The sequence below is a fragment of the Hakea prostrata genome, chromosome 7, assembly GCF_041222555.1.
Source record: "Hakea prostrata isolate BN-2017 chromosome 7, UWA_Hpros_2, whole genome shotgun sequence".
NCBI lineage: Eukaryota > Viridiplantae > Streptophyta > Magnoliopsida > Proteales > Proteaceae > Hakea > Hakea prostrata.
The window spans coordinates 30578675-30722853 of NC_142606.1; the positions used below are offsets into that span (position 1 = coordinate 30578675).

Sequence of the window (144179 nt, forward strand, 5' to 3'; positions counted from 1 at the left end):
CTTCAATTCCCTGTTTAGGAGTTTCTGAACTGATTGGTCGACTGATTGGTCGGCCTGGACCATCGACCAATCCACTCGACCAATGGGTTCTGTCTTTGGCAATTAGGTCTTGCTTGCTCTATTTAAGTCCAATCTTGAGTCTACTTCGTATTTTCTGCCTCCAAACTCTTTGGAACGAACCAAAGACCTCTGCAAGTCATCTCCCTTGCATCCTTGGTGTTTATCTTGATGGATCTTCGTCAAAACTCTTCCACTTGCATCAAAGGTATGTCTACCTCTCTTCTTCTCCTCCATCTCTGTTTTTCTTTCCTTTTTGAGTTGAGACAGTAGAGGAGATGCTACATTCTCTGTTGCAAACATCTCTGGACTTGTCTCTCATGATCTTCCTAAGGATTAATGGCTAATGCAATGATCTTAACCATGATCATTGCAAGCTTTTGAAGGAATCATGATCAAATCATGATCTTGTCTTTGTTCATCTTTTGATTTAAATTCTGATCTTCTTAGATCTACTATATTGATCATGTTAGTAGTCAATTACTGTGTTTTCTTTACATGATCCATGATCTATCAATCTCTAGTTGTTTCTCTTCTACCATACCATGCTTTCTTCATGAATCATGATAGTTACATCTATGGTAGGTTTTGTTTCCTTATTTAGATTTATGCTCTTAGGTCTATTTTCTTGAAGATCTAAGTATGCCTTCCATGATATCTTTATCTGAATCAATGATTCATTCTCCTATTGTTCTTGTCTATGATTTCTATCTTGAATTCTTCAAGAACCATGATTGATCTAATTATGGTAACTTTTTGTTTCCTAATTTGTATCTTGAAGACTTGATTCGATTAGTGTTTTGAGGTCCTCTATATGTTAGGATACTACCAATGTAGTTTACCCCTTGTTTAGTACCCTTTTGAACCACCAAATTCGGTTCTTTATTCTTAAAACTCTGATTTTGTAGGCCACTTGTCTCCATGGTGGCCATTGGTCGATGCAAGTAGACCAATCCAATCGACCAATGAGTACAGCAACTCCAGATTTGGTCTGTTTTGGATGTTTTGATATCTTTTCTATTAAGGATCTTTCCTAATATGTTGTATACACTTGTTTAGGACCTTCTTCTCAAGTTTGTCAAGATCTTACTTGATTTCTTAGGATTCCTTTGCAAGTTATAAAAGGTAAGGATGGTTACTTATTTAACAACATAAATTGCATATCTTAGTTTCTATATTTGAATCATGTTAATTTATTTCTTTAATTAGATTCTTATAATGTCATACTACTGTGGTACTGTCTTGATATCAGTAGCATTATTTATTTATATTGAGTTGACTCATGTATGATTTACTTACCAGTTATATACAAGTTGATTGTAATTATTGATTTCTTTCCATATATGAAGTTACCATATATGTGATGTTATGAATTGATGCATGTGTATGCTTAAGTATGGTTTGGAAAGGAGAGGTGTCCTTTTGACACTTCTGTCCTTGGACTACTACGGGAATATTATGGGATGTTTCCGGAGATGCCCCCTCGGACACCTTCCTAAACTGTTGGATGACATATTTAGGACTGTCTAGTAGTGTTTGGCTAGGATGTCCCGTTATGTCAAACCCTAATCGGAGGGGTATTGAGACCGAACGACCCGTGGTAGCAATGGGGATTCATGGGCGCTCAAGACCGGTAACCAACCCGTGAGAGGACAGGAATCACATTGTGGGGGCCATTTATTGGTAGGGTTGCATATGGATAGTCTTGGGCTCACGGGCGCTTAAGACCGGTAACCAACCCGTGAGAGGACGTGAGAGCTTCCCGTTTACCATATGTGGATAACCAATAGGGTTGATGAGTCCGTAGTCAGGGACTATGAGGATTCTAGTGTGAAGGATACCAGAAAGGATCGTCAGGGACGAGGAATGGACATATCTGGATCTGACTTGATGTAACTAAGTAGAAGACTTGCATTTGGCTAGGCTTAACCCTGACATGCGCCGGTACTTAGAATAATGGTGATGTGAGAGAGTGGTGACCTATACCCCCAGCCATGGAATGTCCCGAGGGATGCCGGACCCATTACCAACTGATGATGAGTGATTGAGACTTTCCTAAAGGAGTACGGTGCTATGACTTAAAGCATGTCTGCCAATAGAGACCAGCATATATAGAGTTAGATTCATACATTCATTGTTTGTCTCATACCATATTGCATCTATGTTTGTTTTGTAATCCTGCCATTTATGTTATTATGGATTTAACTACCTTACTGAGTTTCTTTGAAACTCATTCCTTTATTGTACAATGTTTGTTAGACTATTCTACAGGTTCTGAATATCATGACTGCTCGTATGAAGAAGCGCAAGGAGAAGAGGCATATCTCCAGGAAGGTGATTGTGCGGTTACGACAATTACACTGAAGATCCCACGAGTGGTTATGCTCCGTACGATGCTTAGTCCGACCATAGAGTGGAAGCGCCCTTGTGCCATTTATGAGATTTATACTTATAGGGATATTGTCTATAAGATTGAGAACAATTTAGTTACCTAGTGTACCTGCTATTGGGATTAGATTCTATCCCGTTTATTCTCTTTTAGAACTACTTTTCCGCTGGTTGTAGAGTGGGATTTCGCCTCACTTTACTTATCTGATTTAGATACTCTGATTATATTTAGTACTCTGATTTATATATATGATTCATTCTTTCCTTATTTGGATCTATGGTTTATCTTTCGCACATCGATTATTATTGTTCATGATTATGTTATTGTTTATGTGGGAGGTTGATTACTCGATACCTGATCTTCGGGCTGTGGATCACACTCTTGGGTATGCTAGTTAGGGTACCGGCTGGGAGGATGTGACATTAACAAGTCTTGGTCGAGGTCGATTGACAGTCGACCAAAGCCAGTCAACCAAGATATGAGAACACCCCTGTACTTGGCCGAATTGATTCGTTTGACCTCCGATCCGACTGTTTTCTTCTTTGATGTTACTTGTATGTTGTCTAGGGTACCAGCACTGATTTCTAGGACTATTCTTGGTGATCATTGATTTTATTTACGACTCGATTAAGGTAAGGAAGGTCGTCAACTCAAGTATGTTAATTATGTAAACATGCTTATACTTTGAGAACTCAATGGTTATATTCCTATGTGTATTTCTTTATCATACATGACTACTCTATACATTCTTATACTTTATGATTTTATATATGATTAATCATACTATGATATGCCTTTGTTTATATGATGAATCATTGATTAAGTATGATATGATGAGATTGAATTGCGATTGATTACGTATGACTTGGGATTGGGAAGTGTCCTTCCGACACTTCTGTCCTTGGACATCGGAGGAAGTAGTATGGATATTCTCCGAAGGTGTCCATCGACGCTTTCCCGGGTTATTGGATGACATACATAGGATTGTCTAGGTGTATGGTTAGGATATTTCCTTGTCGTATCAGACCCAAATCGGAAGGGTATTAAGACCGAACGACCCGTGGTAGAGTATGGTTGATGGGCACTCAAGACCGGTATCCACTCCGTGAGAGGACTTAAACCATACTGCGGATACCCAAAAGGGGCCATTTATTGGTAGGGTTGCAAATGGATAGACCTGGGCTCATGGGCGCTCAAGACCGGTAACCAACCCGTGAGAGGACGTGAGAGCTTCCTGTTTACCATTTGTGGATGACCAATAGGGTTGATGAGTCAGTAGTCCGAGTTGGTCGGTGCCATAGGATACGCTGACTCAAGTGTGAAGGATACGGAACCGAGTTGGTCGGTGCCATAGGGAAAGTATCCGGATCTGACATGATACGACTGAGTAGAGGACTTGCATTGGGCTAGGCTTCTCCGTGACATGCGCCAATACTTATACCAATGGTGATGTGAGAGAGTGGTGACTGAATCCCCAACCATGGTTTGATGAGGACCTTAACCAATTACCACGACAGACCCAAGATATCTATATGATTGAGGGGGAGTGACAGACGACCCAAAGAAGTATGGTGCTATGGCTTAAAGCATGTCTACCTTAGAGACTAGCATACTTAGGGTTAGAATCATATATCATCATTGTCTCATATCATCTCGCATCATATCATGACTAGTATCGAATGAACTGTGTATTATGAAACGACTTGCCTTGCTGAGTTCTTTTGAACTCATTCCTTTCGTGCAATTTGTTAGATTATCCTGCAGGTATAGAAGACCCTGATGGCGCACACTACGACCCAAGCTATGATCCCGCATACTACCCTTCGGGTGATGGCTATGATGAGAATCAGGATTATTGTGCCGAGGAGGATTATGGTTCGTACCAGGGTTAGCCCCACTTTAGTGAGGGAGCGGCCGCACTTGGTTCACTTCATCCATACTTATGAAGAAACAATCATTAGGATTGAATAAACCTTTGCGTAGTGCCCCATTTCCTTGGATGACTGTAAACTTATGAGTATATTGTCCTTAGCTTTTATGGATTTACTCTTAATACGGATTTGTAATTCAGTTTAATTAATCACCTTTCCGCTATTTTGAAGGGGTGACTTCTGATCACTCCTTCCCCTTGAAGATTACCTTTATGAGAATTTGATACCTGATATTTCCGCACTGATTGATTATCTTTTATTATTATTCATTTGATCTGTTTATTGCTTACTTTAAACCTTGATTATATTGTTCATGATTATGTTATCGTATATGTGGGAGGCATGGCCGCTCAATCTGGATCTTCAGGCTGTGGATCACATCCCGGGTATGCTAGATAGGATACTGGCTGGGTGGATGTGACAAGTTCACTCAACGAATGGAGAAGAACTGGAGGACCCATTTTCTAGAGATTCATGAAAAACATTACTTAGCTTTAGAGAAGGAAACTAGAAAGAAAATAATTTAACTCTTTTTGATTGCTTCCGCTGAACTCGTATTCTTTTGAATTATTATTCTTTCATTGATTATTTTATTGGAGTATTTGGACTCCTGTAATCCTTTAATTCATTAATGGAACTATTATTGCTCTTGATTGTCTTTATTTGTATTTATTATTGTTGATAGACTAAAACCGTGGATCTGTGACGGATCACTCCCATGGGTTGTCGGGCGGGTAACTAAGACCGGCAGGTGGGGTGTGACATCAGGAGTCCAAGCCTTAACCTCAAGAGGAAAGCAATAATCCTACAAATATGAAGATAGTTTGGCTTTCATGATCTTGGTAGAATACCATTCAGGGCCAACAGTTTTCAGATTCTTCTCCTCTTTATTAATGTCAACAGGTTCATAAGGGACTAATACCTCGTCATGGGCATAGGGAACAAGATCCCAATTTGAGTTAAGGGCTTGACTAGAAGAAGGATCAGCAGAGTTTCTTTCTGAATCAGGTTTTGAAGGAGTCTTGATTTCGGGAGTAGAACTGGACCAAAAGGCCTAGGTGAATGACCCATGAGAGAAGGAAAAAGAGGTTCGAATATTATTCAACAAAAAGATGAAGTAAGTTACAGACAATCAAGAAAGGATTAGAAAAGTTGAAGTGAAAATGGAGAAGAAAAGAGGCAACAAGATCGGGTAAAAATAGGAGGTAGAACAACGTAATTGGAAACTCTTAAATTTTGGAGGGAAAATATGCGATGATTCACATCGACGACTATGACTGATCAGAATCGATGTTTGAATCTAATCACTTAAGTTTTGGAACGATACAATTGAACAAGTGGAGAAAAGGGGTAAGTCAAGAAAAAGGTGTTGGAACCGTGCGCTAGAAGATCAACCACATCTGCAGAAAATAAAAGGCTAGCTTTTATAAGGAGATGGAAAAGGCTAACAAGCTGAGGTCTTCATCACATATTTGAGACAATTCGAGGGGCTGAGCTTTATCTTTGAAATGATTATAGAGATTAAGCATCTTCCCAAGGCGGGAAAAATTCATTTCCGGAGAAGTTCAAGCCGTAAATCAAAATGATGGTTTCGGAAAATTAATTATGGTGGTTTTGGAAACTCAAACGTTGACAAATCCAATTCTCATCACGTGGAAGGCAAATTTGAGAATTAGCATTCAAGGTTGAACGATTAACTTCAAAAGCAAAAAAATAGCTGAAGATGGCACTGATCGAATCCAGTATTTATTGATGAACTCTTCAGCTCAGAGAAGGATTTGACAATGCTCGATGAACTCCCTTGATCAAATGATGAGCTCTGGATCCTAATGAGCTCTATAATCCAATAGACTGAACTCAGGATTTTTGATGAACTCAGCTGGTCAAAGGATGAGTTTGGAAGCTTCTAATAAGCTCCATAGGTTGGGAGATGAGCTCAGAAATTCGGATTAACTCTTCCAACTAAAGGATGAATTCAATGTTCGAATAATTTCCATTGACTAGAGATGAGCTCAAATACTGAAAGAATTCTCATAGCCCAGATCAGATGAAGAGACAAATTGAAGCTGGTTAGACAAAGGCAGTTTCAAGGAGGCCAGAGAAAGAAGTTAAACCTCCTGACCAGAGTTTCAATTTGATTTCAACCTAGTCAAGAGCCTTGGGGGTTCGTGTTGTGAATAAATTACCCAAAACCGGTTCGCACTGGATCAACCAGTCTTAACTTATGGTTTGAACCAAATATGGTATCAACCCAAAAGCCACAGAGATCTAATCTTAACCATCGGCTCTAGAACACTCAATTGACGGTTGAGAGAAGGCAAAATCAGAAAGAGGAATTTTAAATAAGGTTGAAGCATACGTAGAAGGTAAGACATTCAAATTCACTCAAAGTTGCCTGCATCTTCCCGCCCTAAATACATTCAAATATTTCTTAAGCTCTCAAGAGCTCTGCAACCCTAATCCTTCAACACTCACTGACTAGACCGTCGGAAATAGAAAGCCGATCCAGCTGGTCAGCTCCATTTCTAAGCAATTCTTCTTTAGCTTTGCATGTAAGAGTGAATTCAAATCTAAATCGAGCCAGATCTGATTAATTTGGTATAATTCGTGGTTCAAAACCCCCGACACTACTCTAACCTTGACTTTGAATACCCTTAACCAAGAACTCACATGGCCTCCACCCTATGTTCGGATAGGCCAAGTTAAACACTTAACCTTGAACCTTACCTTGTCCCTAGCCCCAACCCAATAAAACAGTAGGTAGTTCAATATTGACATTATAAAGGACCCACAATCGTTCCACTGCATGACGCTTTCATCATTTAAAATCTCCTGCACACTTCATACAAACCAGAGTGCAGTGGTTTGCAGTGGTGAGGACAGTGGACTACGTTGTAAATCTACCAATACCTAAAAACCAATGGTACTGAAGAAGGCAAAACTTGGTCGGCATTGGCCGGGCAAACTCAAAAAGGCAGAAATATTTGTTCCCAAGTAAATTAAAAAATCATGAGATTTAGCACTAGATGCCAGACATGCCATAATTTGTACATCACAAAGAAAATTTCCTTTACAATGTGGGAAACCCTGAAACTACTGACAGAGATTGCTAATCAGACAACCTCCCTGAATCATACATTGTATCATACACCAAAGCAGGAACTCGTGTTAAAAGGCTGCTCTGCTTTCTTTAGAGAATTAACTACAAAATCTGGGGATGAGCCGGTACATTCCACGACATTTTGGGACTATGAAACTCTAAAGGATGAAAAGAAAATATTCAAGCACCTGTGACCCAAAAAATGCCAAATGAACTATAGTATCAGTGACTGGAAAGGATGGGAGCAGGTCTGTGAAAGCCAGCATCAGTGGCACCCCAGAAATAATTCATAAAAGCAAGAACTAGACAAAGCCCAGCACTGCAATTCGATGTTCATTTCCGATGCCTTCGTTTTGGTTCAGCCCTCTGCCTTTTCTCATCCTCCCACTCTCTCTCATAAATCCTAAAACAAGGTGGTTAAGGACAACTCAAGCTGTAGATGATTAACTGCAAGATGCAACAGAACAGGCAAAATATACATGCAAAGAATAAATGCCCACACACACGCATGCACGCACACACAGTTCATCAGGAAGTAACAGTAAAAACATAATTATCTCGAGGATACTGATCTTCCCGACGGGTAATCTTGCCGGTGGCTTCTTTTCCGTGAACCCTTGGCATTGGTTCCCCTGAGTAGCCTGACCTTGGGGCCATGGCCCCTTTCTTCTCTACTCGTTCTCTTCCATCATATGACTGTGAAATACCGAGAGCCAAAGATGGTGGTTGGACTGCCATTGAATAATCACCAACTTCCCCTGATGATAGGTGATCCCTTTTAAGTTTCCGTCTTTTGGATGCTGCATTTGCATCCACATCGTCCTTCAAGAGATTTAATTTGTCCTTCTCCCTCTCCTCCACCTACAAATGACAAACAAAAAAGAGTCAGCCAAACCCCCTGATGGGAATCAAACCAAGACTTTTAAGGCCCGTCAAAAGTCAAAATCAGCAGAAAGCTGCCTTAATATGGCTCCCAAAAGCATGAACAGTAAGAGGGTCTTCTCCCAACCAATCACCAACACCCCTTCCCACCACCACCACCAACCCCCCCCCCCCCCCCCCCAAAAAAAAAAAAAAAAGGGAGGGAAATTCCCAGACCACTGGAAAAAAAGAAACATTTGTCTTTCTCTGGAGGCGGAGTGATTGTATTTTAAGAAAGTTCAGTACCAGCTAGCATAACTGTGAACCATACACATCAGTAGGCATCAAATTACAGAGTGGCATTTAACAAGCAAACGGAAAAGCTTATGCAGTTCAACAACTAAGCAAAAAGAAATCAATTCAGTACCTCTATTAACGTGTATCCATCATACATATAGCCAAGGGCAATAAGGGTGACATGCAAATTTATGATAATGTCATACGGACTCGGCCAACTTTTATTAAGTGCACAGATGCAGTAAAAAGCCATAACACACATCGAAAGACGAGTAAAATTTTGCTTTGGACAGGTTAAATTGTAGTTTTAGACATCTGGTCAACATGGGAAGTCAAACAAGACAAACAGTCACGCAAGGGTATTCTAAGCTAGGGACTTCAGTCAATATATTCCAAATCAATTAATAAGTCCAGAATGCATTTCACAGACCAGTCTAACCTACCCAGTCCAGCATCCATGAGCCCTGGTTCTGACAGTCAACATGAACAATATACAGGTCATCTTCATCCCAATCGGGAACCTGACTGACAACAGATTGCAAAGTGGAATTGATGCAATCCATCTCCTAAGTCCAATAGTCCAGCCTATAAGGAACTATAGTTTCCTCCTGCACTCTCAGTAACCATGTTGCTGTCAGAGCTTCAAGAATTGGTACATTTCCAAAGCAATAGGGGAACATATTAAGGAACTCCTAATCAATATTGAGATTACTTGTCATGAGGAATATCTTGTTTTCCTGAATCCCTTGGATCTAAAAGTTTTCCACTAGTATAAATGGGCCATTAAGATATTCAATTTGCAAACCCAAAATCAACAGTATGCAGCCAGAAATCAAATACATTGATGCATATATTAATTAGGAAGCATGAAAGTAGATGACAAGAAGGAAACAGTATAGCTTAAAACATACTGCCTGACTATATTTGTAGTTCATTGTGATATTGATGTGATTCATCTTAAGGTGGAAGATTCATCACTGGGCATCAGAGGGGTGGGGAATAAATAATAATGGTACGACCATGACTTGAGGAATTGGCATTGGATCAGCCAGACTGGCTTACACAGCTTCCTGGTGAAAGAGTTCTGGCTTGTAGTATAAATACAGGCTAACTCATGGAATACAGATCAATAGGGCTGACCTGAATCCCTATGAACCTAGACCAATACCAATCCCAATACTGATTACTAACTCCCAGAATATAACCACCAATGCTGATGCATTTTAACTGTGATAGGAGTGACATGCATTAACTGCGTGGGAAAAATATTTACAACTCTTTGTTTTGTTAGGTTTTAAGCATCAGAGGCAAAACTTTAATGATCCCAAACCTCCAGTTGTCGAGGAACAATGTAGATATTCTGAAGCAAATGAAGTCATAAGAAATCTTGAAGTTTGGCAATCTGGCATCACCAAAGCCACTTATGATACTATGAACATCAGGAACTTAAATGTCATATTATTGTTATGTGTTTAGGTCAGGAGGACATCCAAATGAACAACATATTAAGTCTGACTCAAACACTCAGAAGTTCATGAGCTTGCACTGAAATATCTATGAAAATTCCTAATGGGGTAAAAACAACATGCATTTCAAAGTGACCGGTCCACCCTATTCAAAGATGTCCTGTTCAGTACCACAGGTGAAATGCATGTAAACCATCCTAGAGATGAGAGAGAACTACTGTATTCTCTTCCACTGCAGGGGGCAGAGGAACTGAATTTTGGTGGTTTTTCATTGGGGAAACATGAGCTGACTTATTAGATCTAGTCGTGGTGTGTTTGGAGCCAGCCCCATTTATTTGAGACAAGGCTGAGCTGAGTTGAGCTGGATGTGCTGTGCTGCGGGGCCTATTCTTTTTCTCTAGGACAGTCTGGACTTGCAACGGGCACACGAGAGAAAGCATTGACAACTTTGTGGTGGACACCTCACTTCTCAAGTAAACTGCTCATTCCATTGGAAGTTGAGAACAGCTAATGATATGGCAGGCTTGCAGATTGTTGAAGTATATACACTGGCTATTTACTGTTCACGACACTATTCACGTGAACAGTAAAAACTGCATAGTTTCTATTTCTAATGTAGGAGTCTTGCTACATAAGTTTTGGGAGTTTTTTAAAAAGCATAGTTTCTATTTTGGTGGTAGTTTCTATTTTCAGAACTTTCTATTTTAGGAGTTAGGAAGTTACTAAAGCTGTAATATTTTGTTTCCTTTTTCTAGAGGACAATTACTTGTCTCTCAAGTTGTATTAGATTCATTAGAAGCTATAAATAAAAGTGCTCTGTGATTCTAGACTTTTAAGCAAGAATCACAGGCCTCTTCTACTGGTTCCTCATCTCTCTTCTCTTCTTCTTCTTCTCTCTTTTCTTTGTTCTAGTTCAGCTGTTGTTTTGATTATTTAATGCTTGTTTTCTAACACAGATCAAGAAAGGGGTTCATAGGTTGGTCTTGTTAATCATTACCATTGGATGAACAAGGTGTTGCAGAGAGTCCAACTTTTTGTTTCCTCTTGAATTGGTTGCCATATAATCCTTTATGAACATAGATATTAATATAATTGCCGCTCTATATCAGAAAAGACACACAAATACACTTAAACAGGTGGCAAAGCATTATAACGTACCTTCACTGATGGACCATCCCGTTCTTCTCGTTTTCTGTCTCGAAATTCAACTTCTCTTCTATGCTTCACATCATCCTGTGAAATCAACAAATTTTCCTCTGAGCGCCTCCGTTCTTTTTCTTCATGTCTAGGAGAAAGCCTCTGCACGTGTCTGGTATTGCTGACCCTCCTGTCAGCATCTTCATCTCTTCGATTAGCATTAACAGATTGGGGAACTACATTAGGAGGGAGTGGTGGTGGTGGGGGCAAACTTTGTCCATGAAATCGATCATCAGCATGGGACTTGTCAGAAGATGTCTCACTGTAGCGAGATTTACTACGATCATCTTTACTTCTGTCATCCTTACCTTTGTCAGGCATCCTATCTGAATTTCTATCTGCTCCTCTATCTTGTGCCTTTTCAATTGAACGCTCTCTCCCATATCTTTCCAGCGACCTATCCCTTGACTTTTCGCTTAAACTATCATCTCCACGCAACTTTTCAGGGCGTTCCAGTCTTTCCCTATGGTCTCTATCATGCCTGTCACTTCCCTTATCTTTGGGTCTGTCCAAAGTTTTATCCATACCCCTACTAAGAATGTGTTCATCAGTTCCAGTCTTGTCAACATCTGGAAGATGAGACTTCTCAGATAACCGTACATCCCCAGATCTCTCCTTGTCAGAGAACCGAACATCACCTTCTGAGTCTTTCCCTTCTCCATCGCCCTTCCTCCGCTTGTTTATCCTCTCCTGTTCTTCAACTGGACTAGGTCTTTTTTGTTGCTTCTCTACAGACTTTGATGCAATGGAAGCATCATCATGGAGGGGGGAATGAGTAGGTCGAGTTGAGAAAGGCCTTGTTACTTCAGAAACTTCATTTTCATCCACATCTTTTCCAGCAGGGCCCCGAAAGTCTGAAGATTTAACAGATCCAATCTCTATCTTTGGCATATTACCGTGCATATCCAAGGATATTTTTCCAGATGCAGCTGAACTTTTGGCAGCAAGTAGAACAGTGCCACCATTTGTTGTAGCTGCAGAAGAAGCATTGACTGCGGCAATTTGCCTAACTTCAGATGGATGCACAGAGAAATCTTTATCAAAGGTGGAAGAACCAGGAGTCCTGCCAACAGATTTTCCAGACCTATTTTCATCTTTGGCAAGATCCTGTTTTGGTTGCTTCAAAAGAGATACAGCAGCTGCCCGTTTTGGTGGCGGTCTCAACTGCAAAGAGAGATAGACACAACCCTGTATTTTCAGATCATCTCCAATACTTTGATGCCAAGAGAAATTAAACAGTGTATTTTATTAACTTATATGTGGGCAAAATGCAGAAGGATATGATCCAGTTTTGTATCATTTTCAAGTTCAATAACTTGTACAAAAACAATCGAAGTTGCATAAAACAGATGAACAAAAGAAGATTGTGTCATCAACATAGAGTTCAAATTAGTAATAACACAAGAAAACACAAAACACATCAGGTTGAATCTATAAAATCTGAAGTTCTTCTAGAAAACAAATATCCGCACAGAGTACAGTTTAGATCAAAGGGCATATCGACCAATTCTTACATTAAAGAGATAGGTCAATGTTTTTAATGCTTAGGACATTGCAGTTTTAGAATTCAGGCTGATAGGTGTCACACACCAATTTAAGCAAGTAAAAAATGGACATCCATATCATTCTGTGTGCATTGTAAAGCTGTAACAATGCAATGAGATGGATGAAGCATAAAGAAGCACTCTGGTGCATTGAAGTCAATCTGTCTATCATCACAGGCATTAGCAACAAGGACGCACCGATCATTTATCTTTCATATATTTTCCACACCATACAAGTGATTAGAGTTTGTCACCCTCTCATGGACCACAACAGCTACTCAAATCCATGATATTTGCTTTCATTGGACTCTGAGAAATACCGTCATATTCGACTAGCAAAAACTGCAAATCCGTACAAATTCATTTATCCCAATATTGCATTTGTAACAATTATAAATATGTAATGAATCATCCATACCCTTAAAAGAAATGGAACAATATTTTATTCTAGTTAAAGGTATGAATTGCCGATCAATTAGAGAACCACATAACATTTACAGCGATAGTAGATGCTTTCCTCTGATGATGGTCATTGCCCATATCACATGCTCCACAAGACTTCCATGTAAAATAGTTAAAGCATTTCAAAAAGGAAGTCAGACCAGTCATACTTTTAGTACCACCAAAGCTTATTTAAGAATTATGATATACAGAATTCAAACTTCAGCAAGTAGAAGTTCTCACAAAATTGGAAAATTCAGGTTCCAAGCTTCTAAACTTCCATATCATTAGCTCAAAGACCTTTCACATGCCAGTGTTAGGGTGGTCATCAGCTAGGGTAAGTCAGGTAATGGACAAACAAACCAATATCCTTGTTGAAAACATGGACTGAGGTTTTCTAATTAGAATAGGATTATGTTTCCTAATAAGTCTAGAGTTTTATTTCTATTTATTTTATATTTCATTTTCCTACTTAGTATAGGACTTAACTAGGTTGTAATTATAAATGGTTATTGGGGTCTTGTGAATAAAATACTTTAGAGGAGAAATTCCTCACATTACAACATGGTATTAGAGCAAGGTTTTGTTTTCATCCTACGGAGGTGCTGTAGAAATTTTTTTTGAAGTCGCTATTCACGTGTTTGTTTTCTTTTCGATTATCTTGGAAATGTATATTGGGTGAATAAGTGTATGTCTAGGAAAATTTTGTCTAAGGAGTCTGGTATTTAAGCGGACCGGTTGTGTCCCTTAAGTCTTTCCTGGAAACTTTCCTGGTGTACTTTGGTTGAACAATATACCAATTGGAGGTTACCCGAGGAGATACTTTTCACGTGAATTAGTGGGAGTTATTCTGTAGTCAACAACAGTTCATGATAGAAGCAAATGAAGCTTTTGCAAATTTGAATAGTTCCAAGTACTATTTCGTAATTTTGAAAATATTTCAGGGTCTTTTTCGTAATTTTGAAAAAGTTCAGGGATTTTTTTGCAATTTTCAACAATTGCAGGGAATTGTTTGTAATTTCGAAAAAATTCAAGGACTTTTCTGCAAATTTTAACAATTTCAGGGATTTTTTCGTAATTCCAAAAAAAAACTCATGGGGCTATTTGTAAATTTGAATAATTTCTCCTTGCAATGTTGGCTGATCCTATATCTCCTTTATCTGGTACATCTGAAGAGTCTCCCATGTCTTTCATTCATAAGGATCGTGAGTTTTCTCCGCTTCAGATAACCACTGTGAAACTTAATAGGATAAATTATCTTAGATGGTCTCGTTCAGTTTCCCTCGCTATTGGTGCTCGTGGTCTTACTGGCCATCTTGATGGGACTTCTACAAAACCTTCCACACTTGGTCTGCAACTTTCCAAGTGATATACAGATGAATGCTTGGTCATGGATTTTCTCATCAACTCCATTGAATATAGCATAACAGAGAATTATCTCTTCGTTCCTGATGCAGAAATTATTTGGAAAGTTACTAAATATACATACTCCAGAGTTGGCAATGATGCACAATGCTTTGAAATTAGATGGAAAATCAATCAGTTACAACAGAAGGACCTTCCCTCTTTCTCAGTACTATAACACTTTTAGGGGATATTACCAAACTTTAGATTTATATGGGAAGTTTACACCGAAGAATGCTAAAGATGCTATTGCCTATCAACAATGGGAAGATAAACAGAGAGTTTATGATTTTTAGGCAGGATTGAATACAGAATTTGATCAAATTCGCGCACAGATCCTTTCTAGAGAGCCTTTCCCTTCTCTGGCTCAAGCCCAATGCCATGGTAGATACCGAGGGTAGTCGAAGGACAGCTATGGTACACACTCAAACATCTGATAGATCTACATTGGTGGCTGGTTATGACAATAATAAATCTAATTCTGGTAATTTTCGCCCTCCAGTAAAGTGTGAGTATTGTGGAAAATAGCGTCATACAAGTGTTGAAAGTTGCATGGACGTCCAACAAACTCCCGTGGAGGAGGTAGAAATGCAATCAAGGGCAGCAATCAAACATCTGCAAATCAAGCCAGTTCTGACACCCTGAGTACTCCAACACCTCTTTCCTCAGATGAGCTCCAGCACCTTCGCCAGTTGATCTCCAGACTTGACTCATCTTCTCTAGTACCGACTTCCAGTGCGAGTATATCCTTTGTCATTGTTCCCTCTGTTGATCCACAATTCCCCATAGGTATTTTTGGTTGTCACAATGTCAATTTGACTTATCCCTCCTGGGTAATCGACTCTGGGGCAATCGACCATATGACAGGCTCATCTACTTTGTTTCATACTTATTCATCTGTCCCTATTGTTCAGGATGTTCGAACGGTTGATGGGTCTCTCTCCCCTATCTCTGGGAAATGATCTATTATTTGTTTGCCTTATTTTACCTTATCTAATGTCATGCATGTTCCTAAGTTTTTGGCTAATCTTTTATCTATTAGTAGCCTTACTCGTGATATGAACTGCAAAATAACTTTCTTTCCTTCTCATTATGTGTTTCACGACCTGGAAATGGGGCTTACAATTGGCAGTGGTAGACAAAAAAGGGGGTTTTACTTAATGGATGGGTCCCCATCAGCTCTTTCTGCGGTCTCTAGTTCCACCTCTCCTGCACTTTTTACCTTATTACAGTGGCATAGTCGTCTTGGCCACGTTCCTTTACCTATTTTATCCAAATTACTTACTGATCTGATTAAAAGGTGTAATTTGAATGATTTTTATTGTGAGGCATGTATTTTGGCCAAACAGACCAAGCATGTTTACCCTATTTTAGATAATCGTAGTAAAATTCATTTTTCAGTCATTCACTCTGATGTGTGGGGTCCTTCTCGAACCGTGTCTATATCTGGTCATAGATGGTTTGTTACCTTTATTGACTGTTGTACTAGGACCACATGGATTTACTTACTTCACCAAAAAAAGTGACGTTTTCTCGTGCTTTCAAAATTTTCATAATATGATTAGGACTCAATTTAACTCCGCCAGTGTTTTACTGCTGGTCCCAAGCCTGGGTAAAGGAGGAGGGTTGGTGCGTTAGGAGTCGGCAGCCGGCACCGGAAAAAATGTAGCCAAACCTTTTTTCGTGGATTCGACCTTATATGATAAAACCTATGCTTGGGCGTTCCCCACAAAAGAAGCGACGCGCTACACTATGGCCCGAGTGTAGTGATAAGTGGGCAAGGGTTAGCTAGGGCGTCCCCTGTAAGCGATGCGTCGCATTGGTGCCCGAATGCGGTGATAACTAGGCAAGGGTTCCCACGTCGTAGAGGAGTGCGGGTAAAGAAGCTAGTCCATAAACGTAGGATTAGATTGGCATCTTGGAACATAGGATCTTTAACTGGTAAGAGCTTAGAATTCATAGATGTTATGAGGAGAGAAAAGATTAATGTAGCTTGCATTCAAGAGACTAGATGGAAGGGTAAAAAAGCAAAAGAGTTAGATGACTTTAAACTTTGGTATACTGGGGAAAAAACAAATGAAAATGGAGTGGGTATAATAGTGGATAAAGATTTAAAAAATGATGTGGTGGATGTTAAAAGAGTGGGTGATAGGATTATTGCTATCAAGCTTGTAATGGAGAAAGAGTTTGTAAATATAATTTGTGCATATGCACCTTAAGTAGGATTAGATGAAAGTCTAAAGCTAGAATTTTGGGAAAATATGGATGGATTAATGCAAGGAATTCGTCAAGGAGAAAAGATTATCATAGGAGGTGATTTAAATGGACATATTGGAAAATATCAAAGAGGATATGAGAGTGTATATGGAGGATAAGGTTTTGGAGAAAGAAATGAGGAGGGGATTTCAATTTTAGATTTTTCTACTGCTTTTGTTCTATCTATTATAAATACTTACTTCAAAAAGAGAGATGAACATTTAATTACCTTCAAAAGTGGATAGCATAAAAGCCAAATAGATTTCTTCCTAACTAGAAGGACTGATAGATTGTTGTACAAGGATTGCAAGGTGATACCGGGGGAAAGCTTAACTGCACAACATAGACTTGTGGTCTTGGATATGTGTTTAGTCCCAAGGACACTTAAAGGTCCAAGGTAAACTATCCTAGAATAAGATGCTGGAATTTGAAAGAAGAGTGCTCGAAATCCTTCGTTAATGAAGTAGTCAAACAAGGAAAATGGGATTTTAAAGGGGATACCAATGCAATGTGGAATGAGATGGCTATGTGTATTAAGAAGGTGGCTAAAGATGTCCTAGGTGAATCAAAATGAAAGCTCCATTCTTATAGAGAGACGTGGTGGTGGGATAGTGAGGTTCAAGCTGCCATTAGGAATAAAAAAGCTAGTTTTAAGACATAGCAAATAACTAAGGATGTTGAGGATCTTCAAAGGTATAGGTTGGATAGAAATGAAGCTAAGAAAATTGCGGGAAAATCAAAGGAAAAGAAGTATGAAGAGTTATACAATAAGTTGGGCAAGAAGGAAGGGGAAAAATCTATTTATAAGATAGCTAAGATGGGGGATAGGAAGAGTAGAGATCTTGACCATGTTAGATGTATTAAAAATGGAGATGGTAAAGTATTAGTTTGCGAGGAGGACATTAAGAAAAGATGGGAAACCTATCTCTCTAGTTTACTAAATGAACATTCTTCAAGCACTTATGATTCGGACGATTACACCTTTCACCAAGGCACCAATGTTCGAACTTATATACATAGAATTTCGATGTCCGAAGTAAAAGAAGCTTTAAGGAGGATGAAAATCGGCAAGACACAAGGTCCTGATGAAATCCCAATTGAAGTATGGAAAAGCTTAGGAACCCATGGACTAGTTTGGTTAACTAAGTTGTTTAATAAGATTATGAGCACAGGGAAATGCCACATGAATGGAGGAGAAGCATCGTGGTTTTAATTTACAAAATAAAGGAGATATTCAAAGTTATAATAACTATAAGGGCATTAAATTGATGAGCCATACAATGAAATTATGAGAGAGAATAATTGAAACCCGTTTGAGACACTTAACTACGGTTACGGAGAACCAATTTGAGTTTATACTAGGAAGATCTACAACGGAGACTATTTACCTAATTAGGAGACTTATGGAAAGGTATAAAGAATGTAGGAAAGACGTTCATATGGTATTTATTGACCTAGAAAAAGCTTATGATATAGTCCCTAGAGCGTTAATTTGGCAAGTACTAGAGAAAATAAGTGTTGCAAATAAATATGTAGATATAGTTAAGGATATGTATGATGGTTCGGTGACTAGTGTTAGAACAGTGGGGGGACAAAGTAATGAATTCCCGATAACAGTTGAGCTACATCAAGGTCAACTTTAAGCCCATATCTATTCGCACTGGTAATGGATGAATAAATCAAAGACATTCAAGATGAGGTCCCCTGGTATATGCTTTTTGTGGATGATATTGTGTTGATTGATGAAACCCAAGTGGGGATTAATACCAAATTAGAATCATGGAGAGTAGCTTTGAAATCATAAGGCTTTAAACTTAGTAGATCGAAAACAAAATATCTAGTTTGTAACTTTAGTCATGATCGGGCAAATGATGAGTTGGTGAGACTTGACGATAAAGAGATTCCTCAGAGTGATTGTTTTGGGTACCTAGGTTCAATCATAAGTAAAAGAGGTGATTTAGAGGATGAGGTTTCCAAAATAATTAAAATGGGGTGGATGAAGTGGAGAGGTGCATCCGGGGTCTTATGCAATCGGCGTATTCCATTAAAGCTTAAAGGAAAATTTTATAGGACTGTTGTTCGACCAGCTATGATGTACGGTGCAGAGTGTTAGGTTATTAAAAAGAATCATATAGATAAACTCAGTGTAACAGAAATGAGGATGCTAAGATGGATGAGTGGCAAAACTAGGATGGATAAGATAAGAAATGATCATATTAGAGTTGGTCTGGGAGTTGCTCCCATAAGCAATAAGTTTCGAGAAAGTCGTTTGAGGTGACACGGCCACGTTCAACGGAGACGTATAAATGCCCCTGTACGGAGAAGTGATATAATCCATATTGAAGGAACTAGAAGAGCTAGGGGTAGACCTAAGATAACCTTAGGAGAAGTGGTGAGAAAGGCTATTTATAGCTTAGGTCTTGTATCTAGCATGGCCTCGAATAAAACTGATTAGAGGGCAAGAATCCATGTAGCCGACCCCATTTAGTTGGGACAAGGCTTATTGTTGTTGTTGTTGTTGTTGTTGTTGTAGTATGATTAGGACTCAGTTTGGGGCGACAGTCAAAATCCTTCGTACGGATAATGGAATTGAGTATTTGGGTGGCACATTCCCTTCCTACTTAGCAAACCATGGCATCATACACCAAACTAGTTGTATCGAAACTCCACCTCAAAATGGGGTTGTTGAATGCAATAATAGAAATCTACTTGAGGGTAGCACGTTCCCTTATGTTTTCTATGCATGTGCCTCTTCGGTTTTGGGGTGAAGTCGTTCTTACTGCGGCATATCTAATTAACTGAATGCCTTCCCGAGTCTTAGACCAACGCTGTCCCTTTGAGGTTCTTTTAGGGACAGCAGTTTTTACAGTCTCACCTAAGGTTTTTGGATGTGTTGCCTCTGTCCATGACCACCATGTTCATGGAAAGTTAGATCCTCGTGGGTAAAAGTGCATTTTCTTGGGTTATCCGCCTACACAGAAGGGGTATAAGTGTTATCATCCTAGTTCTCTTCATTTTTTCATCTCTATGGATGTTGTGTTCCAAGAACAAATTCTTTATTTTTCCCTTACACCTCTTCAGGGGGAGAGTTTTAGTAAAGAGGTTCCAGTGTTAATTCCTCCTTTCGAAGTTTCTCCTGAGATTCTTGCAGATGATCCTCCTTTGAAAGATGGAATGACCGGACAGAAACAGCTAGTGGATGATATACAGGGGGAGACTAGACCTCTGAAGACCTATAAAAAAAAGCAACAAGTGACCCCTTCTGAACCAAGCCAGTCAAAAGATTTGGTTCCTAACCCTGAACAATCCGTTCCTCCAGGTGAGTCTGTCTTTGACCCTTCTTCTAATCCTACTTTGGACTTACCAATTGCATTAAGAAAGCAATCTTGAACTTACACTAAACATCCTATTTCCAATTATGTTTCATATCAGTCTTTATCTCAAGAATTTCAAAGTTTTATTTCCTCTTTGTCCTCTACTTCTATTCCTAACACTTGGTAAGAGGCATTATCTCACTCAAACTGGAAAGAAGCTATGGATGAGGAAATGCAAGCTTTGGAAAAAAAACAAAATGTGGGACTTGGTGACTTTGCCCATAGGAAAGCAGACTGTTAGGTGCAAATGGGTGTTTGTGATCAAGTACAAGGTAGATGGGACTGTTGAAAGGTACAAGGCAAGATTGGTGGCCAAAGGTTTCACTCAGACTTATGGCGTTGACTTCCAAGAGACATTTGCCCCTGTTGCCAAGATGAACACAGTTCGTACTATTATTTCATGTGCAATTAATAAATGGTAGAGTTTACAACAATTAGATGTGAAGAATGCCTTTTTGCATTGAGAACTCCAAAAACGGGTATATATGGATATACCATCTGGGTATTTTACTATATAGACTTATAAGAAAGTGTGCAAGTTAAAGAGGGCTTTATATGGGTTGAAACAATCTCCAAGAGCGTGGTTTTGGAAGGGTTCCATAAAGCAATGATATCTAATGGCTATAAGCAGAACAATGCAGACCACACTTCATTTATTAAAAGAGATGGTTGCTACACTACTATACTTTTAGTATATATTGATGATATTGTGATCACAGTGAGTAGTGATGATGAGATTTCAGCATTAAAGACTTTTTTGGGAACTGAATTTGAGATCAAAGATATGGGAAAACTAAGATATTTCCTAGGTTTAGAGTTGGCATATTCTACTAGTGGTGTATCTCTATCCCAGAGGAAATATACATTGGATCTTCTTGAAGAAACTGGAATGCTAGGGTGTAAGCCTGCTGAGACTCCTATTGAGCCTAACCTACACTTGAAGGCAAAGAAAGGAGAACCAGTTGACAAGATAAGGTATCAAAAATTAGTGGGAAAGTTGATTTATCTATCTCACACTAGACCTGACATCACATTTGTAGTTAGTCTTGTTAGCCAGTATATGCATGATCCCTATTCCTCACATTTGGATGCAGTATATCGGATCTTGAGATACTTGAAGACTACTCCAGGAAAAAGAATTTTAATTTCAACTCATGGACATTTGAAGATTGAGGCATATACAGATGCAGACTAAGCAGGATGTCCAAATGATAGGAGGTTCTACCTCTAGGTATTGTGTATATGTGGGAGGTAACCTTGTGACTTGGAGAAGCAAGAAACAGGCTGTGGTTGCGCGGTCCAGTGCCTAGGCCGAGTTTAGGGCGATTGCTAAAGGCATTTGTGAGGTACTATGGCTTAAAGGGCTGCTTCAAGAGGTTGGGACAAATTTGGAGGTTCCTATACAGTTATACTCAGTAAGTCAGCAATCAGCATAGCTAATAACCCAGTACAGCATGATAGGACTAAGCATGTGGAGATTGACAGACATTTCATCAAAGAGAAGGTTGAGGCTAGGCTGATCCATATCACCTTTGTTACTTCAAACGAGCAACGGGCTGATGTACTCACAAAGAGCTTGAGCACGAAGATATTCAATTACATTATGAGCAAGTTAGGCATGATAAATATCAATGCTTAAACTTGAGGGGGAGTGTTGAAAACATGGACTGAAGTTTTCTAGTTAGAATAGGATTATGTTTCCTAATAAGTCTAGAGTTTTATTTCTATTTGTTTTATATTTCATTTTCCTACTTAGTACAGGACTTAACTAGGTTGTAACTATAAATACCCTATTGGGGTCTTGTGAATAAAACACTTTAGTGGAGCAATTCCTCACATTACAACAATCCTACTAGTCAAATAAGAACTCTTTAGTTTTTCCATCTAGGTAGGTAAGCAATTCTACAACTCAACGAGTAAATATGCAAGTCATTGGTTAATGGTTTTTCAAAACTATATTTCTAACAAATTCACAAACTATTTATGAGTACACTCAATATCCTACATTATTCACTCCTAAAATTAAATAAACAGCAACAAAAAGAAACCAAAAAGTATGTGCTATAACAGTATCCAATTACTATACATGTACACAGAATAACCTGAATAAAGCTTTACCCCTATACCAGCCGTTTATGTTAAACAGAATAAAACCATTACTATTACCTCCAAATGAGGATTAGGTAAACATGATAGGGGGTTTAGATGAGCAGACACTCATAATCACACACAACTATGCCAGTCACAGGCTCATGATGAAGTATAGACTTTTACTATATTACCTCATTATAGAGCCATTCTAAAACTCACTGCTTGAAAGCTTACAGAAACTTCAAGTTGAGAAATGTTTGATCAGCATTGTGAACATGCATGGATGTAAACTTCTTTAAAGGAACAATCCTACAATGGGAGGTCCAATGGCTAATTATGATCCTCCTGATTTTACAACACAAGAAGAGAGGGAGATTCCCAAATTTAATCTGAAGGAAGGAAATGTAATGTAACCCAGGTCTAGGCCAGTCTTCAGGATCCCCTCAAATAGAATCAACAGTAAATTAGAGTTTATGTTTGCTGTTCTAGGTCTTATTTCAGTTAAATTCTCAATGAACATCAGCTATCTAGGGCTTGTATCTCTACTGTTCAGACCAGGATTTCAAGCACAGCAGCAGAATTGTATTTAAAACACTCAAGGATCCCTGCAGCTAGGCCTGATAATTCTTAGATCTAACTATAGGTAGGTCAAGCATAGGGGTTTAGGATTCAGCTAGGTTTGAATTAGGTCTGAAATAAAAGGAAAATATTCTGTTTTACACAAACTGTAAATTTCAGAAAATTCCTTAGTTAGGGTTTGTAACTTTAGGTCTGCTAGTGTGTGCTCTTGGTTAGGATTAGGGTTTGGAGGGACATAGAGAAGGTGTATGGCAAGGTCGTCCTAAAAAGCTTTAGGGTTTGGTTGAGGGGTTTGGGAGTTATGAGAGTTTTAGTAAAACTAGGGTTTCTAAATCTAGAGGTTGAAGATGAATTGCAGAAAAAATTCAAAACTAACGAGGAATGGGACTGCGGTATAATTTAATGGATGATTAGAGGGGAAAGGAAGGTGTAATTCTAATGGAGGAAGGATAGGGTGCAAGGGGTAGGGGATGTAGGGTTTGTACTGATGGGTGGGTACTGCTGTTGTGCTGCAGGGATGGAGGGGTAGGGGTGTTTTGTGCAAGAGTTAGGGAGGGTAAGAGGTAGGGGAAGGGGCCGGAGTTTCACTTACTTGATGGGGATAGAAGATCACTTGAAAGTTGCTAAACTTGACTTCACTGGTGCTTCTGCAAACTTAAAGAAGAAGAAACAATTGCAGAAAATAAGTTACTCTCAAAACCCAAGTCGTGGGGTTCCCTCCCACGACTTCCTAGTCTTCCTTCACTGCTAGTTTTCTATTCATTCATTATATATAAAAAATTATAATAAACCCCAAACCCAACTTGAACTCAACTTAGGAAACCTACTTGGACTCAACTTAGGGAATCCAATTTGGATCAGAATTCCCTAATACAACTAGACTTGACTTTCTAAACTAGAAAAGGACTGTTAAGTAAGAATTCCCAAACAAATACAACTCGCAAAATAAGCAACCAACTTCCAGAAAGAATCGTACTTCAAAATTAGATTCTAACTGGGACTCAAAATTAACCAAGGACTTGAACTAAAAACAAATAATAGATCTCCACTCCTGGTAGAAAGTGGAGCACAACTAGGGAGAGACCCGTCTCTAACTACTCGTCCAATCGAAGAAAGAAAAAAAAAGTAGATGTTGGATCCTAAAATTATTATGTACTTGATTGGACCCTTTTGGGCTCCAGAGGGGGGGGTGGTAAAATACCATTTCTGTCCCTCATATGGTTTGGCCAGCCAATAGGTGCACCTTTTTGGGGTCTGTATTGGGGCTCAAAATCTAAGGTGCCCTATGGTTGCCAACCTTCTTTTCTAAAATAGGTATTGGATGGTTGCCAACCTTGGTTACATCAAAATGGGTATTGGATTACTGACCCACTGAAACCGAGCCAACTCAGCATGGTATTTGCCAGAGCTCTCCAAACTCAGGTAAATTGTAGCATTGCCTGCTTCAACCAAGTCTTGAGAATCTCTGAGTCAATCAGGATTGGTCTTTACTGATAAAGCTGATGCCATACACGTCCATCAATCCATTCCTCAAGTACTTCCCTATGGGAGAACAAACCATGACTTCATACGTGACAAATAAACAAGTAGGCAGAACATCTCATATATTTGGAATACATTTTTGGGAAAATTACGTGATTAGCTGCTTTTAGGTTTCCCCTTAAAATAGCCACTCAATGTTTCACTTTACAAAACTAGCTAAAACTGAGTTTGCAATTACAAAACTAGCCAAAATAGTGTTTTTTCACCTCTTTGGACATTTTTACCCCTAAAATTGGCCATATCGGCATAGGGGCGAAAATGTCCAAAGGGTATAAAAAAATAATGACTTTTCCCTTTTGGACAAAATAGTGATTTTCTCGCTCGATGTTATCAGTTTTAGGGGTAAAAATATCCAAAGAGGTGAAAAATCAATATTTTGGCTAGTTTTGTAAATGCAAACTCAGTTTTGGTTAATTTTGTAAAGTGAAACATTGAGTGGCTATTTTTGTAAGAGGAAACCTAAAAGCAGCTAATCACGTAATTTTCCCTACATTTTTCCCCATTTCAGCACCAGTTCTAGAACTGATTGTAAACTCTACAACATTGACATATGCTCTAATACAACAACTGCCTTTTTTTTGGATGAATAAATAATTATATTAAAGAACAACAAAACAAAAAAACAAGGTCTTTAAGAGGAAGACCGAAAAGAAGAGCTAAGATCTTAGGAGACAACAATGAATCTGTTCATTGGGGTATCCTCAATGGGGGATGGGGGCAAGCTAACAATCTAGAAGAGACATCAATAGATGGCATTCCAAATCATGTCTGAAGAGCGAGATTTGGAAGTCCATCTCCGAAGATTGCGCTCCACCAAAGATGATGAATGGAGGCACAAAAAACAAGCTTACCAATCCGATCACAAATGGAAGAGCCAGAAAAGTTTCTCACAATCCAAGACCAATCTTGAGCAAACCCAAAGGAATGCCTCAAACGGGGCCAGATGGAGGCAAGGGATTTTCTCCAGATGGATCTGGAGAAGGGTCAAGAGAAGAAAAGGTGCTCAAGGTTTTTCGGGCTGTTCCAACAAAGGATGTAGTTGGGATTTACTGAGCTATAGTGGCTAATAAGGAAGGATTGGGTGGGAAGGCCATGGTTGAGGGCTCTCCAAAGGGTGAGGGAATGACGTGGGATGAAACCTTCGAACCAGACCAAGGGGACCCAAGGTGGCTTAGGGTTATGGGCTCAAAGAAGATTCCAAGGCTGAGATAATGGAGAAGGTTTTTGTGAGATGGGAGCCAAACTATGAGATCATGATGGGAACTAGCAAGAGGAAGAGAATCCCAAACCTATGTGAGAAGGGGGAGGGGAGAAGGGTTCCAGGAACCATTGGAGATGAAGGCTGACAAGGGAAAGTTTTTTGGGATGTGGGAAACATAGACATTTTAGGGCTAAAAATGGTTATAAAGAATGCCCAACGGGTGCCACAGATTTAGCAAGAATGAGGTGGTGGTAGAAATGGCAGAAAGAGCTAGGGGACGCAGTGAAAGGAGTTTTCTCCAGATCCATGAGGGACTAGAGGGTAAAGGAACCATCCAAAAGGAATTCGTACAGAACAGGTAGGAATGGACCCAGTTAACCTAAAAGGATTCATGCTTTGAGGCAATTATCCAAATGAATTTGAGGAGGCAGGCAAGGTTAACATCAGAAATCTGGCAGATTCCAAGGCCTCCTTCAGAAGTTGGGCGACAAATAGTTGACCACCAGATACGGTGGAGAAAACAAGAGACTTCCAGCCCTTTCCAAAGGTAGGCACAAAACAAGAATTCCATAGCATGGAAGGTGGATTTGGGGATGGAGAAGATACCGCACCAGTAAAGATATGAAGATTGAAGGATAGAGCAAATAAGGACTACTCTACCGGTGAAGGATAGAAGCTTATGGGGAGGCAATGGTGTCGGGTTAGTCTATCGGGAATGAGGGGGAGGCCGAGGTAGACAACGGGGAAAGAGCCAAGTTTAAAGCCTGAGATCTGAAGGAGTGAGGTTTAAAGCCTGAGATCTAAAGGAGTGAGGTTTGAAGTTGAGTTGGGACACCTGAGAGAAAGAGGGTGAACTTATCGAGATTAACACGGAGGCCAGAGAGGGATTCAAAGAGTGAAGGGCTGAAAGAATGGAGGAGATAAATTGGCCATCCGCTTTGGAGAAGATCATAAGATCATCGGCAAAAGCAAGATGGGTGAGGTTTATGGATTTGCATTTGGGAATGGGAGAGATGAGAAGTTGGTCGGTTTTGGATTGAAGAATGTGGGAGAGGACCTCAAGAGCAAGGGAAAAGAGGTATGGGGAGAGGGGGCAGCCTTGGCAGATGCCAACACAGGAAGAGAAGAAGCCTGCATGAGAGTCGTTGGTGATGATCGAGAAGCGGGGAGAGGAGATACAAATCTCGATCCATTGAATAAAAGGGGGTGGGAAGCCCATGGAGGAGAGGACATCACTAATGAAGTCCCAGCGAATGGAATCAAAAGCTTTGTGAAGGTCTACCTTGAGAAGAGCAGCCGGGGAATGGGCAGAACTATCAAAACCGCGGACAATTTCCACGTAAAGAAGGATATTCTCCACAATACTATGCCCCGAGATGAAGGCAAATTGATTCGAGCTCACAAGGGAGGGGAGAGCCTTCTGAAGCCTATTCACTAGGACCTTAGAGATGAATTTGTAGAGGAGGTTAAAGAGGGAAATATGGCAAAAATATGAGAGAGAGGAGGCCCCTTGCTTCTTGGGGATGAGGCAGAGGAAGGTTTGATTGATGGAGGAGAGCTGAGAAGGGTTGAAAAAGAAGCTACGAACAGCCTGAATAAGATCATTTTCAATGAAATCCCAAGAAGCAAGAAAGAAACCCATACAGAAGCCATCAGGCCCCGAGGCCTTATTGGGCTTATGGGACCCAATGGCAAGGAGGATCTCCTCTAGAGATGGGATGGCACAGAGAGAAGAGGCGGAAGAAGGATCCATGAATTTATTAATGAGGTTGGGAGGGAGAGGGGGGCGGGAAGGAAGGGAAGACAGAGCCAGGAGATTAGAAAAGAAGGAAATTACCTCCGCCTTGATGCTAGCAGGGTTAGAAATCCAAGAGCCACTACTAGTGAGTTGGGAAGGGATAGAATTGAAGTTGCATCGAGCTTTGAGGGAACAATGGAAATAAGCCGAGTTAGAGTCCCCGAGCTCAAGCCACTTGATTCTAGCTTTTTGGTAAAGAAAGCTTTCTTCGGAAGTAAGGAGGGAAGATAGCTCAGAGGAAAGGGCCTTCTTATCTTTAGCAAGGGAGGGATTAGAGACATCATTTTGGAGAAGAGGCTGGATATGTTGGAGGTTTGAGCGGCAAGAGGAAACATTAGAGGAGATATTGCCGAAAGTGGACGAGTTCCAGGAACAGAGAGCTTCCAAGTATTGCAAAGCCAGTGGGCAAATGCAATAAGAGGAAGAGAGTACCAGTGGACAGGCTTCAACCAAGCTTCCTTAACTGTAGGGATGAAGGAAGAGTTCAAAGTCCACACATCAAAGAATTTAAAAGGCTTGGGGCCAAACGAGACTGGAGGGGAGAGATGAACAAAGCAAGGGGAATGATCAGAGAGGTTGGAGTTGGAGAAAATGGCATTGGAGGCAGGGAAGGAAGAGAGCCAAGGGGTATTCGAGAGGAATCGGTCAAGCTTTGAGGGAATTCTGGCATCTCCAAATCGACGATTATGCCAAGTAAGGGGATGGCCCGACCATCAGAGATCAGAGATACCAATATAATCTAAGCAAGCATTGAAGTCTCCAATCACGACTAGATCCAAAGAGGAGCCTCCAATACACAAATGGGAAAACCGAATGATGTTAAAGTCCCCACCAATACCCCAAGGGATATCCGAAGCAGAGGAAGAGATAGAGCGGATGTCCTCCCAAAGGGGGGTGCGCTCAGCAGCACGATTGAAACCACAGATGATAGAGAAAAGTAAAGGAGGAGAATTATTGGGAAGAAGGTTGAGATGCATGAGTTGGGGAGCGGATCTGAGGAGAGAGATTTGGAAATGCGAGGGATCCCAAAGAAACTAAATTCGACCATTGGGGGAAACATGATGATTCGAGATAAAAGACCAAGAAGGGGCATTAGATTGGGCAATCCGATGGACATTCTCTATTTGGACATGGGTTTCAAGGAGGGCACAAAGCGATACTTTTGAAGTCTTGATTATGTTTTTAACCTCACCTTGCTTTGCCAGGGAATTGAGGCCCCTGACATTCCAGATAAAGAACTTAGACATATGGGTCAAAAGGGGAGAGGGCATCAACTATGCAGTTGGTGGTAGAGCAAGAGGGGTCATCCATGTCGCTTGTAGAAAAGGGATTGAAAGATGGATTCTCACATGGGGGGAGTTAAGGGGAGAAGGTGTTTCAAAGAGATCCAGGTCTAAAGAGGAATTGGAATTTGGAGAAGGCTCAGTGAACAAGAGGTTTTTCAAGGGGGTTAGTAGCTGGTCTAGTTCAAAGGTTGCAGGAATGATTTGATGGGCCAAAGTGATAGGATGAATGAAGGTTGAACTAGGGGTGGTGGAATGTGAAGGTTAGCTAGGGAAGTTTTGGTGTTTAATGAGTTGGGTATAGTTTTGGGCTTGGGATGTGTAGATTTGGGTTTTAAAGTGGAGGTGGTGGGCTTGTGAGGAAGAATGGGTTTAGAGAGAAGGTGGTTGTGGGTTATGGGCCTACTAGGTGGAGTTAAGAGGGGAGGCCCATGGGGCATTGGGGGTTTAGGCCCAGTAGGAGTGGGCTTAGGGTGGAGAGTGGGAGGAGGGTTACGGGATGGGTCAGGTCGTTGGTTGGGCTTGGGCTCAGTCGAAAAGGAGATTGGTTTGTTTGAAGGGTTGGTTAAAAGGGCTTTTGGGTGGGATGAACCGGAAATGGCGGACCGGAGGTTTAACGATGGATAAGAAGAGGTGGTGGTTGAGTTCATAGGGGTGTCAGATATCTAGGTAGAGGTGAAGGTGGGAGACTTGCAGTTTTTGTGAAAGGTAAGGGATTGGGTCACTTTACCAGGCTTGGACTTACCAGTCGGTGATCGGACTGACTTGAGCAAGATTTTTAGAGCCTTGGCCCATGGGATATGCATCTGAGGTTATGGAGCTTGCAGCGGCAGCAGTGCTTTGCGTGAAACCAGATTTGCACGAGACAGATGAGCACCGACAGGGATCTTAACTGCTTTAACAGCCTGGGGAGCAGTGCAGGTCGCCAACGGCAACCTTCTGGAACCTTTTCTTACTCGCCAGTAAGTTATAGCATGAAAGGGCCTAGAATCTTCAGGTCCGCCAGCATCTTCAGTGGTGGTGGAGTGAATAGGAGGTTCAGAAGATAGAGTAACTTTCTCAAGAGTGTTGATTATTCTCAGAGCGTCAACAACTGCCTTATCCCAACTTTAGATAGGTATTAGTAATTCAGCAAAAATTATTTGAAATAACACTGCTTAAGTGAAAATATTGACCACAAAGATATAAAAAATTAAACATCTTACCACTTGACTCAAAACAACTGAGAATAGTTATTAAACTCAGTCAGGAACAAGGGATGTATCATTTATTTTAACATCTGGTAGTATAAAACTAGGAGTAAATTCCATATTCTAGGCCAAATCTGAATATACCCCAACATTTGAAACAACTATTTTGGCTTTGAGCTATAAAGATATTTGAAGTGGCGCATCTACCTTTATATTCTTCATATATAGGATCTAATTAGCTAGCTACCAAACACAGCTTCCTAATCTTGTCCCGGAAGCAAGCCAATAGGCCAGGCTGAGGCTGCCCATTCATAGTTTAGTTCATAACATGATAACAGTAATGACTCAAACATAATCTCACGAAATGTTGGACAAACTTACTCTGTTTCATTAACTAGTACAGCAGCCATTACAAAATTTTAACCAAAGTTGTATTAGCAATAACAACCCTCATCAAGTATGGAGAATTGAAGACTATACATAGTGGGAAGACCCATGCACTGCATTGCATATGCCTTTTTCAGAATGGAGACTATACAAAAACCTACTTATAACCTGCAGGTCTATGAGTCTATCTATATGAGTCTATCTAGTTTGTAACTTTAGTCATGATCGGGCAGATGATGAGGTGGTGATACTTTACGATAAAAAGATTCCTCAGAGTGATTGTTTTAGGTACCTAGGTTCAATCATAAGTAAAAGAGGTGATTTAGAGGATGAGGTTTCCCAAAGAATTAAAATAGGGTGGATGAAGTGGAGAGGTGCGTCCGGGGTCTTATGTGATCGGCGTATTCCCTTAAAGCTTAAAGGAAAATTTTATTGGACCGTTGTTCGACTAGCTATGATGTACGGTGCAGAGTGTTGGGCTGTTAAAAAGAATCATATATATAAACTCAGTGTAGCAGAAATGAGGATGCTAAGATGGATGAGTGGCAAAACTATGATGGATAAGATAAGAAACGATCATATTAGAGTTGGTCTGGGAGTTGCTCCCATAAGTGATAAGGTTAGAGAAGGTCGTTTGAGGTGGCACGGCCACGTTCAACGGAGACCTATAAATGCTCCTGTTCGGAGAAGTGATATAATCCATATCGAAGGAATTAGAAGAGCTAGGGGTAGACCTAAGATAACCTTAGGAGAAGTGGTGAGAAAGGATATGTATAGCTTAGGCCTTGTATCTAGCATGGCCTCGAACAGAACCGATTGGAGGGCAAGAATCCATGTAGCCGACCCCATTTAGTTGGGACAAGGCTTATTGTTATTGTTATTGTTATTATATTCATACAAACAAGACAAAGAGAAAACATTGTTCAACCCTGAACACTAACTTCAAGTTCAATTGTATTAAATTCTTAGATACACCTTATTCATCCAAAAAAGTTTTTCCTTGGACACTAAGGCAGGAACAATTGAGATGCTTCATCAACGCAAAAACAGCTAAACCAAATTCCATTCCACCAAACCAAAAGAAATGAATAAGCATAACATGCAACTGGAAAGACGCACCTCAGGTTCAGCGATTCTTGGACCACTTTTCACCAAGTTATCATCTGATGTACCTTTTGCAGGCTCCTCTGCATGGTTTTGAGTGTCATTTGCTTTGGATGATCCAGCTTGTCCAGAACCTGAAGGCATATTTTCTAACCCATTTACTAATGAACCACCTTTTGATTTAACCTGTCCTGAATCGTGTTTCACAAATGAATTACTTTCTGCTCGTTCAAGCCTCCCATCTACAGGTTTCCGCAGCATCTGCTCCTTCATAATATTTCCGGTGTCTGGAAGCTGGGTTGCAGTGTTATTCCTTGTCCCAACTGCCTCAGCTTGAGATATATTAAGAGTAGAACTATTGGAGCCAGCTACTAAGTTACCAGCTGCAGATTTTGTAGCAGGTAATGTTGCTGGTTTCAAATCAACATGGCCCATACTAAATTCCTCCTCAGAAACCCATGAACTCTGAAAATTTTGAAGGGATGTACAGTTGATTTGTAAAACTGTTGCCACTATGCAGAAATTTTTAACTTTAAAGTTTCATAAATGATGAGAGAGAGAGAGAGAGAGAAAGAAAGAAAGAAGAAGCTATCTTCTTCTTCCTTGATTACCTTACGGGCAGCCAACGCTGCAGCAACACCTGCAGCCAGTACCTTGAGATCTTCTCTCTCGTCCCCTTTAATTTTGACCACCTGGATCAATAAGGAAAAGAAATTAAACAACTGCTCATATGCTCATTAAATGAATGCGTAGGGCATCCTTATTTGGATGCACCTACTAAGAAATTAGTCCCTATATCAACAGGTTGCAATCTCTAGACCTCCTTTTGTCCCAGTTTTCACAGGATAATAAACTCATGGAAATTGGAGGGGGGGAAAAAAGCATGCAGCAAGTAATTACACAGTCATCCCTTACCCGCTTCTCAAGATTAATTCCGCTTTTTCTAGTAACTGGAAAAACGCCCGAAATTTTTGTCAACATTATAAGAGCATTACGAATCTCCATGTACTCAGTGGATTCCAAGCACTGAATGAGCAAGCGCGTAATTCGTCCACTCCATTTCCAGTGAACCTTTCAAGAAGTTAAAAAAAAAAAAAAGCAGAATTTTATGCAGCAAGCTCTTAGTCATAATGAAATTAAATAGAATTTCAACTGACTGAATGCATCACAACAGCTACAGCATTACAATATTATCAATTTAAGTCAGACAGCCCCTTCTTTAGCCCTTGTACAGGACAACATTTAACTGGATTTCAAGGACTCGGCCATCCGTAGGAAAAAAAGTAGTACCAAAGAGACAGATAAAAGAAATAGAAACAGAACTCATGCAGCCAATAGGATATCAAAGGCCTGAATGACTGCATGAGGTTAGTTATATAAAACAAGAGCCTTTCATTCATTCAGCCTCTAAGTGAAGCAGGATCGAGTTGCAATTACCTAAATCCAGTAATTAACAAGGGCCTAAAACCAAATAGCTGAGACAACAATCACTTAAGAACTCAGAGCAACAGCTTCTCAGATTTCCTTTAATTTCCAATATCACTCAAGGTAGAAGGCTGTAGGGGATCAAGCCCAAATAACCATGTGGTAGGGACTCACTGGGGAGCAGCCACCTGTCACATTCATGCTAGGATTTTTCAGAAGAAATACCCTAGGTGTGGAAAGTAGTTGCTTAGGATTTATGCCCTGGTTACATTAGAGGGGGACTACCGAGGGCAAGAAGTGAGAGAGGAGTTAGCTAAGCTCACAGGTGAGAGGAAGACTCTCAGTTACGGGCACTTTGAATAGGTATTCAGGTTGGGGAAAGTCCTGTATTTCAGTTTTGGGTTAACATATTTTAGTATTGAACTATTAAGTAATCTCTTTACAGTCGTCTTCCAGCTCTGTTTTACCCTTCAGTTGAGGAGTACGAGAGTGTTGAAATTGCATGTGCTATTGAGTAAGAGGAGGAGCATCACTGCAGAGGTAGTAACGTATCAGTCAGGGTTGACCTAGCACATGGAGAAGGAAGAAAGAATAACCAGGAACTCAAGGATGAATTGCAAACTTACCTGCAATGGGGAAAGGCTATGGACATGGGTTCATCCTCACCCAGGATAACAGAGGAGTTGCTGGCAAGTTCAGTCCATCGTATGGGTACAAACCATCTGCTGGGGTGACACCAGAGGATTTAGGACAAGTCCGAGAAATGGATGGGTTAAGTGATTTTCTTTCTGGCTTCCGGAGATGCTAGTCTTCTCAGCAACAATTTGCATGGATGGGAGTAAGGGTTGAATGCTACTTCAACCTCTATGGGCTCGGTGACAATGACATGCTAAGGTGGCAACCATATGCCTTGACAGGGCGGTGTTAGGCTGGATGGAGTTCTAAGTTGCAAGAACTGATTACCTCTTGGGCTGGACCGAAGGAAGCAATAGTATGATGCTTGGTTTGCCCAACCAGAGACACCACAGGAAGCTTTGATCAATCTCCGACAGGAAGCAGGTGCAGCCAAGTAGACAGAGGCCTTCTAGTTACTCACGGCTGCCGCTGGAGCTAAGGACGAAAACTGGTTGAGAGGGACTTCTATGGCCTGTTTAAGAGAGGACCAGCGGGCTCAGGTCGATTATTTGGACTAACAACCCTGGGTCACAAGATGGAACTGGCCCAGTCAGTGGAAGCAAAGAACTGGGCCCTCAAAGACCCACAACTGTTCAACGCAGCCCGATAATCCAAGCAGTGGCCATTAAGTTTATAAATGTTATTGCAGTTAAAACCAGTGGACCAAAGCTCAGCCAGTATTTAGCCACTTCAGTGGAGCCATATTTGGCCTAGGTAGTTCAACCAAGCCTGCCCAGGTTCATGAGACCACACAACAACCAACCAGACGGCCTCTCCTTCATCTTCTCAAGCAGCAACGTCCACCACCAGAAGGAACAATCACTCAAAGATAATTAATGCCAGAAAAAATAGGCAAAGGTTAGTCTTCTCGCTGTGATGCACCCTATTCCATGACCCACCAATGCCCCTACAAGCAACTCAAGGTCCTGTTATTGCACAAGGAAGAAGAGGAGGATCTGGTAGTAGAGATGGCAAGCAGAAGCATGGAAGCGGCTACTCTAGGTGGAGACAAAGTTCACCTTGAGGGCAAGATGAAACTGAAGGGGGGAAGTATTGAGTAAGAAAATAATGTTAAAGGCGTAAACTGTAGGGGTAGAGGGGCTGCAGAGGAACAAACCTAAATAACCATGTGTGAGACAGGGACATGTGGCAGGGACTCATTGGGGAGTAGCCACCGGACACATTCATGCTGGGATTTTTCAGAGGGTATGGTCTAGGTGGAAGGTAGTTGGTTAGGATCTTTGTTTTGGTTATGTTAGAGGCAAGGGCTGGAATAACGGGCAAGAATTAATTGAGCTAAACTCTTTACAGTCATCTTCTAGCTCTGTTTTACCATTCAGTTCTGGCACGCGTGTGTGAGGTTCAACGAAATTGCAGGTGCTATCGACCAAGAGAGGAGCATCACTGCAGAGGCAGTAACTTATTAATCAGGATTCTTATCACCTCTCCATCGGCTCTAACATTTAGTCTAATAAGTGATGATATAAATCTGAAAACTGAAAAGAAGAACCGAAGCACTACCCAAGCTATCAATGATCATTTAACATTTACTAAAGCAGGAATTCATGATCAATAAAAATAAAAATAAAAAACAAAAGAAAAGTCCTTCTAATTACTATAATAATAGGACTTGGTTATATTCATTTTCTAATATTAAACCCCCTCATTTATTTCTTCTTCTTTTTTCTTTTTTTTTAAAGGTGCACTATAAAAGGAAACAACAATATATGACTTCAAACCAACAGAATGCTCCCAAGTCAAACTCTGGCCAAAGCAAAAGCAAGCCTAAGTGGGAGGCCAGAGTGGGAGGCCTTGGCAGCTACACCTAAGTGCACAGGTTTATCGTTCAATAAGTTAATGAGCCCACAGTTTTATTGTTTATTAGGTCAGTATTCAAATGACTACTAATAGAAAGTAAATACCTCAGAGAGCATACCAATTTTGTAAAATGGGAAGATCGGTGTTCAGATGTCTCAACCTTTGGTCGTGTAAGACAGGTTTATTGTCTACTAGAACATATTTAGTTGTTAATTCTGAGTCCAGTTACCATGTTTTGACTGTTCCCATTGTATTTTAAGCAGTCCAAATATTTCAAATAAAAGAAAGATGAAAAACGGGGAGGGGGAGGTTGGGGGGACTCAGGACAGTAAACTTTCATGCATCATGGTAGCAAAAAACTCACCTTAATAAACTGGCTAAATGTAACTCGCTGACTGTTTGGGTATCTATAATAGACAGCAAAGCCTGGCATATTTCCACACTCACGTTCATATATCGATTCATCACTCTGAGAATGAAAAAAGTATTCACCACCGTTAGGGATGGAAGCCCGGGCTAATTAGATGAAGCATGATCATCATCAAATTACCAACAGGAAAGAATGGAGAAATACAGTTGAATCAGATAAAAGGAGTACCTTCCAATGGTAAGCCATTTTAAGTGTCTCATACAGAAACCTCCCAAGTCTACCAGCTTCATATTCAGTGCAACAGCAGATCATAGGTTGTAAGGTCTTACAAATGAGAACATCAATATGATTAACTGTGTTAAAAAATGGAGTTCCAAGAGAATGCAGGGTATGTACAAACTCAGCACAGTAAACCGCATCTGGCATGCTAAAAATACAGCGCGGGAAAATACATCGTTGAAGAAACTCCATATTAATTTTTAAAGTATCTGGGCATGAGCTCAGCCATTTATCCTTTTCACGTGCAAGCCTCCGACGAACAGATGCAACATTTTCCTCATGCTTTTGCAGTTCAGCAGTCAAGCGATCTAGGGATTCCTGGATTCTTTCCTTGTCTTTCTTCCGTTTAATGATAGCTGAATTTGAATTATCAGAAAGCTCTTCGAGGGCTTTGAGAGCAGCTTGCTGCTTAGCTATCTCAGACTCATAACGGTTCCTCGGAACATGGAGATCGTAGAGCGTGAGGCCCCAAAATGTAGCATAGAGATCAGGGGAGAGGCTGTTCCATGCTTTTGAAGGTAAAATTGTTCTAACTGCTTGAAGAAGATCAGACCACCTGTATAATAAAAGATTTGGCCTACCATAATAAGAAACATATATGAGCAAAAAAGTCCCAAATTGTACAAGTACAAACCCAATGATATAGGCATAGTCCGAATACTGGCAAAATATCGCCCAAACTGGGTGAAATTTTGCTGTGTCGCTACCTAGCAACACAAAACAGGGGTTGAAAATGAAAAGTCTCAAAATTAGTGAAATTTCGGCCAAAATTTCTTCGAAAATTCCAAGGGGTTGTACCCAAGGAAGAAAATTCGACCGAAACAGGAGTTTCGACCTTGCAACTAGCCGAAATTTCGATCGAAACTAGACACTTTTTTTGAAAATTGGAACTTCAATTTCGGGCCTCATATGGACTCAAAATGATTTGGATTCTTGGATACTACCTATTTCAAGCATAATAAACACAATGGAACTAGTATTTTGTAAAAATAAAAAAAAAAACCATTGAAAATTTATCATTCAAGTATACTAACAAATGATTGGTTCCGACCAGTGCAAATTGTATTGCATACATGCATAGAATCAACAACATACATGAATTGTTTGGTAGAATGGTTACATATACAACAAGTCAACAAAATAAAATGACCGACTAGATCAAGTGATGGTGACTCAAATATATAAAGCTGATACATACTCAAATATATTAAGTTGAAGCCTATGTATCATATATACATAAAATAAAAATACATAATTTTAGAAAATAATTATTAAAATAAAAAAATGAAAAAAATGGTAGCAAATAATAAAAAAATAAGTTTAACAAAACACAATCATAGATCATAGTCCTAGGCTAAACATATATTAATTTCAAGGCAATACAAGATCATTTAAGGCATGAACAAAACAAAAATAAAAAAGGGGAAGTTTGGAACTGTTGAGTGTGGCTCATGCTTCACATTCTATTGTTGCTGGAGTTTCCTTTGTAGCTGTTGTGGCTTATGAGGTGTTTGGAGGCAAAAAATGAGCAAAAGTGGTGTTTGAAGGCAAAGGAGTAGTGAAAATGGGATAGAAATCAACAAAAACTAAGGAAAAACAAGTTGGAATGCTGAAATGTCGAAATTTTGGTCGAAATGGTTGAAATCTCCGAAATTTCGGTCGAAATTTGACACTTTTCCGAAATAATTGGAAATTGGAATTTCGTTTCGTTTTTTAAAAATGTAGACATTTTGACCGAAATTTCGACAATTTCGGTCGAATTTTCTTCTATGGTTGTACCAAAAAGGGATTATGGCTATTGATATGGATATGGTGGAGCATATGACGGTTCATTTTCTGATTGGAGTAATATGTCTGCATGAGTATGGAGATGGATTAAGTGCAACATTTGTGAATCCATCTTTGGATATCCATTAGGATCAACACAACTAGTTATGCCAATGACTGATTATATGGATAACTTTATCCATGCTGTCATGGCATGCTTATGTCTACTCCTCCATGACCCAAGAGATGGATCCAATGCAACACATACTTGTATATTGAACTCTACTGTTGTATGTGGCATAGCATTTTAATGAAAATCTTAGTGTTGTCTTGCATAATATTCATATTTATATTGATTAAAATTCATGTTCTAGACCTCCAATTTTGCTCGCATACAGCCGGGCATGTGCCGATCAAGAACACCACTTTAGGTCAGGTTTTAGGCAAAAATTACACTCTCAACATGTTTATTGGCCTCAAATTAGGCTAGACACCAAAAGCCAGCTCGAAATGACACCACCTGAAACTAAGGGGAGAAATTCCACCGAAACATTCCCAAATTTTGGTGAAATTTTGGGGTTTCCGTGGTTTTCGGCGGCAAAATTTCGTACCTTGGATATAGGAGAATATGTCCATCCATCTTTCAAGGAATAACGAATACACCAACAATAAAAACCGGATAATTAACAGAGTAGAGACTTACGTGGTAGCCTTCTGAGAACCAAGATCAAGGACTAGATTAGCAGATGAGATCAATGATTCAGAATCCAGGTCTGTAATTGAAGTGCTCGACTCTTCAACATCGTCAGAAGGCCAACAAATATCAGAACCACTTGAAGACTTGAAAAGCCTCATCACAGGACGATATATTAGAAAAGCGACCTGAAGAAGTAAAATATTGATATCAATGTTGTTTACAGGTACTAATGTACTATTCAGCATTCCTTGGCATGTATTGAAATATTAGTGCAACACACATGGATGTAACTCAGACCATCCACGAGAAATTTGGCCTAGAATATTACCAACACCCAGGCTGACCTTATTCAAAATTCATGAATTGATAACACCATCTGAACCAAATTGTAGCCCTACTTACTAAGAAATGTGTCAGAGATAAAACTCACTGCTATCATTCATATTCAGATGAAACTTGACAGATATGTATGCAGTAGATGAAATTAAAATCTTCACTCAGATCACCAACCCTTTTTTTCCAATGGCCAAATGATCCAAGTGATGGAATTTCTGACATGGACAAAGGCAAAACCATTCTCCAGATGGAATTCATTCATACAAATGTTACAAACTACCAACCCCAAATTATGAAAATTTCCAAGTGAAATCACTCTCATATTACAATTCTGAACACGAGAAAATCCATCCCAAATCAAAATGTAATTGCATTATCTGACAATATGTAAGTATGTAACAACAACAAATTTTATATTCAATAATAAAAAAAAAAAAATAAAAAATAAAAATAAACGAACATTGCAGGCTTTTGAGATGGCAGAACAAAAATCATAGGTAATCACCATACCTCTGGCTCAAGATGGTATTTGTGAACAAGATCATCGAGAGATGGGATCAGCTGAGCATAGTTTATAGCTGGTGTTATCGCACTATAAAGGAACTCCACATATTGAAGAAGGGTTCCGTGGCATCTATCAAACTGTTCACTGACCATCTTAATGTATGGTGCATCAGCATTGATGATCACCCTGAAGTGCATTTAACCATTACAGATAATTACTTCCGTAGGTAAACTACTGATGCAGCAACCAACAAAACACACTGACACACACAAAAGAGGGAGGCAAAAAAGTTAAGAGACAGAGAGAAACACAGAGAAAATGTCCAACTCACACAGAGGGATGTTGAGCTATGAGCAAAAGGAGAGGAATGGCCAACTTAGGTTCTTCCTTTGGGAGCAATGCGTCTTTCAACCTATTAGTCGATTTAACCAGTGCCTGCAAGATCTCTTAAAGTATAAGAAAAACTCTCCACTTGGCTACCAGATAGTATACTCAGAAACCCTTGTGATCATATATCTCAGGTGTTGTACAGAGGATGCAACTTAATAAAGGCCTTGAGATCAAATTTCAATCCAAAAAAATGGCAACTCTACAGAAAAATACAGATCAGTTAATATTGCCATAAAAGAAAAAAATACTCTTGCACCTAGCCTCCCACATTAGTTAGAACATCAGTCTTCTTAGGATAATTACAGGCAACAGGGTTTGGATAATGGATATCAGTTCACTGAGTTCCATAATTCTAGGCTCCTAGCTAAGAACAGCCATGCAAGAAAGGCTACACCTGACTGAAAGTTAAAGCACCTTCATTCATAAAGTCATCAAGATTATGCCCAAACACCCCCCCAAAGATAGAAGTATGGCAAGTAACCAGCAAGCACCTTGTTATTCCTCGTTATCCCAAAGGACGTAGCTTGATATCGTAGCGTCTCACTCCCTGCCATTGCATCAAGCTGCTCCTCTGTCATGTTTTCGGTGTACTGGACATTTGCCATTTGTTGTATAAGTTCCTGTATCACTCATGCAGCTTAGAATGCATAAATATTTACTCTTCCATAATGAGTCAATGACATATCAAATCGGAAGAACTTAACACGCAAAATACCTGCAAGAGCACAAGCTCAATCCCCTGACCCTTTTTCAATTGATTCACAAGGTACTGGAATAGTCCCCTCAGTTCCATCGAGGGATACTTCTTACATCTATGACATAAATAACGGCTTCAGTGGTTAATTTCCAGATGCAAATGCAGCTAGGTCAAATGGACCATCATAATCTATATATTTCTATTGATTAGTACTAGACTATGTTAAACTTTTTCACAAAATAGAAGGTTCACAACCACCTGTAATAGGTATCAAACTATTATGGTGTGTTATTCAATAAGATCCACAAAACCAATTTAATAAGTCTCAGGAAGTTGGTATTGGCACAAAGCTGAGCCATATCATAGATATGTTCTTTGGCAAACAATAATTAAGCCGCAAGAACCACAGGTCCCTAGGTGGTATTGACTGATGGTATGACCACAATGAGGGTGCTTAGGCTAAAACTATAAATAAAATGAGACGAGACTGAAACTGAAACTACAATGAGATAAATGTGAAACTGAAAACTAACAGTCTTATGACAGGATGACCTGTATTTTGAAAAATAGAATGTTCACTATATTGTAGTCATGTATGTTAAGTTTTTAACTGAGCTGTACATTCACTGGGCTAATTGTGGCTCATTACTCCATAGCATGAACAGATGATCTAAGACAAGAAAAGAGCAAGGACATTGTAATACATGACCAAGCTTAAGGATATCAAGTTCCTTTTATTTTGACTTGTTAAGCTTAGACGTGTTATGTATTTTGACTTGTTGTGATACGGATTCTACATTATCTTTTTGAGGTTTTCACCTCCTGATGTTCAAGTTCGATAGTTCAGTTTACTTGAAGGATTTACTCTATTTTGGGGACCTGACTGTAACAGCCACTTGTACATGAAAATGTAGTTGCCACCAGATTCTTGTAGATGTTTAGATTCCTATCATGCTTGTTTCCACTCTAATAATGGATTTTGACCTTGGAAAATAGAGGTTAAAGCAATAGATTAACTATCAGGTCTACCAATAGGGGTTTAGGTGTCGGCGGCCCCACCTGGTGTTCGTAATCAGGAGGTGATATATATTCCCATCAAACCTTATTGGCGTAAGCAAATGCTGTGAAAGACTCAGAATTACTTTGAATGAAATAAATCTTCTGATATCTATCAAATAAGTATTTTACCACACTATTGGTTTTTTGACAATTTTTGTCATATAATTCACGGAATTTTATAATTTTGAGAAAAAAAACACCAAGAATTAGTTGAAATTCTCACCTATATCATAAAAAATCCAGTTTTTGTTGTTGACCTAGGGGGTGACTTTTTATCCTTTTAGAATTTTTTATTTTTTTTTAGTATTGTTCGATTTAAATAGAAGGGTATTTTCACCATATTAACGTAGACTGGAATAAAAATATAAAAACATTTATTTTGAAATATTTTGCATTAACTAGGTCTAGAACCTGATTTCCTACCAAATAAACCAGTCAAAGAGCCTCAAATAAGACAGCATCCACCTAGGACCCTGTTAATCCACCTGTACACCTAAGTGATGCCTTGGCGAGGCCTTGAGAACTGTCATTCACATCTTTGTCAGTCACAAAGTGGCGTGTACATTGTTCTACAGTGAAGCATAGCGGTAGATATCAATTCAGGTGTAGAGTATTTTAATGCTTTGGTAGCCTCTCACTTTTACAACCATAATCTCCTTTTTGCTCACAACCTTATCACCCAGTTGATTTTTATATTTTGGATATCATATTATATTTTTTTTATCGTGACATTAATTAGCAAAATCTGCTAGCTATTCTTTGAAATTTAGATCCGCAGTTGATATTAGATAAGATCCAAAGCTCAACTTTAGAACTGGAATAATTATCCTTGCTAAACCCAAAGATTCTCTAGCCATCAGATCTGGATCACTTACAACCCATCAATCGGCTCATTACTCACAGGCCAGTTACAAGAAGTCAATCTGACAGATCCAGCATATCACACACATAAAATTGAAGAATTTGAAAATGAACCAAGCATTCATAATACTGGAAATCTAAAAATGGAACCTTGTTACCAACTAGATTGCCATTAGGAATCAAAATGTAATTCCAAATGACTGAATAATGCAAAATTAAGCACACCCTGAGGAATAGATAATGACAACAGTAGCAAATAAGGAGAAAAAACAACTGGCCAGCAATGATTTGGATAATTACTGAACATGATTTTAAAAAATTACTGTAAGTAAGATAATTCACGTACAAGTGGCCCCAAAAGGAAGCCAACGATTGAAGCCAATCTGATACATTAAGGCCATCGTCTTTTAGCTTCTCACGTCCCACTTGTGCCAAGCGCTCAATCACGACATACTCCAAAACATCATATTCAAGCTGCAACAATGATTCAATGGGTCACAAGACCAAAAACAACAACGACAAGCCCTGTCAGAACTAATTGGGATCTGCTAAATTGATAAGACCAACAAAACTATGCCAATAATGGCATTAATGATGTCAACAAGAATAATTTTGAACTCTTATCTACATACAACAATAGTCAGTAAATGCTGGGGCAAAAAGAAGTACTGCAGGATATGTTCAGCTTTCATTGTTTTATTAGATGAGGCAGCAGAAAAAAGTTTTAAGGTGGATGTGAACACAAACATGACAAATAAATGAAATTAATAATAAATGATGCGCGCCCATGTTTCAATTGTCCCAGACAGCGGAGAAACAAATACAGAAGTAATTCTAAGTTACTAGACATGAAATTTTGAGCTACACAAACAATAACAATAAAGCATTTTCCAGCTACTAGCCTATCACAGCTTTGTTACCTAACTAGGTTGACAAGTGGAATGGAGACAAATGATCTGGCTTCATCCTCCAACAGTGAGTGCTAAGGGTTGAAATCCGGCCAAGATAGTGGAGAGGACCTAGATGCAACACAACACCAAGATGTCATTTTCATCACCTAACTAGGTTGACAAATGGCATGGACAGTGACAAGGTTCCAAAGCCAACCAATCCAGATTATCATCTCATCACAGTTGTTACAGAATCTAGGCAACTCAATGTGTTGGAGGCAAACAGCACGAGAGGCAAACCAACCTAGGTGGTCAAAGCAGCAGGATGGCTAGGTGATACGTGACAAATATGATCCTAAGTTTTGTTTCAAATCAGTCACAACCTTGATTCCCATATTTAACACTATTTGCCCCATAAGCTGTTTAATACGCTTTTTTACTAGCACCTTTGTGGCTTTTAATAAAGCCTGAATGTAGTCAAGCCACAATCAAGAATAACTACATAACTACAGTTATATAAACCATAGCATGAGATTTCACAGCTGCAACTTCAATTTCTTAATTACACATTCAGTGTATTCGCCAGGTACTAACTTTAAGGTGCTAGTAATGACACCGTAATTGGAAAATACTCTAGGGTGGATGGGAAAAGGGAGGGAATATCCTAGGGTTAACAAAATTGGTGTGGGTAGGAATTTGAGATACCCAAAAGAGTGTGGGATGGAAAAGGGTATAGTCGAATAATTTGATGAGACCAAGGGATACCTAGACTTACCCTGGATGGGCCAGGGAAGCCTGCGGTAAGGAGAAACGGGGGTAGGGAACCTTGTGGTTATGGGTGTGGGTTCATTCGCATTTCTTCTTTCTCCTTTCTTCCTTTTTTCTTTCTTTCCTTTCCTTTTTCTTCTTTTTTCTTTACTTTTCTTTCTTCTTCTTTCTTTTCTTTTCTTTCTTCTTCATTTCTTTGCTTTCTTTCTTTTTATTTTTTTAACTTTTCTGTTCATGTTTCGCCACAAGAACCAGAAAAAGAAAAAACTAAAAAAAGGGGGATGATGTGAACATAGAGTCCCCCCAGCAGAACCTAAGTGGGCCCCACTAGATGGCTCCAAGAAGCCACCTTGAGCTGGCTGAACCCCCTAGTAGAGGTATTTAGGGCATTTTCAGCTCTCTTTTATTGCTGGAATTATTTTCAGATTTGTTTCTAGAGTTTAATTTGGGTTTAATTTGAGTTGTATTTAAATGGGTTAAGTTGTGGATAAGATAAGACTCTTGTACAAAGAGGGTTCATATCTTTGAGGAAGGTTCTTAACTTTTAGGAGTTTTCTTTTTATTAGAGTTTGTTTTGAGTTAGTTATTGACTCGTTGGTTATCTGAAACTCTAGCATATGTGCCATTAGAGTTTTAATTAAAGAGAATTCAGGCATGTGCTTATAAGAGTTTGAGATAAGTTTTAAGTTTTATTTTCAGCATGTCTTTTCTAGATTTCAATTCAAGAGTCCAAATTATGTGGTGGAATCCTTGCCTGTTAAGGAATCCCACTTAGTGTTAAGTCTTTTAGTAGGCTATAAATAAGAGCCTATTCTTTCTTTGTAACTTAAGTCTGATTTGTTGAATTAAATCAGACTTAAGTCTGATTGTTGATTTGTAACTTAAGTCTGATTGTTGAATTAAGTCTGATTCCAACTAGGGTTTCCACAAAATTAGGACCCTCAAATAACTACAATTTGACTCAACTAAACAAGGAAAAGAAAATAAATTTAGAATCCTCAAAAGACAAGGAATCTAATTAGACCAAGGACACCCCAAGGAGGGGGCATGGAAAGTGACAAAATACCTCTAGGCGGCCCGCCGTTGCTGCCGCATGCTCAAGGGGGCTGTTTCAGCTCAATTCGTGGGCTTTCTTGGGCCTTCTTCTGGTGGTTCTTTGTTTGGGGTTGGGGGGAAGAGGGGGGGCTGAGGATGGGGATGGGGGCGGGGCGGGGCTGGTTACATCTCTATTCCAATAACTTCCATGTATCAAGAACCTAGCTCATCCATTCATACAGCCCATTGCTCAAGAATCTCCAAAACTATCCAACCACGAAAACTATGCACTTACACATCCCAAAAAAAAATTCCAAAATCTTATAATCCTAAACACTCACTTTTTGAGTTAAGATCCTGGATAGTTTGCCTAGTTGAACCTTTTAAATTTAGGGCTGCATCAAGCGGTATCAAAGCCAAAATTTCCTATTTATAATGTTATTCTTTGAACTTATTATCCGTTGGGAGCGTCTTGCAAAGGATTTCAAAATATCAAACTTTTATATGGTTTTGTGATGAAGTGTGTGGCATACTCGAAGGCTTAGAAGAAGAGTCAAAAGTGATAGAAGTGGTGAAGCTTGTGCCTCAAGCCCTTGAAGAGCAGATTACTTGCGTTGAGGATTCTGTGAATATGCTGCTCACACTTGACGTTCATGTAGAGTTTATGACACCATCTAAATTTTTTGAAGATAAAGATCCTTGTCTCGAGGAGTAAATTTCAAACACATGAGATGCGAGAGTATTGTTTTCAATTCAAGGTCAACATGCACATGTCAAACTCATCCTTAAATTTTATAAAACCTGTGGTCGAGTTTTTCTCAAAACTAGAAGGGTTAAAAGCAGAATCCACCAAATTGAGCTTCCTTCTTTAAAAATAGTCTAGGATAGGGTCATATATGTAATTGGCCTGTCATTCCAAGGGTTTGCTTTGTAATTGGTCAATTTAACGAGTCTAAAATATGCGTGGAAAATAGGAAAACGACATTTATTTCATAATTTGACCATGAGTCCTATCTTAAATGTATTTCCTTTATTATTTCAATTATCCTGGTCAATTTAAGTTACTAAATGAGGTTAAGGATTGGGTTACACCTTCACTTTTTAGCATAGGAGTCTATTGAGGAGTCAGTTTCTAATTCTAAGTCCTAATTTGAGTTTGAAACTATGTCATCAAATTGGGATGTGTATATATATATATATATATGGGTAAAACCTCTAATAATTCTAGAATCAAGTTTAATGTCCAGATAGACGATGTTATCCAAGGAATACCATCAAAACATATAGCTTTACAGAAACCAACCATGATTGATCCAATAAAATTGGCAGGATTAGAATGGGATGTTACACAACTCATCCACCAAAAAGATAACAAGGTAATCACTCCAACGGAGAATACCATATACCAAGATTCACAAGGAAATACTCTACTTAGGTTCCATATTTATTTGGAAACCCAACAAAGGGTATCCACAGATACAAGAGATGAAGATAGTAATAGCATAAGATCTGAATTTGAGTAAGATTTTAATGGAAAGAAAAAGCAGAAAACTTTGTGAAATCAGAGAAAGGGCTGTAAGAAGAGGAGATGAGAGAATGAGATTAATGGCAGAAGACGTTCTCAAAAGATATGGCATCATATTTGAGGAAGATATCTATAAAGAGGCTGCTGAAATTGAATCTCAATTTTTAGCAAAAACAGATGATGAGTCTACTAAAGAAGATGACACAGAATCAATCCTGAATCATCCAATTCCAAAGCATAAAAGTTAGAATGGATAAACAAGATGTAGATATGAATCAGATCCCTTCTGATTTGGAAGATGTTGGTGAAGAATTAGACAAAGATAATCATGTAGGAATGAACCTACAAGGAGCTCCATATGACCCTAACAAACCATATGGACCAGATAATTCCGATATGAGATTCGGAGATAGACCCAGGTTAAAGATAGAAAAATTAGATTATGATCTCGAAAGGATAGGATCAGGAGATATAATTAGGCCCCGGGAAGAGAAATGCCTGTAGAACCTCCAATTAGATTAGGATTAGATTCCATTACAGGAACAGGAAGATTACTAAACCTAAGACACCATGATCCTCAAAGATGGGACAGTGTCATAGATGTTTGGAAGCAGAATGTCGTTAACAAATTCTTTAAAGAAACTCGTAATTGGACAGCAGAAGAGATGTATAGATATTTGGAAACCTTTTTGGGAGAATCCATGAAAGCTAATTGGGAAAGATTTAAGAGTGAATACCCACAAGTATTTACTGGACTTGTAAGCCTAGGAGTAAACCCTTATAATTTTACAAGTTACATCCACATGATGCGTACAGGACAAGATCCCAATAGTGCACAAACTGAGGTTCAAGCTAACTCTGATGGCTGGGTAAAACCTCTAATAATTATTTTCACCACATCGAGAACATAAAAAGGATCTCGAATAGTAAGAGTGTTAGTGTGCTTGTAAGAAGAAGAAGTTTGTACTGTAATAATCAGCTAATGTTTATGAAGCATCCTACTCCAATATTTCGCTAATCACAAGAGCAAAGCGCAGGAAGACTGAGTCTTATTTAGTAAGTTTCTTAATTTTTATTGTTTAAAGATATGGGCTTAGAGTAGTGTAGTAATTATGTATTTCATATCATTTTGCAAGCATACTCGAGGTGGATAACCGTGGAACATGCCTACAGTCGTGCCTCTATTCTTGGTGACCACCACCACTACATACATGTAGAAGCATCTGCATATTCCATTAATAATCCCAGATGAGTAGTTTCAGTAATAACCGAAACTAGATGTATGCGCAGTTGAGTACAGGTTGAAAGAGACCCAACTCCAGAGTGCTGTCTAGAATTGGGGAGGGGTCCAGAAAGTTTTAAGTTCGCTGGATCGAACTATGCAAACCTATATGCACATATGTCTAATACTCTCAAGAGTATTTTAATCAGTATATCTGAAATAAATAGACACAAAACACAAGGCCTACAGGGCTCCTGCATACTTATATCGAACCAACCGAGATTTGTGGCCAAGCCCGCTCTAGAAGTTGCACTGCGAAGCAGGGATGTTTTCTGCATTTCCTTTTGGGCTAAGGAATGCATTTTTGTTTATTCTCAACTAGATTTCAACTCTTTTTTAGATCTAAATGCTTGGATGCAGTACTAGAATGATATGCAAAGTCATGTGTAGATTTCAAAATTTTCCAGGAGTAACCCAACCAAACCAATGGTCTTTGTCTCTTTAGGTCAAGAGAGGCTTGAATTAACAGACTCATCTGGCACCTCTGCAACCTTGCAGGCACAACGGGACTTACACTTATTGCCCTTCACGGCTCTACTGAGGCCTTTACCCAGTCCTTGACTACCATTAACCTATTCTCCTGACTTTATCAGATAGGGTCCTTTAACTCTACTCATTCTTTAAGATTTAAACAGACTTTCAGACCATCAGGCACCTCACCGACTATTCCACGGGGTTGTAAACAGCCATCTGAACTTCTGAAAAATTCTTAGGATTATTTAACATCAGTTTTCGTAACAGTCTTCCACCAATTCTAGACAGCACTAGAGTTGGGTCTCTTTCAACCTGTACTCAACTGCGCATACATCTAGTTTCGGTTATTACTGAAACTACTCATCTGGGATTATTAATGGAATATGCAGATGCTCCTACATGTATGCAGTGGTGGCCGTCACCAAGAACAGAGGCACGACTGTAGGCATGTTCCACGGTTATCCACCTCGAGTATGCATGCAAAATGATATGAAATACATAATTACTACACTACTCCAAGCCCATATCTTTAAACAATAAAAATTAAGAAACTTACTAAAGAAGACTCAGTCTTCCTGCGCTTTGCTCTTGTGATCAGCAAAATATTGGAGTAGGATGCTTCATAAACATTAGCTGATTATTACAGAACAAACTTCTTCTTACAAGCACACTAACACTCCAAAGGGCAAAACCTCTAATCCAAAGGGCATTACATTCCATACGTAATGTCTCTGCTTGTGGTGAAAGCTGTCCAGGGATTGAATCTTTGTGAACTTTTATCTGGTGAAAACCGGACTTGAGATCAAATTTGCTAAAAATCTTAGGTTTGTCAATTAATGTGACAAGGAAATCTCTTCTGGGGATGTTATATGCATCATCCTCAGTATTATCATTTAATCTTTTATAATTGATCACCATCCTGCTCTTTCCTCTTTTCTTTTCTGATTCTTTTATTACAATAAAAGCAGCTGACCTATGGGGACTATTGGAATCTTGTATTAATCTAAGTTCTTTGAGTTCCTTGAGGTGCATATTAAATTCCTCATCATCTTTAGAATTGTACTTAGGGTTTCCTGTTACAATTCTCATATCTTGATTTTTTATTTTTAACTCAATTATTGGCTTATCTATATGCCAAAATTCTAATGGATTTTTATCTTGTATGATCTTTAATGTTTTAATTTTTCTAGAACCTTCTGGATTGTTAGTTCATGAAAATTGGATTCAAATCTTCTAAAATCTAAATAATCTGTTTCAATCTCATAACAAGAATTAAACTCATATTCTTCTTCTAATAATTCTTGTTATATTCTGAACTCAAAGTTTTCATCTTCTTCGATATCTAAGGCAATCTTACAAGAACCTGGGATTTTGCATTTGCAATCAGGAAATGGTTTTTTTTTATCCTATCCACCATGGTTCGCTTGCTACTCTAATGGCTGGAATAGGGAAGAGTTGGGATCATAATATTCTACCTATTAATCTGAACATAGTGTTTATTAATCTGTAGTGCACCATTAAAGCTTAAAATAAAGTTTAGCCCAATAAGCAAGTTATCCCACGGAGTGGGTCTTGGACAAACTTTACCCATCTGAAACCACCGACTCTATCCACAATTAGTTTTAAAACTAATTAAAGGATTTTTCAGCATCTTATCTATTGTGTGGGGTATTCCATCTATTCCTCTACTGATAGTGGGGGGTTTATCTACTAAAAACTTAGGATCATTGAACCATTTAGGGTTCATTGTACTAATTGTACAACCCGTATCTATTATTCCAATTAAGAGAACTATCTTATTTCCGACTTTAACCTGGCATTCCACCTCAATGGATTTTAAATCTTCCTTTGTCTAGCAGAGGGGGATCTGTATCTCATTTGGAATCTGGGCTGAGGTGCTTGGTTGATTTGTAGAACCAAAGCCTCCCTTTCTCATAATTTCAGGGCCAACACCATAATTTGGTATAATTATGATTTGGGCTATCTTTTCTCCCTCGGAGATAACTATCTCTTTGTCATTATGGTTCATCATACAAATTTTTATGGGGTCTGTATAATCTGCATCTAATACACCTCCAAGGATTTGCACACCTTGTGAAGCATAATAAGACCTATCTTTGATTATCATCCCGAACTTATTACTGATGGTATAAGTAACAAATGTCTCAATGATAGTTAACTTCTGAGATTCAAGGATACAATCATATGGAATAAATATGTCATATCCTAGGATGTATTTCGTAGATTTTCGAGGATGCAAAGCTACCTCAGAAAACCATCTGATATCAGGGTCTGGATCTTCATCTATTTTAGCATTGATAATTGTTAATTCATCTTGTAATAGTTCTAGCTTAGTAGAGTCTCTTTTTTCTTGTAATTCTGGGATAGTAATTTTACTTTCTCTTTCTTCTACAAGAATTACAGACTTATCTAGACAAAAGACACATCTTTCATCAAGGCAATTTCTGCATTGATATCGTAGATCTAATCCAGGGTATTTTCTACAGCCTGAACAAGCTATGTGGTACCTTCCACCTTTGTGTTTCCAAAGATGTTTATCCTTTTCACACTGGTTTTTAACCATCCTAATATGTAAGACCGATACAACACTGTATCTGGTATCTGGTATTTCTACTGATATCTAGTATCTGGTATTTCTACTGATACAACACTGTAAACTGATTCTTGATCTGACATTTCTTGATCTACTACAATCAAGCATTCATTGGTATTTTGTACTACCATTGCCCTTTTGCTATCTGTATTAACCAACTTCGGACATTCCTTTACCAAGTGGTTGGTATCTCCACAATTATAACATGCCAATCTAGTCTTATAATTCCTATTGGGATTATATCTTCTAGCATGTTTCTGAGGATCTAGGAAAGGCTTTTTCCTAGTAGATCTTTTAAATACCAATTTATTTTATCTTGGTAATATCTTTTTCTGGGTTTCTCATAATAACCTATCTGAGGTCTTCTAGGAGCTTGGATATATCTGGGTTTTCTCCTAGGCTTATTATCTTGGTTTCTTTCACCAAAGGCTTGTGTGGTGAAAATATCTTTGCAGAATCCAAAATCTGTGCTTTGGAATTGTCTCTGTATCTGTATAAAAGTACATTCTTCAACTAGCTTTGTAATAATGTGTGTAATTCTTATACATACATTATCTTTAGCCGGATCATTATCTACTAGAGTCCAACTATCTTTAATCTTTGTTCCAAGGGGTCCTGGTAGTTTTTTGAATAACTTATCCATTATCTCCTTAGTAAAAATATTACCACTTATACTCGTGTAGTAGTAATACAGCTTAAGAAATGGCTTTATATATCTGTAGCTTTGGAGGCTTAACTATTCAAGGTTAGTTAAAGCCATAGCTTGAACCTTAGTTTGTGCACTATTGGGATCTTGTCCTGTACACATCATGTGGATGTAACTTGTAAAATTATAAGGGTTTACTCCTAGGCTTAGAAGTCCAGTAAATACTTGTGGGTATTCACTCTTAAATCTTTCCCAATTAGCTTTCATGGATTCTCCCAAAAAGGTTTCCAAATATCTATACATCTCTTCTGCTGTCCAATTACGAGTTTCTTTAAAGAATTTGTTAACGACATTCTGCTTCCAAACATCTATGACACTGTCCCATCTTTGAGGATCATGGTGTCCTAGGTTTAGTAATCTTCCTGTTCCTGTAATGGAATCTAATCCTAATCTAATTGGAGGTTCTACAGGCATTTCTCTTCCTCGGGGCCTAATTATATCTCTTGATCCTATCCTTTCGAGATCATAATCTAATTTTTCTATCTTTAACCTGGGTCTATCTCCGAATCTCATATCGGAATTATCTGGTCCATATGGTTTGTTAGGGTCATATGGAGCTCCTTGTAGGTTCATTCCTACATGATTATCTTTGTCTAATTCTTCACCAACATCTTCCAAATCAAAAGGGATCTGATTCATATCTACATCTTGTTTATCCATTCTAACTTTTATGCTGGAATTGGATGATTCAGGGATTGATTCTGTGTCATCTTCTTTAGTAGACTCATCATCTGTTTTTGCTAAAAATTGAGATTCAATTTCAGCAGCCTCTTTATAGATATCTTCCTCAAATATGATGCCATATCTTTTAAGAACGTCTTCTGCCATTAATCTCATTCTCTCATCTCCTCTTCTTACAGCCCTTTCTCTGATTTCACAGAGTTTTCTGCTTTTTCTTTCCATTAAAATCTTACTCAAATTCAGATCTTATGCTATTACTATCTTCATCTCTTGTATCTGTGGATACCCTTTGTTGGGTTTCCAAATAATTATGGAACCTAAGTAGAGTATTTCCTTGTGAATCTTGGTATATGGTATTCTCCGTTGGAGTGATTACCTTGTTATCTTTTTGGTGGATGAGTTGTGTAACATCCCATTCTAATCCTGCCAATTTTATTGGATCAATCATGGCCGGTTTCTGTAAAGCTATATGTTTTGATGCTATTCCTTGGATAACATCGTCTATCTTGACATTAAACTTAATTGTAGAATTATTAGAGGTTTTACCCATAAATCCTACACAAACTAGAAGGTTGTGACCCTCGTAACTTTCATATCCCTTTGTCATAATCTTAAGTCTAATCTTTTGGGCATCTTTTATATTTTTCATAAAATCTGGAGCAATATAAAATAAACCTATATTGTTATTCATATCTACTTCAGTAACTGCTATGATAGATTCTGTGGGATTTTGCCATCCATCAAATTTCAAGGCTACTAAAACTTTTGTGCCTAAATTTTTTCTTGTTAGTCCCTTAATGCCTATTACGATGACTCCAAGGTGTAACAGATTCATCTTTTTGTGTAATCTCAACTTTCCCAAGGTTTCATCTAACAAGACCTGGATTACTCCTGTATGTCTTCCTGTGACATTCATAGGATGTTCTTGGTAAGCTCTTACTAAGCCAGTGTCCTTAAGAAAACCATTACGTGCATATAACTCTTCTGGTTTTAGTAAACTTAGTCTGTTATTTCTAAAGCTTTCAATATTTTGATAATATCTATTATTTCTTCTACTGCAAGATTCTGACTGCTAGAAGGCCAAAATCTTCTGAAAATCCTTCCCAAGGTTGATTCTGAACCATTGGATTCATATCCACCTGATCTGGCTATAGAATTGGATCTTCCGGTGAATGGTCTAATACTCATTTTGAAAAATATGGACCAAATCTGAAAGTTTTATCTTGGGAATATTTAATAAAGTCACCTTTAGGTTTTACACCATTTTCAGTAACTTTTAATCTACTTAAAGAATCATTTAAATTTTCAATTTCAGTACTGGAAATAGTATTGGATTGACCTATTTTAGCTTCAATCTTGGTAATCTTTTCCAAAATTACTTTTAATATTTCAAGCTCAATATTATTTTGGACAATGATAACTACATCTGGGAGTCCTGGGGCCCTATAATTGGTTATACCAACATTCTCTTCTGGTAAGCCTCCCCAATAGTTATTTTTTAATCTATCTTTAATTTGGGTATAGTCTAAACTCAGACTACTCATATCCCAAATAATCTTTTAGTTAAGCTTTCAAGATTATCTACCTTTATATCTAACAAAGACATTCTTTTTCTGAATTCTTCAGATTCATTATGTCTTCGTAGACTTATCTTTTGGGTTTCTGCTTCCAACTTTTCTAGGTTAGCTAAAATTTTTCTTTCAATATCTTTGGGTTCTCTTAGCTTTAACTGGTGGATTAATTCACGTATTTCATCTTTAGAGGGTATTCTTGATAAATCTAAGGCAAGGATTATTTTTCTATAATCTTCAATCTTATGATTTATATAATCCAAATTTTGGAGAATTTGTGTATTATCTTTTTTCGACTCAAGAGTTTGGTTTATCTGTTTTAGTATCTTATTTTTGTCTCCTATGATCTCAGCTATTTTATCTATTGTATTTTGGATTTTATTCCAATTATCTTCAAGACTCATGCTTATGCCAATAATTAAATCTACGAGAGAGTTAATTATTTAATGGGTATTATCTGAATCTTTCATATGCAACCTATGTCTGAAATGTATAGCCTGGAAATAACATCTGATCTTATATCTGTCCATAGTAGGTTATAGTTTGTCCTACCTTATCTGAAACTTCAAGACCGAGATAATCTAATCTTTTTAGATCAGTCATCATTATACCAATTTTCTGTATCTATAATTTCATTATCATCTCCATAATCTAAGGGATAATAATCAGAATCTTCTTCTATGAAATAGAAATCTTCACGACCTATTTCATGCTTAAAACATATCTCATCAACAATCTCTTCAAATATTTTTAACATTAGAAACTATTTTATCATGACAATAATTATGAAAGAAATATAATTAATCATTTCTTCCAAATAATTGTCCTAAACATCTTTCAGGAGTTGGTAAGGTATACTTCCATCCTGCAGCTATATATCTTTGCACATAAGGATCTAAATCAAAATGAATATTTTGATAATTATCCAAACATTTCTCAAAAATATTATCTTTTACTTCATCGGGAAGCTCATGTAAATTTGAATCTTTGCTATAAATTATAAATCTAACAAAAGACTTGTAATAATCTTTCATAAAGCTTGTCTGTAAGCCGAATTCATCATAAATGGCTAATCTATCTATAAGCATAAAAAACATCTGATAAATGTAATACATCAAATAAAACTGAGGGCTTGTTTCATGCCGTAATTATGTAATGCAAACTATACTTACACAGTCACAGAAATCGTAACTGCTCTGATACCAGTAAATAGAGGGGAGGGGTCCAGAAAGTGTATATATATATATATATATATATATATATATATATATATATATATATATATATATATTTATGTAATTGCTTAGCTGATCCATGAATTGATTAATTGAATTTTGATTTTTGTTCATCGCCGTAAGGTACCATGACATAGCATCTCCCCCCGCCCTTTTCTCTCTCCCCTTCTTATGCGATTTCCTATCTTCTCTTTTGTCTTTTCTTCTCCCGAGAATATGTTTTCACTTTCAACCTGATCTTAAAGAATATCTTCAACAAAGTAAGTTCAATTATCCTTAACCCCAATTATTACATTATCTTATCTGTCCCCAACTCCAAAGTTTTGTTCTTCTTTCTATATTCGTTTTGCTTGAAACCTAGCCATTAAAACCTATTATCAGCCCAAACTTACCATTCGAATCCATTAGAAATCCATCCCATAGCCTATACCTGTCATCCCTTTCTTCCAATCAAGAGTATGATACCATCCAAAATTCAAAGTTATAACCCACCCACCCCCCCCCCCTTTTTAATTTTCATGCTCCTCAAAAGATCTACACCAATATAAGCGTTAGATCTGCCCCAAGCTTTAGTGATCATCCACATGTACCATTACCTAATTTGTCTCCAAGTTTCACCCAATTCCAATAAGTTTCCATCCCATATCTCAAGAAGCTACCTAATTCATCTATATAACTCATTTGCTCAAATCTCTTCAAAACTATCCAACCACTATAACCTATGTTCTTATAGGGCCGCATCAGTCTTGTTGAAGTATACGTAAATTTGGAGTTTACTGTTCACGTAAACAGTGTTTTTACTGTTCACGTGAACAGTAAAACCTGTTTTTGCTGTTCACGTGAACAGTATTTTGCTGTTTTTTTATTATATTTTCTATTTCTAATGTGGGAATCTTGCTACATAAGTTTTGGGAGTTTTTAGAAAGCATAGTTTCTATTTTGGTGGTAGTTTCTATTTTCATAACTTTCTATTTTAGGAGTTAGGAAGTTACTAAAGCTATAATATTTTGTTTCCTTCTTCTAGAGGACAATTACTTGTCTCTCAAGTTGTATGAGATTCATTAGAGGCTATAAATAAAAGTGCTCTGTGATTCTAGACTCTTTAGCTAAGAATCACAGGTCTTTTCTACTAGTTCTTCATCTCTCTTCTCTTCTTCTTCTTCTTCTCTCTTTCCTTTGTTCAAGTTCAACTGCTATTTTGATTGTTTAAAGCTTGTTTTCTAACATGGCATCAGAGCTTTTTTGAATCAAAATAGTGTTGTTCTCAATATTCTCTTCTGAAATTCTTTTTTTTTTTTCTGTTTCCTTGGTGTGCAGCCACCTAATGCTGTATATTATGGACTGTTAGATCAGATATTCATGTGAACTGATCTTCTCTACCTATTACCTTACTCTTACACGTTCCAGAACTTGGATACCTTTGTTACCTCTCTCTTTTTTTCTCTCCTATTCTGTCCTAAGGTTGCAGAAATTTTTTTTACTGCTCATTCTAATTCAAGTTTTGGAAAACTGATTTGAGTCCTATCTACCTCAGTTTAATGTCTTCACTTACACGTGACTCAATCATGAGTACGGCTGAATCAAAAGGATCTCAAGGAGATCATGTAAACGTTCAAATTACATCTATCAAGCTCAAAGGTAGTTCTAATTACTTCTTGTGGTCACAAGCGGTTCGGGTGTACATACTTGCAAAAGGTAAGCTTAAGTTCATTGAGGATGAACCTCCTGCTGAGACTGACAAATCCTATTTTAGTTGGATCCAAGATGATGCAATCATCAAAATTTGGATGTGGAATAGTATGGCACCAGATATTGCAGCGAATGTTATGTTCCATAAGACTGCAAAGGGAATATGGGATGATTTGCAAGAGACTTATTCCCAAGCTAAAAATATGACTCGGATTTTTAGTATTTATGAAAAGCTATTTCAATTTCAGCAAGCTGACAAGTCTTTGCAGGATTATTACAATTCCTTTAAAGGCATGATGGAGGAGTTGAATGTCTTTCAACCTCTCACCACTGATATAGAGAAGCTAAAGGCCCAACGGAATGAATTTTTTGTGTCTAAGTTTCTTGCAGGATTGAACCCTGAACTGAAATCTGTCAAAGGACATCTTCTTGCTGGTGAGCATGTCCCTAATCTTAGTGAAGCATATTCTAGACTTCAACGTATTGCCTTGCCTGAAGGGAGTTCTCCAAACAAAAGTTCTAAAGGAGAAAATTCAACCTTCACTACCTCTTATGGAAGGGGACGTGGTCGTGGTTCAGGGGGAGTTAGTAGGTCTTTTCGAGGTCGTGGTGTTCAACTGTCTGATAAGACATCTCGACTTTGTACTCATTGCGGTAAAACAGGGCACTTAGTGGAAGCTTGTTGGGCCAAACATGGAAAACCAAAGTGGGCCAAGCACCTTGCCAATCATGCCGTTTCTGATGGTGGTACTGATACTGTAGCAAACAACAATAGTGGTTCTGGATCTTCTTTAGGGGACTTGTCTAAGACTCTAAGAGATGATGTAAGCCAAATCCTTCGCCGATTGCAAAATATTGAAACTGGCACTTCCACATCCACTAGTACTTCTGCTGCCACACTTTCTCATGCAGGTAACACAGCACTTCTCACTTCTACTCCCACCCCTTGGATCATCGATTCAAGGGCCTCTTCCCATATGACTGGTAAGTCATCACTTTTTAGCTCTTTTTCTAAATCTACCACTAAAAATTATGTTGTCATAGCTAATGGGACTTCCACACCTATTCTAGGCTCTGGAAGTGTTTCTCCTACACCTTCTCTTACTTTATCATCCGTACTTCATGTTGCTAATTTTCCTTTTAACTTATTATCTGTTAGTCAATTAACTAAAGCACTAAACTGCTCTGTGACTTTTACTCCCACTTATTGTGTTTTCCAGGACCTTCATACGAGGAAGACGATTGGTGGAGGGTGTGAAAGGAACGGACTCTACTATCTGGACTATGCTACCCCTATTGCGGCTCTTTCTGATGATTGTGTAGATGCTCTCTAGTGGCACTGTCGTTTAGGCCATCTGTCTTTACCTAGATTAAAAATTTTATTTCCTTCTTTTAAATCAGTCTAGATTAAATTGTGAAGCGTGTGAGTTAGGGAAGCATCATCGTGCCACCTATCCTCCACGCTCTATCACTCGTAGTGAGTCCTTATTTTCTCTTGTTCATTCCGATATTTGGGGCCCTTGTAGATTAGTAATAGGCATGGTTTCCGATATTTTGTTACTTTTGTGGACGATTTCTCCCGTCTTACATGGTTGTATTTTTTAAAGGATCGGACAGAGTTCTTAACTACATTTAAAAGTTTTATTCATGAAATTCGGACTCAATTTTCTCTTCCTATTAAAATTTTTCGGTCTGATAATGCTTTAGAATATGTGCAACATGATATATCTAACTTGTGTGATTCTCTTGGAATGATTCATCAAACCAATTGTTCATTCACTCCCCAACAAAATGGAGTGGCTGAACGCAAAAATCGTCACCTCTTGGAGGTTGCACGCGCTATTTTGATTCAGATGAATGTTCCAAAGAGTTACTGGTGTGATGCAATTTTGACTGCTGGTCATTTAATTAACCGCATGCATATGCCTTTGCTTTCTGAAAAATCTCCTTTTTCAATTGTTTTTCCCAATAGAGAACTGTTTTCAGTTCCACCCAAAATTTTTGGTTTGTGTGTGTTTTGTTCACATACCACATCCTTTGGATAAACTTTCCCCCCGTTCTATTAAGTGTATTTTTCTTGGGTACTCACGCACTCAAAAAGGTTTTCACTGTTATGATGCGGTTCTTCGCAAACAATTTACAAGTGTGGATGTGACCTTTTTTGAAGACACTCCTTATAATCTAAGTCAATCTGTGTCTATTGAAAATGTTTTGGATGATACTCCTCCTATTCCCTCTTTAGTTCCTTCCACTAGCAATGTTCCTCTACAGGTTTATCAGTGAAGACATAAGTTGCCGTAACATATTGTGGATAGTAGAGTTCCTCCTAACAATATTAGCGGCTCTCCTTTAGTGGAGCCTGAAGCTGGCCCTACGGATGTTCCTTCTTCATCCTCTCCACCGGCGGATTCTTCTAGTAGAGATCCCACTCTGCCTTCAGATGACTTACCAATTGCTTTAAGGAAAGGTACTCGTACTTGCACTTTACACTCTAACATTGTTTATCCTGTTTCCAATTTTGTTTCTACCTCTCATCTCCCTCCTAGCTTTCATTGCCTTGCTTTGTCTAATCTGCCGTTCATATTCCAACCCATCATACCGAAGCTCTTAAAATTCCTGACTGGAAAGCCGTTATGGATGTGGAAATGGATGCTTTACATTCTCATCATACATGGTCTTTAGTCAACTTACCTCCTGGGAAAGATGTGGTCCGCTGTCGGTGGGTGTATACAATTAAGTACCATTCTGATGGTACGGTTGAATGGCTTAAGGCCCGCTTAGTGGCTAAGGGCTATACACAAACATATGGTGTAGATTATTTTTAGACTTTTTCTCCTATGGCAAGACTTAATTATGTTTGTGTCTTGATATCTTTGGCTGTGAATTATGATTGGACTCTTTTTCAACTTGACATAAAAAATGCATTCTTATATGGTGATCTTCATGAAGAAGTTTACATAGAGCAACCTCCAGGGTATGTTGCTCAGGGGGAGGACAGTGTTCGTGTTTGCAGGCATCATAAAGCGATTTATGGACTTAAACAGTCTCCACGGGCTTGGTTTGAGAAATTTAGCAAGACTGTGGAGTCTTTTGGTTTTGTACAGTGTTATTCTGATCACTCTATGTTTGTTAGACGGCAGGGTGATTGTGTTGTCATTATGGCAATTTATGTTGATGATATTGTCCTTTCAGGCAATGATGTTGATGCAATCCATACAGTTAAGGCACACTTACAAAAATCTTTCCAAACCAAAGATTTAGGTGATCTACAATATTTCTTGGGGATTGAAGTGATCCGCAGTAAAAAAGGAGTAAGTTTGTCACAAAGAAAGTATGTGTTAGATCTTTTGACTGAGACTCGCATGCTTGCTTCTAAACCTAGTGACATTCCCATGGATCCTCAGTTGAAGTTAGGACGTGATGATGGTGACTTGTTAGATGATGTCCATCGTTACAGGAGTCTTATTGGGAAACTTATTTATCTTATTGTTACTCGTCCTGAAATTTCTTATTATGTTGGTGTGTTGAGTCAGTTTATGCAGTCTCCTAGGAAGGCTCATTGGGATGCAGCGATGAGAGTGCTTCGGTACCTCAAGAGTGCGCCCGGAAAAGGGCTCATCCATTGACCAAATCGGAGTATGGACTTGGTTGCCTTTTTTGATGCAGATTGGGTTGGATCCGTCATTGATCGCCGGTCAACCACAGGTTATTGTACTTTTCTTGGTAGAAATCTTGTGACTTGGAAGAGTAAGAAACAGTCCACCATTGCTCGATCTAGTGCTGAAGCTGAGTATAGGGCTATGGCCCACACCGCTGCTGAGATGTGGCTTCGTTCATTGTTAGAGGAAATAGGATTTCCAGTTTCTGCCCCTATGAAAATGTTTTGTGATAATCAGGCAGCCACTTACATTGCTAGTAATCCAATGTTCCATGAGAGAACGAAGCATATAGAGGTAGATTGTCACTTTGTGCATGATGCAGTGAAGAAGAAGCTTATAGAAACTCCTTTTGTGAGCTCTACTGACCAACTAGCTGATTTGTTCACCAAAGCTCTGTTCAGACCAAGTTTTCAGTCTATCTGTTGCAAGCTGGGCATGGGAGATTTGTATGCTCCAGCTTGAGGGGGAGTGTTGAAGTATACGTAAATTTGGAGTTTACTGTTCACGTTACTGTTCACGTGAACAGTATTTTGCTGTTGTTTTGATTATATTTTCTATTTCTAATGTGGGAATCTTGCTACATAAGTTTTGGGAGTTTCTTTAGAAAGCATAGTTTCTATTTTGGTGGTAGTTTCTATTTTCAAAACTTTCTATTTTAGGAGTTAGGAAGTTACTAAAGCTGTAATATTTTGTTTCCTTCTTCTAAAGGACAATTACTTGTCTCTCAAGTTGTATTAGATTCATTAGAAGCTATAAATAAAAGTGCTCTGTGATTCTAAACTCTTTAGCTAAGAATCACAGGTCTTTTCTACTAGTTCTTCATCTCTCTTCTCTTCTTCTTCTTCTCTCTTTTCTTTGTTTAAGTTCAACTGCTATTTTGATTGTTTAAAGCTTGTTTTCTAACAAGTCTGATTTGGTTTTGAAGCCCCATCAGCAAGATGCCATTTTGCTAATGACCATAAGCCAATTAACCCCTAAGATGCACTCGGTCTTGTACCATGGAAGTCAATATTTGTGGGTGCCGATCACATGGTGTTGATTCTCTCATTTTACAGAACTTTCGGGTTGAGTTTTTTCAACACCAGGAGAGTTGATGCAGAACTGTCCCATGGAAATCAATACTTGTGGTTGCCAAATACACGGTGTTGATTCTCTCATTTTACAAAAATTGTGGGTGAATTTTTAACACCAGGAAAGTTGATGCAGAAACACAACCTTCGCTGACCCAAATCCAACTGGGTTTCCAAGCAATGAAGAATCGGGTGCGGTTCAGGTCTAGTAGGATTTTAGGAAATATCTTATTACAGTTGATGTGAACAATGTTGACCACTTGACCCCCCCCCCTTTCTCTATAACTGGGTCCAAAAACCCAGGCCCAATGGGCACACCAAAGGGCTGGCCAAACCCATATAGGGGTATTTTGGTCATTTTGACATAGTTTAGGTGTCTTAAGTCTAGGTCCCATTCATAGTTGTTACGGCAATGAGGCAATGCAAGGCGGTTTAGGCTAGTTGAGGCGATGAGTCGACGAGGCGCTTTTGAGGCGGTTATGAGGCGTTTTAAGTGAAATTTTTAGTGTACATCTCATCTCATTCACTCTAATTCATTATAAATCTATCATATCTTATATAATAAAAAACTAATATTAGCCTACCTCAAGTCATCCAACATACTACAAACCACACATAGTAGGTCTTAAATAAAAAGTTGCGGGAAGAAAGGAAGAGAAGAAGTCGCCTGTCACTGCTTGCCAGAGTGTTGTCGCGGTAATGGAAGAGAAGAAGAGAAGAAGAGAGGAAGAGAGAAAGAGATTAGGGATTAAAGTGAGACTCGAGTCAAGAACTTATTCTCTTTCGATTTTTTTTTTTTTTTTTATTTTAACATTTGATCACATGTAGCGTCATAATTAATATGCATATAAGTTCAAACAATAGATACTTTACAATTGGAATCTAATAAGTAATTCAATATATGCCTTCGATTTGGCATCTTTCATGTGATTTAAATAATAAATAAATAAAAAGCAGACGCCTTGGGGTATAAGGCATCCGTGACGCCTAGGCAATGCCTCATACCCCAAACCAGTAACCTTATTGCCTAAAAATAAGGTGATGTCAATTTGAGGCGCTCCGAAGGCGCTAAGACGCCTAGGTGACACCTTAACAACTATGATCCCATTGAGTGCAGTGTGTCATCTGAACCCGAGATGTATTTTTTTATTTTTTTATTATTATTTTAAAATTTATTTGAGACTCCTTGTGCATGTGAGATTCCCAATTAGATTGGGATCTCACAACTCGAGTCCACTTTAATCTCCTAATTGTTAGGACTCCATATCTACTCTAAGAATTTGGATTTGAGTCCTCTAGAGTTAGTTATTGAGTATTGGCGGGTCACAATACTTGGTCAAAATAAGAGTTAAGGACAAAGACCCAATTGGAATATATTCTAATTTAAGATTCCTTTTGGCTAATTAGAATTAAGATTCCTTTTGGCTAATTAGTGATATTTTCCAAGATGCTTTCTTTTTATTTGTCATTGTTACTGTGTTGTAAAGGGGATCCAAGTCTATAAGGGATTCCCTAGTTAAGTAAAGTTAGGTTTCCTTATTAGAGTCCAAGTCTTTTCCCTCCACTTGTACGGCTATAAATTGCTCACTCTACTTCATTGTGAGACAAGCTGAATTTGATGAATAAAATTATGAGTTTGGAGGCAAGTGAGATCGTGATCTTCTTGGGAGGGCACGGTGAATTTGTCATTTGAGTGTTCTTCTTTTTCAAGTTCAACCATTCTTCTATAATTTCAGCAATCAATCTTCAAAGTCCAGCAGCAGTCCAACCCTAACAGCAGCCTACCTTCAACTCCAAGTAAACAGCAACCCCAGCCCCTTCCCTACCCTTAGCCACCCTTTCAAACCCTAATGCCCTTATCACCCCTTTTTGAATTTTCTGGAATTTTTCTTCAATTTTCGAACCTTTTCGTAGACCTAAAATTCAAGGTCAGACCTATGTCAAGCCAACCGTTAGATCTGTCTCAAACTTTAGGAACATCATTCCCCTAACCCTTGTGACCTTCCCTCCCAGTTTCAGCCCAATCAAACCAATCCAAACCTAGTCTAACCCTAACCCTAGTTCTATTGAAACTCTCAATAACTCCCAAACCTTAAATTTTTTTAGGACTAGCATCCCCACCCCTTGTCATACACTCAATCTAGTACCAATCAAATCCAAGAATAACAAACCCTTTAGGACCCTTCATCTAGGACTGACCTAAACTTATTAGCATGGTGGGAGATCTCATGAGATCTCGGCGAGATCTCGCGAGATATCTCGGTTTTTTCATAAACCGAGACGAGATCAAGGGTGAGATCTGCGAGATGGGATATCTCGCTCGAGATCTCGCCATATCTCGCCATATCTCACCATATCTCGCCCCAAATCTCGCCATATCTCGCTGGAACTCTTAATTTTTACCAAATTTTTTGTAGATTTCAGCCAAAGTTTCACTTGCAACTACTCTTAGCACATCTACAACATCAAAGAAAGCTCAATCATCCTTTACTTGTCTTATGAACTTATGCGTTAATGACTTATATAAAACTTCTAACGGTTGTATACTTTTATCATTCTATTCTTGAAAGTTAAGATTGTAATACTCATATGAATGTTATCTTGATGACATTTAAGTTATTTGATGTATTTGATACACATGATTTTCATTTATATGCCTTAAGGTTTTATATTACATGTTATATAACCTTGCATTCCCTAATCCTACAGCATTAATGGTTTTATATTATATGTTATATAACCTTGCATTCTCTAATCCTACAGCATTTCGGTTTCACAATATGGGTAGACTTAGAAATCATACTTAGGGCTGTTTTCTCACAAATCCAAGGCCACTAGTGTGTTCAAAAGGCATCAAATAGGCTAAATACCAAGTTTTAGCCTAACTGGGACCCTAAAACCCACCGAGATGGGCTACCGAGTTGACGCCCAAAAAATGGCATATCTCGACCGAGATCTCGCCGAGATAGTCGAGATCTCGGTTTTTCATGGTAGCGAGATCTCGCTCGACTCCCACCATGCTTATTAGTTTTAACCTGGAATCATAAAACCTTAAACAACAGCGCCCTCTTAAGCCGAACCAAACCCTATAATAGCATCCCTTAAAGCCATAACCTGGAATTTCATTCTGTAATTAAACTACAGCAACCACCGAAACCCTAAGACCCTTCTATTCAGCCTTAAACCTTGAAACCTAATTCCCAGATCTAATATGATATGACTCAAATTCATATGAGGAAACTTAATAGGATTGGAAACCAGATCTCACGAGGCTCTAACTTCTAAAATAAACAAAATAAAATAAGCAAAGACATTATTTCCCAGATAATATATTTTCTGAAGTCCTACACTCCTACTAGGTGAATGACTCAAACTAGAACCGGCTCATCTCTGTCTGGAAGCCAGATTGGATTTGGGTTGGCCAAGGATATGTATCTGCAACAAGAACTTTGTTAAAACTCTGCCACTCCTTCACAGATTCAGATTATATACCATTCTATCATTGTCCTGATAAACCTTTAACCACCATTGCAGCAGCAACTTCCCTATAAAATTTAAATGAAGACATGAGCAGAGTTCATTTTAAGAGATTCCCACCCAACCTTGTCAAACTGTTAGGGTGCGTTTGGTAATGGGCTAGAGAACTATTTTCGGCGTTCTATTGTTCTCAGGAAGTGAACCGGTTCAATTTTCGTGCTTGAGAAGTCTTTTTGCATAACAACTTTGATATGTTTCGTCATTCTCAAGATCAAAAAGCAACTCTCATTGGAAAACGAAAAGGGATTACGCTCAACTTAAATTTCCTTCGCACATGATTCAACTCCTCCCCGCTTTCACCCAAAATAATAAAAATTAAAGACTTTAGACAAGGGATAATTACTTACGTCTCCCCAAATTATAGCTTGATTACTACCTCACCACCTATAATTTTTTAAATTACTAATCTAACCTTAGACTTTGCTTGAAATTACCAATGCCTACCACTCTTGAGCTCTATTAGTTAACTGATGGCATGGCATCTTTGCATTTTTCAAAAAACCCCAAAATAACGCTAAGGTTTTCTTACTATTTATTCATCTCATCAGGATTCAACTCTTTGAAATCCAAAATGAGAAGAGTATAGGGCACAATCAGTATTTCATATGGCTTTTCTAAATGAAGGTAATTTCGTCTTTTGGTTTTTAATTCTAAAAATGAGGAAAGGCAAAATGAACATTGCACATCCAACCTTAAATAGCCTCCTAACACCATCAGAAGTGAAAGGGGCAATAGTAATTTCATAAAGAGTATTAGTAATTAAGCCATAATACAAGGAGGCAACAATAATTGTCTTTTTTTGCTTTTCTATATTTTAAATAGTAAAGAATGATTTAGTATATTAGACTTTAAAAAATAAAAAAATAAAAAAATTGGGCTTATTTTGTATATGTATTAATGGCATCTTTTATCATAAAAATCATTCTTAAGAACATAAATTACCAAACGCCAATTTGTTCCACAACCATTCTCAAAAATTCTGAACACAAAATTAACCAAACAGCCAAAATTGTGCTCAAACCATGGTACCTTGTGTCGGCGATAAATCGCCGACACGGAGCGATTTTTCGCCGTGTCGCTGAAGGGCGACACGAAACCCCCCGGCGACACCGATTTTTCTAAATATCGACGATAAATCGTCAAAATATCGCGATATATCGTTACAAGTTCGATATATCGCAATAAATTCTCAAAATATCGAGAAAATTTGAAATTTGAATTTTCACATTAACTACTCTCTCTCCTTAATAAAATATCTCTACGACCTGGGAATCTGCGATCTCTTTTATTTCTTTCCTTTCTCTCATTTAAAATTCCTTTCTCGCATTAACTACTCTCTCTCATTTAACTATTTCTTTCCTTTCTCTTTCTCTGCGGAACGGAAGCCGCCAGAAACCATGGCAGACGGACCTCTCATCCCTGCGATCTCTGATGACTAGTCTCTCATTCTCGGTCTCTCCCACTATAGATCTCTCTCTCTAGACACTCTCACGAGTCACGACTCTCTCCCGCTCTCTTTTCTCTGATCTCTCATCTCTCTCGGTCTCTCCCACAGTCCCACTGCAGATCTCTCTCTCTACAACGCTCTTGGACCTCTCCCACTGCAGATATCATCATCGATTTTGTTTGATTTTTTCTCAAAAAGTCGACCGAAATATCGCCTGTATCACCGGTGTCGTCGGGCATCGACACGGCGACACCCGGCGACATTTCGGTCCATGGCTCAAACCACCATTCTTCAATGAAAAAGCCAAAAACGATTCCAAGAAAGAAGGTCGTTCTCAGGAAAGACTGTTACCAAATGCATACTTAGTCTCCCTGCATCTTTTAACCCTACCGTCCCCTCCAAATATGAAGCCTTTGATAAAATTTGCTGCCACATCGTATCTGTTAAAAATCCTAACTTCCTTCAAAATCCTAAAACCTGCAACTCCTAATTCCCCTTAGTCAATCCATTAGAATTTCTTCTATTTTAATGGACAGTATATTCATCCTAGCCCCTAGGCTCCATTGAAGCCCTGTGCCTAACAACCATCCAACTCCATTGGCCAGCCACCCTCAGTTCTCTCAACTGCCATAATGTAGGAATTGAAATTCCTCGACTGGAATTGCCTCAAAATGTGATAAAACCCTTCTAACAGCCATCCCCACCCAAACCCAGTTTCAGCAAAAACTGAACCCATAGATCTTAAACCTCAAATCCACATTTTGAAACCCTAAATCCTCTAAACAGAGCTGAAAAGATTAAAAGTCCTATATTTGGCCTCATTCTATTGAGGCTACATCATTTTGATTAACTCCATGCATAGTTTAAAATGCAATTGATCAACTATATACACCAAGGCTATACAATGAATCATCACAATATTGGGAAAGAAAATCACAAACCTGTGTCAAATATTTAAATGCATCCACAACTGGAGTGATCATATCCCTATAAGCTTCAATCTGCACAAAGTTCCAAACCACGATGCTCAATTTGTTTTAATAGAGTGGGACCAGAAGTATAGTTGCAGCAATTTATGTATATATAGCATACCTGGTGAACAATTGTTCTAAGTACAGTCATAGGATTGGCATGTGCTAGTTTTGCCACCATCCGACCCAGCTGTTTCAGGTTTTCCTTAGCAAGCCGTTTCAAGATTCTTCTTGTATCCAACTGAAGGTTTGTAAGGTATCGATAAGGTACTACAAATAAACCATAAAGCATGAACAGAAAATAGAATGATGAAGTTTAAAATTAGATCCTAGTACCTTTGCCGTCTGCCTTGCAGCTAAAACCATAGGAATCCGCTCATCATCTTTCTCCCATTCACCATATAAACGATATCGCACCTAAAGCACAAAATTAACTGAGCTAGTCTATCAATAGGTCACATAAATATCAAACAGAAGAAACAGTGGTAGTGTAGTGTAATCCATACCTCGTAGGGGAGGAGACTCATTACTTCCCATATCTCTTGCCCAACTGCAGGATTTGCCGGTATCAACTGCAATGAAGGAAGCAAGCATGTCCCTAGGGCTTCTTCAACCCTCATCCGAGCTTCCTTCAGGTGCAAGCGAGGATCTCGAATACTCCTGTCACTACAGAGAGTAGTTACTCCACCAGCAACAAGCTCCACTGCTGACAGGTAATAGACTCTTAATACTCTACAGACCTTCCCATTAAGAACCAAGAAAACCCAATCATTATGAGACACATAGAATAAAAAGATTCAAAGGCAAACAGTAGCACAAGTCAAAACTCAAATGAAAATTCAGTTAACCTTCTGGAGCAGTATAGTGTTACAGTGAAGATAAGGACCAGCAGAAGCAAGCATTTGGAAGAGCTCAGCAGGAAGATCAATAAAAGATTTCTGCACTGATGGTCCATCTGTCTCCATGGCATCAGGAGAAGATCCAGACAAAAACCCAAAACTCTGAAGATGCGTCAGACGTATAGTGTTGTACGCTGAAGAGATTGCCTTCTCAATCACCCTACCCACATTTGAGAACATTATTCAAAAATGCTTTCAGAAATAGATTAGTGGGACTATACAAAAGGATTTTTGGACCAGGGAGGGGAAACTAGGTTATAGAACTTTCTCAGTTGTAGTTTTTCTTCAATCACTATAGTCAATAATTGACACATTATTGTTCATATATAGCCCAAAAAGATAAACGAACAAAGGCAGAAACATCTTCTAAAAGCATCTTAATGCATATAAAATAATAAGTACCCCAACCTCTCACCGAAAATACAAGAAACAAATATTCGAAGATTACCTAAATAACCCCTCGCAGATCTGTTTATGAGCCACAGGATTAAGTGGAGAAAGGCGATCAAACAGCATGTGAGCATGATACCTGAAAAAAAGTAGAGACCTATAATATACAAAGTTGAGACAAAAAATTTCAAGTACACCAATATTTATCAGGAAAAAGAAAATTAGTTATCCTACTGCTGATGACATGAACTGACAACTCAAAGCATATAGGAACAAAAACTATTTGCAAATCCAAATGGGAACCTGTTGGTCCAAGAGAAGGGCAAAGCATAAGGCATATTAAGTGTTAGAATTTCAGCACCTATAATCAGCCTAGGGACTGAAATGAAAAAAGAAGAAGAAGGAGAGACCTTGCATGTGTATATTTTGGCTTTCCCCTGGTACTTTATTCATAATGTAAAATCAAGTCTTAGTTTAGGAAATTTTCCTAAAGTGAGTTACAGCAAAAAGGAAAATTACATATTGTATAAAATCTCCCAAATCTACTAAAAAGGAAACTATCTTAGGGAGATTACTTGTCAACCAAGCAATAAGAAAATTAGAAAGTAAACAAAATAGGAAGTAACTAAAATAGAAAGTAACCAAAATAGAAACAAAAGGAAAATAAAAAGTATTGAAAAAGAAAACTCCAGGCTGCAGTTCCAAAACTTGCGCATCAAGGCAGCAACTCCAAGACTTGCACACCAAGGCAACATCTCCATAACTTGCGCAAATCTAAACATTAAGCATGAAAGGCAGCACCAGGCAACTGACCATGAATACCATATAGAAGATGTAGCGTAATACTGGTTTAGGAAACTATGGACAGTACCTAACAAAACCATATCTCAGAGACAAACCTCCAGAATGTCAGAACAGTGGTATAATCAAATCAGATAGTCTAATGAGAGAAACTCGTACTGAATACCATTCTCAGGGAAGAGAACCTTTTTCTAAAAATATCAAATGAATCAGATCAATCCCATAGTTGGACCTCAAATTGTAGAACAATTCTAGTGATGCTAGGAGAAGGGTGTAATAGGGGAAGTGAACCAGGATCTAGGGTTCAGTGAATTAATGCAAGCCTTAGGTCTAGGTCCACCCTCAAGATCCTCTTCAAAAGAATCAGCAGTCAATTAGGCTTTAGAATACCCTAAGGTTGAAGAGATTAGGCTAGTTAAAGGAATCTAGGGATGAGAAAGAGGTAGGGTTAGGTTCCACTAGGGCATAAAGATTAGGGTTTAGTGAACCAGGTCTGAAACCTTGCTGTAATTTTAGTAAATTCAAGTCCAAGGTTTTACAAATTAGGGTTTCTAGGATTTCTAGGGCTTAGATCAGGGCTAGGGTTAGGGCCAAGTGTTCAATAGGAGATAGGGATGCTAGCCTAAAATGTCTTAAGGTTTAGATGAGGGGCTAAGGAGATTTAGGGTTTTGAAGTTTTTAGCGTTTTCTAAAGAAGATGTGTTGCAGAATTTCCTAGTGTTTAAGGGGGGATGGGAGCAGCTGTAACTTAGGATCGAAGGTAAGGGATTGGCAAGGATTGGTAAGGATGCCTTGGGTTTTAGGTTAAGCTAATTTTCTGGTTTTGAATTTTATGGAAACTCCTAAGCTGCCGCAAGCTAGAAAGAGGAAGAAGAAAAGAAGAGAAAGGCTTGGATTAGTAGTCAAGGGTTGGGGAAGTTAGGGAGTTATAAGAAGAGGGTTGATGGAGGGGAATAGAAGGGCTTGGAGAGGCAAGGATGCAAGGCTTCTTTAAATTCTGCAGATTTTCTTCTCCCTAGACTGCCACAAGTTCCCCATTAGGGAACTCACAGCTCCAGCAATATGCTCCTTTAAATCTCAATTTTATTTAATAATCAACTGAACTTTACTTTGTAGAGAGGCTAATTTATAGCCTACAGAAGGAACTCACTCTAGGACTCATTTAGAAAACAAATCAAACTAAGACTCCTACTTGGACTAATGACGCATACTCAGACAAGGACTCTTTCACATCTCCCTCTATAAGGATCCACATTGAAAACTAAGGGTAGATATGGAATCCTTGCAAAAAGTAGACTACAACTAGGGATTCCCTTACAACTTGGGAATCCCAATCCAACAAGGACTCTTCAATAACATGACAAATATTGACTCAAACTCAAATATACAAGTAGATCACAAACACACTGGACGTAATGAAACACTAAGTTGACTCAACTGAAAAACAGAAAATTTCCAAAATACCCCTTCCAGTACTAGACGACCCTAGGCCCTATCTTGGCGGCCCTGATTCTGGTTCATATCAATAGGCAAACCACAAGTCTTAGTGATTAGAAAACAGAATGATCAATCTTTCCAGCATGCAGGCAAGTACTGGCATGTAAGCTCAAGTTTAGGGCTTGCAAAGTTAACTAAACACAGCTAGTAAGAAACCTTCAAAAGTGATTAAACATCAAGGAAGTGAGTAGGACAGGAATCAATCATCCAAGTAAAGAATCAGCAGAAAACCCACAACCGTCTACCGTGAAGCATATGACTAGATCCATGGTACACTGTGTCGACGATATATCGCCGACACAGGGCTATATATCGCCGACACAAGGCTATATATCGCCGTGTCGCTGGGGGGCGACACAACTCCCCCCAGCGACACGATATTTACAATATATCGGCGATATATCGCCGAAATGTCGATATATCGCCGAAAAATCGGTGATATATCGCTACATTCGCATATATAACAGTATTTCATTCGTTTTTCGCCGGTTTTTCGTTTGATTTTTACCAAAGTGACATAGGACCTCTACAGGCTCTGGGGGTGCTGCCCCCACACCCCCGCTGGTGCGGCCTCCCCGGACCCCCGCCCGCTCACCGGGGAGCGGGACCCCCGTGTCCGTCGACAACAATATGTGAAGCATGAGCCATACTCATCATAATTGTATAATGAATTGTAAACTTTAATACATCTATTTACTAGTTGTGTATTTGTGTTCTATTTACATATTTACATTAGTTTATATGAATTTTCCAAACTTCCAGTTTTGCCCGCATATAGTTGGACATGTGTTTATTATAAACTTTAGATTATGTGATGTTTTAGGTCAAAATAACACTCCCGATGTGTTTATTGGCCTTAAATTAGGCTACACGTCAAATTTCAGGTCAAAACCTTCGAAAGAGGGGTTCGATTTTTCATCGAACCCCTGCCAAAAGTCGGCCGACATCTGGCGACATGTCGCCCGAGTCGCCATGGTCCAACACGGCGACACGGACCAACATGTCTGACCATGACTAGATCCAAGTTACTCAACGAGACAAGAGAGCAAAATTTTTATTGAGGGAAAACAAGACAGTGAGTGAGTAGGACCAAGCCATAAATCCTCAAATTATATCTGCCGGAAAAAAAAAAAAAAATTCCTCAAATTATAATGTCACACTCAGCACAACCAGTTCAATGGAATAGGTACTCAACTCCTGCAATCAAATTCATTCTGGAACAAAGGGGAGAAGAATCAGGAAATTTGAATATCCAAATCAGCAAGTCTGTGAAAGGTCCTCCCTTAATTGATAAGAACTACTCAGATGAGGATGATCCGCTGATCAGATGTTATCAATCAACACTGAAAAACACTATTGTATAAATCCTGGGACAAAATATAGTAGTTGCAGAAAAAAGGTTTTACTTCCCTCATCAGTGAAGGAAAAGGAAAAGGACTTAGAGCAAGAATAAGAGCAGCTGGGCCTCTAGCCGCAAGGCATTTGGCTGATGGATCAGACACCAGCCAACCTTGATTACACACAAGGAAAGAGCATACCTTTAAAGGCAACAAAGTGAAGACAGCTTCTCATTAATCAAATTTGTGTCTGTTGCAATATAGGTACAAGGCTAGAATTGTCCAGTAGTTATTCTTGGTTTTAACCCAAATCGGATAGTTCCTTATTATTGCACTCATTCTCTCTTATGAACAAAGGTGGGGCTGTGTCACAATGGCATAACCTCAATGCCTCAAAATCTCAACAGTAAGGGTACAAGTTTGGCCCTGGTTGCCTTGCCCCCCCGAGCCCAAATAGGGCCTAGGCTCAAGATTTTGGCCCTGAGAGCAAGTCAGGGCCACAATATTATGGCCTTGAATATGGGCCAAGGGCAGGCCTGGGAATGCCGTTTGTCCTACACGGCCCGGGCTGGCCAGTTTTGTCCCTAATTTTTGGCCCTCATCCTGACCCTTATTTTGGCCCTGATCCTAATTTGGCCCTAATTCTGGCCCTAATCCTGACCTTCACTTTAACTCTGACTTTAACATGGATTTCATCCTAATGTCGTCCTTTATACCAACCTTGATCTAAGCCCTAATTTTGACCCTAAGTCATTCTGATCCAATGAGTCCACTTAGTTTTACATTATTTTTTACTTCTTTTGTTGTTGTCATTTGGTAAAATAATTTTTTTAAATATTTAACCATAAAAAACAGACCAAGTTGTTTGTTACATCTTACATCCTTATTAAATATATTTATGTCAATAATTGTTGACGTACTTAGAATCATAATTCAAATCCAATTTAATGGTGTTTTAGAATCAAATTCTAAATAAACTATGGTACATTTTAAAGGCCATAAGTTTAAGGTCACAAATTGTTTCTCTTTACCTAGTGCATTCTTTTTGGCACAAAAAAAAATTTCTTGGGGCATTATATGATTAAAATTTCAATTAAACTTTTATAGCTGTTTTTTAATGATCAAAACACAAAACAAGTCTAACTGAGTGTAAATATATTTACTTGCCTCATACTGTAGATAATAATTTAAAACCAATTCAACTCATTCTTACACCTAAGCGTAATTTGTATAGATCAACATTGAACATCAAAGTGAAATTTCAAAATAAAAGGTTCTCAAGAGAAATTTTAATGACATGATCTACAGATTGATTTTTTTTATAATATAATGAATAACAAAATATTTTTCACTATATTAATTATTGATAAAAGATGATGTCTTGGCCTCCAATGACATTAAGTATCTGATATCCATTGTATTATCTATTTTTATGAATCAATCAATCAAGTGAAAAGGAAATCAAGTTGCAAAGAGATTGGCAAATGAATCATTGTTGGGATGTATTTCATTTTTTTATAAATTAGAATCTTATTTTTCAATTCGGAATTGGCCAAGATTATTGGTATTATTCGACAAAAATTCAATTTGGAAGAATAAACTTATACTAACCTCTATTGTAAGGTAAATGTTATTTATATTTCTACTTTCTTATAGGTAAAAACAATTGGGTTTAAACTATTAGGGTATAATAGATACTCTACATCATTGGATCGATTTTTGTCCATTAAATTGTATTATGTTGGTGGGGAATAATAGGGGGGTGACTTATATTTTGATTTGTTTTGTGGTGACACTAATACTAAAAGACAAATCAAAAAGTGTCACTGCTAATGTGTCTACATATATATATATATATATATATATATATATATATATATATATATATATATATATATATATAGAGAGAGAGAGAGAGAGAGAGAGAGAGAGAACTCCCTTTTGTTGTCATTTAGAAAAATCTTTTCAATGTCTTATACATTGCTCAAGCATATATTAAAATTAAAATAATGAAAAGTATAAAATTCTAAATACTATCATCAAATTGTATTTGTTAGTCACTTAACTATAGAATACGTTTATAATAGACCAATACTTTTATATATTAAATGGTTCAAATAAACCAACGAGTTAGATTATGCATTTTATCAATTATACATATGATTATATATGATACAAATTTGATTAGGGATAGGGACAGGGACAAGGCCAATTAGGGAAAGGGATAGAGAAAATGCCAATCAAGGCCAGGGCCATGGACAACCCAGCCCAATTGGGGATAATTAGAGCGAGAATGGGCTTGGCTTGGCCTTGTTGGGCTTAAGGTCAAGGACAAAGACAAGAATTCTAGGCCCTGAATTAGGATCAAGGTGGGAATGGCTTAACTAAATATATATAGGGCTAGGATTGGGATTGGAAAAGCTCGGCAGCCTAACCCTGTTGCAGCCCAACTCAACACTGTCCAATGCAAGAACGCTTTCAAATTTATATAATAATAAAAACTAGAAAAAAACACGATACTAAAGGGAAGCGTACCCAATCCTTATCTAATTAGATAACATCAACTGACTAGGAAACCGAGTCAAAACAGAATTGGATTTATAATACCCTAATCTAGCCTAACTAGAACAATGAATAATGATTTCAAATAAAAGAAAGAAATAGAGAGAAGCCTCAAGGACAGAGTTGCATCAAGGTTGAGTGTTGCCTTGGCCCAGCCCAGCCCAACCACTCTAGCACCATGTAGGTAGTTCTGGTAAATTAAGGGCAACAATATGCAATGGTGCAAGGTCAAGGTTAGGGCTGAGTGTTTGACCAGGCAAGACCTCCAGGGTCACGGTCAGGATTTGAAAAAACCTGGCCCATCCTGACCCTGATGCAGCCATAGTGATGCGAACACAAGGACCCCTGGCCGAATGCAAAAGTGGGGGCACCTAAGATGGCTCCAAGAAGCCACCCTAAGCTGGTTGAACCCCTTTTGAGGGGCATTTGGGGTATTTTCGCCCTTATTTTATGTCTGAAATTATTTTTAGAATTTTCATGAGTCCAGTTTGAGTTAGGTTTGGTTTTATTTGGAGGAGTCTATTTGAGTTAAAGTTGTTTTGAACGAGTCCCAAGTTAGTTAAGATAAGATTCCTTATCTGTTAAGAGTTTCTTTATGGATAAGAATCCAGTCAAAGATGTAATTGGAACCTTGTATGTTAAGGAATTCTGACGTTGAGTCAGTCTTTTATTTTCAGGCTATAAATAGCCTACTCTTGCATTGTAATCCTCAATTTTGGTGATTAATAAATTTGATTGAGTTGAGGACCACGGTCTCCTTGTTGGATAGGCCTTGGTTGAGTGTTTGGTTCAAGTTTCTACTTTATCTTCTTCAATTCAGCAGAGCATAAGTAATCATCAAGGCCATCAAGCATCCTAACTCAGCAATCAAGTAAGTTCAGCATCATTTCCAACCCTTCCCTGCCTCCCCTCCCTTGTCCGCAGCCCCTCCCCACCACTTTCCTTGCTTGCGCAACCCTAGAATCTCCTCCCGTTAGCTGCTGTACCCCAACAGAAGCATTCCTCAACTCCCACAACAATCCCAAGCCCTTCCCCTCAGGCACAAGACTCCCCCAGCCACTTCCCTCACTTCCCCTAGCACCTGCAGGCCTCCCTTGCCTCCTCCTTTTCCACCGCAACCATAACCTACTCCCATTAAGAAACCCTGATTCCCAGCCCCTTCCCTAACTTTAGATAACCCTGCACATCATCTTCAACCTTGGAATTCTGCAAAAACTTTAAAATTCCAGAAATCTGATTTTGTTGACTTCTGTTCAATCAGATCCATTCTAGTTAAAAGGACAGTAATAGAAATCAGTTCTGGATAGCAGAACCCGCAAGGAATAGCCATCTTCCACCCTAGCCGAATCCATCCAAACCCTAGTTTGACTGTTGAATTCGAATTTCAAAATCTGGAATTCTGTTTGCAATAGAATTCAGATCTGGATTTCAGTCTCAGCAGGCCCTAAACCACCCTAGAAACCGTAAAACCTTCCCCCTTTCGCTGGAAACTCCTGGGCAAACCCTACATCTAGGAAAACTACCAGATTACCCCTTAGCCCTATACCTGATTTTTTCTTCACGTAGTTTTCAGGTTTCCAGCAACAATTTAAATGGCATAGCAGAAACATGTCATCTAACTTTATATGTCAAGAGGCAAAAGCAATTTGCCTGCCAACTGATTCAAATGGGATTCCAGAAAGGAGGATTTGTCAATATGTTCAAATTCACCAGCTATGAGATCAATGCCTTGACCTCTACTGACAACCAGTAGTAATTGAAAGTCAGCGTTTTGAAGAGCTAAATGGAAAATGTGGTACCAAATTGTCAGAGTTCTGGTCACTCTAGGCTAAATCAATGTTCATATTCACAATCTGTGGTCTGCTCTATGCAGAAAGCACATCCTCTTTTGTAAAATTACTCCATAAATCATTGTTAAAATAGATTTTTCAAAATATACAAAAGAAGGTAAAAACTTGAGAAGTGGCAGTCCAGCCAAGAAGAGACTTAATTGCTCCAATGGTAACTGTAGATCAGGTTTCAGTATACACAACTACAAGAAAAAAGATCACCAAAGGAGTGGCCAAGGGACAACGCAAGTCATATATCATATAGAAAATAATCAGATACTGATTTCCACACCATGGGACAGCACTAAGTTTTTGAAGCTACCAATTGAAAGGTAGTCTTCCCTCTGCATCTAATATATGATACAAAAAAGGTTCCTTGAACAGGATCTGATATGTACATATAAAAACGAAGTGAACTCATTACATACTTCCTTACCAACTGATTCAGATAAGGAAAATCTACAAAAGTCCAAATCAATGAAAACATCCAAAACAGTGGTACAAAAATAAAGTGCAACAGGTTGTTTACCAGTCATCCACTGAAAGTAATCCACTAAGCAAACCCAAACTTTGATTATTTTCCATCTCAGGGGAACGTTCTTTGACGGCTTCACTTTCCATGTCCAAAGCAGCAAAAAGATCAATAGTCACATCCCCTTGCTTCTCATCTTCCATCAAATCCTTTCCCGTAGCAGCAAGGTTTATTTTTCCAATTTTGTTAGCCTGCACAACAATTGAGAGGTGAAACAAAACAATCCCAAAAAAATTGATAAGCATCAGTCAATTAGCAGAGCACATTGTCTTGTGTGAAAATCAAGGGAGAGAGAACAAATTCCTCAAGTACATTTGGTTGAAATACCTCATCAAACCGCTTCACTGAAAATGCATCATAAGTCTCAAATGCCTCCTCATCCTTCGGAAGCAGGTGGGCATATCTGAAATGAATAAATCACCATTACATAATAATAACTTCATCTTGCTCATTTAAAGAAACAGTACTGAGCAAGTCATGAATCAGATGACCAACAACTTGGCAATACAAAACCTTAACGAGTTACCAATAACAAAATAAAAGGAAACAAGGAATAGTGTCCCAAGGGAATAAGGCAGATTTGAAAGCGCCAAGAATTACAAGAAAAGAAGAATCTCTAGTAGTATAACTCTGAGGCCCTGAAACAGTAGTTTTGAACCATACATATGGAGTAACCCAAAAAAAAAAGAGCAATAATTAGAGAAACTTGCCCGAACCTTTCACAGAAAAAAAAAAAAAAAAGAGCTTGCCAAAACCTCCCACCACAAACAATGCTAATATTTTGCACAGCATGCAACAGAATAACCAGCATAAACATGCCAAAAGAAAACCTGGCTCCCCCCCCCCCCCTTCTTCAAATAAGAAGGTTATTTGGATAAAAAAAGCAGCAATAGTTTGCATATACACATGCAGTCATGCACACAGGAAAATAGACAAATACAATGTAGATCTTCATGGATAGTTATTCATGTATAATGTATATAAAACAATAGAACAGTTACATTATATACTCCTGTAAAGTGTACATAAAACAATAGAACAGTTACATTTATACTCCTGTCAAGTGTACATCAATCTGTTCTCAGAAAGGAAAGAAAAGACGCCATTGGAAACTGTGGGTTTCCTTGGAGCATCTCCACTAGATGCAACACCAACAACTAGAACAAGGTGTCATCCCAGATGCAAAATTTCCAATGTACCACCAGCAGTACACTTGCTATTTGAACAATCCCAAATAGCACATCCAACCGTTGGTCAATGCAACATGTTTGGCAAAAAATGTTTTAAGTATTTGAAAGAATTTATTTTAAACTTCAGAGAATTCACTGTAAAGACTGAAAAGGAGAATACTTATCTTCCCTATCAGCCACCTATATGCCGATTTAACATAAAATTTCGAATGCACTATTTGTTTCTTTCTCCTAGTATGCATCTATGAATTCACTGGGAAGAAATACCACAACTTCAAGTGTCTGGCCAATTTGAGTACCTGGATCCTAAAGTCTAAAGATTTCTGCATAAGACCAGAACCTGATTATCTCTCAAAGATTGCAGCATCATGCGTCCACAATCAACCCTAAAAGAATGCTAAATAGAAAGTCCAAAAAAAAAGTAAAGGAGGAAGGCTTTAAGGTACAGAAATTTCCTCCCTGCCCAACACAACCTTTCTAAAGCTCAAGTAATTGCAACAGTCTGCTGAATTCCCTGTCATTCATGTTAGAGAATGAGAGACAATATAATGTAACACGATAGGGGGAGTCCCCTTATCGTGGTTTGCTTATTGGTTTAGATACTACCTATCAGTTTAGATACTAGTCAGACCTATTAATGTCCTAGTCTCATTGAGTTTCCTAATAAGCTCTAAGCTTAAGTATATTTGAGTTATATTTGAGTTATATTTGAGTTGTATTTGAGTTGTATTTCCTTTTATAATTCTATTTTGATTCATTATAAATATATGTAAAATGGATTATATTTCCCAGCCCTGTTCTCCAATTGTCCGCTTTTTCTTCTTCTCTCTACCTGGTACTGGTTACAGATTCTGGGATGGTTTACATGGTATCAGATCAGTAACCAGTTGCCGACTTTAGAGTCGTTTCTAGTTTCCAAGTATTTTATGGTTTAAACAAAGGTTTGATGTGATTGAGAAGACTTTTCTGGAATTTTCTAAATTCATGGGATTCAAATCTCTGTCTTGCTGAATCAATTTTTTAAGTTGAAGGAAATGGCAATCAATTTGCTTCCTATGTTTCATGAGGAAGGTTTCCTCATCGTGGTCATCTTTTGATTGAAGGATTGAAGATGGTTTACCATTAGTTTCCGATGCTGCTTAACAATGGAAATGGGAGACAGTGTTTTGAGTCTTGAAGTTGAAAACGATGGACTTTCTTATTTGGTACATGATTCAATATTTAATTTTCTGTTGTGCTCCATTAACATTTGATTGCTGCTCTATCCCACTATATTATTATTGCAAAATTTTGATTTATGTTCTGTTTCAATTGAAGCTGTCTCGTTGAAGGCAACAGTTACCAGGTTTAGTCTATCCTTCACAATATATATGGTTGAATATTCCTGGTTCAGAAATGGTGTGTTTAAGAAAAAATCCAGAACAAACATCGTTATTTTTCGGTGCAGAATCTCAGTTGAAGAAGTTTCCCCTTTGTTTCTGCTCCTGCCGTTACTATCTATATGCTTTTTGTGGAAATAACTGAATCCCTTGGATGATCAATGTGACCCCCAAGCCTCTTGCTTATAATAATGAAAATATATAAAATTACATAATTACCCTTACTAAACAACTGAATAATAAAACCTGAACTATAACTTATAACTAGACCAACCCACAAATAAACCGAACCAACCAACACTCGCCCTCAAGTTGAGTCATACATGTTAGTCATGCCCAACTTGCTCAAAATAGGGTGGAAGTCTCCTTCCTTCAGCACTTTAGTAAAGATGTCAGCTACTGATCTCCAGATCTCACAAAAGGCATGCATATCAGCCCTTGCTCTAACTTTCCTATGACAAAAAATCTCTCTCACTCAATATGTTTTGTACGATGATGTTGCACTAGAATACTGGATTATTGGCTATATTGATGGCAGCCTTGTTGTCACAATACAACATCATGGGGCTTGTAACAGGAAACCCAATATCTTCTAATAGACCCTTCAGCCATAAAAGCTCACATACTCCTCGAGCCATGGTCCTATAGTCAGCCTTTGTACTAGCTACCACATTTTGCTTCTTACTCCTCCAAATCACTAGATTTCCCCCAACAAATGTACAATATCCTAATATGGATTTTTTGTAGTATCTATACAAGCTTTCACTTTCAAATTATCTGAGGGTGACAAGAGTATTCCCTTTCCTGATTTGGACTTCAAATATTGAAGTATTCTAGTAACAGCACTCATATGAGTCGAGTATGCGACTATGCGTCATGCATAAACTGGCTCACTAGACTTACAGAAAAAGCAATGTCGGGTCTAGTGTGGGACAAATAAATCAATTTTCCAACCAGCCTCTGATATCTCCCTTTATTGACTAGTACTCCCTCTTTCTCTTTAAGTTTAAGGCCTGCTTCAATTGGGGTATCCATTGTTTTACATCCCAACATTCCCACTTCTGAAAGTAAGTCTAAAAAATACGTACGCTGGGACAAATAAATGCCTTTGTCTGACCTCGCAACCTCAATTCCTAGGAAATACTTGAGTTTCCCTAGATCTTAACCTCAAACTCCTTGCCAAGGAAGCTCTTTAGACTTTTCATTTCTACCCCCATCATTTCCAGTGATGACAATACCATCCACATAAACAATAAGAGGAGTAATGCGAGTTCCTGGCCTTTTCACAAACAGAGTATGGTCAGCATTACTTTGCTTGTAACCAATCGATGTCACGGCCTTTTGGAGGCATCCAAACCAACACCTGGGAGATTGCTTCAACCCATAAATCTACCTCTTCAACCGATAAACCTTCCCTTTTGTTATGCTATCAGAGAAGACATGTGGGATTTCCATGTAGACCTCTTCTTTTAATTCTCCATGCAGAAATGCATTCTTTACATCTCATTGATGTAAATCCCAATCTTGATTCACAACAACTGATACAGGACCCTGATTGTGTTCAATTTTGCAATAGGAGCGAAGGTCACTTGATAATCAATTCCATAAGTCTAGATGAACCCTTTTGCAACCAATCTAGCCTTCAACCTGTTGATTGAACCATCCATGTTCTGTTTCACCACAAAAACCCACTTGCAAACTACCAATTTTTTCCCTGGAGGATGAGTAACCAACTCCCAAGCATGGTGGGAGATCTCACGAGATCTCGGCGAGATCTCGCGAGATATCTCGCTATTTTGACATAGCGAGACGAGATGAGAGGCGAGATCTGCGAGATGGGAGATCTCGCCACATCTCGCCGAGATCTCGCCATATCTCGCCGAGATCTCGCCGAGATCTCGCTGCAACCATAAAAAATTGCCAGAAACTTGATTTTTTGCCGGAATTTGTTGGGGATTCAACTTCTAAACATCTTTAAGACATCTACAACATCAAATTATCATCATTCAAGCCTATTTCAACTAGATCTACAACAAAGGTAAGATTTTCCCCCAAATTTGACTTTTTTTCAAATAGAATATTCTACAATGGGTGTGTGAGTTTAGTGTAAATATATGTTGATCCACAAGCTTTGATCTAACTTTCATGGAAACCAATTTAATGTGACAGTTAAACCTATATGTGACATACTATAGTGATGAGTTGACTTGGGAGTCATATGTGGCCACCGTTCAGAATCAGTTGATGCAGAATGTTGAGTGATACTCTTGCTTGTCTTGTAATCTTATTACTCAAATACTCTTGTGATTGTGATTGTGAACTTATGGATTATGATTTATGACTTACTAAAAGTCTAAAACTTCTTATGGTTGTAAAACTTTGAAGCCATTTAAGTTCTTTGATAGTTTGATGTGTAATGTATTTAATACTTTATAGTTGATAACATGAATTACTTGATATCTCTACATTTCGGTTTTACACATAGGGTTGACTTAGAAGACGTAGTTAGGGTTATTTTCTCACAATTCTAAGGCCACCAATGTGTTCAAAAGGCCTTAAATAGACTAAATACCAAACTTCAGCCCAATCGGGGCCCTAAAACCCACCGAGATGGGTCACCGAGATTACGCCAAAATTTTGGTAGATCTCGACCGAGATCTCGCCATCTCGGTCGAGGTCTCTCTATTTTGGAGTGGCGAGATCTCGCTCGAGAGCGAGATCTCCCACCATGCTCCCAAGTGCCATTCTTCTTCATAGCCTGTATTTCCTCTACCATTGCTACCAAGGTTTAAAGAATCGGTATCGAGTATCGTATCGGTCATGTGATTTTAAGAGACGTATCGTCCCGTATCGAGTATTCTATCGTTCTGGCTAATGTATTTTAGTGCAATTAAGTAGAGAGACATATCGAGATGTATCGTATCGGTTGTGTCAAATATAGATACGTATCGGCTATTAACGTATGGTATCGTGAGATACTTTAAACCTTGATTGCTACCTTCCAATTTTTATCAGCATAGGCTTCCTGCCAAGTCTTTGGAACAGATGCAGTGGATAAGGAAGATATGAAAGCTCGATAGGAGTCAGACCAAGAATCATAGGATACATATTTAGCTATAGGATGTTGATAATCTGACTCCTTTTCAAACAGCAATAGGAAGGTCAGTAAAAGATACTTTAGAGACTGAAGTGGTAAGTTATCAACCTTCTCTACCTGTTGTTGTTGATTGGTTTTTTTCCTCTGATAGGTCTGCACATCCCTACTTTGGTCAAGTTCCTTTTGGAAGACCTCAATGGCGTGCCTCACAAGAGTGGTCTCCCCCTGGATAGGGTCCTTACACGATTCAGACAAGGAAAGGGGAGAATGAGTGTCTACATGTATGTTAGTCGAATGCTCCCCCTGGTCAGGAATCTCTTCCTAAACCTCAATATGGGGCTGAATTGGGATTTTTAGGTCTCTACATGTGACAAGAACGTTCAAAGTGGGAAAGAACACCTCTGCTTTTGGAGTCTCTCCGTGGAGAGGTGTATAATAAGGACTAGACTCGTCAAAAGATGACATCCATAGACACAATTGTCCTCCTGGAAGGAGAATGGTAATACTTGTAACCCTTTTGAGTAGCGGAATACCCCAGAAACATGCAAGGAGGCCACGAGGTTCCAACTTACTCTTGTGGATCGAACTCCTGGCATAACACACACAACCAAATATCTTTCTATAAAGGAAGATGTTCCTTGAAGAACCTCATTGCGACATTTGAAAGCAAGGATTCTACTAGGCATTTGATTCATGAGGTAGGAAGCAATGAGAACTGCATCACTCCAATATTGGTCAGGAACATTCATGGCAATGAGAAGAGAACGGGCAATCTCTAAGAGATGCCTGTTCTTTGTTTCGGCCACTCCATTTTGAGCCGCAATATCAACACAACTGGTCTAGTGTAGTATGCAAGAATGAGAGAGGTATCTCTAAAAAGCTTTTTCACTATACTCAGTTCCATTGTCACTGCGAAGGATTTTAACAGTAGCATTGAATTAAGTTTTAACCATGCTATGAAAATCTTGAAACATCAAAAAACTTCTTTTTTTTTTTTTAAAAGATAAATCCATGTGGATCTAGAATGACAATCAATAATAGTAACAAAATATTTATGGCCAGTAACAGACATGCGTCGACAAGGCCCCCACACATCAGTATGAAATAACATAAAAGGAATGGAACTTCTATTAGTATTAGAAGGCAAATAACTTGAACGAGTCTGTTTAGCAAAAACACAAGCTTCACAAAAAAATTCCTATGACAAGATGAAACTAAATTGGCAAAAAGGTTTCTTAAAGTTCTTATGGGGGGATGTCCTAGCCTACAATTCCATTAGTGGAGGGCTGACAAATCCGAATTGACCTGATGAGGAGTAGCAAACATAGCAGAAGAAGAGGGTCCATTCGATTCCAATAAGTGAAGTCCTTTGTCCAATTTACCACGTCTAATCTCCTTCCCCGTTACTAGATCCTGGAAAACACAGTAGGAAAGAAAAAAGGATACCTTACAGTTCAAGTCATTGGTAAGACTACTAATGGAAAGAAGGTTAGTCGAAAAGGATGGAACATGCAAGACAGAAGACAAAGAAAGGGATGGTGAATGATGTATGGTTCCCTTTCCAGCAATGGAAGAGTAAGAACCATCAGCTATACGGACCTTATCTTTCCCTGAGGTAGGGAAATAATTTAAGAAGAAAGAAGTTGAACTTGTCATATGGTATGTTGCTCCAGTATCAATAATCCATGGAGTAGAAACAGAAGAAGCATGGAAGCCTGTAAATACGGTACCTGAAGTAGCAAGATAGGAGTACGAATGTGCAGTAGTGGAGGGAGCATTGGAAGAGGCAGCAATAGCGCCAGCGGTAGAAGACTGTAGAATGCACCTTAGAGCAAGTAACTCTTCCTGGGGAAACCGATATCTGGAATATGTACTGCAGAAACAATCTCTAAATGATTAGCCTTTGGTTTACCTTCCGCTGGGCCCTTTTTTTGTTCAAAATCAGCAAGCTTTCCATGTAATTTCCAGCATGTGGCTTTGGTATGATATGGTTTGTGGTAGTGCTCACCAGACTCGTACTCTAAAGAGTAGATTTTTCCACTATCGGGTTATGTAACATAGCCGATGATGAACTCTCCTCACACTAAAAAAGTGCATAGGATTGTTCCAGTGTGGGAAAGGGAGAACGAGTCAAAACCTGTACCCGGATCTGATCATATTTCACATTCAATCCAACCAAAAAATCATACACCCAAATTTTGTCAACATGCTTCTCGTATGCAGCCACATCATCAGGATTAGTAGGATGGTAGACACCATAATGGTCCAATTCCTGCCAAGGAGACGTAGTTCAGCATACTACTGGGCAACTATCAACTATTTCTGTTTGGTCTCATGAAGCTTCTTTTGTAATTCATAGATCTACGCATCATTGCCCAACTATAAGTCTTAGAGGCCTTCCAAATTTGGGTTGTTGTATCCAACAATAAATAACCCTTGGCGAGATTCGGATGCATGGAATTCAAAAGGAACGACATGATAAAAGAGTCGTTTGAAATCCACTTATCCTGAGTAACACTAGCAGTCAACGATTTGGTTGTAGTGCCCGTAATATGGCCAATTAGACCTCTTCCAGCAATTGTCAAATAAGTAGAACAGGACCAAATCAACTAATTAGTTCCATCGAACCTAATAGAGAGCGGTGAAAGAATGGGATAATTTTCATGACTTGTCAGAACTGCAGAAACATCCGGTGTTGTCATATCTTCAGCCACTCACCAAATAAAACACCACAAAAAAATCTTAAGACAGTAAAAATCGAAGTCGAATTGATCCAAAAAAATTCTGATCAAACCTGCTGTTCTTCAGTCTTCAAACCTATTTAGAGGAATCTGAAGCATCGCAGGAAGTCTAAATTTTCAACAAAAAAAAAATCTCTTTTCATTGCGGTAGAAGTGCAGACAGCATCAATTTCTGCAAGAAGCTACTGCAGGATGCTTCAGTTTTCAAACCTGTTCAGAGGAATCTGAAACATTGCAGGAAGTCTTCAAAAAAAATCTCTTTTCATTGTGGTAGAAGAGAGGACAGCATCAATTTCTGCAATTTCTGCAAGAACCTACCACAGGATGCTGCCCTTTAATGGTTTAAACAACCGACGAGGGCCAATAGCAAGAGAGAAGCCCAGCGGAAGAAGAAAAAAAGGAGAAAGAAAGAGAGTTGGAGGAGAGTGGAACTTGGAGGTCAGCTGTCGTTGGCGGAAAAAAGAGAGAGAGCAAGAGAGCAAGAAGTCGAGGCAGAAAAAAGAGGAAAAAAAGAAGTCAAACTTGTTTTTCCCCTCTTTTTATTTTTTTTCCTTTTTGACTCTAATTTGCACTTGGCTCTGATACCATGTGGAAATAACTGAATCACACCTTGGATGATCAATGTGACCCCCAAGCCTCTTATTTATTAATAATGTGAAATATATAAAATACATTGATTACTGTTATAAACAACTGAATAATAAAACCTGAACTATAACTTATAATTAGACCAACCCACAAATAAACCTAACCAACCAATGCTTTTGATTGAAGACAAAGGTGGTAAAGTGGATTGTTCTACAGCCAGATTCAGGGTTTATGTTCTGTCGAGTGTTTTCAGTCCAGATAAGATCACTGCCTCATTCCCTGGCTCTAGGTAATAAATTGAACGGTGAAATAAACCTGCAACTGCAAAATTCTTCAAATCCCTCCTCTTCTGCTAGTTTATTCCAGCCACTTCCCTGTATATTTGAGAAGACTTAGATTGTAATTGCATTATTGAAGACTACCTTCAGATGAGAGAGATCCAAGATGACAGCCCTGCTTTCCACCAGGTTCTGGTAGCCAGAGGTTGAAGATAACTCATGGTTGTGTTTCCAATTCCTGTTAAATATATTATTGTTCCAAGACTGCTCACCTTCTATAGTTAATCACTTGGATTGTAATTGCAAACCTCTAAATTTTATTGAAGGTAGAGAGAGATGCAACACTACAGCCCTGTTTCCACCAGGTTCTGGTAACCAGAGGTTGAAGATAACTCATGGTTGTGTTTCCAATTCCTGTTATATATATTATTGTTCCAAGATTGCTCAACTTCTATAGTTAAACCCTTTTATTCCTACTTTACCTCTTCTTCCTAGTCTACCTCTCCCTCTAATATGTTACATCCCATTAATTTAACTTTTTAATGCTATATTGCTTTATCTTTAATTCATACCTATACTTTCCATGCTACTTAAATCTTCCCATTTAGAGTTTCCCTTCCAAGTTTACCCTTTGGCTTTGATTTGTGTTTCTTTCAAAGATTCCCTTAGATTATGTTAATGCCATTTTCCTTGATAAGGGTCTCCTCTCTGTCTGTCTTCCACTCTGGAAGACTTAATTCATTCTCAGAACTAAGCACCTTCCTAACAACCAATGCTGCTCCAGATGGTAAGATATTTCAAGACGATATGCACCACATGTTTCAGATACTGACTAAATGGAAAGAACTGATGCAGCAGACATATCAGCACTAAGAATTTAGAACTCACATTCAGTGCAAAAAATGTTTTCAACAACATCCAATGCAAAACACTAAATGGATACACCACAGTTGTCAAGGCTTTAAGCGAACCAAGGTATTGCAGAAGGTCAGAATACAACACAAAACCAATTAGGCTAGCAAAGCATCCAAAGCACCCACCTAGACGACCAAGGCACCGCAAAGGAATTGCACTTGACAACTATGGAATAAAATTCCAGGAGAAGATAGCAGTTTTTTCCTAGGTGCAACCCATAATCAGCAATTAGTGAATAACAAATCATTGCTGATTTTATGCACTCATGTACTCCACTTACTGATTCACTCCAATACTATTGACAAATGACTTGTGCCACTAAGTTAATAAATTATCCCCACTGGGAGCTGAGAATCCTTATGAAGAGCATTTGCTCTACACAAGTTTCTTTTATGAAAAGAAATTACAAACCTTCAATTTCAATTGAGAACAACATAGAACCATAATCATTAATCATACAATTAGACTTCCATACCCACACCTAGCTATTCATCAATTAATGGCTTTCATACCTCCGTTTATCAATTTGTTCCATCCTCAAAAGCCAAATCTGCTCATAACAAATCAAACAACACTACAAAATCCACAATGCAAACATGTCCAGCAAGTGGCTCACAAGAAGAAAGAGCAACACTGACTTGCAAAAATTGGAATTAACGACGACGACCAAGTTTTATACAGAGCATAATACATCTGCTGGTAGTAAAATCCTCAAGGTGAGAGAGCAATCATTTTCATGATACATACACTTGTAAGTGCAATAACAATATGCAGACTGGAATTCCTCATTTGATACATGCATCCATGCTCAGAGCCTCAGATGCTTGCTGATAGAGATCAAAACCCAAAATTAACACATAACAAGATAATAAAATACTTACATGCTATCAAGATCAATGAACCCCTCTTTCACCAACATTGCTGCAAGTCGATAAAGCCCAAAAGGCACAGGACTATTCACATCCATCCTCTGATAATATTGAAATTTAAAACCCAGCACTTGAGAAGCATGGGACTGTAAGAAAGGAAATATATAAGCTAAATTGCTCAGCCACATCATACAGACATTAGCTGCTTATTCAAATGCTGATAGAATATAGCTCCTCACCTTGGGAAATATAGGTATCAAGTCAAGGAAAACTTTGTTATTGGGTTGGAGTTCAAAACATTCCATAACCTGAAACATTACCAGAAAAAACATCAAAGCCAGTAAAAAACAATTTAGGCATTGAACCTTGATTAACCACATAATTTACAATCATAATTAATACAGCTTTAGTTGTAACATAATTAATTTCTCTTCAAATAAAATATATCAAACCAAATTACTTACAATATCAAAGACACGATTCGGGTCCAGATCAAAGTGCCCAATTAACGACTGAAAAGTCAGATAAAAAAATAATAATAATAAGCAACCAATGCATCAGAGTGAACTAGATATTTAACATTGTTGAAAAATACAAGAATGAGGTCAGACCTTAATTATGCTGATAGTCGCAGCTGACACATTTTGAGTTGAAGCTTCAGAACCGCTTTGACAGAGTAGTGTAACCTAAAAAATTAACTGAAAGTGAACAGCAGCAAGGAAAACTGATGATCATTTGAAAAAGCAGAAAGCACAAAAGTTTGTCATTGTGAACACTATTTATGTTTTGTTGCCTGGCATCTGAGGTTTCATTGTGACACTTTATAAAGTTTTATTAGGAAGTAGAAATTGAATGTCATTGTCCGTATGGTTTGGAATCTTGGTTTCAACCAGCCAGAAACTGAGATCTCGCAAAACTCGGTCAAAGCCAGGGAATTTTCCCCATCCATTTCGACGTGTGGTTTCAAGTTTCAACATCTATTTCATGGTTTTCCTATCTGATTTTTGGTATACATGCCATTTGAAGGCTTCTTCTACACACAATGGATGAGCCATTCTCTTAAAAAATCACTGAAAATGATCAATATGATTCTTGACCCAAGTCTACCATTGTCTGCTGCAATTTAGAATACTAGATTACCAACTTAGACACACATTGACAAAATACAAGAAGAGTTCTCATGTACTTTAATACAACAATGTCAAGACATGGACATAGTTTACTTTTTTTTTATGGCTAAATCTTCCTCAAAATTAGATTGTTTGAGTTAAAGATCCGCTAAAAGTAGAAGAAATCCTTGGTTTTTGGCAAAAAAATCAAACAAAATCACCAAAATGGGTCAGTGTACGTTAAAAGCAGAGTCAAGACTCTCAAAACCAGTGAGACATCTCGATTTTGGTCAAGACAAGTGACTTTAAGTCACTTAAGAACCACACTTCGTTTACCCTATTTTCCGTCTCAATTTATCAGAAAATCATAATTTTACCGAGGCTCGATCAGTTATGACCCAGACTTGAAACATGGATGAAAATAGTTAAGGAACTTGAACTCGAGCCCAACCTCACCATCCCAAATTAGCAAGTTGACTCAAGATCCTGGTGAGTTGGTTGATTCTTTTACTCTGAACTTGAGGCTCCAAGTCAACAGGCATCACGGGTTGTTTGCGAATGAGACTTGCCGTACACTGTATTTAAAGCCTCCAAACACAATGGTCCCCACAGATTTGTGGAAAAATATAGTGTAGATGTGGGTCCCACCTCAGAACCCAAGTTGGAAACTGATATGCTGAAGTAAAACACTAAAATGACCTAGTACCCCTTTAGTCTGAGCCTGAGTGAATGAGTTCCAGTTTCCAAGATTTTTAACGAAATCACCCAAATCTAGGTTATTCAACTTGGCCCTAAAGGGGTAGTTTGTGTATTTCCAACAGTTGGAATTAAATATAACTCTCTGGGATTGGTAGGTAAGTCTGAAGAATGATATCGTGGAAAAATTGGTTAAATCTGATAGTTAGTTGAGATTTCTAAATTTGGCAGGAGTTCAAACCTAAATAGGACTCCTTTGAATGGGTCTAGATGACTTGTAAATGGCTGTAACTTGGGGGAAGTGTAGACGTGATATGGAGGAAGGTTTTGAGTCAACAATGGCCAGATTGAACCATATGGAATCTGAAAATTAAATGAAAAAAAAAATGACAGGAGAAAGAGGATGGGGTGTAGACTGGCAGATATCTGGATGTGTGGCCTTGTAGATGCTTGGGTCAACTGAGATGGAGTTGTTGTGGAAGGCAGTCCTTTCAGCCATAGCAAGAAACCAAGCTTGATTTCACCTTGGGTCTTGAATCTTGGACCTACCAAATTGAACAAAACATTGTGTAGCAGCACTCACTCACAAAGAGGACTCAATTCTGAAAAACTTTATTAACAATCTGAGAAGGGAAGTCGTTCTATCAAATGGGACATGCTATTTAATATTTATAACAAAAGCCCTAGAGCTACCAACTTGAGAAAACATTGGGCAGCACCACTCACTCACAAAGAGGACTCAATTCTGAAAACTTTATTAATAATCTGAGAGGGGTAGCGTTCCATGAAATGGGATATGCTATTTATAACAGAAACCTAGAATTCTAATGGGAATAGAAACGCCCAACAAACAGATAAAAAGAGTTCCATTTGGAATTGAACTCTTACCTAATTAACTAACTTGGACACTTAAAACTACAAAACAAAACAAATACACACACATACACACATATAATACAAGAAATGATTATTTTGACCTTATAACTTAAGTTAGGCAGAAGTTACACTATTAAACCAATTAAAGTAATTAATTAACCTTATTCTCGGACTTGGCTTTTAGACATTGTAGGCCCACAGACTAGGACCATGACCACATAAACTTGTGGAGCAGAGGCCCAATGCCCATGTCTATCAACCCCAGGTTGATTTCAAAGGAAAATATTCCAATTCGGTGCTGGATTTGCACCTGTAAATACCATTATCTCAATACATCATATACTCAATACATTAATGGTCAAAGTTCAAACAAGTTTAATACATTACACATGCTCATCGTTCAAATCACAAAGTTCAAATAATAATCCAATCATCAAAGTTATAACTTGATAGACAAGACTTGAGACCCTATGTGGCAAGCACATCATCTGAGAAATAGTGAGATTAGAGTTGCCATAATATGCTGATTAATTAACATTATATTCATACTAAAAACATTTAAGGAAATCAAAATAAAAGTGTACCAGTTTGGCATAACCCTCGCTCTCTTCCCGGAGAAGGTTAAATTTTGTTTGCTGATAAAGAAGACGAGTGTTTACTCTGACCTGCAATTCACAAAACAACAGAAACAAAAACAAAGAGAACATAAATTACATGCACACTGGTCTATGGATGATCCATTATGAGACAGCTGCACGTGCAATTTTCTTGGAAATACAACTCTCAACACAACATTCTGATAACTATTACAAGGCACGAGCATCAACATGTTTCTCCGCTTATTTGTCAAAGTAACATATGGTAAACAAGGCCTTCAGAGTAGACCAAGGAGAGTTAGCATGTGTTCCTTGTGTCAAAAGGATATTCATGTGATCTACGTTTTTTCTTGGGGCTAAATAACGAGCCAAATTGTTGATCAGAAGAAACTGAAACATCATAGCCAAAAAAACTATATCTATACTTTCTATCAGTAGGAAACTCAAGAAGCTCAACCAATAATGTGTAATTATAATCATACCAACGAGATTTGTGTCAACCCTGACCAGGCTGTGTCATACTACTGGTCCATCCTGTTAAACAATATGAGCTATGACCACAAAGTTAAGACATCCACCTACAACCAGTTCTAATATGGTTACCTCCTTTGCCTTTAAATCCTGAGCTTTTATCTTGATCATTTCAGCCTCCCACAGGAATTCTTCCTACAAAATCGTGAGAAACAGAAATAAGACCCACACAAGGAAAACAAAGTTATCCTTTATCAACCAACAGTCAATGGGAATAAAATTGTCAAGAGAAAAATTATAAGTTACCTCACAACGCTCCTGGAAAAGCCTCAATGGAACCAAAGCAGACTCCACCAACCACTTCGCCTGATGTAGTTACAGAAACAAAAGAATAAACCAACATTAGCGGTATAATACAAACACAAAAACTCACATCACAAAGTATAATCGAAACTTCAAAGTTTATCCAATCAAAAGGACAGAAGGTCAAATGGAAGTAAAAAATAAAGAAGCACAAGCATCCTTTAAAGGACTCATTCAAAACATTTACCACCTCTGAGGCCAAATAAATCCATCTATGGATAAACTAATATTATACATGTTATCTAAAGATTGTATAACTCTTGGGATGTGCTCATTCAATAAAACCCCACAACCTCAAACTCTTTAGGGTCAAACACCTCCCACTCCTATTCTACCTCTCCCTAACCCTAGTTGGCTTTTCTAAGAGTCCTACATTAGGACTCCCAAATCAATCCCAAGCCACTTAGAATTAAATCTTAAATTATAAAACCTCAACCAAAGTGATGAAAATCTGACGCAGTGTTAAAAGGATCCAATTCAAGTGCCAATTGGGCCGGTTACAAGAGGTCGGGCTAAGAAGTTCAAAGAGGCTCTTAATGGACTGTTCAAACTACTTGGGCTCAAGCCAACTCGTGGAGGCCCATTGAAGGTGTTGACCAAGTTTATCAACGATGGAATTCCATAATTCAAACCTTTGAGTAATTTGGAATGATATCTAAGATGGATTGTTGCACTCATCAGCATGAGAAAGGCAACAATCACTTTCCTTGATTAGAGAGAGCAATAAATTGCCAAATATACTCATATCAATATTTTTTTGGGCAATAACATAAATTGGAGAGCATGATTGGAAACTTACCTTTTTTCTTTTTCGTCAAGGATGACATGAATAAGATATATTGGCTGTGGTTGACCTCCCAAAATATGGCAATTGATTGTTGTATGTCTCTTCCTTTATTTGGTATTTCCCTTTATGTAATTTTCACTTTCCTTTCTCTTGAAGATCATGTTTTCTTTTCTTTGGAAGGTCTTCTTTCCTTTCTTTCTAGCTGATCAGCCAATATAATGTAATTGGAATTCTCAAAAAGAGACAACATTTTTAAAACAAATTTGAGAGTTTTATTCTCTTTGGTTTCTGACCAAACTTACTGAACTTATCGGATTTTCATGGCATTCAAATCAAGACTTATCAATCAGCAGTTCCACAACTGATTGTAACATCTTCACATACCAAGGTTCTTGCTTCATTGTAAGCAACAGGTCGAGGTCTCACATCCAAATCCTTTTGAAGAACAGTCTTGGGTTCCTTATTCGATCGCCAAGTCTCATAACCCTAGAGCCTTAACTCCTAAACCCCCATCACCAATTTCCAATTCTGAAATTCAAGAACAGCAGCAGCTGAACCCAAAGCCTCTACAATTCAACCCTAAAAACCCATAACCTAACCCCGGACCTAAATTCCAGATCTGAAATCGTAAATTACAGCAAGCTCTAGACCCTAGGACCAAGAAACCTAAGTACTCTGTACTCTAGCCTGGCCGAAATCTCCAAGACCTTACCCTAACCTTTGCAAACCACTTTTCCTCCAAGAGCTCTTCAATTTCAAGCTTCTAGAAGACTGCTGGTTCACAGATAGAGGATCCTGGAGTGACCCAATTTTAGGGTTTAGTTTCTGAATCTGAAACCCTAGAATTTGGGTTACATCAGGCAAAGGCTAGAGATTTTCAGCAGGACAAGTAAGGATCAAAGCCACTTTTCATGAGGAGCAGAATAGACCATAGTTACCGAGGCAACAAGGTGATCCAAGGCAGTCAAGGGGCACCTAAGCAGTTAGGAGACAAAGTAGCCTGTTAGATATTGCATAGGTGGTGAAGGCACCCAATTGTTATTTTTTATTTCTCCTCTATTCTTAAGTTATTTGGTATGTTACAAGTACCCCTTATATCATCAAAAAATCAATATCAAGCCACATCAAGTTTTAAAAATCAACACTAAATCACATTTAGTCATCAAAAAATCAATGTCAAGTGACAAAATGTCATTAAAAACTAACACAGAACAGAACAAGCAAGCCATTTGAAGTTTCTAGCAGTTATAGATTTAAAAGTTCTGGCTAACCCTATTTGTCGAAATGATTATTGTCATAACACATTTGGTTTATACTGGTCTTCTCTATAAGTAACTGTAGCAGTCTAAATTTAGCAAAATTTTCTTGTTCTCTAGGAAGATTGACTGATCAAATGATTTTATTTTTAGGTAGAGCACAAAACCTGCTTTCCAGTAAATCCAGGATTGCCTTAATCTGATTTTCCGGAAAGAATTTGTTCAGCTCAAACCTTATTTGCTGTATGTGAATGCTATCAAAATCACTCTGAATGAAAATATTCATTCAGCTATAAAAACAAAAGAATATTTACCCAGAACTTTGGGTTTTAACAATGTTTTACACTTTTACCATGTTAAGACTTAATGGAATTGTGTTAGTTTTGAGAATAATCCCAACAGTAGCAGGTTGAAGATTAAGCAAATGAAGTACCAAATATAAAACATTTACTTGGATCAAATAGTAGGTATTTGTAATAATATCTTAATTAAAAGAAATATTAAACATAAAACATTATGATGCTAGGCAAAAATAAGGGCCAAGGCATTCACAGCCACTGCCTGGACCATACAAAATCAGCCAAGGCGCCTAGGGACACCTTGACAAATATGGAATGGGCACAAAGCCTCTATGGGAGGAGCTGATCCATCTGGAGCAGATAGTACCAGATCTGCAGAACCATGGGGGGCGAGGTAGCATGTGTTACTCTTCAAGAGATGACAAAGTAAAAGAACACCTCCACCTCCAATACCACCAAGAAAAGACCTGTACTAGAGCAGGCTACCAACATATACCCAGACAGACAACAAGCAGTGTAAACTGAAGGGGATGTGGGGTAATGCGAGTGGGGTGGGGGAGGCTATTCTAAGCAGATGTTATTCCACAACATCCCAGCACACGCCTCTACGGGGCTTTATTATTAGACAATCCTAGAGGTTGTTGAGGTTGCCCATACAAGATGATAAATGTGCATCTTCCCCAACAGAAGCAGGGGTTTCGGGAGCATAGATGACTTAATTGAGATATGAGAGAGCTATTGATGGTGATTATGTGTGAGACTGTAGCAACAGGAAGTCCATCAACTTAATTGTTCACTTTGACGAGAGGATAGTACAACAATAAAACAGTCTTATGGTTAGTTGGCCCATGGATCCTTGGAAAAAAAGTAGTCAGATAATAAAGATAGAAGGATAGGAACACAGCAATAACAGCTACGGCACAATATTAACAAAACTAGCTGAGGTCAGATGCACGACTCTTGCCCTCCAATCAGCTCTACTAGATGTCGCACAAAACTGTCTCTTTCCTCACCATATCTATGTTATTTTATGCCTGCCCCTATGATGTAACCCCAGGTCAGGGGCCAGGCTTTCAGGATCCTCTTTTAGAGAACCAGCATGAGTGAATAGGGTTTAAAACCTCGCAGTTTTAACTTTTAAGTCAAAACACAATGGGCAGCAGCTGATACTACACAACACACCTTGCGGTTGTGGCTGGTTGAGTTCCAATCCATGGATCCAGGTATAGGGGACATCTAGGGTTAATTGGAGAGGGGTTTTAGGGTTCGTCCAGGCTGGGTTTAAATCTGAAAATAAAGAAAAGCATTCTGTTTTAACAAAGATGAAATTGCAGATTTTTCACAAGTTGGGATTTGTATATTCTTAAGACGTCTAGGTAAATTATGGAATCGCTCAAGGTTCAGTTATGCTTCGACTAATGCTGTTTTTTGTTGTTCTGTAAATTCAAAATTAATCCTAAGAGGTAGGGTTTCAAAATAGGTCTCCTAGTTGGAATAGGACTCTTTGCAGTGTTGGCTAAAGTTAGGGTTTGGAGGGGAGAAAAAGATATAGGAGAAGGTAATCCTAAAAGGTTTAGGGTTTAGTTGAAAGGGTAGGGAGTTATAAGTGTTTCAGTGAAACTAGGGTTCAGGGGAAGAAGATGAATTGCAGAAAATTATAAACTAATGTGATGAAAGTCTATTAATGAAGATGGAAGTAGCGTCAAGATTAGAGGAGGGGTGAGATCCTAATGGAGGGGTTTAAGGTGAGAGGGGCTAGGGTATGGAAGGGTTTTAAGAAGGGGGAGGGTAGCTGCTGCCGTAGGGAAGAAAAAGAGGGAGGGAAGGTTTGCGCAAGGCCAAGGTAGGGGAGGAATTTTATCTAGTCCATTTCATTGTCAGAAATGGACCATCCATTTCCTTGTTGATGTATAACATGTGTCCCAACATCACATCAAATGGTTGAAATCCATTTATAAGTCACATCAAAGAGTTGTGATTAAATTTTAAGAAAAAAATTATGTGAATTGTAAATGGACCTCAACCTTTTAATGTGATGTTGGGACACATGTCACACATCTACAAGGAAATGGATGGTCCATTTCCTTGTCAGAAATGGACAGGATATTAGTCCGGGTAGGGTGGGGGCTGAGGGAATGGCTTACTGATTAGGATGGTCTTGTCACTTGATGGCTGCTGAAACTGGGGTGTCTCCTGGCTGCCGCAAGCTGAATAGGGGGGATTATGGAGCTAGGATTGGCAGAAATAGCAGAAAATAATCAGTAACTCTGAAACCCAGGTCATGGGCTCTCTCCCAGTCTTCCTTCACTGCTCTTCTTCATTTAATTATCAAATCTATCTTTTTACATGGTGTGAGGGGCTACTTAAAGCCTGGTTACATTGAAGGAAACTAACTAGACTCAACAAATAAAAGAATAACTAGGACACAACAAGGAAACCTACTTAAGGAATCCTATTTGGATTAGAATTCCCTAGTACAATTAGACTCGACTTCTAAACTAGGAAAAGGACTCTTAAGTAAGAGTTCCTAAACAAGTAAAACTTGCAAATCAACTTCAAAAAGGAATCCTACTTGAAATTGGATTCCAACTGAGACTCCTAATGGGACAATGGCTTTTTCATAACTTGCTAACCAAGGACTCATATGACAAAACAGAATTAGATATGGACTCCTTAAATGAAGGGGAATCAAACTAGACCACTTTGACCTCAAGGGGGAGTGGTAAAATGACCAAAATACTCCATACGTAATTAGGCCAGCTCTTGGTGCCGTGGGCTTGTGGGCTGATTTTGGCCCTAAAATATGAAGTGCCCTACAGTTGCCAATCCTAGTTATATCACCCTAATTCTTCTAGTACCTTCAATATGAGTCGAGTCATCCCCCAAACTGGGGCATAAGAGGGCCTGTGTAGAACCTTGCCATGCCACATCAGACAACCTTCTCATAGTCATAGCATGTCTTGAATCAAGGCTACTTCCAAATCATCTCTAAATGATTAATCTTTATTTTATCTTTACTGGTTTTACCATCAATCCATCTCGACATCCTCATCTCTACTACACTTAGCGTGTCTATATGACATTCCTTACTACCCAACACACCAATGCCATACAACATGCCAATCTGATGATATCCTGTGTAATTTTTATTTTAGCTTTAGAGGAACATAATACTACAGATGTACCTCTCTACTTCATCCATCTTCCATAGTTTTCTGTGAGACACCATCATCTATATCCCTCGGAAGGGAGGATAGTATTCCTAAAATTTGTGGATGCATCCATGAAGGAAGGATGCAAATACATTTATAAGTTTCTTAAAGTGGCGGTTCAGTAAGTGGAAGTGGAGAACACTGATTAAGAAGTTTATGTATAAGAGTAAGTACCACCTCTTCTTAACCCTTGTGCCCCTCATTGCAATGACCTCATATAGAAGGAAATGGGAAGATAAAGTTAGTAAAATAATATAATTAACATAGCAAAACAGGTGAACACCTAGCTACATCCAAGAGTCGGCATTGATTCTTCTGAGGGAGAATCTTTTTGTTTTGGGCCAGGGGGGAGGGACAGTTATCTTGGGCCAGGCCCAATGTCACTAGATTCTCCACAAACTCTATTGCCTTGAAGATCTTTGATGCAAAGAAAGCCAGATTCAAATCTATGTTTTCATCCAAGAAGTTACAGGATAAGCTAAAGTCCCTGAAAGCTAAAACCCTACCATTTTGATGAGGCGGCCACGCTGTTCCCCAGACATTGTAATCTGCAAAGAAGGGTTATTAACAGAGATATGTTAAAAGGATTTCTTTGAAAAAATTGTAATATCAAATAGAAGACAAGTCACCATGCTCCATATGAAAACAAAGACGAATAAAGCCAAGCAAATGAAAAAAAAAAGTGGAAAAGCTGGAGAAATAAGACGCTCTCATTTCAGGCTCTCCAACAATATACATCCTCATTTCCACACCCTCACACATAAAGCTAGTCAAACTGAGTATGAACCACAACTCCTAAGTCAAAATATAGGACTGTGTATCATAAAGATGAATCCAAGAGAACCAACAAATGAATTGCGAACAGACTTGAGGTGCCAACCGATTCTCAGACCTTTCACAAACCTATTGTAACTTAATTCTCACCCTAATATTCCATCAGTATACACGCTCTTGGCGCCGCACCATCGCCCACAGGAAGTCCCATACGATGATGTGATTTTACGCTATCATTATGGCATGTTGCTCAAACCCTATCTCAGACCTAAGAGAGATTGGTTCTAACAATCAGAAGACTTGACTTAGATTTGGCAAGAGATCGATGAGAATATGGTAGGAAACTTGTAGCAATAATACAAGTTGAGTTTCTAGTCAGGAAGACATGCACATGTTCAAGTGATAATAGTGAACGGGGAGTGCATGTAGGAGCATACATATGTAAGCGTGTGAAACTGTGTGACCCTGAGTGTTCATGTGTATGTGTGAGAGAGAGAAGAGAGAGAAAGCCATGGAATTTAAGTGATGATTGATCTCAAGTAATAAAATCTTATTTTTATCAAGTTGACTAGTTCAATTGTTGACTAATTAACCCACAAACCCAGAAAAAATAAATTCTGTTAAAAGTGAGAAACACCCAGGTGGATGTACGGAAGGTTTCACTATGCCAAACTAGTCCATCCACAAAGAAAAAATATACAACCATCATAAGAAAAAATTATAAACAATAGAGAAGGATAATTTTATTAAGCTATCAGAAATACTTCAAGAATGATCTTTCCTTTACAGCATAGCATTTACACATAAATATCTTGATAAATCAAAAGTCCAATCTTTCCAACAACACAACCCGCTCTCCCTCAAGAATCCAATAGTTGCAGTCTTGCGGGAGCCTAAACAAGAAAAGCAGGTCCACTATCAGCAATGTTCTTCAAATGTCTCACTTTGCCTCCAAAAACTTCATTGATTACCTCCTCCATGGGTTAGAAACAACTAGCAAACTAAGTAAAATAACCACAAACTTCAGCCTTTGCATCATAATTGTAGCAAAGGCGACTTCACAGAAAGGATTCTTCAACTCCTTCGGTTCTATCCAAAATCTCCAAAGTGCTTCTAGCAGTTCTTCCCAATGATAACAGTGATGCCATGACTGATAGATGAGAGAAGTGAAGTCTCTTCATCATGTAAGCAAAGTACACCAACTAACTCCTCCAAGATAGAAACAGGAGAGAGACTTTATGCTTTCATAGACCTCAAAGGGCTTTATAGCCACTAAATCCACCACATAATTGAGTAAATTGACTACACTCCGGTGCATTGTTTTAATCACTCGGACAGTTGTCTTATTCCGAAAAAGGGTGATCCTTGAAGAGGAAAATAAGAAGTTCTTTTCACAAACTAGATGGAACGGTAATAAAACAAGTAGAGCTAATCCTTTCACCAATTGATCCTTGTGTGTTCTTAACTGAGCTCAATCGCATAGAGGCACTTTGAACCCAATCGGTGGCCCTCAACATAACAGCTTAACTATACACTGACTTCATTTCTTCTTGAAAACTTTTCCATGCCATAGGATTTACTGCATAAGTAGCTAAACTTAAACTTCACCAACTTTATGAAAACAGGGTCTTCATAGTTTGCAGAGTCATCACCTCACAACCAATTGGCATTCTTAAACAACCCAATATCATAAACTCACAACGCTAAACAGTTATACCCAATGAGACAACAAACAGTTAAACCAGTTGAATTCCGCATGCAGGAAAGCCGGGTATGGTTTGAGGAAAGCACTCACATCTTGAGCCATTTGGGCGACGATATCAACAAAATTTGAACCCAACTCTTCATTGGATACTTCATCAGCAAACTCGACTGAATCCAACGCTGCTTTACACTTCTGGAAAGGTAATTCTCCTCGTACCTACCAAAACACGCACATCAAAAATGCATATAGAAAAAAGCTGAAGCTTCAAAATACAACAAACACAAGCCATCTGTCTATTAATCACCCACCCCCCTCCCCCAAATCAGAAAAGAAGACCTTCAGGAGAAGAAAGAACATACCATAGTCCAGCAGATTTCATAAAGAAACCGAGCAACTGGAACCGGAGTCTGAACTTTGAAATTGATGTTCCCATTCTTCCACTCCCGAAGACACTCTTCGGTGACATATTTACAATCAATAAGAGGAAGCGACATCTTCACGAACAAGGTAAAACCCTAAAGCCTAACGATTCCAGGTAAGTCCTCTTCAGAGACTTCGAGTTTTGTAGCAAAGCTTCCGAATCTCCATTAATAGAGAGAAAGGATTAGGGTTTCACGGAGAAAACCAATTATGGATTCGCAGAAGGGTGACTACTCCTCTTCTTCTCGTTTTTATTATTGTTGAGTTTATTAGGCCCAGCAGCGTAAAAGAAATGTGAGAGAGACTGAGAGAGACGGAGGTAAACGAAACCGGAGTACCCCAATCATATATTTGCTCTGAAAAAACATGCCCACCCCGTCAGCGCAGGATTCCTTTCCCATGCCATCTCTTTTATCAAAACATCCAAATTACATATATACCCTTGAATTTGCAATCAATTATATCAGCTATATCATATCATTCTATCATTCTACTATTATAAAAAAAAAATTTGGAACAATTGTGGTATGTATTTTGATTGTCCAAAATATCCCTCCTGAATAGACACTTACCCATTCACAAAATCCAAGAACTACCAATATACCCCTGATCTCGCACCCATCAAGAACTTAGCCAAAGTACCCTCTCGTGTAATCAATGTAACTTCTCCCCATGGAACACACCGTTTGAAAACATCACACCTTTAAAAGCCCATAATACCATCTTTCCAGCTCTTCATACCCATCCATTTCCACAACAGCATACAACTATATAAATCATATCATATCATTATTTAAAAATACAAACACAATTTGTATTCTTTTCTTTTAGTGGACTATAATATCATTTCTTATTGCAAAATACCTTTCCAAAAGAATATCATACCTTTTCGACTATTTTTCTGAGAAAATTGAAGAAGAAAAAGGATACATCTTCACCTGACTTTTCGTCAACCAATACATCCCATATGGTAGTCTGAAATGTCACAACCTTTCAAATAAATAAACATGAGTTGCTCTACCAACGGACACCACCTTGAAGCCATCAACCCAACGTTTTAATAAGGTTTTAGCGCTGAGAAAATCCCATCTGACGGATTGCTTCTTGCATTTTGTAGTTTCCATGGCCACCAATTCTTCGACAATCGACCAATGTTTGTATCCCCATCTGATGGCCAATGTAACTGGATTTACTACATAATGCAACTACGTTCGGCATCCGCCAGAATTGCATGGCGCCAAGCTCATGATGCTATAGTCATCATTGATGGAAAATCCAACGACACTTTGGGAGAGTCAAATCTATAGCTTCTCAAATTTATATACAGTGACGCTAGAGAAGTGGCACTCACCCATATTTTTCTTACCTCATTGTTGGAGGACTCTTATAAAGTTTAGCTATTGTTTGGTAGATTCAACCAATGGCTGCCACATGGAAGATCACAGCGGCCGAACTCCTGCGCATATGTTAATGAACTTCACACTAAAGCATAGGAGGATCTCTTAATTATCTGTGCATTCTAGGTTTCGGAAAGCGACGGGGAAGAACGAGAACATGAAGCTAGGGTGAGTGCTAATGAAGCGCCACAACTAGATGATCCAACAAACTAAGGAGAAGGGCCAATTCTACAAGAATCAGCAGAAGCAAGATATTAAGTTTGTGACGGATGTAAATGACATAGCCGCTGTAATAACCCCCGGAATTCTAACCCGGAATCCATATTACAGGTCCGATAACTCGAAGATCTAGCCAGGTTAATTTGTGGGGTGTCTGGATAGAAGTCCATGATCCATACCCTGAACCCATGAATCTGGGTTCTCTTGATGAAGAACATACCTTGCTGGGAAGTTGGATCTCTGGTGGAAGACATGAGGAGTCAGGAGATGTCCAAAATGAAGGTAAGACCTCCCCTATGTGTTGATTAGGGTTAGGTTGTGTTTGGGTTTCAACCCCTTAAGCAAAGCACCCTTGTATAGCAATATTGTAACAACCCATGTATTTCTAACTCGGGATCCGTATTGCAGGTCCGAGAACCCGAAGGTCTAGTCGGGTAAATTTGTGGAGTGTCCGGATAGAAGTCCATGATCCATACCCCTGAACCCATGGATCTAGATTCTCTTGTTGAAAAGCCTGCCTTGCGTGGTAGTTGGACCTCTGGAAGGCAAGTGGTGTCTGGAGATGTCCGGAATGAAGGTAATACCTCCCCCATGTGTTTATTAGGGTTAGGTTGTACTTGGACTTCAACCCCCTGAGCAAAGCACCCTTGTATAGCAATATATTAGGGGGCGGTTGCTAGTGGCGGTTGATTGGACCAAGCGACTGCCTAGTCCTGGTTGCAGGGTTTGCCCTAGTTTGCCCCCAAACTTCTATAAATAGCAATCATGATTGTTGTTTTTGGTGGTTAGGCGATAGTAGAAACGTGCTAGAAGGTGAGCGAAGTGTTGCTGGTGATCTAGAAGCTTCTCCTTTCTTTTCTGGCTAAATTGGTTGTGTTGGTGCTATTTCTGCCGATCGCCTTGGACCGTAATTTCTCGCACCGAACTCCTCAGATCTGATTCGATCTGGTTTGCTCTTCGATCAATCAACCTCTCACTCCTGAAAGAAACAGAATTACAGTAAGAAACGGAGCCGATCGTCTTGATCGGTGTCTCGTCTCCGATGATCTAGTCAGTATGGTATCGATCGTGTTTACAGAGCTCTATGGAGCTTCTAAAATGCTAGTAATGGAGTTCAATCAGAGTGAGCTTAGAGTTTTGGCTGATTCCAGAGACTTACCTTCCTACGGCTCTTCCCTTGCTTTTATACTGGCTTTCCCGCTTATAATTCTCTTTCAATCATGACCATCAGATCATCGCCCCTTTTTGGACGTCTTTGATCATATTGCCTTTATCTCTCAATCGAATCCGGCTGAGGTTGGTTTGACAGGTATAAACCGGTAATGGATATATTAGTTACAACAGTTGAGGTAAGTGATTCCCTGTTCACTCATTCTCTACCCTCGGCTATGATTAAAGTAGATTTGTTTTCCTCTTTGGTTGTTCATGATCCTCTCATTACAGTACTTACCTTTTTAATGCTCTTGATGAGATCAGATCCAAAAATGAAACCTTGCTTTCGTGAAAAGGATTGATCTAATCAAGAGGAGGATTTTGGGTAACCAAATGGCATTAATTATTAGGTTTCATGTTACCCCTTGGTTATAGGTGTGTTAGGTTCGAAATTCGGATTGAGATCATCCCAAAATTGGATAGAAAACAGATGATCAAAAGCTTGAGTTTCAGATTTGAACTCACTGTTTTGGGGCGGTTGCTTAAGGCGGTCACTTGAGCCAAGCGACCGGCTGGTTTCCAGAGATCACATAACTTTTTGGCTTTTGTCCGATTTGATTCATTTGACTTACATATTATTGTAACCCTGTTTATAGGTGTCCTCTGTTTCCAATAAAAGTCTTATAATTGTTTCTAGTTTGCAATCTAGAGGATTTCTACTTATTTACAGGTAAAGATATACAACTTCATCTTTATGAAATGACTTGAACATGCTAGTCCAGTGTCTTTCTATGAAATCCAGCCCTATCATAGCCCTAACCCTGACCCGAAAACCCGGTTGTTTTTAGGTCCGAAGACCCCGGAGTAAAGGAAGAAGCCAACTATGGGCCATATCAGTAGAAGACATGGTATTTGACTGTGAACCCATGGATGTTGATGATGGAGTTTCATACTTGGGAGTTTGTGCAGATCTAGAAAGAAAGCTACACCTGTCTGAAGATGAGTTTAGTTGAAGGACTTGGAGTATTATCAGACTTGGTTCGAAGGCATTTCTACATACTAGGTATGTCATTTGATATGTGTGCAAAAGCCCTTGAGGTTTAGTGTCCATTTGATCATTCATTTCCCTGTTTGAACTTTGCTGACCTGATTGGTCGATTGATTGGTCGACTGGGCCAGTAGACCAATCAATTGACCAATGGTGTGTAAAATCCGAGAAAATCCAATTTTAGGGTTTTTCACTCTCTATTTAAACACACTTCGTGTTTTTTAGTATCCTCTGGCCTCCGAACACTTTGAGAACGTGGGAAGACTCATTTGAAACTCTCTTCGGTGATTTCGAAGATCCCTCTGCCAGATCTGAAGTCTCTCATCTCCGATCTGCCAGTCTAAGGTTAGTATCTCTTCTATATTGTAATTTATTCTTTCTTCGATCTTGTTCTTGATTAAGATTGGGAAGAAGATGCTGCATTCTTGCAACCATCTCTTCTGTAATCTGATTCTTTTCTTTAGGGTTTATGATCAGCATAGAGATCTTAACCCTAACTATGAAAATTCTTCTTTAAACCCTAATCCTTTCCATGGATCTGATTCCGTAACCATTTAAATCTAAATTTCATTTCGTACTTGAATCTAATTCTAATTACCTTTTTCTTGGATGAGATCTAAATCATCCCTTGCCTTTTCTATGAGTTCCATAGTGAATTTTCATCGAATTCTAGGGGTTTTCACCCAATTGGGGAAACCATGATTTTTATTTAAAGGTAATGTTTTTAATCATTATTAGTGCCCGATCTTTACTTCCATGAAGGCAGTAGCTTTTTTTTCCGCTCTGTTTGACTCGTTTGCTCTCTGATCTTTTAGGCATCTTTCCTAATGTTATATCTATGATTGTTAGGAGTTTGATTGCTAAGTTTGGAGCCTCTCTCTTTGATCTTTGGATTATCTTCGACGATAATCAAGGTAAGGATAGTTATTTCATAATAACATAGATCGCATACTCTTTGGTTTCTACTTTAAGAAACTTTGAGTTTATTTACTGTTCTTGTATTCTATACTTCTGATGTACTACTGTAAGTACAGTAGCACTTCAATTATGTCTCTTGTTATTATTCATTATTCATGATTATATGAAATGTCTATTACTATATATTGTTTAATGATTTGATTATGCTTTTACATTCTCTTTTGTATGATGAAGTGTTGATTGTATATGACATGACTGATCTGAGAATGTGTTTGACTAAGTATGGTTTGGGATTGAGGGGTGTCCTTTTGACACTTTTGTCCTTGGACAATACAGGAAATAGTATGGGATGTTTCCGGGGTTGCCCATTGACACTTTCCCGAATCATTGGTTGTCATACCTAGGGCTGTCTAGCAGTGTTTGGCTAGGATGTCCCCGTTATATCAGACCCTAGTCGGAGGGGTATTGAGACCAAACGACCCATGGTAGCAATGTGATTTACGGGCACTCGAGACCGGTGAGTTATATCCGTGAGAGGACAGAAATCACATTGTGGGGGCCATTTATGGGTAGGGTTGCATAGGGGTGTCAATTTTCAACCCAAACCGTTAAAACCGGACCGAACCGGCCTGTTATAGCCCGAACCGGCCTGAACCGATACTTAATGGGCTGTAATTGGGCTGAGGGTCCTCAGCCCGAACGGTTTTGGGCTGGCCCGGCCTAGCCCATGTGCACCCCGTTAGCCCGTTAGTCTTTTACATAAATAAAATTAAAATATTAAATGTAATTAATTTTTTTTGGTATTGTTCAAATGTAATTAATGATCCATGAATTTCGGTGTTTGAGACATTGAGACTTGAGTTTGAGTAGTTGAGAGTTGAGTGTTAACACGTTTAACGGTTTAAGTTTTAAGTTTTAACTTTTTAAATTTCAAATTTCATTTAGTTTTATTATTTTAAAATTTAGGAGTCTTAATTGATAACTCTTAAGTCTAAATCTTAATCGTTAACTTTTTAATTTTCAAATTTCATTTAGTTTTATTATTTTAAAATTTAAAAGTCTTAATTGATAACTCTTAACTCTTTAGTCTTAATCTTAATCGTTAACGCTGTTTCACCGTTTACACATGATAGAAAAATCTAAATTCTTTATTTTTTGAGGGTGGAGGGTGGTTTGGATCAAGCTAATGCCATCACTTATCATTGGATCTACTTGGAGTCTTCATCCTCTATTTTTTGTAGTTTTGTGTGTGAGAAACTAGGATTTGGAGTTGAGTAAAAAATAAAAATAAATTTCAATATTGATTTTTAATTTAGTCCAAACCGAATCCAAACCATTAGGTCAAACCGTTAGTCAACCCGAACCCAAACCGCACCAAACCGAAACCGCACCGAAACCGTTATCTTTTAAATGGGCTGGTTTGGGCTGGGGGTTTTTCAGCCCGAGACCGCTCCAAACCACACCGTTGACACCCCTACATATGGATAGACTTGGATTCATGGGCGCTCAAGACCGGTGAGTTATATCCATGAGAGGACATGAGAGCTTCCCGTTTACTATATGTGGATGACCTATAGGGTTGATGAATCCGTAGTCCAAGAGGGAATACACTGACTCTAGTGTGAAGGATACCGAAAAGGATCCCGAGAGGGGAGGAATGGACGTATCTGGAGATGAGTTGATGTAACTAAGTAGATGACTTGCATTGGGCTAGGCTTAACCCTGACATGCGCCAGTACTTAGACCAATGGTGATGTGAAAGAGCGGTGACTTAACCCCTAGCCATGGATTGTCCGAGAGGGATGACGGACCCATTTCCAACCGGTGTTGTGAGATGAGACCTACCCAAAGAAGTACGGTGCTATGACTTAAAGCATGTCTACCAATAGAGACTAGCATACATAGAGTTTAGATGCAAACATTCATTTTCTGTTTCATACTGCACTGCATCTTGTTATGTTCTACCACATGTTATTTATGTTTTTATGAGTTAACTTGCCTTGCTGAGTTCATTCGAACTCACTCCTTTTTGTGCAATCTTTTTGTTAGATTATCCTACAGGTACTAACTACTATGAAGGACAGTACGATGAAGCGCAAGCTGATGAAGCGTACTTCACACAAAGTACTGGCAATTATGAAGATATGCTGATGATCCCTCGAGCGATCAAGTTGCGTTCTACAATTAGACGTAACGTAGAGTTGGAACATCTATGTTGGATTGATGAAGTCCACTATTTTGAGGATGTTATCTATAGGATAGAAAACGCGTAGTTCAGTTTGACTTTCTTTCTTTGTTTTCCTTTAAACTCAGTTGTAATTCTTTTTAGGCTTACGTACTACATTTCCGCTATAACTGTGGAGTGAGTTTCCACCTCACTCTACTTCTTTTTGATGTGATTACATCTGGTATCATTTTCCGCACTTTGATTATACTAATATTCATTTCCTGATTAGATCTTTTGTTTATAATATTATACTTGATTTTATCTGTTCATGATTATGTTATTGCATATATGGGAGGATGATTTCCTCGATACTTGATCTTCGGGGCTATGGATCACACACCCGGGTATGCCAGTTAGGGTACCGGCTGGGGGGATGTGACAGAGTGGTATCAGAGCCCAAAGTTCAAGGAAATCCTAATCACAAAAAACAATAATGGAACATTCCTGAGTCATAGATCTAGAAGTTACTCATCTACTCTTAGAAGTGAATAATAGAACACTTGGATTAAAAACTTGATTAATGAAGCATAATTGATTATTTGAATAATGCACAATAAGTATGATTGAACAAATGTCATATAATGCAATAAAAGAAAAGTGGATAATACACAATAATAAAGTGAAACAAAATGAAATTCATTAACTTTAAGAAAAGTTTACATCTGAAGAAGCATAAATGAAAATCCTAAGTACAATCTATCTTGGTGATCTCCTTTGATCTTTAAATGCTCTGAAGTCCTCAGCCATCTAGGCAATCTTAAACTTTATCCGATCTTGCCGTGACTCCATAACACTATACATCTACTCTTGTTTGACCTCCATCCTCTCTAGCATGGAAGTCAGCAATCTCATCTGGGCACCTAAATCAGAAGTCTCTGGGACTGAGTGTGAAGGGCCTCCAGTCTCGAAGTGTGGTGATCTGGGAATCTCAGGATACTCAGGATTAGCCTCATGTATTTATGTGTCCTCTACTGCCTGATCATCAGAATCTGGACCAGCATCACCCTCATTTGCTGGAATCTGAACCTCATCCTCATCCTCATCTGTCTCCTCCTCTCCCTTTGGACCTGGAGATCTCACAGTCTGGGTAAGCCTCATTTGCCTGATAGTCCTCGTCCCAATAGTGTACCCCAGTGCTCCAGTGACTACATCTGCTCCTGATAGATCCACTCCGAAGTGCTGGAAGACTAATGTCAATAATCTCCCAAAGAAAAGGTTCCTCATACTCGGACGTGCCACCAGATCTATCATGACGTTCTGGATGATGAAGGACAAGTTGATCTGGAATCCCATGTAGATCCGGTAGATGAGTACGGCCTCCATCACTGTAACTTTGTGTTGATGTTCGGCCTTCGGCATGATGTTTCGGCCCACAATGCGACCGATGATCTGAGCCGAGTCCGTCATCTGTCCGCTGTTTTGAGGAAGGTAGCACTTTGAGCTGTCCCAAAGCGTAGCACAGATCTCATGAAGCTCGTAGGGAAACAAGTAGCAGTCTACCTCTTCCCCCATGAAGGTATCCATAGGCGCTGATGAGAGTAGTATGGCACCTAAAGGATCTGTGCCAGTGTCTTGGTAGAGAAGCGGATCTGTGTGTCCATGACCCTGCTCTCGAGAATCAGTCTGAAAGGACGACCTGATCCTTTGGCCTCCTCGACAGACGTGAGGTTACTGAAGAACAACCTCACTAGATCTGGGTAGACGGGCAACTCCGCCGTGAAGAGATGAGTCCACCCTAGGGTATCGAATTTCTGTCTGATCCTGAATACCCTCAGCTCTCGCAAGTGAAGTAGCTGCCCGTACTTTATGTGGCCCTACTCGAAGTATGCTTCATACAGGAACTCTGGCTGCGGCGTATCCAATTTGTCAAGCCAATGTACCTCTGCTCTAGGCTGAGCTGGAACTCAACCTCTGCCTTGCCTAGCACCCACTATCCTGCCTCGACCTCGTCCACCTCTCTGCATGGTGTGATGTCTGTGGATTAGACAAAAAAAGTCATTGCTTGTTAGTGTTGTTTCGAAATTCAGCCAGAAGGGCATTTTCGTAATTTTCATCAAAATTGAAAATTTGGGGAAAATGCGAATTGAAAATACTAGCATGTGCACTTACTTGGAATTGCATGACTATGAAGTTTATTCTAAGAAAATCGATCGAAATCTCAGTCTAAAGTTGAAAATTCAGCAAGAAGGAATTTGGGGATTTTGAGATTTAGGTCAAAATTGGATTTTTGAAAATTTTGAAATTACATGTTCACGTTCACAATATCATTTTGAGTATGTAGCATTTGATTTCGTGCGAAAACTGCAAGCAATTTGTGAGAAATCAAATTTTTTTTAAAGTTAACGATTTCGGTTACGAAAGCGATGTGAAAGTGCAAGATTGTGTTAGAACTTGTTGTTTAAGCATGGAATTGTGCTAAAAACCTAGGGAACATGTTTCTAAGTGTTCCTAAGCATGATTTCTAGCAATAGACACAAGTAAAACATGGATTTTGTTGAAATGCAAGCATGAGAAGATGAATTTGAAAGTGAATATGAAGATTTACCTTGTGTGAAGATGAATGAGTGTTGTAGTGTTGTTGTTGAAGCATCAAACTACTTGGAAATCACTTAGAAGGACCTTAGCACTTCTTCCCCAAAGCTCCCTCCCAAGTTGGCAAAGTTTGGAATGAGTTTCAATGGGTTTTTGAAGCTTAAAACCTTGATTTTCGCGTGTTGTAAGCATTGGTCGACTGATTGGTCGACTGGGTCAATCGACCAATCAATCGACCAATGGACCCAGTAGCTCCATTTGCTGTTGAGTTTTGGAAAAATGTGATTTTTGTCCCATGATTGATTGTTTGATGACTAAATGGATGTAATTAAGCATGATTTAAGATTCTTAATCATTTGGACTTGTGAATTATGTCGAAACTTCGAAATCCGGTGGTTTTGACATTTCGGTTTTTGCAAAATGGTTACGCTAAGAAGTGGGCGTGGTGAATCCAGTGGTCACGGAAGTGACGAGATACCAATCGGGGGTCATGATCAGCAGACCAACATTGGTGACCAAGGTACCCCTGATGTACCCGGTGTCCTGAACGTCGAAAGCTTTCGCGATATTGCCAACATTATGGGCAATATGATGCAGCAGCAAGCAGCCCAATTCAATCAGATGCTTACGGGTTTCATGACGCTGCACAATGAGACTCATGCCGGTGCCAACGGAAATCCTCATCCCATAGTTCTAAATGCGGGAGGATTAGCCGGAACTCCTCATACCCCTTTGATGGAGAGTTTCCTGAAGCTACAAGTGCCCAACTTCACTGGAGTATCCAAGGATATCTTGTTTCCTAACAAGTGCCTACGTGAGTTGGAAAAAGCTTTCAGACACTTGCAATGTATTGAAGCCCAGAAAATTTTGTTTGCCGAGCAGAAGCTGCAACATGAATCTGACGCTTGGTGGACTTCCACCCGGCCTATTTTGGAAGGTTTGCATGCGGGCGTTGTATCATGGGATTTGTTCAAGGAAGCTTTTTGCAAGAACTATTTCCCGAAAGCAGTGAATGATGCGAAGGAAGCTGAATTCATGGCTCTTACTCAAGGATCTTTGTCGGTGTTGGAGTACCATCAAAAGTTTGAAGAGCTTCACTTCTTTGCTCCTGACTCCTTGAAGATTGACATTGCCAAAGCGAAGAAATTCTTTAAGGGATTGCGACCTGCAATCAGGGCATATCTCACTATTCAGCCTATTGAAAGTTATTCCCAGGTGGTGCAGAATGCCAAGAAGCTGGAAGAAACTGAGAAAGAGAATGCTAGAGTGCAAAGACCTTGGCAGTCAAGGAATCCTGGATTTGCGGACCGTATTGATCGACGCTTTGTGAGACCTACGCCATATCCTACTCCTGCTTTTCAGCCTAGGAGTGTAGGTCAGAGCTATGGATTTTAGCAGCCAGGCCAGTTTAGTCAGTATGGTGGGAATCGGCCGCCGATGAATGTGAATGCTAGACCAATGAATGTGAATGCTAGGCCCATGAATGCTATTCCTAGGCCTTTGGATCAGAAGCCTCCAGTTGCGCTTGTTCCTGTTGGATTTAGTAACCCTGTTTGCTTCTACTGTAAGCAGACTGGTCACTTTGCTCGTGTCTGTCCTAAGAAGCCTGTTCAACCGTCGGTTCCTGCAATGAAGAGTACTCCTATCCCTCCTTCTGGAAGAGTATTCAGTATTACCGGTACTGAACAGGATGCGAATCATGAAATGGTTATAGGTACTTTAATTGTTGCTTCTACTCCTGCATTTGTGTTATTTGATACGGGTGCTTCCCATTCATTCATATCATCTGCACTCATCAGGAAGACTGATTTAGAACCTGAGAATTTATCTAGTTGTTTATTGATTTGTACACCAACTAGACCTATTGTGAAACTAGATAAAGGATTAGTTAAGTGTCCTATTTTGATTGGTGGGAAGAATTTAGAAGCCAATTTGGTACTTCTGGATATGAAGGATTTTGATATCATTTTGGGTATTGATTGGTTGACTACCCATAAGTTGTAATTCTTTGTTCTTCAAAGAGAATTCAATTTTAGATTAGTGGAAGTTCAATTTTTGAATCCCAAGGCGAGAAAGGAAGAATTTGTAAGAAGACATTGTCTGCACTGATGCAAGTCTATGCATTAGTAGAAGGGATGCCATATGAAGGAAAGGTTAAGGAAGGAAAGAAAGTAGAGGAAGTTAGTATTGTTTGTGACTTCGTTGATGTATTTCCAGAGGATCTGTCAAGTGTGCCACCTGTTAGAGAAGTGGAATTTTCAATTGATCTAATCCCTGGTGCTGCCCGGTATCTAAGGCTCTATATAGAATGGCTCCTATTGAGTTGGTAGAGTTGCAAAAGCAGTTAAAAGAACTCTTAGATAGAAGTTTAATTCTACCTAGTGTATCACCTTGGGGAGCCCCGGTCTCGTTTGTCAAGAAGAAGGATGGTAGTATGCGTCTGTGCATTGATTACCGTGAGTTGAACAAGCTGACCATTAAGAATAGATACCCGCTGCCCAGAATTGATGATCTTTTTGATCAATTGAAGGGTGTAGCAGTGTTCTCAAAGATTGATTTAAGGTTTGGATATCACCAATTGAAAGTGAAGTCAAGTGATATTCTCAAGACGGCTTTTAGAACAAGGTATGGTCATTATGAGTTTCGAGTTATGCCTTTCGGTTTAACTAATGCTCCTGCTGTGTTCATGGACCTCTTGAACCGAGTATTTCATGATGTACTTGATAAATTTGTGATAGTTTTCATCGATGAAATTTTGATTTACTCAAAGAATGAAGAAGAGCATGCAAGGCATTTAGATTTCACTTTGCAAAGACTGAGAGAAAAGAAGCTTTATGCTAAGTTTAGCAAGTGTGATTTCTGGCTCAAGAGAATAGTATTCATCGGCCATGTAGTTTCAGCTGAAGGTATTCGTGTTGATCCCGAAAAGGTACAAGCAGTTGCTAATTGGGAAAGACCGAAGACTGTGACGGAAATAAGAAGTTTCCTTGGTTTGGCAGGCTACTACAAAAGGTTTATCGAGAACTTTTCTAGGTTGGCTGCTCCTATGACTAAGCTAACTAGAAAGGAAGAGAAGTTTGTTTGGTCTGACGTGTGTGGGAAGAATTTCCAAGAATTGAAGGATAGATTGACAAGTGCCCCGATTTTAACTATACTTGATAGTTCCGGCGGTTTGACAGTCTACACCGATGCGTCGAAGATTGGTTTGGGTTGCGTTCTGATGCAACATGGTAAGGTCGTAGCCTATGCTTCTCGGCAACTAAAAGATTATGAGTGGAATTACCCCACTCACGATTTAGAGCTTGCCGCTGTTGTAAAATCCGGCCTTATCCTAACCCTGACCTAGCCTGGATTTTATACTGTTGCAGGTCCAAAGACCCGAAGTGGTGGTAGAAGAGACCTATGGGCCCTCTTAGTGGATGATTCGATGCTTGATGCTGAGCCTATGGATATTGACAATGATGCCCCTTACTTGAGCACATTGTCGCAGTATTGGGTGAAAATCTGTGCATCGATGAAGATTGAATTAGTTGAAGCACTTCCTGGAACCCCGTGATCAATCTAAAGGTATTTTCTGAAACTAGACTTGTTGTTTGACTCGTAGGAGAAAACCCCGCTCGATTTGACCCTGTATAGCCTCCCAAATCCACTCCTGAAGTTGCTGTCATGGCTTGGTCGACTGACAGTCGACTAGCCAGTCGACCAAGAGTAATGGATTTCGAAAATGCACTAAATCTCTTCCCATTTTGCCCCTACCTTTTTGGAACTCGTGAATGAGGACCTAAACTAATCATTGGCACTCCAAAGCTCGAGGTTGGACACTCTCTTGGGCTATTCCTTGATGTTTGGGAAGATCTTTGACTCCAATCATTAGTGTATGCATTAATCATCAACTCAAGGTATGATTTCTTCAATTCTTCTTCTAATCTAATCAATTTCCTATCAATTAATGATCTTGAAACCATGGCTGAAGTGCTGCAACCTTGCAAACACTTAACCATGAGTTTCCCCCTTTCAATTCCTTAATCCTCCCCCACTCATGCTATATTATGATTCAAATGAGATTAATTGCACTCCATGACTTTGATTCTATTCAATCTAACCTATTTTGATTCAAATCTGATATGTAGATGCATGATAAGATTAGGATATAATGAAATTAAGATTTTAGCTTGATTCTTAACACTCATTTGATTGATTCCTATCATCCTTTACAATTTCTATCAATTCCAATTTATTTCTAGTTAAGTATCATATAGAACCTAAGATTTCGATTTGGGCATTTTTGATTGAACCGTTGGATCATCATGAAAATTAGTGTGTAGTATCCTCTTACTGTTATAAACATGCCCTCCAAATTTCGTGACGATCGGAGCACCGGAAGGGCAGTTTCGGATCAAGTTTACATTGCTGTCCTGAAGTTAACAAGTCTTGGTCGACTAACAGTCGACCAAGCCAGTGAACCAAGAGCTGTTAAGGCCTTGTACTCAACCAAATTGATCCATTTGAACCCCGATTCAATTGCTTTCTTCTCTGACTTTACTTGTATGTTATCTAGGGTATCAACACTGATTTTGGGACCATACTTGGTGATCATTAAAACTATTTACAACTTTATTAAGGTAAGGACAGTAATTAACTCAAGTATGTTAATTATACCAACATGCTTACATTATGTGAACTTAATGGTTATGTTCATATGAGTATTCCTTTACTATACATGACTGTTATATGTTTTCTTATCAGCAATAGAACGTATATATCATTTAGAACATCATGTTAAATTCTACTTTATGATTTTGTATATGATCAATCATGTTATGATATGTATTGTTTATATGATGAATCATTGATTTAGTATGATATGATGAGATTGAGTTTGTGATTGACTACATATGACTTGGGATTGGGAAGTGTCCTTTCGACATTTCTGTCCTTGGACATCGGAGGGAGTAGTATGGGATATTCCCCGAAGGTGTCCATCGACGCTTTCCCGGGTTGTTGGATGACATACATAGGACGCGATTGTCTAGGTGTATGGTTAGGATATTTTCCCTTGTCGTATCAGACCCGAATTGGAAGGGTATTGAGACCGAACGACCCGTGGTAGAGTATGGTTGAAGGGCGCTCAAGACCGGTATCCACTCCGTGAGAGGACTTAAACTATACTGTGGATACCCGAAAGGGGCCATTTATTGGTAGGATTGCAAATGGATAGACCTAGGCTCATGGGCGCTCAAGACCGGTAACCAACCCGTGAGAGGACATGAGAGCTTCCCGTTTACCATTTGTGGATGACCAATAGGGCTGATGAGTCCGTAGTCCGAGTTGGTCGGTGCCATAGGATACCCTGACTCCAGCGTGAAGGATACGGAACCGAGTTGGTCGGTGCCATAGGGAAAGTATCCGAATCTGACATGATACGGCTGAGTAGATGACTTGCATTGGGCTAGGCTTCGCCGCAACATGCGCCAATACTTATACCAATGGTGATGTGAGAGAGTGGTGACTAAATCCCCAACCATGGCTTGATGAGGACCTTACCCAATTACCACGGCAGACCCAAGATATCTTATGATTGAGGGGGAGTGACTGACGACCCAAAGAAGTATGGTGCTATGGCTTAAAGCATGTCTACCTTAGAGACTAGCATACTTAAGATTAGAATCATATTTCATCATTGTCTCATATCATATTGCATCATATTGTGACTTGTATCGAATGAACTGTGTATTATGAAACGACTTGCCTTGCTGAGTTATTTTGAACTCATTCCTTTTGTGCAATTTGTTAGATTGTACTGTAGGTACAGAAGACCTCGATGGCACGTCCTATGACCCGAGCTATGATCCCGCATACTACCCTTCGGGTGATGGCTACGCGGAGAGTCAGGATTGCTATACCGAGGAGGATTATAGTGCGTACCAGGGTTAGCCCCACCTTAGTGAGGGAGCGGCCATGTTGGGTTTACTTCATCCACACTTTTGAAGAAGAAATCATTAGGATAAAACCTATGTGTAGGCCCCATTTCCCTGGATGACTGTAATCATTTGGATATCTTCACTCTAGTCCTTATGGATTTATTCTTGACACAGATTGTAATTTAACTTAATTAACTACATTTCCGCTGTTGCTTGAAGGAGTGACTTCGATAACTTCTTCTCTTTGAGATTACCTCTATGTGAAGTTGATACTTAAAATATTTCCGCACTCTGATTTACTATCTTCTCTTATTCAATTGATCTATTTATTGCTTGTTTTATACATTGATTATATTGTTCATGATTATGTTATCGTGTATGTGGGAGGCATGGCCGCTCGATTTGGATCTTCGGGCTGTGGATCACATCCCGGGTATGCCAGATAGGATACCGGCTAGGTGGATGTGACAACTGTTGTCTTCGCCTTGAAGATTTGGAGACATTGCTCTATGGTGAGAAGATTGCTATTTTCACGAATCATATAAGTTTGAAATACTTCTTTACCCAAAAGGAGTTAAATATGAGACAAAGAAGATGGTTGGAATTGGTCTCTGATTATGACTGTGATATTCAGTATCACCCTGGTAAGGCGAATGTGGTTGTTGATGCTCTTAGCAGGAAAAGTCAGAAGAAAGTACTGGACTTAAATGCTCTAAGTCAACCTTTGTTGTCTTCAATTTCAGATTTTGGTTTGGAAGTTGTCCTTGAAGGTTCGGAAGTTGTTTTGTCTACTATGACTGTCACATCCACCCAGCTGGTACCCCATTTGAATACCCGGGATGTGATCCACAGTCCAAGGATCAATGATCTGAGGTCCATGCCTCCCACATACACGGTAACACAATCATGAACAGTAATAATCAATGGTAAAAACAGCTAATACTAAGTATCCTGAATAAGATAAGATTAACTAAATCAGAGTGCGGAATATAGAAAATAATAGAGTGTGATCAAAATCATAAAGGGTGAGAAGGTGTGGTAGCCACCCTCTCAGAGCAGTGGAAAAGAAGTAAATCAAGTTAGTTACATATCCAAGTGTCACCAGAATAATTCAAAAACAAGTTAATTACAAGATCCAAGGTTCCACAAATACACCAGGGAAATGGGGCACTATGCTAGGGTTTCTTTTATACTAATCGTAGTCTCCTCAACAGTACGGATGAAGTAAACCCAACGCTGCCGCTCCCGCACAATTGTGGGGCTAACCCTGGTGCGGATAGTAATCCTCCTCGCCTCCAATATACGGATCCTCACCGATGCCACTACCCGGAGGGTAGTATGTGGAATCATAGTCCGCCTCATAGGAGGTGCCATCGTAATCTTCGGTACCTGGAATGTAATCTAAAACATTTGCACAAAAAGGAATGAGTTCGAAGAACTCAGCAAGGAAGTTATCCCATAATTAGAAATCATACACATTCAGAACATATAATAATGCAATGCGATATGGAACATATGATGCAGATATGAGCCTAACTCTATGAATGCTGGTCTCTAGGGTAGACATACTTTAAGTCATAGCACCGTACTTCTCTGGGTCGTCAGTCACTCTCCCATTTCCATATCTTGGGAATGCCCGGGGAAGATCGGTAAAGTCATCAAAAAACCGTGGTAAGGGGATCGGTCACCACTCTCTCACATCACCATTTGGTCAAGTACTGGCGCATGTCACAGTAAAGCCTAGCCCAATGCAAGTCATCTACTCAGTCGGTCAAGTCAGATTTAGATACGTCCATTCCTCACCCCCGGCGATCCTTTCCGGTATCCTTCACACTAGAGTCTCGAAATCCAGGATTTCGGACTCATCAACCCTATTGGTCATCCACATATAGTAAACGGGAAGCTCTCACGTCCTCTCACGGATTGGTTACCGGTCTTGAGCGCCCGTGAGCCCAAGTCTATCCATATGCAACTCTACTAATAAATGGCCCCTTTCAGGTATCCGTAGCATGGTTTATGTCCCCTACCGGATTGGCTACTGGCCTAGAGCGCCCATCCAACCATACACTACCACGGGTTGTTCGGTCTCAATGCCCTTCCGATTCAGGTCTGACACGACAAGGATGAACCTAGCCACACAACTAGACAATCCTATGTATGTCATCCAATAACTCGGGAGAGTGTCGATAGGCACCATCGGAGAACATCCCATACTATTCCCTCAGATGCCCAAGGACATAAGTGTCAGTAGGACACCCCCCAAATCCCAAGTCATACGTAAGCAATCACACATCCAATCTCATCATTTCTCATGCATCCAATGCATATTCATAATAGTAATCAAATCATGATATTGAAACGAATCATTATAAACATAAGCAAATAAAAATGATAAAGTAACACAACAAGAGTATAAAGATTTAAATGCTACTGTTCTAACACATATGTAACAGTCTCATAATGATTGAAAGGAATTTAGGGATTTCATTCTTTAAATAAAGCACAGTTCAATATTTGATTACTTATATGTTTATGGGTATAACCATCCTTACCTTGGATGAATTGATGATGAATTGAGAATACCAAGAATAGTCCAATAGAATTGTTAAGGCCCTAAACAAATATCAATAATAAGTTAGAAAAGAAGTCGGGAAGATCGGATGTCATTTGGGTCAAAACTGACTAAGGTTGCTGTCAGCAACAACTTTGGTCGATGGTCTTGGTCGATGGTATCGACCAAAATGATCGACCAAAATTGTCTTCGGGGCAGAATAGTGGATTTTGGGGATTTTGGTCCGAAATGAGTCTTCCGGTGTTCAGATCAATCTGGAACTTGGAGGCATACTTAACAACAGTAGTAGGACACTATAAATCAAGGAATTAACCCAATCAAATGGTCTAATTAAAAAGCCCCAATTTGAGCTATCAAGTTCAAGTGATAAACATCATGGCATGAGTTGGAATTGATTGCATTGATGAGGAATAGCATGCAATAGTTAGAGGAACTAATAGAAATTCGATTGGAATCATATGGCAATGTTAAACATGAACATAATACACTCTATAGCTCAGTTTGATATCAAATGGCATGATGTTAATAGGTAAATCATGGAATACATATGCTAGGCATGAGATAGAAGCATAGCATCAATGAATAGCTAAGGAAATCATGGATTGAACATGAGTAGGCACTTGGAGTGGTGGTTGCAAGGTTGCAGCACCATTCCAAATGTCTCATCAGCAAGGTGACAATAGAAAAGAGTAGAAAATGGTAGGGTAGAGAGTGGAATGAGGAGTCATACCTTAGTGTGGAAGATGAAGACAATAATCAATGATAAACTAAGTGTCTTTGATGAGGTACCCTTCACACTAACCAAGGAGCTGCTTTGGGAAGCTCTCCCCACGTTCCCAGGTGAGAAAATGATTGCAAAAGGCTCAAGGCTCGAGGTCATATTAAATAGAAAAGGAATATTCCATGGAATCATTAACTTGGCAGACTGGGATATTTTGGTCGATGGTCCTTGGTCGATGGTATCGACCAAAAGGATCGACCAAAATATTTCCAACAGAAAACTCAGGTTTAGAACAGCAACTTCAAGTAGGGATTTGAAAGGCTATACAAGGTCAAATTGAGTGAGGTTTTCTTCCACAATTCAATCACAAAGTCTAGTTTCGGGGAATACCTTCATATTGTGCACAGGAGGTCATTTGGTACATCAACCATATTAATCTTCTCCGATGCGCAAACTTTCCTTAAACACTGACAATGCATTTAAGCAAGGGGGTATCATTGTCAATGTCCATGGGCTCGGTCTCCGAATCATGATCATCAATCAGAATGGTCCATAAATCTCTTCTTCCACCGTTTCGGGTCTTCGGACCTGAATACAACAGTGGATTCGGGTCAGGGTCAAGGTTGGAATAGGGCTGGATATTACAATGACAACAAGATCCACCCTTAGAGACAGGATTAGAGACAATTGTTGCTCAGCAAGGTTCCGATCAGGAATTTAAGGAAAAGATTGAGAAGATTTCTTCGAATCCTGATTTAGACCCTGACTTTGGTATATCTATGGATGGTGCCTTATTGTTTAGAGGTAGACTTTGTGTGCCAGCCAATGAAGGAATCAAGAAAGAGATTTTGAAGGAAGAACACCAGTCGATCTTTACAATACACCCTAGAAGCACCAAGATGTATAAAGATTTAAGAGAACATTTTTGGTGGTTTGGTTTGAAGGCCGATGTTGATGATTTTGTTGCCAAGTGTGAGACTTGCCAGCGTGTGAAACCCGTTCATCAACCCCCATCTGGATTACTTTTGCCTCTTCCTATTCTTAGTTGGAAGTGGGAAGATATCTCTATGGACTTCGTGACTAGCTTACCTCGGACAAGTAAAGGTAATGACACTATATGGGTAATTGTTGATAGGTTGACCAAATCAGCTCATTTCATTCCTATGAAGATCACTCATACTTTGGATAAGCTAGCTCGGCTATATGTGGATAATGTAGTTCGTCTGCACAGAGTGCCAGTTAGTATTGTGTCTGATCGTGATCCTAGGTTCACCTCAAGGTTTTGGAACAGTTTGCAAAAGGCCTTGGGAACCCCATTAAACTTGAGTACAGCTCATCATCCACGGCTTGATGGACAATTCAAACATTGGATGATATGCTTAGATCTTGTGTAGTGGATATGGGTGGAAATTGGGATGAACACTTAGCTTTGGTTGAGTTTGCCTATAACAACAGCTATCAAACAACGATAGGCATGGCTCCATTCAAGGCTTTGTATGGTAATACTTGTAGGACACCCTTGTATTGGATTGAGACTGGTGAAAGAAAAGTCTTAGGCCCGAAGATGATTGAAGCTACAAGCGCAATGGTTGACATGATTTGAGAAAGGATTAAGTCTACTCAGTCAAGACAGAAATTCTCTGCTAATAAGAGAAGGACCGATTTGGAATTCCAAATTGGGGAGAAAGTTTTCTTGAAGGTTTCACCTATGAAGGGTGTAATGAGATTCAATGTCAAAGGAAAGCTTAGCCCTCGTTACATTGGACCCTTCGAGATTTTGGAAAAAGTTGGACTTGTTGCGTATCGTTTGGCTTTGCCTCCATCTCTTGCTGCAGTGCATAATGTGTTTCATGTTTCGACGCTTCAGAAATACATTGAGAATCCAAAACACATACTACAACAAGCGCCCGAAGGACTTAGTGCTGATCTTACCTATGATGAAGAGCCAGCTGAAATCTTGGATAAGAAGGACAAGCAACTACGGAATCGCACCATCCCTTTGGTGAAGATTCGGTGGAAGAACCATACCCCCGAAGAAGTTTCTTGGGAGAAGGAAGAAGATATGAAGGAGAAGTTTCCTCAACTTTTCGGAAGTTCAGGTACGCTTTCAATTTCGAGGAAGAAATTTCTTTTAAGGGGGGAGAATGTGAAATCTAGCCCTATCCTAGCCCTAACTGTGAAACCCGGCCCTAACCTTAACCCGGATACTCTTTGATTGTAGGTCCGAAGACCCGAAGTAGAAGTGAAAGTCAACTATGGGCCATATTGGTAGAAGATATAGTGTTCCACTCCGAACCTATGGAGATTGAAGATGATGCCCCATACTTGAAGACAGTGTTGGATATAGAGAAGAGACTGCACCTTGATGAATAGAAGATTAGTTGATGACCTTAGAGCTTGGTGGGATATGATTTAAAGCCATTTTTCCATGCTAGGTATGTTATAGAATATGTGTGTAAAGTTTTGTTTGATTCCGAGTAGTGGAAGACCCTCAAATCCCTGTCTTTGGCTTTGCTGACTGCCTGGATCGACTGCTTGGGTCGACTGGGCCATGCTACCCAGCCAATCGACCCAGAGATGCTGAACTCGAACAAAATCTTCTATTTTGAGTATCTTTCTATATATACCCCATGACTTCATGATTTTAGTATCCCTAGCCTCCATAACACTTAGAGAACGAAGGGAAACCATCTCCAAGCCTCCAAGAGTGAAGAAGAAGACCTAATCTTGCAAATCTTGCAAACTCTCTCTCTTGTTCTTCAATTAAAGGTTAGTAATCTATCTTTTATGTTAATGATTTATTCTTTCCATGATCACTCTCATCTCTGAACTGAGATCATGATGAAGATGTTGCAACCTTGTAGTCATATCTTTACAATCTCTTTTCATTCTCTTGTACTATGATCATCTCATTCATTCTTGACATGATTCTTATGACTTCTTCTTAAACTATGATAATATTCCTATTTTGATTCATTCTAGCATTATAGATGCTTCTCTATGATTATTCATACCTCTGATCTACTGTGTTCTTGTACTAGAATGAGATCTAATCATCTCTAGTTCATCTCTTTCATTCATAGCATGTTTCCAATGAAAACTATGTTTTTTACCAAAATAGAAACTATGGTTCTAAATTAGTAAGTAATGTTTTAATGGTGGTTTAATGTCTAAATTATGCTTTTTAGTCTTAGACTACTGTGTTAGACAATCCCTCCAAGTTTTGTCGCATTCCGGTTTGTGTAGCATTGGTTTCGGATCAAGATTCTCTTTTTATTTTCGGATTTGCTCTTGGGCAGATTGCCTGGGTCGACTGGAGCACTCAACCCAGCCAATCAACCCGCAAGAACAGAATTTGTTTTCATCGTCCGATTTGATTCGATTCATGCTTATTCTTTTAGGACTACTTCCTAATGATTGTGTGATGCTATTCTAGGGTTTATTTGCTAACTTTGGATTCATCCTCTTGTCCATCCGGAATACATTCGAATCTATTTAAGGTAAGGAAGTTGTTACCATATTAACATAGATTTGCATAGATTTAGTTTCTAATTTGGGAACTACTTAGATTTGCTACTGATATGTTAGTTTCTATTATGATATGAATGCTGCAAGTACATTAGGATCTTATTTCCTTATTTACTTTATGTACTTGATTATGTATGAATACTTACTCATGTATGTTTCTTATTTATTTAATCTTGTCTTATTATACTCTTTCATACGATGAGATACTTGTTGTGGATGATATGACTAAATTATGATTGTGATTGATTAGGTATGATTTGGGATTGGGGAATGTCCTTTTGACATTTCCGTCCTTGGACCTAATTGGGAGTAGTATGGGATATTTCCAATGTTGCCCTTTGACACCTTCCCGGATTATTTGTTTTCATACCTAGGACTTGTCTAGCAGTGTTTGGCTAGGTTATACCCTTGTTATATCAGACCCGATTCGGAAGGGTATTGAGAACGAACGACCCGTGGTAGCAATGGGGATTCATGGGTGCTCAAGACCGGTGAGATATATCCGTGAGGGGACATGAATCACATTGTGGGGGCCATTTATGGGTAGAGTTGCATATGGATAGACTTGGGCTCATGGGCGTTCAAGACCGGTAAACAACTCGTGAGAAGACATGAGAGCTTCCCGTTTACTATATGTGGATGACCTATAGGGTTGATGAGTCCGTAGTCCGAGTTGGTTGTAGCCATAGGATACGCTGACTTTAGTGTGAAGGATACCGGAAAGGATCGCCAGGGGCGAGGAATGGACGTATCTGGATCTGAGTTGATATGACCAAGTAGAAGACTTGCATTGGGCTAGGCTTTACCTTGACATGCGCCAATACTTAGACCAAACGGTGATGTGAGAGAGAGGTGACTTAACCCCTAACCATGGATTGTCCAAGATGGATGAAGGACCCTTTGCCAACCGGCGTTGTGAGATGAGACCTACCCAAAGAAGTATGGTGCTATGACTTAAAGCATGTTTGCCTATAGAGACCAGCATACATAGAGTTAGACTCATACATGCATTGTTGTCTCATATCATATCACTTTATGTTTTGTTGTGATACTATGTTATTTATGCTATTTTGGAATAAGTTGCCTTCCTGAGTTTCTTTTGAAACTCACTCCTTTTTGTACAATATCTTTTGTTAGACTATTCTACAGGTTTTGATGGCTATGAAGCGCAATATGAGGAAGCACAAGATGAAGAAGCGTACCATACGCAAAGTATTGGCGATTACAAAGATTACTGTGAGGATCCCTCGAGTGGTCTCTCTTGTTACCAGGATTAGCCCTACTGTGGAGTGGGAGCGTCTGAGCGTAATCGATGAAGTCTATGTTTATGAGGACATCCTTTATAAAGTAGAAAAGATTCTAGTTTAGTTAGATTATATCTTTCTTTCTTGTCTTTAGAATCGGTTGTAATCCCATTTGATTTTCGAACTACATTCCGCTGTACTCGTGGAGTGAGATTCCGCCTCACTCTACTTTTGATTTATATATCTATTGGTATCTTTTCCGCACTCTAATGATTATCTCGTTACTTTACTTTGATTCATTTGAATAATATTTTTAACATTGATTTAGTCTTGTTCTTGATTATATTGTTGTGAATGTGGGAGGATGATTTCACTAACTACTGGATCTTGTGGACTGTGGATCACACACTCGGGTATGCCAGATAGGGTACCGGCTGGGTGGATGTGACAGATTGGTATTAGAGCCCACAGTTCCAAGTGAAATCCTAACCACAGAAACAATGATAGAACATTCCCGAGTCATATCCAAAAGTGACTCAAGTATTCTTAGAAGTGAATAATAGAACACTTGAATTAGAAACTTAAAAGTGAAGCATAATATACTTTGAATAATACACAATAATTCTGATTTAACAAACATCACTTAATGCAACAAAAGAAAATGCATAATGTACAATAAGATGGTGAAACAAAAAGTGAACTTCATTAATTCTAGGAAAGTTCTACAGCAAGTTACATTTGAGAAACATAAAAGGAAGTCCTAGTACAATCTATCTAAGACTACTGTCTCTGCTCTCTCAGTACTCTAACATCCTCTACAACCTGAGTCAACTGTGACTCCATCCTCTCCTGTCTCGCCTCTATCCTCCCTAACATGGAAGTCATAAAGCGCATCTGTGCACACAGCTTCGCAGTCTCTGGAACTGTTAGTGAAGGGCCTCCGGTCTCATAGTGTGATGAGGTGGGAATATCCTGATGACCCTGATCTACCTCACGCATCTCAATGTCATCTCCTGCCTTGTCATCTGTATCTGGACCCGCATCATGATCACCATCATTTGACTCATCATCATCCTCATCAGTCTCAAGACCATCCTCATCATCTGATCTCTCGGTTTGAGTAATCTGCATCTGTCGAATAGTCCTGGTCCCGATGGCATAGCCAAGCAATCGTGTCTGCATCGGTGTATCCTCCAACCTCACGCTGAAATGCCGGAAGATAAGTGTGAGTAGACGACCGAAGCAAAGGTTCCGTACGCCCGGTGACGTCACGACCTCTAGCATGACATTCTGAATGATGAAGGAAAGATCAATCTCGAAACCCTGGTATATGCGGTAAATCAGTAGAGCATCCATCACTAATACTCTCTCGTGATGCCCCGCCTTTGGGATGAAGTTGCGACCCACAATGCGACCGATGATTCTAGCCGAATCTGTCATCTGTGCACTAGTCCGTGGTGTATAGCATCTATCATCTCTCCAAAGTGTGATGCAAACCTCATGCAGCTCATGTGGTAGTAGGAAAGCATCTATCTTTGCCCCAGTCGGTATCTATACACACTCATGAGGATAGTGTGGTACTCTGAAGATCTCGGCCAGTGTGCTAGTAGAAAATCTAATTCGTGTCTCTCGAACTCGACTCTCTAAGATCAACTCGAATGGACCTTGTCTCCGACCCTCCTCGACTGATGTAAGGTTGCTGTAGAATAACCTCACTAAATCCGGATAGACCGAAAGATCCTCAGTGAAAAATTGCGTTCACTCCATCGTATCGAATCTCTGACGGATCCGAAATGTGGTAAGCTGTCGTAGCCTAAGTAATCTGCCATACTCAATGCGGCACCGCTCAAAGAAGGCCTCATATAAGTACTCCGCTAGGGGTGTACTGAATAGGTCTCTGCGGTTAACTACATCTCTCGGCTCCAAAAGTGGAACCTGACCTCTAGCTCTGCCTCTGCCTCTCCTCCCACCCATGTGTCGTCCGCGAGGAGGCATGATGTCTGTATAGCTGTAAAGAAGACAAGAAGAGACTTGAGATTAGTAGAATTTCAAAATTTAGCATGAAAGGTATTTTCGTAATTTTTCAAAAATTCTCGATTTTGGTGAAATTTCAGTTTGAGCATACTAGCATGTACACGGTACTTAGAATAGTGTGTTAGCATGTTTTATTGGAGAAAAACATATCAATTTGATGGATTAAAGGTAAAAATTCAGCAAGCATAGAAAGGGGGAAAATTCTCAAATTAGGTCAAAATGCGATTTTTGAAGTTTGGAATTGGCTTAATCGATTTAGATTCGCATGTTCTTCATATCATTGCAAGAATGTAGGAATTGATTTGAAGGCGAAACTCTTTGTGGTTTGAAAATGAGAGAAGATTCTCAAAAGAAGGTTTTTGATTGAGAAATCGTTAGCAAGAAACCATGAAATCGATAGCAAGCGTTGTAAAGACATGGCATTGTATTAAGATCACCTAGAACACATTCCTATATGTTCCTAGACATGTTTCCTAGCAATCCTAACAAGTAAATCATGATATTTGGAAGAATACATTTCAGTTTTGAAGTTGTAAAGCAAGGAAAAGAGAAATTTTACCTTAAATGATGTTGCAAGAATATTGGAGACTTGTTCTTGAAGTTAGATGGCCTAGAATGACTCTTGAAGACCTTAGAGAACATTGCCCTAGAGCTCTCCCACGAAGCCTTGTGTTTTGAAGTGAGTATGAAATGAAAAATGTGATTTTTAAGGTGTTTTTCGAAAACTATTTGCGTGGGTCGACTGGGAGACTCGATCCAGCCACTCGACCCAAGGAGTAAAATTTTGGAAAATTGGGATAATTTTGGAATTTTGATATATAATTCTTGGGTGACTTTTTGATGATTAAAGTGATGATTTTTAGACTTATTTGGATATGCTAAGACTAAGGTTAAGTGGTTATTGATGGTATATTGGAAATTTTCGGTGTTTTTGACTTACTTTGATTTTTGCAGAATGGTTGTGCTAAGGAATCGCAATATTGGTTCTAATAGTACTAGAAATGAGGAAGAAGTGCTTCATGGAGATACTCCTAATGGTAGCCCTGGTCAGCAAACCATGTGAATGGTAATAATACGACCGGACTTATATACTTTTCTTAGCTTTAGAGAAAGAAACTGGAAAGAAGATTATTTAATTCTATTTGAACTGCTTCCGTTGAACTTATATACTTTTTTATTGTTTCTTCTTTCCTTGATTATTTTATTGGAGTATTTGGACTCCTGTAATCCTTTTATTTAATAATTGAATTTATTCTTGCTCATGATTATCTTTACTTGCATTTATTATTATTGATGGGTAAGACCGTGGATCCTGTGACGGATCACTCCCACAAGTTGTTGGGCGGGTAACCGAGACCGGCGGGTGGGGTGTGAGAAATATACTAAGGGGAAGTTGCTCGAGGCGGTTGATTGAACCAAGCGACCGCCCCAAGCGACCGCCAGGTTCTGCTTGCGGGAAAATACCCTAATTTGCCTCTTGTTTGTTATAAATAGCAACCCTCGCCTAATTAACACATTATTATATTCAAGATTGCTATTTTGGGCGATTAGGTGGCAGTGGAGACGTGCTGGAAGGTGGGCGAAGTGCTGATAGTGATATGGAACCTTTTCCCTTCTATTTTTGTTGATCTAGTTGAGGTAAGTGAATCCCCATTCACTTAGTCTCTCTCTCTCCAGCTATTGAATAGTGTAGTTTTGTTTCCCTTTTGGTTGTTTGTGATCCTTCTTATTACGGTATCCCCTTTTTAATGTTCTTAATGGGATCCTGTTCGAAAACGAACCCCCGCATTCGTATAAAGGATTGGGGAATGTCCTTTTGACCTTTCTGTCCTTGGACATCAGTGGAAGTGGTATGGGACATTTCCTATGGTGCCCTTTGACGCTTTCCTGGATTATTGGTTGTCATACATAGGGCTTGTTTAGCAGTGTTTGGCTAGGATGTCCTTATTATATCAGACTTGATTCATAAGGGGATTGAGACCGAGTAACCCATGGTAACAATGTGGGTTTGTGAGCGCTCAAGACCGATAACCAACCCGTGAGAGGACATGGATTACATTGTGGAGGCCATTCATTGGTAGGGTCGCAAGTAGTAGACTTGGGCTCATGGGCGCTCAAGACCGGTGTGTAATCCGTGAGAGGACATGAGTGCTTCCCGTTTATTATTTGTGGATGACCAATAGGGTTGATGAGTCCATAGTCTGAGTTGGTTGTAGCCATAGGATACGTTGACTCTAGTGAGAAGGATACTGGAAAGGAACCTGAGAGGAGAGGAATGGAAGTATCTGACTCTGACTTGATATAACCAAGTAGACGACTTGCATTTGGCTAGGCTTGACCTTGACATGCGCCAGTACTCATACCAAATAATGGCGTGAGAGAGTAGTGACCTAAACCCTAGCCATGGAATGTCTGAGAGGGATCCATGACCCATTACCAACCGGAGAACCCAAGATACCGAGATGGTTGAGGGAGAGTGATTTGGACCCTACCGAGAGGAGTATGGTGCTATGAATTAAAGCATGTCTGCCAATAGAGACTAACATACATAGAGTTAGATTCATACATGCATTGTCTATTTCATATCATCTTGCATCATGTTATGTTGTGCTTTCATGTTTTACTAAGTTGCTATAGGATAACTTGCCTTGTTGAGTTCTTTTGAACTCACTCCTTTTTGCAAATATCTTTGCTAGAGTATCCTGCAGGTACTGCCGACTATGAAGGTCAGTACTATGAAGCTCAAGCCATTGACGAATACTACTCCCAAGCTGGTGGCTACGGTGACTACGAAAGTGAAGAACTCATGGGTGAAGATGTATCACGTCAGGATTAGTGGCACTCGTGTGCTAGTTACTCATTGGATTCTGAGACTTATACTCTTAGAAGTTGTATTTATAAGTTAGAAGAGACCTTAGTTTAGTTTGATTACACATTTCTTTCCTTTTCTTTTGGAAATCGGTTGTAATCTTCTTTTTGACTTTCGATCTACTTTCCGCTGTGTTATGTGGAGTGATTTTCTGCACACTCTACATTTGATTATTATATTGGTATCATTCTTTCCACACTCTGATTACATTGTTATTCTCTCCATCTTATGTTGATCTCTTGCTTATGTAATTTAACACTTGATTTAGTCTTGTTCATGATTATGTTATTGTATATGTGGGAGGATGATTTCCTCGAATACTGAATCTTCGAGGCTGTGGATCACACACTCGGGTATGCCAAATAGGGTACCGGCTGGGTGGATGTGGATCACACACACTCAAGTTTAGGGCGATCATATACCCACATTGCACAATAACATAATCACGAGCAAAGAATAATCAATGTATAATTATATTAAGAACTAATCACACAAAGATCTCAAAATAAATCTTAAAGTATAATCAGAGTGTGGAATAAAATGATACCAATTAGAGAACATAACTATAGAGTATAGCGAAAAATAACTCTATAGATTAAAGCGGAAGAGTAGATCAAAACTCTAAAGTATTACAACTGCATAAAAGTAAGACTAAATCTATTCATACAACTCCGTAAACTCAAATAAAGTATCTCTAAACTTGAAGACTTCTGTATCCAGATACGGCCGCACTAGCTCCAAAATAGGGCTAATCCTGGTACGCACCATCGTCACACTGGAATTCTTTACTGTTATATTCATCACTGCCAAGATCTTGCATTTAATACAAGTCACTCATCGTGGTCTTATAGTTCTGGCTCTCGCAATCATAATTACCAGCAACAGAATCTAAAGAAAACATATCCCACGAAGGGTGAGCTCAAGAGAACTCAGCAAGCAGTTCAAACACAATTAACAATTATAATAGTCACAATCTCAAGAACAAGAACAAGGCATAAATGCTAATGATATGAAACAGTATGCAAGTATGCTTCTAACTCTATATATGCTGGTCTTTAGTGGTAGACACGCATTAAGATAAATCACCATACTCCTCTGGGTAGTCTCAGTCACTTTTCCCTCAACCCTCTCGGTATCTTAGGTTCTCCGCAGTAATAGGGTCAGGGCATTCCTCTCGAACATTCCATGGCTGGGGTTTAGGTCACCACTCTCTCACTCCACCATTGGTATGACTACTGGCACGTGTCAGGGTTATACCTAGCCCAATGCATAGTCCTCTACTGAATCACATCTACTTTAGAGTCGGATACTTCCATTCCTCGCCTCTCGCGATCCTTTCCGGTATCCTTCTCCCTAGAGTCATCATCTCCCTCTTGGCTACCTAGACTCTTAACCCTATTGGTCATCCACATATAATAAACGGGAAGCTCTCGTGTCCACCTCATGCCTCTCGCATTCTTGGGGGTGCCCATGAGCCCAGGCTTATTATATGCGACCCTACCAATGAATGGCCCCCACGATGTGATTGGTGTCCTCTCACGGGTTGGTTACCAGTCTTAAGCACCCACAAATCCCCATTGTTGCACGGGTCACTCGGACTCAATACCCCTTCCAACAGGGTCAGATATGACAGGGTTTCCTAGCCAAATACTTCTAGACCAAACCTAGGTATGTCAACTAGTAGTTAGGGAAGCGCCAAGGGGCACCATAGGAATGTGTCCCATACCACCTCCATCGGTGTCCAATGATAGAAACGCCAAAAGGGCATTCCCAATTCCACAACCACAACCTAGGAAATCACATCACATTATGATTCATAAATGTCATAACAAAGTCCAACTCACAATCTCGTGAATATCCAACTCACAATCTCGGATTCACATTCATAATAAATATACAAATCACATCATGAACAACATACTGTAATTATAGTAGTATAACAGTAACGATAAAGTCCAAATCAGTAGTTAAACATTCATACCAATTGTATCAAAACAATGAATGCAATTATGTCGATTGTGAGTGAACGTACTCACCTTGTATTTGATTCGTAAACTCTGAAGAAAGAAGGTCAATGGGTAAGTCCAAAATCACCAAAATAACCCTAAGCAAACAAGTATAGAACATAAGGATCAAACCCTAATGATCAGAGTCGAAACAAATACAAAATAGAGGAAAGTTGTTGTCAGGGCTTGATAAGCATGCATTTACCATTATTTATTTGATTTAATTCCCCATACTTATTTAATTAAAGAGAGCTAATTGAGTATTTTTGTGTATTTTTCAGGAATAAGGTGATTTTGGTTATTAGAGATAAAATGGAGTAAAGTTGGCAAGTATATTAGATATTGGTGGATTTTAAATCATGGCATTCAATCTTGCTGCCCAAGAAATCATGAAAAGTGAGATCTTAACCAAATTGGAAATAGGTGGAGGTCTAAGGAACAAAATTGGTAATAAATCTGAAAATCGGGTAAACAGACTACCTTCAGTATTTTGGGCATCATATCTATCTCGTATGAGCTTGGATTGCGGTGATTCAAGATGCTTTGGAACGATATTGAAAATATCTACAACTTTCTAGTTTTGAGTTTTTCCAAAATCTGAACGAATAAAGGTCAAATCTACGGGTAAAGAGAGGGGATTCATTGTGTGCGGGAGAGATAAAAAGAGAAGCCAGCCACAGAGAAGAGGAGGAAGACGGTGAATGCGGCTCTCATCTCTCTCATTGCTGAAGAAGAAGACCACATCTCTCTCTCTCTCTCTCTCTCTCTCTCTCCCTATGTTGCATCTTTATTTTTCTTATGAACTTTGTGATAATGAGTAGCTAGTTCCTTTTCTTTGAGAAGTAGATGAACCATGCTTATTTCATTAATTTGATTGTCTATATATTCTAGTTGATTGTGTTTGAATTTGGCCAAAGATGTTCTATAGCTAAGCAAACAAAGCGTGCCAAGCTTCCGCGAAGGACGATAGTCTTGCGAAGATAGGGCATATCTAGGAAGACCATCCCTAATTTGTTTTGAAGTGTAGAGTTATATCGGTTAGGGAAAAGCATTGGGAATTCGTAATCCCAAAGATCTTCACATATTCATAGTTAACGTTTTTGCATTAATTAGTAGATTTAGTTTAAATTTAGTTTTGTTGAATTCAATCTTAGTGACTTAGCCTTTTAGTTCCCCATAGTTCGACCCCGTACTTTCTGCTTGCTAGATTAGTATAGAATTTTATTTATGATTGGTTAGCAACACGATCAAATTTTTGCGCCATTGCCGGGGAACCAAAGCACGGTTGTTAGGATTGATTTTTGTCAATTAGGCATAAATTTTAGAGTTTTTAATTTCTAATTTTTTTCTTTGATTATTTAACTAATCTTTTTTTTTTTTTTTTTTGTAGGTAACTGCAAGAGTAGCGATTCGATAATTAGTTCAGGTTGTTATCTTTTATTTCTTAGATATAATTGTATTTAGGACTTTTCAATTGTAATATTTGCATTAGATTGGGTTGTTTAGGTTAATTTTTAAAAAATCCCTATCCCTCAGATCCCAAATGTGTAACTTTTGTTTGAAAGATCATGTGGATTACACTTCAGGTACGTCCTAAACTCTCTCTTTTGCTGTAGTTATTTTCTTCTATTTTTTTTATTTAGCTTGTTTTCTGTGTGTATGCATGGCCGTCGATCCCTAAACCCTGAGTTGACTCCACTTGACTTAGAGTTTGAAGAGATTTTGGCCAACCTTAGAAGGCAAAGAACCATGGCAAACTATGAGCCTCCAATGAGGCCCTTGAGTGAGCATTTCATTCCTACGATATATACTCCGATTTCTTGTATTAAGTTGCCTGACATAGAGGTGGCTCAATATTAGATCAAATCTAGTGTGATTCAAATGCTACCATCTTTTTATGGACTTGCCAATGAAGAGCCATATAAGCACTTAGATGAGTTTATAGAGGTGTCCTCCACAGTTAAAATTCAAAACCTCTCAGTTGATGCTTTAAGGTTACTTCTTTTCCCATTCTCCCTTAAAGATAAAGCTAAGCATTGGCTTCATTTTTTGGACAATGTTCAAATTTCTACTTGGGCAGAAATGCAATAGGAGTTCCTTAAAAATTTCTTCCCCATTGGCCGTACTAATAGCATTAGGAGAGCGATAACAAGTTTCTCCCAACAAGAAGGAGAACAATTTCATGAGGCCTGAGAAAGACTAAAAGAATTACTTAGAAAGTGCCGCCACCATGCTATTCCTAAATGGCAATTGGTTCAATGCTTTTATGATGGCCTTAGAGATCGACATAGGCAAATGTTGATTCTTCTTGTGGTGGGACTTTCATGCACAAGAATGAGAATGAAGTATGGGAACTTTTTGAGACCCTTAGTGAAAACACCCAACACCATGCTTCGCAGGCTAGCACCAATTTTCTTTTCTTCCTTTTGCCAAAAAAATTAGCAATTTCATACTTTTTTTTTCTTCTTCTTTAGTGGAGAGAGGGATGATAGGCTGGACATATAAGAATTGACCTTGAAACTAGGGAATTGTCAGTTGAATTTGGGATCTTAAACATGCATGCACTTGATTGGTTAAGGTATACACACACACACGGGTCAAAGTTTTGATTTTGTGATCTATCTACTCATCTCTTACTTAGCTTATTTTATACATTCCTTTGAATTATGGTTTGAACTTGACTAAGATTGAATATTTAATCAAAATGAGAGTTTGTCTAATCCTGATATTTGCTCGAGGACTAGCAAATGTTAAAGTTGGGGGTAATTTGATAAGTTGATTTCATGCATATTCTTTTATATGATTAATTTACTATATTTCCATGTATTTACAATTGTTTTATATCAATTTACCCTAATATGATATGAAAATGAATATGTTGCACCTTTCCTTTAATTTCTATAATTTTGGTGATTTTATATATTTCCTAACAAATTCTAATTAAGATTTATTACTTTTACGTGTAGGAAATTATCAATCAAATCTGGGTATTATTGCAAGAGTCCTACCGCAAGTCAAAAACATAGAGAGAATGAGTCCTTGCATGCTTCTATGTTTTATTTCCTATTTATGATTTGATCAAATAAGGGAAAAGAGGAAGAAGAAACGAATTCAAATAAGGAAGACAGAAAAATTCCGTTTTTGAGTGTCTCTGTCCAGTCTTGATCAAGATTTTCATCGGATGGTCATCTGGTGTCCGATCAAGCCGATTTTTGGAGGACAGATTCACGACTTATTGGTCTTCAAATCCAACGGTGGGATCATGCATTGGAGATCTCTAAGTTAGTCTGATTCATACGTCAAAACACTCCTTGGTTAAGTCAGATAAGAACTCTGAGTTTAATTAATCTACAAAAGGAGAGCAAACTCCAGGAAGAGGGGGAGGCCGTTTTTGGGAGCTTTGGAACACCAGAGAGAACCTTCTTGGAGCTTTGGAGGAGTGGAGGAGTGGAGAGGTCGAACCAGAAGACGTTGGATGGCTTTGGAGATCTGAAGCTTAGGAATAAGTTTTTCTTGATCTTCTTTCAATGTTCTTGAACTCCTCTATAATGTTTTTAATTTCAAGTATGAACAATTTAGTTTTTCTAGGGATCAGATGTAGCCTATCTTTGAATTCCCACTCTTGAATTCATCAATATAATTTTGAATATTGTTTCCTTTGATTGAGTTTTTATTTCTAATCTTCATGCTTTTGATTAATTGGCCACTAATCAACTGATTTGTTAATCATAATGAACTGAGAGGGGATTTATGTGTTTAGTTCATTGGAGTAAAAGCCATGAATTACATGTAGGATAGAGATATATTTACATGGTTTGTGTAGTTGTTACTTTGAAATCCATTGAATTTAATGATTTCTCAGTTGTTGTAACCCACATAGAAATATAGTGGGTTAGCAATTGAGGGAATTTCTATTAGTACTCGAGAGAGATTAGTAGATAGGAAAGGGAATCTAGACTATCAATCAGGAAAATATTTCTCAAATTATAAAGAAGGATAAAAGGGTGGGAATGCTTAGTTATGGTGAAATCTGACCCCTAGGTTTTTAGTTATTAATAAATCTCAATTTAAATTTCAATTTGCATTATAGTATAAAATAATTATCTTCCTTATTATTTGTTCAAATAAAATTTGTATAATTAATTTGATGCTTAATCTATAGTCTTCGAGGGATCGATCTTTTATCGTTATATTACTTGTTACGACAGCATACACTTGCGTTATTATTTTTCACAACAAGTTTTTGGCGCCGTTGCCGGGAACTATTAGATTAATATCAATATCAATTACTGCTATTCTTAATTTGAATTCTTTAATTTTTCTTTTTATTCTTTTCTATTCTTTTCTATTATTTTATTTTATTTTATTTGTAGTTGTGAATTGGAGTTCTTGCAGGTCCTATTGATTTTGCATGAGAAGGAGAGGAAAGGGTAATTTACTTACTTTTGATCCTGAAATTGAAGCAACTTGTCGAAGGAACTCAAAAGCAAAGAAAGATAGAACAAATTCATCTTCCACTTCTGGAGCAATGGATCTTGATAATAATCAACCACTTTTTGAAGTTGAAGCACCAAGGCGCAAGACTTTAGGAGAGTATGTTGCACCAACTGTGAGAGATAATAGGACAGCTATAAGGCGTCCACCTGTAGCAGCTAACAATTATGAAATCAAGCATGCTATCATTACAATGGTGCAAAATAATCAATTTTCTGGATTGCCTAGTGAAGACCCAAATCTTCATATTGATGGGTTCTTAGACATTTGCGACACATTCAAGAGCAATGGCGTTACTGATGATGCCATAAGATTGAGATTGTTCCCTTTCTCATTAAGGGACAACGCTAAGAGTTGGTTACATTCTCTACAACCAGGATCCATCACTACTTGGGATCAAATAGCTCAAAAATTTTTGGTAAAATTCTTTCCACCATCTAAGACTGCTAGTTTATTAATAGATATTTCTATTTTTTTGTAGTATGATTCGGAAACACTATTTGAGGCATGGGAAAGATTCAAGGGCTTGCTAAGGAAATGTCCACACCACGGAATAGAGCAATGGAGGCAAGTTTAGATTTTTTATGATGGTCTATCTAATTCCACAAGAACATTAGTAGATGCTGCAGCAGGAGGATCAATCATGAACAAGGATCCAACAGAAATTTTTGATCTTTTGGATGTTATGGCCTCAAATGCATATCAAAGGCCAAGGGATAGAGTTTCCTCAAGAAGAGTTTTGCAGAGGAATGAAACTGATCCCATGACAGCCATGGCCATCCAACTTGAAGCATTAATAAAGCAAGTAGGGTTGTTAGCAACTCAAGGCACCAAACCTCCAGCTGTGATATGCAACTATTGTGAGGGAACACATTATAGCAATGAATGTCAAATGGCTAATCCTTTTGAACAAAATCAGTTAGAGCAAGTGAAATATGTGGGGAACTTTAACCGACAAGCAATCCATATTCCAACACATACAATCCAGGGTGGAGAAACCATCCAAATTTTGGATGGAAAAACAATCAAGATACTGAAAATCAACAAGCTCAATCATTTCAGAAGAAAGCTCCATGGGAAGATGCTATTGAAAAAATGGCTACAGTTTCTTCACAATTTATGTAGAAGCAAGAGACCACCAATTATAATCTTTTTGCATCCATTAAAAATTTTGAAGTACAAATGGGGCAAATCGCCCATGGGATGAATCAAAGGCAAAAAGGATCATTGCCTAGTAATACTGAGACAAATCCTAGAGAATATGCAAATGCTATTGAGCTTTGAAGTGGAAAAGTATTAGAGGAACCTTTCAAGAAAACCGTAGTAACTGAACCCTCTTCTGAGGCGGTTCATGATGAGCAAAAAGATGCAGAGGAATACATTAAGGAGGAGGGGAAGCCAAAATCCAAATTGTTTCCAGACAATCCACCACCTTATAATCCACCTATTCCATATCCTCAGCGGTTCAGGAAGCAGAAACTAGATAAGAAATTTTCTAAATTTCTTGATGTATTTAAAAAATTGCATATTAATATTCCTTTTGCAGATGCTTTGGAACAAATGCCTAGTTATGTCAAGTTTATGAAAGACATTCTTTCTAACAAGAGGAAACTTGAAGATTATGAGTGATGCGTCCAAAATCTGCTCAGCCCTTAGATCTCCTGAGAATGACCTGCGAAACAAAGTGTCAGATGTGGCCCGACCGCTTGGGTTGGGAGTCCACCTCCGAAGGCTAAGTCAGTTGATGAACTTAATCACAAACGGCTTTGCTAGAACACAGAGCTAAGGAATGAATATCTTGAATACGATTCAGATAGTAAGCATTTGAGTGTTCACGTTCAAGTGTGTGTATCTAGATCCCTTCCCCTTGTGGGGAGGTGATGTTTATATAGAGTGTACCTTCGAATCTTCTTCGTTGGACGTATATGAGCCTTCTTCGGATAGTCGTTGGATCTCAAAAGATAGGTCCGTTGAGTGATAGACTTCTACTAGTTTGGACTAGTAGAGGACTCCTAGGATAATCCGATCGTCATCTGATGGTTATCCTTTTGAAAGTGATAAGTGACAGCCGCCGAATTTTGCATGTTGTCATTAGGTTTATTAACCTCCTCCATAAGTATTGGATTAGGGTGTGCCTGTAGCTGATTTAGTTTTCTTCCTCAGCAAGCTACTTCCTGAACCCGGCTCGTTTGGAAACGAGTCGATTCCCTTTCGTCTCGACCGAGTCGAAGGTCGAACCATGAATGAACCAAGTTCGATCATATTTTCTCCATATCAATGAGACTGTCGCATTGACAGAGGAATGCAGTGCTATTTTGTAAATGAAGCTTCCACCTAAGCTAAAGGATCCAGGGAGTTTCACAATACCATGCACTATAGGAAATTTTCATTTTAATAAGGCTTTATGTGATGTTGGTGCTAGTATTAATTTAATGCCTCTATCTATTTTCAGGAAACTAGGCCTTGGAGAAGCTAAACCTACCACAGTGTCATGTCAAATGGCGGATAGGTCGATTAAATATCCGAGGGGAATCATTGAAGACGTCTTGGTTAAAGTGGATAAGTTTATATTTCCAGCAGATTTCTTAGTATTGGATATAGAAGAAGACCAAGACATACCCATTATTCTTGGTAGGCCATTCTTGGCAACTGGGAGGACCTTGATTGATCTTCAAACAGGTGAACTTTTTATGAGAGTACAAGATGAAAATATCACATTCAATGTATTCAAGGCCATCAAGTTTCCAAATGAATCAGATAACTGCTTCAGAATTGATTCTATTGAGAGGTGTACAAATGAGGTATTTCAAATAAGCTATCCAGTTGAGGCTTGTTTGGTAGGTGTGACAAATGCAGAAAATAAAGGAATTTTCGAATGTGAGATGCAATTAGAAGCTTTATCACCTATATCTGTTGACAAATCTCCTATTGAGGACCATGGCTAGTAACTTAATCACTCCTTTGGAAGTGGCTTCGACTCCCAGAAGTCACTCTTATCTTTGACCTAAAGTTGGGGGTAGTTCTGCTGCGAACTATGATGCAAGCGCTGTTTGGGAGGCAACCCAAAGTTTTTCTTTACTACTTCTTTGATTTTTCAATTGTTAATTTTTTTAGGTTTGATGTTTTTTGTTTCTTTTCCATGAGTGGATCAAATGCCGGACCGACCGAGCCCCCCGATCCGGGACGATGAGTCCCGCAAGAAAGGTTAGATGCGGGCCGACGGGCCGGGCAGCCGCCTCCGATGGCAAAGTCGGATAATGAACGAGTAAGGACTCGTGCAAAAGCACACAAGACTATACCAGGATATTGGATTGCTACCAAGGAGATGCGCCCCTATCTTATAATGATTAACACCATACGATTTGGTAAGTTAGCCCGACAAGGGCATGCTCCTAGGATCATGCTCCTTGTCGTGGCCCATCAATCATCTGCCGAGTTGACCTCATATCAAGGATGATTGCATATATGTGGCGATGTACGCTTTGGTCATGGATGATCGGCATCTTCCCGATTAACTAGCAGTGGAGCCCCATCCGGTCGACCCGGCGAGTAGAAATCTTCCGTATCAAAGCCCCCCTAACCCCCCGGATAGCAAGGAAGATTAAAAAGATGCAAGTCCTATGGAAGGTGCAAGATGAATGGGATTGACCCGATTCAAATAATTACCTAAAAAGGTGCAAGTCTTATGGAAGGCGCAAGATGAATGGGATTAACCCGATCAAATATTACCTAAAGAAGGTGTACCTAAAAAGGTGAAAGTCCTATGGAAGGCGCAAGATGAATGGAATTGACCCGATTCAAATAATACCAAAAATGTGTTAGTCCATGGAAGGCGCAAGATGAATGGGATGGCCCGATTCAAATAATACCAAAAAGGTGTACCAAAAAGGTGCAAGTCCATGGAAGGCGCAAGATGAATGGGAGTGACTCGATTGAAATAATTACCAAAAGGTGTACCAAAAAGGTGTAAGTCCTATGGAAGGCGCAAGATGAATGGGATTGACCCGATTCAAATTAGTACCAAAAGGATACCAAAAAGGGAAGTCCATGGAAGGCGCAAGATGAATGGGATTGACCCGATCAAATAGTACCAAAAAGGATACCAAAAAGGGAAGTCCATGGAAGGCAAGATGAATGGGATGACCCGATCAAAAGTACCAAAAAGGGACCACAAAGGGAAGATGACCGGATGTAGAAGGATCCACACGGGCAAACCGATGCGATCATTGTAAACCGATCCCTCGATCATTGAAACGATCATCTCGATCATGTAAACCGACATCTCGACATGTAAACTGATCATCTCGATCATGAAACTCGATCATCTCGATCAATCACGAGCAACACGATCGACACGAGCAACACGATCAATCACGAGCAACAGACGATCAGAGCAACGACGCTATCACGAGCAACACGACGACACGAGCAACACGACGACACGGCAACACGACAACACAGAACACGATCAATCACGATCTAGTCCCGCCCCGATGATGATCTGATCACGAACACGCGATCTCGTGTATCCAAAAGGACAAACGCCACGGGGATGCACACCACAGTAGAATATCCCGAAGCGAGGCCAACCCACGCACAGCGAACCAAACGGCTGAGCTCGACGCCCCAGGAGAGAACAGATATAGATGGGCCATCGAGGTCAAGACAACCAGCAAACAGGCAGAAAACGAAGCAGAAGAGAGAAGCCGCAGGAAACCGGAGGGGAACACCCCGAAACCCCAACGGGCAAGAGCCGCGGCAGCACCCGGAAGCGGGCCAGGGTGGAAGATGCAGATCAACAACACCAGAGCTGCACCCACCGAAGAAAGGGCGAGAGAACAGGACCAAACACCGGAAGGCCAAGGAGAACCACGACCCAGATCCGCAACCGGGGAGGGACCCACGCGAGGGATCCGGAACAACCCGCCAACACACGGGAACACCAACCCCCGCGCAGACGAAGAGCGCCCACGCGGGCAAACCGAGGGACAAAGCGGACCGACCGAGCCCCCCGACCGGACGAGAGTCCCGCAAGAAAGGAGAGCGGGCCGGCGGGCCGGGCAGCGCCCGATGGCAAAGCGGAAAGAACGAGAAGGACCGCAAAAGCACACAAGAAACCGGGAATGGAGCACCAAGGAGATGCGCCCTATCAAAGAAACACCACGATTGGAAGTAGCCCGACAAGGGCATTTCCCAGGATCAGCTCCGCGTGGTCCCATCAACACTCCGAGTTGACTCAACAAAGAGATGCTAATATGGGCGATGTTACGTTGGTCATGGATGTCGGCATCTTTCCCGATTAACTAGCATGTGGAGCCCCATCCGGGTCAGACCCGGTCGGGTAGAAATCTTCCGTATCATCCATAATTTATTTTTTTAGGAGAATGAAAAGAAGAGAGTTGATTTGGACTACATCACTCTTAAGGCTATGAATCAAGGGAGTCTCCTTCACCTTACTTCACATCTTATTATTTTTTCCCCATTGCATGCATTTAATATTTTGATTTTTTCATTGCATTGAGGACAATGCTTATTTTAAAGATGGGGATGGATGCTAAGATTCCTTTCTATGGAATAAGACTCACCATGCTGAAATTTGTTGTGAAAAAGTACAACGCAAGTGTACGCTGTCATAACAAGTAATATAATGATAAAAGATTGATCCCTCGAAGACTATAGATTAAATACCAAATTAATTATACCAATTTTATTTGAACAAATAATAAGGAAGATAATTATTCTATACTATATTGCAAATTGAAAGTTAAATTGAGATTATTAATTGCTAAAGACCTAGGGGTCAAATTTCACCATAACTAAGCATTTCCACCCTTTGATCCATCTTTATAATTTGAAAAATATTTTTCTAATTGATAGTCGAGATTTCCTTCCCTATCTACTAGTCTCTCTCGAGTACTAATAGAAATTCCCTCAATTGCTAACCCACTATATTTCTATGTGGGTTACAACAACTGAGAAATCATTAAATTCTATGGATTCCCATGTAACAACTACACAAACCATGTAAGTATATCTCTATCCTACATGTAATTCATGGCTTTTATTCCAATGAACTAAACACATAAATCCCCTCTATAAATCAGTTGATTAGTGGCCAATTAATCAAAAGCATGAAGAATAGAAGTAAAAACTCAATCAAAGGAAACAATATTCAAAATTATATTGATGGATTCAAGAGTGGGAGTTCAAAGATAGGCTACATCTGATCCCTAGAACAACTAAATTAGTTCATACTTGAAATTAAAAACATTACAGAGGAGTTCAAGAACATTAAAAAAAGATCAAGAAAAACTTATTCCTAAGCTTCAGATCTCCAAAGCCATCCAACGTCTTTTGGTTCGACCTCTCTGCTCCTCCAAAGCTCCAAGAAGGTTCTTTCTGGTGTTCCAAAGCTCCCAAAAAACGTCCTCCCCTTCTTCCTAAAGTTTGCTCTCCTTTTATAAATTAATTAAACTCAGAGTTTGAATCAAACTCAGAGTTCTTATTTGACTTAACCAAGGAGTGTTTTGACGTATGAATTAGATTAACTTAGAGATCTTCAATGCATAATCCCACCATTGGATTTGAAGACCAAGAAGTCATGAAGCTCTCCTCAAAAAATCGGCTTGATCGGACACCAGATGACCATCCGATGAAGATCTTGATCAAAACTGGACAGAAACACTCAAAAACGGGATTTTTCTGTCTTTCTTATTTGAATTGGATTCTTCTTCCTCTTTTCTCTTCTTTGATCAAATCCTAAATAGGAAATAAAACATAGAAGCATGCAAGACTCATTCTCTCTATGTTTTTGACTTGAGGTAGGACTCTTGCAATAATACCCAGATTTGATTGATAATTTCCTACACGTAAAAGTAATAAATCTTAATTAGAATTTGTTAGGAAATATATAAAATCACCAAAATTATAGAAATTAAAGGAAATGGTGCAACATATTTATTTTCATATCATATTAGGGTAAATTGATTTAAAATAATTGTAAATTCATAAAAATATAGTAAATTAATCATATAAAATAATATGCATGAAATCAACTTATCAACTTTCATGCACAAGAATGAGAATGAAGCATGGGAACTTTTTGAGACCCTTAGTGAATACACCCAACACCATGCTTCAACAGCTAGGATTGAGATTCCATCCATTGGGCAACCAAAGAGAAGCGGTCTCTATGAGATCAATCCTACCATTGAGATGAACACTAAGGTCTCTTGTCATTAGGACAACACCCCATCTCCACTTCCTACAAGTTTCTCTCCACCTAATCAGATTGAAGCATGTGCTTTATGTTCTAGTGTCACATCCACCCAGCCAGTACCTTATCTGGCATACCCGGGAATGTGATCCACAGTCCAAGGATCAAGCATCAAGGGACCATGTCTCCCACATATGTGATAACACAATCATGAACAATGATAATCAAGGTAAATGCAATAAATAACAGATCTCATGAATAAGATATGAACAAATAATCAGAGTGCGAAAATAAATGATATCAAGGTATATATATAATCATAAGAAAGAAAAAATGAGCGAAAGTCATTCTCTCAATGGCAGCGGAAAAGTAGTAAAATCAAGTTAAGTTACAATCCCATGTCTAAAGAGTAACTCAATGAAAGTTAATTACATATCCTAAATGTTTAACAAAAATCCAGGGAAATGGGGCACTAAGCAAGGGTTTCTTCTATCTTAATGATTATGTCTTCATAAGTATGGACGAAGAGAGCCCAGCACGGCCGCTCCCTCACTACAATGGGGCTAACCCTAGTATGTAGAGTAATCCTCTTCAGCACCAAAACTCTGATCTTCACCATAGCTACCACCCGGAGGGTAGTTAGTGGAATCATAGTCCGTCTCGTAGGGTATGCCATCCAAGTCTTAAACACCTGCAGGAAAGTCTAACAACATTTGCACAAAAGGAATGAGTTCAAAAGAACTCAGCAAGGTAGTTATTCCATAATTCATAACCACATAAGTACCAATCATAACATGATGCAAAATGATATGAAACATATGATGCAAGTATGATTCTAACTCTATGAATGCTAGTCTCTATGGTAGACATGCTTTAAGCCATAGCACTATACTTCTTTGGGTAGGTCTTAATCACTCAAGCCGGTGGGAATTGGGTTCTACATCCCTTTCTGACAAATCCATGGTTGGGGTTTCAATCACTGCTCTCTCACATCACCATTTGGTCTATGTATTGGCGCATGTAAAGGTAAAGCTTAGCCCAATGCAAGTCATCTACTCAGTCGTATCAAGTTAGATCTAGATACGTCC

The 144179-nt window shown here is 39.0% G+C and overlaps 1 protein-coding gene and 1 non-coding gene across 2 annotated transcripts; both read right to left on the reverse strand.

The window, feature by feature from the left end:
- Positions 1-6318: 6318 nt before the first annotated feature.
- THO2 lies at positions 6319-101322 on the reverse strand. The gene is made up of 32 exons (XM_089161829.1): positions 100933-101322; positions 100664-100789; positions 98601-98642; positions 92484-92543; positions 92310-92372; positions 91695-91775; positions 89041-89115; positions 88894-88941; positions 88669-88737; positions 88442-88575; positions 77700-77775; positions 77370-77563; positions 68873-68953; positions 68374-68584; positions 68032-68265; positions 67862-67942; positions 67647-67766; positions 67496-67555; positions 42718-42845; positions 40470-40566; positions 40246-40374; positions 39696-39799; positions 39370-39550; positions 38530-38708; positions 36009-36615; positions 35775-35879; positions 32408-32563; positions 32104-32184; positions 31508-31957; positions 11260-12462; positions 8046-8338; positions 6319-7880 (listed from the first exon to the last, which is right to left on the reverse strand). Exons 1-32 carry the CDS (start codon positions 101065-101067, stop codon positions 7811-7813), a joined length of 5673 nt encoding a protein of 1890 aa, XP_089017955.1. The 5' UTR covers positions 101068-101322; the 3' UTR covers positions 6319-7810.
- Positions 101323-136323: 35001 nt separating this feature from the next.
- On the reverse strand, positions 136324-136430 carry LOC149010890 (small nucleolar RNA R71). The gene has a single exon (XR_016174851.1). It is a non-coding gene; the product is annotated as a small nucleolar RNA R71 (small nucleolar RNA).
- Between the last annotated feature and the right edge of the window lie 7749 nt (positions 136431-144179).

Coding starts and splice junctions, on each gene's coding strand:
- THO2 (XM_089161829.1), bottom strand. CDS start 101,067: ATGTCGCTTCCTCTTATTGATTGTAAATATGTCACCGAAGAGTGTCTT. Junction 31,958..32,103: donor CAGCGTTGGCTGCCCGTAAG/GTAATCAAGGAA, acceptor CAAAATTTTCAG/AGTTCATGGGTTTCTGAGGA. Junction 8,339..11,259: donor GGGATGGTCCATCAGTGAAG/GTACGTTATAAT, acceptor TGTCATTTGTAG/GTGGAGGAGAGGGAGAAGGA.